Genomic DNA, 144,179 nt, shown 5'->3' on the forward strand with positions numbered 1-144,179 from the left:
GCAAAACTCTGGCAGCCACGGACGCGTCCAAATATGAGACTTCTATGTTCATTTCATTGTCCACTAACACACAAAACTACCCTATTAAATGTGAATAAATTCTGCATTCAGAGCACCTAAAATACTGGCCAATTCCTCACTGGAAGGATCTTGGTGATGCTGGGAACCTTGAAGTGGGGGTTCAGGGCAGTTTGCATGATTTGGGTTGCCGGGGGACACTTAGCGTCTGCAGGTCAAGGATGGGGCGTGCTCTCAGACGGCAGAAAGAGCCGAAGTGTTGGAAAACAAGGGTCAGTACAAGGGTTAAATGAAAGTGAAACCATGCTGCCCGAGAAATGCAAATGAACATACCTCAGCCCCCTGTAGAACTCCAGGAGCCTGAATGTGCCATTCTTCCCTCAGATTACCTAGTGTCCCAGGAGAGGCTCCGGCGATTAAGAGAAAAGAGATGAAACGTGGAGGGAAGCAGCAGGCAGCAGCGGAATCTAATTTTATTTGAGAAGCATCGCCACAATTTATTGTGAACTTCTCGCACGGGAAAAAAAAAAGCAGTTTTGAAGTTTATTTCCCTTTCTTTATATTGTTTTTACTACCTTTACTAGTCCAAAGTCAAAGCTCAAAATTGGAGGTGATTTCAAAACTACATCCTAACCAATCAAAAAGCAAGAGCACGCAAAGCTCGGAGATTTATCATTCTCATCAGCATTTTGTTCTACAAAGTTGCAAAGTGTGCAGGAAGCTCCTGGCTGCTGATAGAAAGCTCCCTCAATATAAATTTCAGGTAAATAATGTCATGGTTCTCATCATTAATGGAATTAGGAGACAGAGAGGAACGGAGGACAGAGGGAGGGAAAAAAGAGGTGGGGGAAGAGAAGAGAGATGATAAAGAAGAAGAAGAAGAAATGAACGCAGATTTAAAAGAAAAAGCACAGAAACCCAGATCAGCAAGGGACTCATAGTTGGGGGCGGGGTGGGGGGAAACATCAAACAAGGTAAGCCAAGGAGAGAGAGCAAAGGGCTTACAAATGTGGGTGGAGAGCCAAATGGCCTGGGCTTGAAGCCAAGCTCCATACTTAATTTCTGGTGACTTTAGGCAGGTGACTTCACCTCCCAAAGCCTTGCTGAGAGAGATCATTTGCGAGAATCTACGCAAAGTGCCTGGAATAGTGCTGGGGCAGAGCAGGTGTTCAATCACCACAAGCTCAAGTGACAGCCCCTTCCTGAACATCCCTGTCCCAGAGGGAGGTGTGAGCCAGCCTCCCAACCTCTACCTTCCTCTGTCTCCACACCTGAGGTCATAGTAATGACCACTTGAGGGCCTGGTGACACATCCAAGACAGGGAGCACTGAACTTTTGAGTTCAAATCTCTGTTCTGTCACTTACCAGCCGTTAATGCATTAATTTACACAACAAATGCTTATCAACCATTCACTACCTTCAGGTTCTGGGCCAGTGCCTGGTGAATGAAAACAGACATGGTCCCTGCCCTCAGGCAGTTTACAGGCTCCTAGGAGAGCAGATAGTAATCAAATAAGTAAGCAAGTATATATAAAATTAAAAATACGAAAGACGGGCACACCCACGGAAGTACATACAGTCCCTTGAGGAAGACACTATTGAGCTGAGCCCGTCAGCGGAGAGGGCATCAAGCTAGATCTTGAAAGGGAAAGGAGGAACATTTTAGGCTGAGGGAACTGCCAGTCTAGTAGAAGCCCAGAAAATGAGATTGGAACAGTCTCCCAGGGCCAGACCAGGCAGGGCGTGGTAGCCAGGTTGAGGACTTTGGTCCTTACTCTGAGAGTGAATAGAAAAATCACTGGAGGATTTTTAATCAGGAAAATGTCACGATCATACGCAGCTTTGGAGAAGACCACTCAAGCTTCAGGGTGGGGAATAGATTTGAGCAGGGCAAGGCAGACAATCCAGGAAGCTCCTGCGCTGTCCACAGAGAGCACGTGGAGGCTGGGGCTGGAATGGAAGCTGTGCGGGGCATCTACAGGTGGGCGGACATGACATCAGCAGGACTTGCAGGCTGGATGCAGAGGGAGGGTTTCTCCTGGAGGAACTGGATGCTAAAATTTTCATTCACCAAGACAGAGAATGCTGGGAGAAGGCCAAGTTCAAGTTCAGGGGCGGAGGGGAGGTTTGCTCACAGGTTTAGTTCAAGGCATGTTTACTTATATGGCCTTGGGGAAGCCACTTAACCCCTCTAAGCCTCGAAATCCTTGTGAGGATTAAAGGAGATCGCATGCCTGAAGGCCTGGCTACTGAGAGTAGACGCTCAGTGCATGGTGGTTAGTGTGCGTATTGGGATTTTAGACAAACACTGAAGCAACTTCGCCTGGCCTTCCACAGAGGGTCCGGGTCTTTCACTTTACACTTCAGATTTCATCTTTCTTGAGACAGTATGTGATCCACAAATACAAGATCCTAAAGCAGAATGCCTCATCTGAGGACAAAGTAAATCAGGATCCTTGGATCCACCGGGGAGGAATTCACATTTAATTTATTCACGAGGAGATTCCTTGATCTGCCCTTTAAAAAAAAATTATTGTAAATCAAGTTCTGAGACTTGTACACATGGTGCTTTCTCTTCATCCTCTTGCACAGGGAAACCTGCATTTGACTGTCCAATTTATGAACTTTTAGGATAAACATATAATATATATTTAACAACTATTTCTTAAGCACCTCCTTTATGTAACAAACTATGGAATACAAAGACAAATGAGGCACATTCCTTGTTCCTAAGGAGACTGAGGGTCTGGTGGGAGTCACCCACACCCACTGAAATACCACAAGGGAGTGTGCAATAACAGAGGGTGGGAAGCAGAACACTCAAGGCTGAGAACAGCAGATCCTAAGTGTCAATTGGAAACTGAAACACAGAGCTGCTTTCAAATGCTGCGCCAGCCCCCTGGTTTTGGTGGTGAAGTGTCCTATTTAAGTTTGGGTCTCAAAAAACAGCTGGATGGACACTGTCTCAACCCCGTGACAGAACAAAAGATAAAGGAACTATCAAGTTTGGATATAATAAACATAGACAGCCAAAAATCACTATTAAATTGAATTTTTTTGGGGGGGTGAGGGAGATCTTAGTGGATCAGGGAGATCTGCTGAGTCTAAAGAAAAAGAGTATTTGCTACAGAGTAAGATTTTTCTATTAACATCAAATTAGAGAACTATTCGTACAGCCAGGGAAGTGATAGATATTATATCACATGGTTGACACCCATGGTTTTGTCTCATAAAAGTAACTTGAAAAAAATCCACACAATTCTGCCTGGCACTAGGTCTGCTAACCACCTTCCAGTGTCAGCTCTCTAAGAAACAGCAAACTCAAGGAGCCAGCTTAACTCACGTGTTTTTGCACTTTGTAAAATTTCTTCTGAAATTTAAATTAAAACCAGTTCTTCAGTAATGGTCTTTATTTTCATCTATACAGCAGTTTAAAGATGCCATTTATTTTCTGTCTGCCCTGAGATTGGGAAATGAGGCATCGCTGAAGATAAAGCAAAGCTAATTCTAGGAATTTCCAAAATTAAAGACTATTCCTAGAACATCCTCACATCAGGGAAACTTGAGAGCAATCCTAGAGAAGCCACCTTCCAGATGGTCTTGTCCTCCAATAACTGAAATGATTAAGGCCGGAATATTCACCGAATTGCTTGAAATAAGAGTCTAGTGTTCAGCTAATAGGTTTTGTCAGTTAGTCTCCCGAGTTAATCCAAAACGAGTTTTTGGTTTATACTTCCCCTTCTAGCAGGCTGGTAGCCATTAAGCAGAAAAAGTAATTCTATTAATGGGAAGATTGGTGTCCAACACATTCTCTGAGACCCAGCTCAAATGTCACCTCCATTACTGCCTCCCTGGTCTTGGTACACAGCTCTTTTGGAGTCTTTGTGACATTAAATGGAAACTGTTTCCAGTGCCCATCTGTTCCTCTACACTGTGAGCTTCTCAAGGGCAATGACAAGGGCATGCGCATTTTTGTGACATAATCCCTGACACATAGTAGGCATCCTATCTGAATTAAATGAATAAAAGGCAAACAGGGAGAAAAACACAGAAATACAATCAAGAGAGACAAGTGGCCCAGAGAAATAACAAAACTGCACCCGTCGCAAGGCTATACAAAAAGAGAAGGGCAATGAAAGCCACTGGAGTTACAGTGACATGTCCAGGAGGCTGCTGAAGAAGCTGGATGTCAACCAAGGACCTGGGTGTGAGAGCCTGTCATTTCTCCCCACAACTGTCACCTCCTTTGAAAGTGATCTTGCCTTGCTATTTCCCCTTGGGTCTGGCTCATCGGTGAAGGGGATGGAACAATTCCAGAAGCTGGGTGTTGTCGGAGGCAAGTCCCAGGCTCCCACCCAAGTAATATATACGTGGCTGGGGTTTGAGTTCCTCGCTGTTGCTTTTTCTTTGTTGATTTTTAATGGCAAGTGGAAGGCAAGGGGTCTTACTGGCAAGTGGAAGGCAAGAGGCCTATGAATGATCATTGCACTCTCTGAATGGGCCATGTGCTTGAGGAATAAATCTAGTTGCACAATCCCCTCGAGATACACCATAAAGTTCTATCACCCCCGTCATGCAAGCCTTTATCAAAGCAGGAAGGGGGGTTTGCAAATTCTATACTCAAACAGGAGTTCAGATGAAAATCTTACATCTTTTGGCTTTGATGCTTTTCAAAGGAAATTTGTATCTTTGTAAACGCTCCTGGGGGTTGTTTTTATAAACATGATTTTTAAAGCAATCTTTTAGATCAGACATGGATAAACAGCACCAGAAATGTTATACGATGTTTTAATGTCTAACTTTAGTCTTCGTCTTTTTTTTCAAGATTGGCACTTGAGCTAACACCTGTTGCCAATCTTTTTCTTTTTTCCTTCTTCTCCCCAAAGCCCCCCAGCATGCAGCTGTACATTCTAGTTGTGGGTGCCTCTGGTTGTGCTATGTGGGATGCCGCCCCACCATGGCCCAATGAGCAGTGCCCTGTCCGCACCCAGGATCTGAACCTACGAAACCCTGGGCTGCTGCAGCAGAGTGGACAAACTTAACCACTCAGCCACTGGGCTGGTCCCAGTCTTCATCTTAGTAAGCTTAAATTCTTAATTCTATGAACAGACACTCTCGAAAAACTTTTCTTCATTTTTTTCATCGGGAATCATCAAATCTTAGAGCTGGAAGGGGCATTGTCAGCCATCTGGTCCAATATACACACCTGGACTCTCTCTCTGCTACACAGAAGTAGAAAGAATCCGGTTTAGCATTGTCAGGAACCAACTTTTGTACTGACAGGAATCCAATAAACAGAATTTTATTAATGATTACTGAAAGGTAATATATCCCAAAATGTATTTCATATAAAACTAGGGACTTCTGAGATAATTTTTTTAAAAGATTCTGTGATCAAATGTGTTTTATAAGTACAGGGCTAAACAAAGTTTAAAAAGCTCTTTCTGTTTTTATTTTAAACTGTCATACTTCTCAGAACTTGTAAGACACCAATATGTACATCATGAATATCCAAGAGGGGGTAAAGTATGCAATGGAAAAGAGCCTGAAACTTTCTTCCCCATGAAATATTCATTGTGTCATAAGATGCTAGTGTTCAGTAAAACACAGCTTAGGAAAACTGGCTACAAACTTTTCAGCTGTAATGAACATCTGTAATTTGCAGTAGTTATTGGCTTTTATTCACAGAGATAGAATATAAATTTGTCCTTGAGCTTCCTAGTAGCCAGTGCAAAAAGGAATGATCACATGATCAATGATCACAAAAAAAGTTCACGGCATTCATCATATGACAACAAACCAGTTGTTCCAAAAGCACCAGCTATTCTTGGTAGTTAGAACTGAAAGGTACGGCCCTCAAAGATCATCATAAAGAGTATCAGGATGACATCCTCAGTAACACCCCCTTGAGTGCATAAAATGGAATTTCATAGGAAATCTTCTAACATCCTTTTCTGGAGACTGATGGAAGATTGCCACAGTGCAGTTCAGTAGAAGTGCTTTAGAAGGAGTGGCACCATGTTTCAAATATGCATAGCTCTTCATTGCCTAACTTAACCCAAGATTCCAGTCCCACTTTGCCGCTAATAGCCACACCTGTCTCTGCAGGTGCATCATTTGCCTGCTCTGGGGTTGAACTAGACGAACCCTGAAGTCCAGCTTGAAAATTCTAGAAGTCTATAGAATTTATTACCTGGTTTTTCAGAAAAATGTCAAACTTTTAGTCTCCTTTGCAAGTGTCAATTGATCCTTGTAGGTATCTCACGTGGCTTTCGTAGCTTACACTCATAGGAGATATGCTGAACACCACGAAAACCTCAAGCCGTGGTAATGTGTCAGAAATTTGCAAGAACAAAAAGAAAAAGGGAGAAACTAAGAGTAGAAGTGGGAGAGTACAAAAATCATTTTATCTACTTGAACATTTTTCTTTACATCTTCTTTCGCTTCTTTAGGAGACTTTAATAATAATTGATGGCAATAATAATCATAATAATTTGCTCTAAATCAGCCTATAGTTTCTTAGGAAATAACAATATTAGTGGGAGTGGTAACAGTAATAGAAGCAGCAGCAGCAAACACTTATTTGGTGCTTCCTACATACTGGGCCCTATTGTAAGTGTTACACATAATCACTCATTTAATGCTCACAATAATCCGAAGAGGTGGACACAGTTCCCATCCTATTTCACCAATGGGGAAACTGTGACTCCAAAGGGTGGCATAACTTGCCTAAAGCCCTGTGAGTAGGAGCAGCCGATGCAGAACTCAAGCTGGAGTCCGCAGCTCACCCAGCACACACGCAGCCTCCAGGTACCTGTAGTCAGAAACTGCTGCTCGGCCGAGAGGCGGCCTCACTCCAGCCATATACTGGCTATTAGAGAGAGCACCCTCCTCTCAAAGGAAGACTTTGCTGAAGAAGAGATGTGGGGCTTTCTAAGAAAAGTGGTTCCATAAACGCAGAGAATAAAGATTTTAATAATCAATGATTATTACCCAAATATTAATACAACAGAAAACAATTCTGCAGTTCCCCGAAAAATCAAAGGTGGTATCTCCATGATGATGCAGCGGTCATGACTCCTTTGGTAAAACTTGAACACGCGGACTGCCCTAAAAGCCACCAGAGTTCAGATGGCAAGGGGGTGAGGGCGTGCAAACTCCCCTGGGAACAGAGGAAGGCCCTGGGTCCACACTCAGACATGCAGGGCTCCCAGGCTGTCTTCCTCCCCGTCAACATGACCTACTCCAGTTTGCTCCAACATCCCGTCTTCCTTCCAGCCCTTCTCCCCTGCCTCCCAGCACGGCTTCCTGTCGGAGACGTAGGAGAGGAGGGTATTTGAAACAGTCTGGCACCACCCCAACACAGAATCACCCGTTCTAATCACGCATCCAGGAATCCCGGGTCACACTTCTAACCACCTTTCATCAGAGGATCTCAAAGCACTTTTCAAACAGTAATAATCTTCTCTTCTTATGTATTTTCCTCCTAAGAGCTGAAAGGAGAAACACAATGATTCTATGTCTTATTCCTTAAACTACTATCGACTTTTCTCTTGAAACCCTTAAGCCAAACACACACACACACACACGTATGCACAGAGCGAGAGAGAGAGAGAGAGAGAGAGAGAGAGAGAGAATTTTTTTAAATGGTGACAGGGCAGTGGATTCTTCATATCCAGCCCTGCGCTCACAGCATGGGTGGGGCCCATGTCATCTATATACCATAAGCGCTAATGATGACATAAAGTTTTCCAGCAGATCAGCAATAAAATAAGACTCCCTTTCCCTTTGTGAAGTTGCCTGCCTCCTGTTACTAATCTGTCTTCTCTGAGCCACCCATACCCTGACTGGGATAGGTGGTTTTAGCAAGACCACCCTTTTCTCATCCAGCCCATTTTGTAGTCCTGAAGTGCAGAACTTCCCCCATCAAGAACTGTGCATTTCAGAATTGGGTGAATTAGTTCTTAAACGTTGGCTACTTTCAAAATTTGAATGAGATCAGCTTGGCCCTCTCGAGTGAACTGCAAACCCACGGTAATTTCCTAATGAACACGGACCACCTAAGAGGCGAAGTTGAAGCGACCTTTGGCTTGGCTTGTGCTACCTTCCTTTGGTTTCTCTCCTACTTGGAGCTTTGAGTCAAAACAGTAAGACATTGGAGAAACCTGAAGCTGCTGTTGTCTCAACATTCCCCGTGGCCTCCTTCTAGGAGCCCCATCCCCAAACCCCACATCCAGCCCAATGGCTCCGCCTGGCCTGAGGAGCAGCTCTGGGCCATTTCAGGGTGGTCCCCAGAGAAGGAGCTGTGCTTCCTGGGGGCAGACTGCGAGGCCCAGGAGAGCCCCTTGAGGCCATGACTTTGGATCACCCTTGGAAGTCTCAAGAAGCCATTGCATAGCTTGTTGCCCTCTATGGTGAGCAGAATATTCTGGAAAGCAGATTTTGACTCCTTCAGCTGTGAGATGTAAGCTTTAAAGTGTATATCGCAGTTATCGCTCTTGGAAAGTCAGGATTTAATGTAACTGCTACCCTGCTTTCAGCATCACATTAGAATCCCTGCCCTCACTTTCAGGAAGGGAAGTGAGACTTTGAGACCTTGCCCAGCCTTGACTTTTGGTCTTCTCCAGGTCCCTCCACCCATCTGGAGATGCATTCTGTCTCAGTGTTTTCCTTTCAGTCATCCATCCTACGAATACCCTACTCACCTAGTGTGTGCCAGGCTTTGTGCCAGAGCCAAAGGAACGAACAAAACAAACGCCAGCCGCGCCCTCTTGAAGCTACAGTCTGGAGGGCACACAGATGGTAAACAATCAGGCAAATAGCTGCATTATTCCAGAGCTGTGATACGTGCTTTCTGGAAAAGTAGAGAATGCCATGAAGGAGCATAACAGGCAGGCCTAATGCAGGACACTTGTGCAACAGCATTTGTCAGACCATCTGTCCAGAGCGGTGGACCCCATGGGCGTGCGCCACAGCCAGAGTGTGCTTCTCATAGCTGCCCTCCAGCTCTGGCGAGGATTCCTTAAAAGAAAAGCAGCTGTCTTCAGGGTTCGCCTTAGCGAGAAATCTGGACTGTCGTCCCAGTTTGCTTTAAATCGTAGAGTTTGAAGAGACTTCAAGAAGCAGGATCTCCCTTGGGGCTGGCCCCGTGGCCGAGTGGTTAAGTTCGCGCGCTCCGCTGCAGGCGGCCCAGTGTTTCGTTGGTTCGAATCCTGGGCGCGGACATGGCACTGCTCATCAGACCACGCTGAGGCAGCGTCCCACATGCCACAACTAGAAGGACCCACAACGAAGAATGCACAACTATGTACTGGGGGGCGTTGGGGAGAAAAAGGAAAAAATAAAATCTTTAAAAAAAAAAAAAAAAAGCAGGATCTCCCATCACACGGCTCCAGGGCAACCTTCACATTGTCATCTATTGATGGGGCCTCCAGAGTTACACACGCAGCTAGTTAATGACAAAGCCCGAATTTTCTAAGTAAGATTTCTAACTCGTGGAAGAATATTCGAGCAACTGTGGATCTTCCAGAGCACTTATCACTATATCTCTCCCATTTCCCCTTTAAAACAACATTGGCAGGCAGAGATTTCATGTCTTCCAAATAACTCTGTACAGGAAGCATAATTCCCCTTAATTAATTCCAGACTTTCCCGCTTTGCCTGGTGACGGTGGGCGCCGGCCTGAAAGGGAAGCCTAGGGCTGGGTGCTGGCCCTGGGCATGGCTCACAGGAGTTCACCAGCGGTTCCTTGAGAACTTCATGGTGACACGTGCCCTAAAGCAGACCCTCCACACTGCCCACGAGGAAGTGGTGCATGGGCTTTGTTCCCAAAATACGTGCAACATGAGGTTTAAGAGGGCAGGCTCTAGAATCAGACCGACTTGAGCATGCATCTCGGCCCCACCACTAGCTAGCTGTGTGACTCTGGGTGTGGTCTTCAATCTCTTTGGGCCTCAGTTTCCTCATCCATAAACCTCATGTTCTGTGTGTGTGCATGTGTGTAGATTAAATGAGATAATGTATTTAAAATGATTAGTCAAGTGCTCAACATAAACACTCAATATTTGTTAGCATATTTATATTTATATTATACACATATTTAGCAAAAAAAAGTACACATATATAAAATAGCAAGCACCTATATGTCAGCAACGTGCTCAGAGTCATACGGTTATTAAGTGACAGAGCCATTTGCTAATTTGAACCTGTGTGGTCTGGCTCTGGTGGCTTAACCATTCTACTATAAATAGCAAAATAAAAAAGAGGGGGGAGGGGGAAGAAAAGAAAAGGGAGAAGAAAAATAGAAGGAGGAGAATAAAAAGGAGGCGGAATAAAGATTTAAGGCAATATTTTAAAAAATCAAAACTGATGCAAAAAATCCATGATAAACCAACTTTCAAAGTTTTAAATGAAGACAGGATTAGTATTAGCGACTTTGTCTTTGCCTTAGGCTCCAGCGTGGCTTTGCATGACACTGAAAGCCATCACCATTTGTGGGAAAGTGTGCTGGCTTGCTTCTTCTTCCTGAGATCTGAGAATCGATGGGCCGTGAGTGAATGTCTGGGGCTGGCTCGTAGCAGCTGGTGAGCGCCAATTCCACGCAACTCTTCCCAACTCCACGTTAAGGACATCATTTTGATAGCTTGAATTCAAATACGGTGAGAACTTTATACCAGGGAAATGGGCAAAGGCCCTTTTTCCCCCCCGAAGATGCCCATTTACCTAGTGCAAAGTTTGTCAACTCTCTATTTGGCAACAAACATCGTTGGCGAGGGTACAGTTTTAGAGCTGGCTGTACTGCAGGGTACAACTGACATTTGGGGCCAGGTAAGTCTGTTTTGGGAGGCTGTCACGTGCATTGTAGGATGTTTAGCAGCATCATTTACCTCTAACCATAGCACTCCTCCAACCCCTCGATGACAACAATCAAAAGTGTCCAAATGCTGTCACACGTCGCTGGTGCTAGAGAGGAGGGGACACACATTGTTCTTTTGAGAACCAACAGCGACCAAAGGGGACAGCCCCAGGCTGAGGGAGCCCAGACACTGTGAAACAGTTGCTTCCACCCTTTTCCCAGCAGGAAGAGGCAGCAGTTGGAAAGAGCCTACTGGCTGGGAGTTTCCTGGCTTTCCGGGGAGGTTTGTCATGCCTCCCTCAGGACTGGTTTCCTCAGACAAAAACATTTGGTTAGTGTAAGGGGTAATCCAAATGATGATTAGAAACAGATTACCCAGCTCAAGACTTATGTTTGGCCAGGAACAAAACCACACACACAAATCCCTAATCACTTTCCAGGAAGAGGCCTCTCTTCAACTGGGAAGTGGGGACAACGGGCCGGGGCCGTTTCTTGAACTTTTCATCTTTTCACGTATTTATCCATCCCTGTGCTTCCACTGGCCTCGAGGCAGCTTCCAGCCAGGCCCAGAGTCTTTGAACACACTCCCCTGCCAGTGCAGCCAGGATGTGTGCACAAAGGTGGTCACCTGCCGTCAGCAGATCCTGACAAGTAGATTTCTGATTTTCTCATCACCAGGATTTGGGACAAAATATGAGGTGAAATCATCTTTGGTACAGAATTGAAACTTTATAAATAATAATTTGCCACTGAAAAAAAGTTGGCCAGCAATTTTTACCCACTTCCTGCTGTGAGTTTCTCTCTCTCTTTCATACACACACATCCACTCCCCACCCCCACCACGCACACACACAGACACACACTCATCTTGGCAGCAGCTGTAGCCAGATAGTATCTTCATCCTGGACGCCTTCTTGATTCCCAACACACAGCTGTTGAGTTGGCCCTCACTCACCCTCTCCAGCTGCTGTTTGCAGAATTAGAAGCTGGACAACTGAAGAAAAGAGGCTATGCTAAGCAACAGAGGAGAGAGTTAATGCACTCCTTTCTTGGAATCTCAAGGATCTAAGGACTGTGTTGGGGGGATCAGGACTAGCCATCCAGGCACCAGAAAACACCCATCCACCTGCCCTTCCCCATGCAACCGGAAACCCAAGCCCTTTTTTAGGTGATGGAGGAAGCTAAATAATTTGCCATTTCAACTACTACCCCAGTGACGACAACTCCCAAACCTTCATCTTCAGCCCTGACTACATTCTTGAGCTCCAAATCTGAATTTCCAGTGTCATGTCCGCAGGTGCACCTGCCAGCCCCTCAAATGCAACGTGATCCATGTGAAGATCCCCATTCCCAGCCTAGGAGACCCTCCTCCTGGGGTCCCCTCTCAGTGCCATCCTCCCCCACCCACCGCCCCTGGAATGCACAGGCTTGAAACCTTGGATCACCTTCAAAGCCCTTTTCTTCGACATCCCCACATCCATTCTGTCTCTCAGACCTGCCCCTTATATTCAATTCTACAGAAATGATTCTCTCACCTAAATTACTGCACTACTCTGACCACTGATCACTCTGCCTCATTTCTGTCCTTAACCTAGACACTCTTTCCTAAACAGCTCAAACTTTGTCCCCTGCTTATAAAACAGCAATGGCATTCCTTGACCCATGATGGCCCTGAACAAGTTTCTCAAAGACTGCCATGGTTTACCCGCCACCTCACTTTTCCCTTCTCACGTGTCCTCGGAGCCCTCCCTATCTTCCAGCCATCACGAACCACTTGTCCCCCTACAGCCGGGCGATCACACTCCGCGGCTGCACGTGCTGCTTTCTCAGTCGGGAGACTCTTTCACCCCTTTCTCTGACGACCAGCATTGAGTCCGGGATCAAACGCTGCCTCTTCACCTGGAAAATCTGTTTCCTCTTCTTTCTCACGATTTTTTGAGAGAGATATATACATATACATATTTTTAAGAGTAGTTTATATTTCATACATCTTATACATCTTATGCCTTAGCCAGCCCCCTACCCTCATTCTATATATTAGCATACTGAGGCACCTTATCTGCATTTGCTTGTTAGTTGCTCAGGAAATAGCTCCTGAACTAAAACCAATTCCCAGAAAGAACAGGCCAAATTCAACAGGTGAAACTAGGGTAAGATTCGCTTTAGGGGCAGCACTGAAAGGGGAAAACACATTGCAAGAGTAACATATAATAAGACTGTGGGGATGGAGGGGGCAAGAGCAGATCACCCCCTTACTTTGGCAGTGAGGAAATGGGAGGAGGTCCACACCACCCCAGTCTCCAGTTCCCTCGGCGATCCCCCACCTTCCTCTCTGGAAAGAACCCTGACTCAGCAATGTCCCAACGCCTGCGCTGGACTGGAGAACAAACTCAACACTGCCTTGGGGTCAAGAGTTAAGAAACCAACCCCGTGAGCCCACTGGGCCAACCGCACACCACAAAGCCTTTCCGCAGAGATTTCCTTAAATGTGGTAACTTGATACTAAATCTTCCCTTAGTGCAGATCACATATTTAAACTGCGGTTCTTTGACTTGAAATATTCCTTTAAAAAAAAGCCTCAGGGGACTGTTGAGGAGCGTAATTACAAGGAAAGCCCATATCCCAAGCCAAAAGATTCTTCGAAAACTTTTAAAAAATCAGCCCTGCTGAAGTAACTAGAAAAGGCGAAAAAGTGAGGAAGACAACAAATCGTTATTTTTTAACTCATATTCAAATCTCATTTGTTGAGCCCCTACCTTATGCAGGGAGGCCACTGGATCTAAGTGTCACACGTCACACAGGTGGGTGGAGTTATCTTTATTTTCGAAATGGGAAGACTGAGGGTCAGGAGCATGTGTGTGACTTGACTTTGTCACTTAACTAGCTGATAAGCTTTTTGAGGCGTGCCCAATCTTACAGTGTCTTCCACCGTGTCGAAGAGTAGTATGTGTTCAACAGATACTTGCTGAGCCTCAAAATTAAGATTCCCCGCCCTTTTGTGGAAGACATACCTTTAGTAATTTTTCTCCTCCCTATAAACAAGAAGTCACCTCCTCTCGCCTCTGAACGCCCACATGGCAGCCAGAAGAAGGAGACTTCCTCCTCCATGGAGCATAAATGATGACCGCTGGGCTGCGGCCAGCCCTGAACTGCACTCCCCAGCTGCCAGACCACCCCTCCCACGGTGCTCCCAGCCAATGAGTGAGTGCCGCAGCTGCCGGACCACGCCTCCCATGGCGCTCCGAGCGAATGAGTGCGTGCGGTGGTGACACCAAAGCGTGGGTTCCTGGGAGACAGGGCACTCCTCTGACCTTCAGCTTTGGCTGGTGGGTTCCTCGATGGCCTCGCCGAACCTCTCTTGGACTGAGCCAGAATGTAGAGGACGGTCTTGCGAACCTTCCTTTCTTCCCTTCTTCACTCTAGGGTCAGACTTGCCTCACAGTCTGACGACTCTCCTAGTTTCCTCTCCATTTTTTTTCGTATGCCTTCCCCCTAATAAAATCCTGGCAGGTGTAAACCTGTCTTGATGTCTGCTTGGAGGACTGGGGACTAACATACCCCAGTTTTTGCTTTAATAAAAAATTTTCAATCTTCATTCACTTCAGAGTATTTGGTGAGCACCTGTTGTGTGCTGGGAATACAGTGGGAAACAACAAAAGCATTACTGATGTCCTTAAGGAGCCGGTGGATTAATCAAATAATTACAAAAATTAAAAGCAGAGGGGGCTGTGATGCGATGTAACAGGTGGAACCTGACCTAATCTTTGGGATTGAGAGGGAATCCTTTTAAGAAGAGGGGTTTAAGCTGAGACCTGAAGTATGAGGAGTTGCTAAGGAGGCAACGGTGCGGAGTAATTCAGGCTGATGGAACAGAAGGTGCAAAGGCTCTGAGGTGGTAGGAGTCTCAAAAAAAAGAACACAAAGGCTGTGGGGAATGTAGAGCAATGAGACTGAAGAGGAGGCAGGGCCCATCACAGGGGGCCTGGTGCACCATCTTGGGAATTTGGGAAGATTATTTATCTTTCTAGAGTGTAAGTTCTTTGAAAAGAAGTGGCCCTCTTTGCTTGGTCTTTTTAATAAAATGCCTGGCACAAAGTGAAGGCTCGCTAAATATTTGTTGACTCAAAGAGGCAGAATTCAATGAGCAAATAACTGTATTATTATCCCTAACATCAAGGATATAGGAAATTAGCCAAAAGTGTCAGCCACATGGAAGTTTCTGTGCCCTGATGGTGGATAAGACTGATGATAACAATGAGGATGATCGTTCCTATGCATTGGTCGAATCCTTAGAGAGATGTAAGCAGAGAGACACGCCATATCAGTGGGCACTGTGGTGGGTAGGAGCAGGTCCTGGATCAGACTGCTTGGTTCAAATACTGGTGTTACCACCTCCTACCTGGGTGGCTTTGAGCAAGTTACCTAACGTAACCACGTCTCAGTGTCCTCATGTGTAAAGCAGAGCTGATCACACTACCCCATTGGATGCTGGTGGGGGACTGTGGGAAAGCACTATGTAAAGCACCCTTAGCAGGCTGCCTAGGGCAGAGCATATGATCAATAAATGGGACCAATGGTTAGTATTCAAACACAGTTCTCTCCGCTGAGATAAGAGAACATTAGCAGGGAGATTTCCCAAACCAGGGTGAGTTGTCACAAACCATCTGTCATCAGCACTGCGTGGGATCACTTCTGATGCAAGAGGTCAGCTTTGGGGGCCAGTCGGGTGGGCTGCAAACCCTGGGACCTGGCCAAGAGACCATGCCCAGACATATACTTTGCACACTCAGACTCTGAATCTCACACTAGTAATTAAATATAGGTCTGAACATCAGGCCAGACAGTGCGCCACTAAGGTGTATATGCAATACGCTCACAGGGCAGGCAGTGGCTGGGGAAAGAAGGACATGCTGCTTCTAGACTTTCTGTCCTGGAGGGCAGAGGCTGTGCCTTTTGGCTTCATTTCCAAACAGCAAAAGGCAACACTATGAGCAGATGCAGCTTAGTTAATGCCTTCCGGGTTTGTTTTCCCACGTTGGACAATGCAGTTAGAGCCCAAGCTTAGAAGAAACTGCCTATGGAATCAAAAAGGATGAAAGGAGGAAAAATACCTGGCTCGCTCCCCAAGCACTGTGTCCCAGCTGGCTCGGGCTGCCTTGGAATGAGGCAGGGTTGTTGGGATGTAATTGCCCGGGCAGAGATATGAGGTATGCAGGCCTACGTGCGCTGTAGCACACACTACCGGGAGGGACTCTGTTTAGCGAGTGTCCATCTGATAACAATCTGGATCCTTAAGATGCCAGCTGCCTGCCAAGCTGGACATGTTCATGCAGTGGCATCCAGAGGTCCAGGAGACAGAACAAAGGGCCTGTTATCGACTCAGTCCTGTGTTAGCATATCATCCTCACCAAAATAAATCTTGGACCAGGCTGGCAGAGAGGCTGTATCCAAGAATCGCAGAGTCTAGAATGGAGACTGTCAAATTCCAAGGGGCTCTCTGATGGCAATTTCAATGTCAATGGTTGAACCTGGGCCGTCTCATTAGGATTTGGCACTCGGGCTCATACCTTCCTAAGAATATTCTTTTCCATGCCTCCCATTGTCGCCAGGCCCCATGAATGCTGGCTCTCTTGGGGCCCTCCTCTTTAGTGCACAACATCCCTCAAGGCCCGAAATCTTCCCTTTCCCCATTTCACTAGGACATAATATTAATTATGGCCAACACATATTTACTACTTACACTGGCCACTTACTGCTCTATACGCTTTAGATATATTTTAACTCATTTACTCATTGCAGCAACCTGAGGAGATGTGTACACTTATTTTCCCATTTAACAGATAGATAAATTGAGGCACCGAGAGGTTAAATAATTTACCCAAAGTCACGTAGAGCCAGGAAGCAAGTCCAGGTAGTTTGGATCCAGAGTTCCTGTTCTTATCTATTATGCTATACTTCCTTTCTATCCATGACCCATTTCATACTGATAAAAATTTTGAGAAGGCATCATATTCCTCGGTCTATTCTTCGGAATAAATAGCACTCCACTGCAGAGGTAGGATTTGATAACTTCCTATTTTGTGTATAGTAAAATTGGGAAATGTTTACAAATTAGGAGTGGCTAGGAAGGGAAGCTGAACTGCCCAAGAAACTTGATATCAGCATTAATATCTAGAACTCTGGTGTTTTTAGCCAAGTGAGTACTTGGGCAAAGTGTCTCTCTTGGTACAAGCTATGCCTCGGAGTTTCTGGTTTAACACAGACATAACTTAGCCCAGTTAGGGGAACTGGGTGTATAGTTAGGAAAAGCAGCTACTGATTCATGGCTTGTTTATAGCACTGCCTCCCCACAGGGGAGCTCTGTGTCCAAACTGATGAGCCATTCCCAGGAATCCATCCCAGAAGGAACTCCTTGCAGCCACAGAAATGAAGGAAGGGATCGATGATTGTTGAGCACTTAGTCAGCTAGCATATCATGCTCACAGAAAGCCTGGGGTTAGTTGCAATTTTCCCCATCTTGGAGGTGAGACTACTGAGGCCCGGAGATCCTATATACTTGCCCAAGGTAAGTCCTGGTAAATCAGGACTCAAACCTCATCTGATTCCGAAAGAGGGAAGGACCCAGTCCAAGCCCAACTTTTCCAGGAGACTTCCCTGATTCCCTGGACCCACATCAGTCCCTCTGTCTTAAAATACCTATACTACATGTAATTTTTGCCCAATCTAGTGCTTACTAACGTTGTTTCACGCTGGACCAGTCTTATCAGCCAATCAGATTATAAATTTTGGGGGGCAGTGACTGCGGGTTGAATTTTATTTCAGGCTGTTCCTGGGTATTTCAGGGCATGAAAACTGGGGGAAGTAAAGACCTAGAACCACAGTCTGGTCTCCCTGGTCAGGGTAGGTCCATCCACTTCTTCCCCAGAAGGGGCCAGCTTAGCTTTCCAAGTTTCTAAAGCATTAGCTGGGAATGGCTTTCATGTTACTCTTGCCCTCCTTTGTCAATCTCTTTAAAACTCCTTGCGGCTGGGTCCAGACAGTGCAAAGCATCCCCCAAAGGAAGTAAGTCTTGCTGCATTGTCACGAACTTGGCTTTGGCACAAGAGGAAAGATAGCTGAGTTTTCAGCCCTGCCCCGGCTTTACTTCAGCCCACCATGCAGCAGGCCCCTCTTCCTGGTGTGGCGCCAACCAACATGAGACCCAAGATCTAACCTCAACGCTTCCTGAACCCAAAATACTGTAGACTAGAAATAATGCCACACGGCTGGCATACTCAGACATGTATGTGTCACCACCAATCAAAGCCAAGATGTATTTCAAGAGAATTTACAAGGCAGAAAGCACCTTCTAATTTAACAAAAAAAACAAGAAGGCTGGGTGTTTCCTTTCCTTCCCAAAGCAAAGACACAAAAGCTTTTCTCATATTAAAGAGCTGGAACCCACCCAACCTGATTCTCTCCTCTCAGTCAACAAGTACCTCAACGTCAACAACAGTGACCAGGGCATACTGAGTCACGTATGAAAGGCAACACGAGGAGGGTGTCAGCTCTGTCCTACCACCTCTCCAGCACACCGGATAGCTAGGGGATTGTCAGCTGACTGCTTCAAAGGCGAGTAGAGTGGCAGGCTGTTCCAAGTGCCCTGGGAACCTCACACCATAATTTACTACAAACACAGAGCAGGGGCCGCAGAGACAGCTATAAGATAAGATGGTGAAGATTTCAGTTCCAGGCCCTTCCTGATGCCTCTCAACTACTTAAATCTCCCCACTTTAAGATAGATCTTGAGGCCACCTTATGCTCCAGTGTGCTGTTCTCTCTCTGCTTTCTAAAGGGACAGATCCTCTGGTCAGTGACTCCACAGGAATATGTCAGTGTATTCTCATGTATTACAGCACACCAATTGCCAGCCTCTTGCCTCCTCCTCCTCGGTTATATGAGCATCTTAAATGCAGGTAACTTTCTTAAGTGGGACTCGCAATTCCAGCTTCAGTCCAGACTAGTGAGGTGTGAACTGAGGTTCCTCTCAAATCCCCATTTCTCGCTGCTTTCTCCTCATGCTCTAAGGTGCATTGGGCAAGACGTTCCCGAGGGCAGGAGTTCTGGGTGATAACCACTGGTTTCCCCTGCCACTCCCAGCCCCTCCTCGAATCGCAGTCCCCTCCAATTTCGTCTCCACTCTGGTTACTCTTGGAGCAGTGCTTTTCCAGGGATGTGTGTGCTCTTTGGTCAAAAAGGAAAAGGAACTGGAGACAAAAGGGAGACCCCTTGCCCTCTTCCTCCCTGGCACTGTCCCCATTTCTCCACAGGTCACTCACCATCTCTCTGGGAAGGAAGGTGCCCAGAACTGTCCTTCAGAGGCCATGGAACTAGCTCAGAGCTTCTCAAATAATCTGCAGCAAAGGGCCAGTTTATTATTTTTTTTATAATTTTCAACCTGTTAGAAACTGAAACATTTGTTAAATAAAAATGAATTACTAAAGAAGAATTTAAAATAAAAGGCAAAACAAATGTAAGCCCAACCTTTTTGTTATTGGATTCAATAGTCATAAAATTAGTCTAGCATATTGCTACAAAAGTTTCAAACATTCCCTCTCAGCTCCTGACCTTGTTCCCAGACCAGCGCTGGTTTGAGCAGCTCTGCTCTAACTCAAGGCCCTTGCCTTGACTTAGCCACTGGGAGCCTGGACCACTCATGTCTGACGGATGGGAGAACAGGCCACACCTCAGCGGGTCAGAGATGTCTCATGTCTCTATATTCCAGGGACTCCTTTCTGATTCTTCCTTAGGTTCTAGAAATATTTCCCACATTAGAATAATGCCGACTTCCTGAGGAGGGGATTTGTCTGTACTTCTGACTGCGGATCTAGAGCTACCAGGCTCTAAAGCACCTCGGAGAACAATGAAAGAAACGTACGAGTGAGGAGCAGGCAAAGGCTTTCTGGTTGGAACGAATAGGTATTTTGAAAAGCATCCTCAAAACATGTCAAAAGTCTGAGAATTGTCATCATTGTGACTGGTGAGTCATGGTCCAGGCTGGCACTAATGCAATTGCCAGCAACGCAATTGGCTGCTGTCTATTCAAAAACCTGCTCCTGGAACCATGCGCGGGGTAGTGGGGGGTGAAGGTCAGTCCCTAAATGGCTTTGGACAGGAAAAGAGGGCGAGCTGGTCTACAGCACTCAGGAGGGTCTGGGAAGTAGCTGGGAGGGAACAGTGGCCCAGTTAAAATTCTTTCTTTACTTCCCGAGGAAGCAAAGCGATCTGTCTCTACGCACAACAAAGGACCAACTGCCCTTTTGGAGCAAAATTGGGTGTGATCATCCTTTAGTAGTGGAAGCTGGAAAATGAGGTCCGACAAATTGGCTGGGGGAAAGGAGTCCATTTCCTAATTTTAAAAACAGCTTTATTGATGTATAATTGATATCCAATACACTTCACATGTTTACAATGTAGTCTGACGAGCTTTGACATATGGATGAACCGGGGAAACCATTCCCACAATCATAGTAAGGAGCGTGCCCATCACCACCCAGAATTTCCTGGTACCCTTTTGTAACCTCTGCCTCCCACCTCTTCCCACCCCACCTACCAGGCAACCACTTTCTATCACTGTAGATTAGTTTGCATTTTCTAGAATTTTATATGAATGGAATCATACAATATATACTCATGTTTGGTGTGATCTCTCTCAGCAAAATTATTTTGCGATTCATTCATGTTATTGTATCTATCATGTTGTTCATCATTTTTACGGCTGAGTGGTCTTCCACCTCGAAGCAATTTTACATCTCAAGCAAGGTTATCTTGGGACTAAGATTTTGAGGTGTTAAGGGAAGTTTATGAAGATTTGGATTCTTCCTTAGAGTGGATCTTGCTGCCCCTATCTTAGAAAATAAGCCTTTTTTGCTTCAAAATCAAGGATAGAACAAAGAAAAATCAGCCATTTAAGATTCTTAAATGATAAAAGGGATTTTGCAATATGCAAGGTGTGTGGCCTATGAGGAATAAGGAGAAAGAGACCTGAGAAACCAGCATCCTTCCTGCTCAAGACACTTCTCCAGCTTCCTGAATCTCCAGTGCCTGTTCAGTTTGTTTCTTCCCCTGGGGTACGAAATGCTCTGAAGAGAATGTTCCCATCACAATTGTGATTTTGCTTTTGGAATCTCAAAAAAGGAAGAGTACACTGCAACTCCATAATTAGAGTTACTCATTCATTTGTTCCTGCAATCATTCACTCACCAGACATGGATGAGGGGTGTCTATGTGCCAGGCACCATGGTGGGGATACAGAGCTGCCCTAGGGACTTATAGGAAGACTTGGTTCCTGCTTCCACAGAGTTATAGGGTGTGCAGGCTTCATGGCTGGTTAGTTTTACATCAGACTTCTTCACGATAAATCAGGGATCAGAGATGGCAAACAGGTCAACACAGTGGTTGGGCCAAGCTGTTATCATCCTGGAGGCTGGAAGACAGGATTGAATGTGACAGTGGTGGCAGAGGAAGAGCTCTGGTTCATGGACTATCAAGAAGCACAGCGCCCCACTGACAGTGACAGACAATGCCACCCCCAACAACCCCATAGCGGGCAGTGGGGAAGAAAGGAAGACATAGGGGACACATGGAGCATGTCTCCTGGCTCCAAAAACTAGCCTTGGACATGCACATTGTTGGCTGCCCTACCAAAAAGTAGAGCCTATTTTTGTAAATAAGTGGTGGTGGTGTTCTAACAGAAGAAGGTTTCTTTCAAAAGCAGACCTGTATTTGTTCCCAATCCTTCTAGCAAGGCTACACTAAAAGAGCACAGTGGAAAACAGCAGGATACAAAAGTGAATGAGTAAGATGATGATTATAATAAATCAAACAATCTATTCCTTAGAAGGGAGAGGTCTAGTGGAGAACTGTCCAAAGAAAACACACTCAGAAAGTTGAAAACCACTTGTTTGTGTCTTCTTCAAATTTTCTCCAGTGAGTATTGTGCTGCTAAGACTTTGAAGAGTTGCTCTGAGACGCACTCTTCTTGGGAAATATGGATTCTCAGCCAAAGGAAACCACAGTCAACAGTTCGAATTTGCCTGCAGTCTGGAGAGAAGCCCGGAACCATGGAGGGACATCGGAGAAACCAGCGACAGAGGAAGAGTGAGACCTTGAAAGGGGGCTTTCGCCAGCCAGAGGGCTCCACCCTGAGGTGCGGAGAGTGAAGAAGACGTGCAGATGGAAGTGGGGCCTGGGGCTCAGCTGGAGAGCAGGGCAGAGGCAGGCATGAGCGTGCTGCTTCCAAAGGACCAGGGCCAAGGAGGCCAGCACCTGGCTGGGCAGTCACAAGAAAGTAGTTTCTTTTGGCCTCAGGATCCTTGTCTGCAAATGGAAAAGCAAGACTAGGTGATCTTTACGGTCACTTCTAACTCTACACGTGTAGGAATCTGAATTGTATGAATCCTGTCAACATCTCTCCATTGAGGACCTTCCATGTCTGAAGCACTGTGGGTCGGCAACCACAAACATCTCTTCAGTTGAGCTCACACCAATCAGAAACAATTGAACACCTGTTACGAAATGTACAGTGATGTATATTTTCTAGAAAAAGAGTAGTACAAAAGCAGTCCCTGATTACAGCAAAGGCTAAGAGAGCACATCTACCTCTTTTATAATGTGACAATCCATTCTGGTTAGGGGTGTCAGAAAAAGGATTCTCCAGAAGTCATGGAATGGAAATTGACCCACGCCTTGGCCGGGAGATGCCGAGGCGTTGAGAAAGGCCTGCTGCCCTCATGGGCATCACTGTCGGAAGAGGTGTTCCTCTTCCGACTCCCAAAACCGGCTCCAGTCACCACTGTTGACTAAAGTTGGAGGTGAGCTGCTGCCTGTTGGTGAGATATGTGAAAACTCACGCACAGATGGGTGGAGCAGGAAGCTGAGGGAAGGTCAGAGAAAAATAAAAGGGGTTTCCTGTGATGAGTCACCGCCTTCTGGGAAACAATTTCAGAAGTGACCACAAAGTCCCCAGCACCTGTCCAAGGCTTGTACTTTGTGCCAAAAGAAAATATGGCAAATGAAGGACTGAGCCACATCTGACAGCCTGCAGGCCACATGCAGGGCAGAGGTCTGAGAAAGAGCCAGGCTGGGCCAAGCACACGTGACAATTTGCAGATCGCCTGCCGGCGTCTCCAGGGCACGCGTAGGGGTGGGCTGAAGACTCCCAGTTCTTCTTTTCCTTAAATGGAGCAAACACTATACTGTTGTTTCTTTCAGTAATCACAGTGTGGATTTTCAGATAAAGTTTTTTTCTTCTTTTTGTTTTTTTTCTATTGCCCTGTGATTAAGGTCAGAGAATATCAGATAAGGTTTTTAAGTGTAAAAACCTTACTGAATCTAGAAAGAAAACAATTTGACCATAATTCTGGGTCTCCAAAGCAAAATGGGAATTGTTGGACCTGAAGTGGGATGAATTCCTTTTCTTGGTTTATGTTGATCTGAAAACAAAACCAACATTTATTTCCTCATCCATTAAAAGGGTGTGGTTTATAGGTAGTAGGGTAAAAAGCACAGAGGCAGTCTCGAGCTATTACTAGATGATATACACAACAAGCCGAGAGAGTAACCAAGACATAAGAAGACATAGGAGCCAGAACCCAGGGGATCCAACTCAGGAGAGAGGCGGAGGGCAACTCCCGGGCGACGATGAGGAAGACGTGGAGCAGCCCTGGAGAGCCACCAGTCCTGAAAGGAGACGGGGGACAGGAGCCTCTAGGAGGGCTTGCTCGCTCTACAGAAAAAAAAATAATGATGTTTGCACATAGATCAAGCTGTGATATACAGCTCCGTCAGAGAGCTCTGTATGGAAAACTAAGCAACTGCATAAACAGAGCAGAGCTGCCCCTGCCCCCCACACACATCAAGGCTCACCTCTTCCCCCAGGGCGTCCTGCTTGGCCAGCTCCCCTCCAAGGGCAAGCTCCCTGGAAGCAGGAGCCAGGGAACACATGGAGGGCAAGACATCCAGAAGCTGCCATGGGGCCCTCGATGGAGCAATCGGACTTTATTGGTCATCTCAGAAAAGATTATTGAGAGCTACTTTGGTTTTTAATCCTCAATCTGTTAAAGTTACAAATTTAAAAATCTAGGTCTTCCTCAAGCTTTTAAGTTTAATTTAGAGGTCTTATTACATCCGTTGTCTAAAAACCTCTTATAGCTCTAACAAACTTTAAAAAATGACAAATCTTAGAGTCTTTCAAATATTCCAATACTGACAGTAATTTTAGAATGTCTTCTAATTTAAAACCACAAAACTAAGTCAATTTCTTAATTACATATTTTAAATTGGTATCAAAAGGATGATCATTACTCTAATGGGCCAATTTCCCTTAAATATTGCAAATACTTAAAATACCAAATGTGTACAAATTAACAAAAATATAATGAGTTTCATGATTCTCTTAAACATTTCTACATTTATTTATAAATCTTTGTGGGATTAAAAATGCTTACCCAAAGTCCATGCTTTACTTTACAGCTCACTCTTGGTGTTGGACATTCTATGGGTTTGGACACAAGTATAATGACGTCATAAGGTAAACTATGGACTTGGAGTGGTTATGATGTGTCAGTGTAGGTTCATCAGTTGTAATAAATGCACTCCTCTGATGGGGGATGTTGATAATGCGGCAGGCTATTTATGTGTGGGGACGGAGGTATATGGCAAAATAGAGCAGTTTATTTTTTTAACTGCTCTAAAAAAATAAAGTCTGGCCGGTCCGGTGGTGCAGCGGTTAAGTTTGCGTGTTCCACTTCAGTGGCCTGAGGTTCACCAGTTCGGATCCTGGGGGCAGACCTACACACCAGTCATCAAGCCATGCTGTGGCAGGTGTCCCACATATGAAATAGAAGGAGATGGGCACAGATGTCAGCTCAGGGCTAATCTTCCTCAAAAAAAAAAAAGTAACCATCAAAAACTAAAGCCAATTTTTAAAAAATTGCTTACCCTCTAAGGAAACAATAGTTTCCTTAGAGGGTAAATAGTTAAATAGTCCTAGGTTGCTGTCCCAGACAATTTTGGGGGTGCTATCTCAGCTGGATGAGGCTTCTGGTGGTGACCCCACAGGTGTCTGCCTCCAGCCCGCTGTCATGTGGAGGATGTTTCTGAATTGCCTTGTCTCATAGACTGCCTCCCAAAGATTCCAGTAACTCCTTTTCTGACTCTATTCTCCCCCAGTTCATCACCTGGTTAGTTCCAACCAATCTATTTTCTCTGCCATTTTGTTCTTAATTTTTTTCTTATTCATCCTTTTAGCACCACAGATCTTACAGATATTTCAGTGCCACCCCATGGAATTCCTCACAGTGCTGTCCACCTCTGTTTTCCCAGTTCCAAGTTCATGCCACTGATGGGAAGAAGAAGACGGAGAAGGTAAAGCATATTTAAATTTCTGCATGGCTTTCACCATAGCACCCTCCTCTCTATAAGGATCAGGGAACAAGCAGAGAAGGTACCATTGCCCCTGAACTCTTAATGCACACTGGGGTCAGCCCAGTCACTTCTCGTTTGCCTGAGCTCAGGATTCTCCCTGTAGAGTCCTGAAGGCCCAGGCCTCCAGGCCCAGGGTCAGTTCACAAAGCCAAAGGGGCTGATCAGGCTGGCGAGTGATTTTGCTTGTCTCTCTCTCTCTCACACACACACACACACACACACACACACACACACACCCCTCTATACAACTGATCCTCTGTGGCCCTGGACACAGGCTCATAATCATTCCCATCCACTATCACGAGGCCAGGCCCTTCCACGTTGAAATCCCTAAGCAGGTTACACGAACTCTGTCACATCCTTTGGCTGTTGACAGTGGAGCTGCCTAACCTATTTCCTTTCTGGTCTTCGTTTACAGCAGTCTCACTTAAATACAAAATAGGTTTTGGTACCAAGGCAGACAAGTTGAATGACTAGTTTAGAACAGACCGTCTGGGGGAGGGGGGATAATTTAACAAAACAGATGTGGCGAGGCTCCCTCCTCCCACCACGGCGGGCAGTGGTGCAGTGAGTGGAAGAGCACTGGACACAGAGTCAGGGGCTTGGTCTCCAATCCAGTTTCTGTGACAAACTGCCTCTTGCGCCCAACTCCCATGAGCCTTGGTTCCTTCGCCTGTGACATCACTCACATGGACACAGGAGCAATTGACAAGGGTGTTTCCAAGATTAAACTTGAAAGTACGCAACATAAATGAAGTCTTCAATTGGCTCCCAAGATCTGACACGTTCCTGGTTTTCCTCCTGCCTCATCAGCTGGTCCACCTCAGTCTCTTTGCTGGTTCTTCCTCATCTCCCCAACCTCTAAAGATTGGGTTCAATCCTTGTACTTCTGCTCTCCATCACTACTTACCTGATGCTCTTACCCAGTCACGTGGCTTTAATATCATCTGTAGGCCGATGACTCCCACATTCCTATCTCCAGCCCAGAACTCTCCCCTGAACTGCAGACTCGTCTTTCCACCGCCTACTCATCATCTCAGCTTGGGTGACAAATAGGCATCTCGAACTGTACATTCCAGCCCTATTCTCCAGCAGTCTTTCCTTGTTCAGTAAATGGCAATTCCGTCCTTCCAGTTGATTGGATCCAAAATCTGTGCACTCATCCCTGACTCATCTCTTTCACACCTCCCATCCATTCCATCAGCAAATCCTTTGAGTTATCTTCAAAAGATATCCTGAAGCAGACTGTTCATCACCACCTCCACTGCCCCCACCCTGAGGAAGCCCACATTATGTCTTACCTGGATTCTTGCTGTAGTTTCCGAAGTGGTCTCCTTGGTTCTGGCCTCGGCCCCTTCCACCCTCCTCAGTCTGTTTTCAACACAGCAGACACAGTGAAGACTGTTAAAATATAAATTAGATCATGTCATTCCTGTCCACAAGACCTTTCAACTTCTACCCATCATATTCAGAGAAGTTACTGTTACACATCACTCACTACAAAATGGGGACCATAATAGTGCCTACTTCATGGTGTTGTGAAGATTCAAAGAGTCAATATATGTAAAGGACCTAGAACTAATACTGATTGAGTGTTTGCCACGGATCAAGCCCTGCCCTCCATACTGATATACATTAACTCATCATGTATTAACTCATTACTTCTCAGAAGAATTCTAAGGTATATACTATTATTATACCCATTTTACAGTTGAGCAAACTGCAATGTGTTACAGAGAAGGTAAGTAACTCCCCCAGGTCACACAGCTAGTGAGGGCAGAACTGGGCTTCCACTCCTGGTAGTTGGCTCCAAAGACTGTGTGTTCACTACTTGGCCTCATCAGTAAGCCTTCTTCTGTGATGTACTCTTTAGAGGTTGACTAGTATCCCATCCAATGGAGGGACCATTCATTTACTTAATCAGTTCCTCATTAAGTCCTCTGATCATTCTGGAGGTTCTCATTTAAGCTAATAAATTCATTTATTCAACAAATATTATTGAATAACAATATACTAGGCACTGGGGACAGAGGAATGAACAACCAAAAAATGGACACCGAACTCTGTCCTCATGGAGCTTACATTCTTCTGGAAGTACTTTTGATAATGGAAGGGTTTCTAGAGACCTGACTGGCTTGTTGACGAGTCGTTCTGCTCTCCTGAGGCGATCAGGCTCAACTTCGTTCGTTTGGCACCTCTCTTGGGCAAGGCCCTTGGCTGACTTCTGTGGGAGGAACAACAATGATTCAGACGTGGACCTTGCTCTCGGGAGGTTGTACATTAACGTGCGCCTGGGTATCTCTAGGAAGCAGTTCTTGTCGAACTTGTTTCTGGGTCTCTCCAGTGCCTTTTTTCATTTGCACACCTCTGATTAAACATCTCAGCTCCCTAAGGAGGAGGAACACTCTTGTGGCTTCCTTCTCTTCTCACAGAGCCTAGAAGAGTGCTTTGAATATGCTGGTTTCACAGTTTTATGTTCTTTGTTGAGCACCAAGTTCTAGAAAGATTCCTCAAAAAACTTTGGCCACAAATTTTATTCCCCATCTTTCTGCCCTTATTAAGGCCGCAGAAGTTTAGTCCATCAGCAGACAGAAGAAGATAAGGCTGTGAGCTACCTTTTGTAATTATGAGTATTTTAATCGTCCTCTTCCTGACGAGTTTTAACCTGTCAGTCACTAGGATGGAGGAGGCCTGATGATCTGCTGAATGCTCACTTCAAAATACAGAAGATTAATTGTGTCACAAACACACATACACATACACATCCTGCTTAACACCCTTCAAGGATTTCCCATCATTCGGGAGGAAAAAACAGCCAAATCCTCAGCAAGGCCTCCAATGCACATGGCCTGAGTGGCCTGGCTGTGCCTGCCCCTCCAGCCTGGCCTTACGGTAGACCATGAATCCTCTTGCTTTCTGCACTCCAACCATAGGGCCTACTTGTGGTTCCCCAAACAACCTGCTCCGTTCTGCCACAAGGCTTTTGCATGTCCAGTTCCCTCTTCCTAGAAAGCATTTTTTCCTCCAATCTTCAGATTCAACTCAATCATTACTTCCTTGGGAAAGCCTTCACTGGCCCAGGGCCCGAGGCTTTAGCCAGCATCAGTCCTTCTCAGAGCATCAGTACCTCTCCTTCAGGGGTACTGTTTACCTGTTCATTCATGCTGGTGGCAATTTTACTTGTAGATGTGAAAATATGTCATTACTGTCTCTCCTCCACTAAACTCTGTGCTTCCTGAGAGCAAGGACCATTTCTGGTTCTGCTCACCATTGTGCATCCAGAATAGAGCACAGTGCTGGAAACTAAAAAAGTGCTCATTCACTCAACACATATTTAATGAGCACCTTTTGTGTGCCCACCCTATTCTGTGTGCTGGGGATACATGAGTGAACAAGCCACAGCCCCTGCCTTCCTGGGGCTTACATTCTGGTTTGGAGAAGAGAAAATAAACAGAGAAGCAAGGCGATTTCAGGGAACAATAAGTGCTATCAGGATAAGGGTGTAGGATGTGACCACTGGGGATAGGTGGGACGCTGTTTCAGATAACCGTCAGGGGAGGCCTCTATCAGGAGGTGGCATGTGAGCAGAGTCCTGAGTATTCTGAAGAGGGCTGGATTTTCAGAGCAAAACTTGGGACCGTCCCAGGCAAACCAGGACAGTTGATGACCCTAGCACGGAATGTTGCTGGGAGCCTGCCCACGCCTTCGGCCACTTACTCAGGAAAACGGTTCTCCCACACATTCTAAATCTCTTTTCCAGAAACATTAACTTTTTGAGAAATACAGTTTAGAACTTAATAAATGCTTTGTAATGATGAGGAAGCTTCCCAGGAATCCACACCCACTCAGCCTAAGAATGACCCTGGCTTTGGTATTGATCCGGGCTTTAGGACTCCCAGTCACACCAGGCCCCCTCCTGCAAACCTTGGCTCTTGGAGGCCCATATTTGGATTTCCATTTGGGTGGAATCCACTCACCAGGAAAAGCTCATTTCCTCCCTCCCTCTGGTTCACACTCTCAGCCTGGAGACTTCTCCCACAACACCCACTGGCAGACTCCTGCACTCTCTCTTGGCTGGCTGTGCCTCCAGTGAGTTCTGCCCAATATTCAACTACCTGTAATAAACTACAGAGTGGTCGATCCCTGCCCAGTGGTATTCCCACTCCTTTGGGCAAACGGTCAAGCCAACTCTGCCTAAATAATTGGGGGTGGGGGGGGGCTGCCCCCTTGGCACAGGTGCTAATTCTTCCCCACTCTAACTGCTCTAAACTACTTCCTTTTTTGCTTTTTTGCTGAGGAAGATTGTCACTCAGCTAACATCTGTGCTAATCCTCCTCTATTGTGTATCTGGGACACTGCTACAGCGTGGCTTGATGAGTGGTGTGTAGGCCCTCACCCAGGATCCAAATCTGTGAACCCCAAGCTGCCAAAGCGGAGTGCACGAACTTTAACCACTACACCACCAGGCGGGCCCCTCTAAACTATCTCTTTAATGGATTTCAAAATAGTTCACTGACTAAACTTATTTTTCATTTCATCTGCGGTCAAATTCCTAAGCCGTTGTTACACGCCTCTCTTCTTCCTCATCCTCTTTCCCACCCTCGTTTCTCCCTCCCCTTCTCCTCTTGCCTCCCCACCTGCTCCTACTGATCTGAGTGTCCCGGGGCTCCAGAGCCAAACCTCCAGGGCTCTAGTCCTAACTCTCCTCTCACCAACTGTTTGGGTAACATTAGCACCTACCTCCTTGGGAGGATTAAAAGAGTTAATGTAGGTTAAGCCGCTAGAACAGTGGTACACAGTAGGCCTTCACATGGATTCACTGGGCAAATGGAATGCTAGCTCTTATTACTGTCCCTGAGACCTGAGGGCCCTCTGTGCCCTGCTCAGAGAGTAAGTGGCTGTCTCTTATGGTTTTATTTGAAAAGACAAAATATCCTTTTGTCCAAATGCCTCCTTCCTAACTTTGAAATCCCTACAACTAGCATCTTCATTCAATAGAGCACACGAGAAGGAGGGGAAACATTATAACAATTACCCATTCTTTTTCCAGGAGGGTTTATCAGATTAAATGGAAGAAGAGGGGCTGGCCCGGTGGTGCAGTGGTTAAGTTCGCACGTTCCACTTCAGCGGCCTGGGGTTCGCCGGTTCGGATTCCAGGTGTGGACTCATGCACCGCTTGGCAAGCCATGCTGTGGCAGGCATCCCACATATAAAGTAGAGGAAGATGGGCATGGATTTTAGCTCAGGGCCAGTCTTCCTCAGCAAAAAGAGGAGGATTGGCAGGAGATGTTAGGTCAGCACTAATCTTCTTCCAAAAAAAAAAGAAGGAAGAAGAATACTAGGGACTAAAGACAGACGGGGAGGAGAGACTATGTGCCTTGTTGAAAAGAGAAGGTCAAAAGTGCCGGGGGGGTGGGGGGGGGGGCGCCTCTAGAGCCAGCCCTGATGGCCTAGTGGTTAAAGTTTGGTGCACTCCACTTCTGTGGCCCAGGTTCAGTTCCTGGGTGCAGAACCACACCACTCATCTTTCAGTAGACATGCCATGGTGGCAGCTCACATAGAACTAGAAGGACTTACAAGTAGAATGTACAACTATGTACTGGGACTTTGGGGAGGAAAAAGAAAGAGAGGAAGATTAGCAACAGATATTAGCTCAGGGCAAATCTTTCCCAGCAAAAAAAACAAGGGGGAGCTCTCTAAGGAGGGGAGGCCTCATGAGGGCACTGGGCTCTCAAGTGGGCGAGGGAAGCTGAAGCAGAGGGCATGGAGGAGTGGGAAGGGTATGGATAGGAGAGACGCAAAGATAAAATTTGTGTAGGGTGATGGAACCAACTCGTTTTCTAGATCAACTCACCTTCCCTCCCCAGCTCTGGGCTGCTTACTGCAGGCATTCGGGCCAGGAGAAAATAGCCTGGATTTTCAAGCCAGCATCAACTCAGAGCAAATTCCAGTTCTACCATTTACTAATTGACAAAGATAACTGACCTCTCTAAACCACGGATTCCTCTTCTGTAAAAACAACACAAAACCAAAACTCTCCAAGAGTTGTGAGGATTAAATAAACTAACACATGTGACATGCCAGCTTAGTGCCTCGCTCCCAGTAGGTACTTTCTTCTAACCATCACCCCAACACGCGCCTAGAGCATACTCAGTCAGCTTTCTCAACACACTAAATCCATAACTTCGTGCACATTTTCACGTCTAGTTTTACATGTAATTGATCACATCCAATTCAACTCAATAAAGAGTTTACAGAACGCCAAACACTAAACTGAGTGCTAGGAACACAACAGGATCAGGTCCCACTTGCTCCTCCCCCCAAAACTTATAGCTTACTGGGGAGCCTGGTGATCAGATATGTAGTTACGACAGTAGTGAGCATTCCAATAAGGTAAACACAGGAGCTGCCAAACACACACAGCTCTCATATTATATAATAAATGCATATATGAGATCTACATCCTTTATGCTGTGTCAGGACTCAGCAATCAATACAGCCACAATAGAAATCTACAGAGACATCACAGTGGGGCTCATTATTAGGTTGAAAGTAGCTCCAAAGTTAGCACAAAACTGAAAACTACATAAGCAATCACCTCTAAAAACAATCCCTTTATTACCCATAAAGTACAGTACGCACGGTTTTGATGTACAACCATGGATAGTTATGTAAGTATGTAAATATGTAATAATCTACAATAATAAAGAATATGTAAAATATATTTATACATTTTTATTATACAGAAGAGACCAAAAGGTGAATTGGAAAAAGGTTGCAAAATTCAATGTTCCTCGTATAAAACCTTTCAGTAGAAATGCATGTTTATTTCTGACAAAGTCCTAAAAGGTCAATATGCAGCTGCGATGCAACGCACACTTACACTCAACTGCCCTGAGCTTTTCTCAGAAAGTGTAAATAAAGGCCGCAGATTCAGGAAATCATCCTTTAGTTCTGGTGGGATCCGGTTGATCTTACAGAGTAATAGAAAGAAAACTAGCCCTCTAAACCTTACTAGCCTTGCATCCTTGGACAAGTGATAGAAGCATAAAATCTCAAGGTTTTAAGGGAACTTAAAGATCATTAGTCCAACTTCTCATTAGATGTTTCAGTCCCTCCCAAGGGATCAGCAACCTCTACTTAGATCACTCCAGTGGCTAGAAACCACCCATTCCACCTAAGAACACCTCCAGCAAGAGTAATTAGACACACAGGGACTTCAAAATGTAATATGACAAAATGATGTGTGGCATCAGGATCTCCCTGGTGTTGCTTCACTTTAAAAATATTATGAAGAATTTACTCTGCAGTATTTTAGAAAATCACTAAGATCTCAAAAGATACACAAGTAAAAATATAAATAATCACGATATTTGATTTAAAAGTTTAATCTAGCTCATTTAATAGGCAAAAGAAGATCTCACATTTTAATACATTAAACAACAAAGGTTTTGAAAACGATAATACGCAACATTAGCAAAGCAGCAATGAAACACACCTAGAAACTGCTGGTAGAACCGTAGATTGCCATCAGTTTTATGTATTTCAATTTGGCAATACTCATTTGTCAAAGAACAAAGACCAAGACCATCAGAGGTTTTGCTTGCTTTTTTTAAAATCACAGCTGAGTCTCCTAATTTACCACGCACGGGAACATGCCCCAGTGGAGAAATTTGCAGAGTAGCTTCCTGAAGGGAGAAAAGTTGGGGGGGGGGGGCGCGGTTTGCTTTTTTAAGTGCTAGGAAGGTGGTTATTCTAATTAAGCACCGAGAGCTAGCCTCCTGGAGAGGCAGTTGGTTTAAACCAGTCCTCCTACTCACTGGGCAGAAGGGTCTTCAGTCAGGTCCGGGGGCCAGGGCCTTAAAGTTCATGGTCCTTTATTATCATCAGCTGGTTAGAACCAGTTGGGATGAAACATAATGTTTAGTTTTGAGATTTCCTAGGCAAGTTCTCCCATAAGTGAAAACTTTTCTTTTCATTCATCTATTCATTCAAAGACGTGCATTAGGAACCAACACCAGGCTGGCCCCTGGCAATGCAGCAGCCCAGAAGGCAGGAATGTCACTGCATTCAGGGAAATTGCCACTTAGCAGTGTGAGCCCGTCATGAAAATGTTTATATCATTTGACCTAAAAATTCCACTTCAGGAAACCCATGCTAAAGAGATAATAAATAAAGTGGTCAAATATTTATACACAAAGACAGTCACTGGAGTATTGCTTAGCCAAAAAATGGAAACAACCTAAACTTCCAACAATAGGGAAACTGTTGGAAAAAATATAATACATTTATAAAATTGACTATAAAAGGTTTAATGACATGGGAAAATGTGTATGACATAATATGAAGCAAGGCAAATAACATAAAATAACATAGATTGTGGCCTCAATTAAAATGAATTTTAAAATACCTAGAAATATATCTGACATGCTAACAATATTGGTAAATGAATGCTGGATTATGAAGAGTTTTTTTCTCTTTATATTTTAGTTTGATTAGAGCACGTATTAATTTTATAATCTAGAAAGTTTGGTAAACCCCCTGTCCCCTCCAAATAAAAAAAAAAAATCAGAAAAAACAAGCCCAAATAGGTAAAACTGAAAAGCACTCTACAAGTAGCTTAGTTCTGTGTTTGCAATCGAGATCCTGTAACCTAGGACTCGGTGTTGAAAGGCAGAATGTCCATGAGAATTAATCTCATTTTTCTTCCTACTGACTCTATAGACACTGCGCTCCCCACGGTTTGCCCAAGATGAGCAAACAGGGTAACACAGACTTTTCTGAGATGGACAGTGTCGTCATGTGTTCCCCCCCCCCCCCCCACATTGTATGACCAAGGAAAAGAATCCCCCCTCTCATTTCTATGGGCCACAGGAGTTAAGGAAAATCCCTCATCTTGAGCCTCACAGCAACTCAGAGAGGTGGCAAAGTGAGGAGAATCTAAAGCTCAGTTGCCCGGAGTCACGGTCGTGACCAGAGAGAGCCTCGGACTCAGACGCGGACCTAGGGCTCCAGGCCAGGCCCTGCGGGTGGCAGGCATCCTAGCACCCGTTCGGTGGAGCTGAGGACTGATTTTACCTTAAGCCCGGCTGTGTCCATTTTTAAATCTACCAAAAGGTAACAGCCCTGGAAAGATTTCACGCCTCTTAATACAAACTCTCCCTCCCCTTGGTCCTCTTTAGTCTTTCCAGTGAACACAGGAAAATGGGAGATGTCGCCAAAACAGGCTATGCCAGCACTACAATTTATTATCCAAGAGCTAAGTACTTCTATATATGTTATCGTAAATCGTTCTCTTGTCGACAGATAAAATATCTAAACATACGCTTTGATTTCCTCATCTGTCAAATGGACTGAAGGGCACCTGCCCTTCCCATCCTTTCCATGCCACAGGGTTATTTAGGGATCAACCGAGATAAAAACGGTGGGAGAGAGCACGTGGACACGAGATGGCTCTACTTAGGAAAGATGCTGTGAAGCGCAGACCCAGAGGCCGGGCCCGGGCCGCCTCAGGAGCGAGGAGAGGCTGCCCCGAAGCGTCCGTGCGGCCCTGACGCGCCTCCGGCTGCCCTGCCGAGCAGAAACGCCCGGACGCTACCGCTGCGGATCCGGGATCGCGGCCCCGCTGCGGCCGCACATCCGGAAGCTGCTCGGAGCGGCTCGCGAACGCGGGCAAGGGCGAAGTCCCCGCGGGCGCGGCGGCCGGGCCCGCCGCCAGGAGCAGGGCGCCTGCGCGCCACCGCCCCGAGCCCTGGACCGCGGCGCGGGGGGCGGGCTGGCGGCACGCCCGGCCGGGCGGCTCGGCGCTCACGTAGCGAGAGCGTGAGTCAGCGCGCTCGGCCGCCCGCCCGCGGGAGCGCGCGCTCCGGGCCCCCAAGTGGCCCTGCAGGGACGGCTTCGGCCCAGTCGGTCCCGGCCGGCCCGAAGCGGGAAGGGTGGGGCAGGGCAGGCCAACCCCCACCGCGGCCCTTCCGCAGCGGGAACTCGATGTCCCTGTCCCCGCGTCCCTTCCTCTGAGCCGCACACTCGCGGGCTCACGCCTGGCCCGACTTGGTCGTCCCCCGCCCTCCGCCCTGGTCGGGAGGCGACGGAGCCGGGGCTCTGCGCCCAGCGGCGCGGGCCGTGCCCAGGGCAGACCCTGGAGGCTGAGGCCACAGCCTCCGGGGGGGAAAGTCCCTTATCAACTGCGTCTCCCAGGCTGCGGGGACTTATCCGAGTCGGCCTGCATTTCCTCAATTCTGCACCTGTTCAGTCACAACCACCAACTTTCTAAGAGGAAGTTGCCTACGTGCCTGGCGGCTGAGGGACAGAATTAGAAGTCCTCTTGATTAAACGTGTGAACGGAGCCTCCCGTTCAGCTCTAGACCTACGGGGTTGCAAGGCTGGGCCTCCCAAGGGCAGAAAAAACGCCAAGTCCTCCTTTGCCTTTTGGTAAAATATTCTTTCCCAAATTAGGGCACATTATAAAGCACTCCTCTTCGTGCACCTGTGATGTTCCTGTGTCACTTTTTCAAAGCTTGTGCAAGAGTAGGCGTGTTATGGCGAGGGAAACAGGAGAAGGATGCTTAGGAAGGGAAAGAGATACATGGGGAAGAGGGGAAGTTAATTAGGAAAGGAGCATTGAACAATGAGTAAAGGATTAACAGAACATATGGAGCCCCTAATGGAGTTCACGCATGGCTGGGCACTGGAGAGGCAACATAAGTGGCTCCCCAAGGAGTGCACAGGGGAGAGGAGGACGTCAGCTAAGTAGAAAGTTCAACGTAAGGGAGACTCAGTGCCCTGGTTCAGCACCCAGACTCAGGAGCCAGGCTGGCCAAGTTCCCATGTCAGCTCTGCAGCCTGCAGACTGTGTGACCTTAGCCCACTTGTTGTCTGCCCCAACTCCCACTTCATTTTCCTCGTTTGAAAATGATAGTTGAAAACAGTACTGTTTAGGATTTTTCAAAGAACTAAATACGTTAATACAAACAAAGCCCTTGAACAATGCCCTGCGTTCACTGGGCACTCGATAAATATTGCTAAAAGAATGAATCAAGGAGACACAGACCGGGCCAAGTACAGCAAGGTGGGCTGTGCACTGCACAACTCCAGGAGGCCCGTACACACAGACATGAATGAAGCTTTCTGGAGCTGTGCGGAGGGGGAGTTCTGAGTACAAGTATGTCTATTTTAGAATTGTTCATAATAGCAAAAAATTGAAAATTCAAATGCATTTATTTATAAATAAAATGTGGTACTTTCATACAATAAAGTACTATTAGAGCCATTAAAAGGAATAAACTACATCTGTGTGTATCAACATGGATAAATCTCAAAAATATATTCAGTAAAAAATAGCCAGTTGCAAAATGATACATGCAGCATGATGCCATTTATATAAAGAAAGCATGCACACAAAAAATCTATGTATTTTATCTATGTACGTATTTTTTTAATGCTGGAAGAGTACACACCAAACTTAAAGGTATTTCTGGATGGAGGGGGAGGAATTAGAATTTGCAATGGTGGTCATTAGAGATTTAGTTTATTCCACATTGCACTAATTGTTTTGAAGAACAATGTACCTATACATCATATGGATTTGTGTTTTTTTAAGGTATAGATATATAAAATAAAAACAGAAGCCAATATGTCAAAACTGGCTAATTCTGGGTTGCAGGAACATAGGCAATCACTACTTTTTCATCTGTAATTTTCTACATATTCAAATTAAAAATAATTACAACCTTGCAGGGTAAGTGCTGTGATAAAGTTATGAAAGGGGTGGGGCTGGAGGGGCGTCTAGGCTTGCACGCCGAGATCCTTTGGTCCTAACAGAGAACAGAGCTGGCTTCCCGGGAGCCCTCTGTTCTAACTGTACCCTGGGGCAGGAGAGGGGCCTCTGGCATCCCAGGGCTGGCCCGGGTTTGTCCCTGAGCGTGATGTTGCTGGTGCCCACACTTTGCCCGTTCCTCTTTCAATTTTCAGCCTCCCTACAATATGGCATTGTCATGCCCGCTGTGGAAACACTGAGTGACAGTAGAACCCCTGAGAGAGGCCACCATGCTCTATAAGTGTGTCCCCTACAATACTGAACATTTCAGTGAGCTACGGGCTGTCACACAGCCAGCGAACGGTAGAGGAGGAGAAGGAAATCGCCTCCACTCCCAGCGGTGAATGCTGACTCTTCACCTCAGCCTCTGCTGAGGACACATTTCTGGGTGTTGCCCTTTTGGGGAGCAGCTCCAAGGAGGGGTCAAGATTCAGGCTTTGCAGTCACTCAGACCTAGGCTCAAGTTGCCAACAACTACGATTTGGGACAAGTTACTCAATTTCTCTAAGCGTCTGGCTCTTCTTTTGAAATGGGGATGACAATAGCGCAGGGAGGACACGCTGGGATGGCAACGCGGTGGCCCCCAGGGAGCCCTCAGTCAGTGGTGGCTGGAAGAGGTCTTTTCGTCACAGTGCCTGTTCTAAAGAGGGGCTTCTTCCTCACCCTGTGGCTGGTAACCCTAGCAAAGGGTTAAATAGTGTGTAGAAAAGGAGGAAAGCCCTTGCCTCCGCCACGTGGGACTGAACTTGATATTGACATTCTACAAGGGTTTGAGGCCTAGGAACAGTTGTTTGAAGAGTGCCCAGACCCCCCTGAAAGAACCACTTGTGTTTTTGTTTCTTAACAGCCACAACTATCCCCTGAAAGCTCCCCATCTCCAAACATTAAAAAAATCACTTGGAGCCAGTGCTTCTGAAGGGAGCAGACTAAGGGAAAACACACTAAAAATTCCTTTTTTCTCCTTTGGTTGCTTTCTCTCCCTGGCGCCCAAGAACCAAAGTGTCTAAGAGATTTTTAACTCAGCTGTGCTGAAAATCCAAGGTTTAAACCCGATTCCCAGCTGCTCCTTTAGAACGGGTTGCACGAGAGGTGGCTAGCTCTGGGGAGGGTTAAACCCGTACCGCTGGATAGTGGGACGTGCGGAACGTCAGGAGAACAGAACCAAGCAGAGCTAAGCATGTGCTGTGACTAATAAAAGATGACTTAGGGTGGGGCTGTCATGCGAGAAATCACCTCCCCATAGGGCCGCGGTACCTAAGAGAGTTCGGGAAAACAACATCTGACTCCCAGTGTTTACCCAGCTAAGGTGAATGTGGCTTCAGTTATCATGTTCATGCTTTTCCCAGCTGCCCTCCTGTTTGTGTAGGAAAGGGGTGCTGCCACAGGGAGTCTTTTGGGAAAGCCCCATACCTGCGAAGCCGGCAGCCCAGCCCCCAGCAAGACAGAAAAGCCCCCGCCCTCAGCCCTGGCCTGAGCAGAGATGCCCAGACATTTTCCATAGGCATTCCCAGCCCAACACTCCTCCCTTTCTTTTCCCCAGGGTTTGGCTGGGCGTGGAGGGAGGCTCCTGGCACAGGGCACCATCACTGGCACGACTACACTTTCCTCCGTGTTCCAGGACAGCACTGGCCTCTCACCAAATGCAGCTTCTCTTATTTTTCAAAGGATTGTTGGTGAGGATTGCATTTGTTTGTTGCTGGCTTAGAAGTAACACATGCAGGTTGCAAAAAGGAACTTAGATGAAAGAGAAACAAATGAAGAAGGAAATATCAACCATCCTTGTACTGGGTTGAATAGAGTCCCTGCAAAATTCATGTCCACCTAGAACCTGTGAATGGAAATAGGGTCATTGCAGATTTAAGCAAGTTAAGGTACAGTCATACCAGACTAGGGTGGGCCCTAAATCTAATATGACTGGTGTTCCTATAAGAATCAGGAAATGTGGACACAGACACACAGGGAGATCACCAAGTGATTGATGGAAGAGGCAGAGACTGAAGCGCTGCAGCTACAAGCCAAGGAATACCAAGGGTTGTTGGCGACCACCGGAAGCTGTGAAGAGGCGAGGAAAGAGCCTTTGGAGGGAGCATGGCCCTGCTGACACCTTGATTTCAGACTTTTAGGCTCCAGAACTGTGGGATACTAAATCTCTGTTGTTCTAGCCACCTGGTTTGTGGTACTTTGTTATGGCTGCCCTAGCAAACTAATACAACCCCAAATCTACTAACCAGAGAGAAACACTGTTCACTTTTTAATGTATGTCCTTCAATTCTTCCTATGGCTACATGCATCTTATGGGGAATGGATGGCCAGCCTTCTTCTGGGAAAATTCCAGTCATAGTTCTCCTAACTGACCTCAGGCATCCACTCCATTTCCAGAGAACTAAAAAGCTGGCAGAATACTGAGGAATACCCCCTGATCCCTCCCACCATACCCTGAAGCTCAGAGCCCAAGGCCCTAAAAAGCCCTGCTGTCACCTCCAGGTGACTGTACAAGTCATTCTGGGCAGGACTGTCCTAGTTGGTCTGAGTGGCAGATGCAGCCAGCAGGGCCTTCATGCCAATCACCCTCTCTACCCCTGTGTTCCAGGGCAGTGAAAGCCTCCCCTCCCCCATGGAACCTCTTTCCTTAACCCTCCCCCCAGCTCCAAAGGGAGAAACTGACTTCAGACTAAATGTCTTTCCTGGACAGATCACTAGCACCCGAGCTGTGTTTGTCATACACTAGCCATGTGCCCATTCACCTTGTTGGAAACCTTGACAAAGGTTTTGGCTCCTCCCTCTCCTTTTCCTTTTACTCCAACCATCCTCTCTAAATCTAAGGAAATGTCACATTCTGAAAACCTTCCCTGTGTAAGATTTCATAAAGTCATCCTCCTTCTACAGCTGCTCAGACAGAGGCTCCAGATCAAGGTCAACATCAACAGTGATAAATCATATTGATAGTATAATGTGATGAAAATGGCAGTTTATCTCTGTAATCTTCCTCCCCAAAACCATAACTCTAGTCTAATTGAGAGGAAAAAATTAGACAGATCCAAGTTGAGAGACAATCTACAAAATATCCAACCAGTGCACCTCAAAACTGTCGAGGTCATCAAAAACAAGGAAAGCCTGAGAAACTGTCACAGCCTAAGGAGACAGGTTGACTAAACGTAGTGTGGTATCCTGGATGGATCCTAGAACAAAAAAAGCCCATTCTATAAACACCAAGGCAATCTGAATAAAGTATGGTCTGCAGTTAATGATAATGTATCAATATTGGTTTATTAATTGTGACAAATGTACCATAGCATATAAGATGTTAATAATGGGGGAGTTGGGTGTGGTGATATATGGGAATTCTCTGGGCTATCTATGTAATTTTTCTGTACATCTAAAGCCATGCTAAGAAATTAAGTTAATTTTTAAAAACCTGTGTGAGATCTCTTACATAAGGCCACCTCTCCAAGATCAGGAGATGTAGCTGACCTGCCTAGTACATAGATATAAGCACAGAGAAAGAAGCAAAATGAGGAGGCAAAGGAATACGTTTCAAGTAAGGGAACAGGACAAAACCCCAGAAAAGGAACTAAGTGAAACAGAAATAAACAATCTACCTGACAAAGAGTTCAAACAAAAAGTCACAAGGATGCTCACTGATCTTGGAAGAAGAATGGATGAACTCAGCGAAAACTTCAACAAAGAATTGGAAAATATAAAAAAGAACCAATCAGAAATGAAGAATACAATAACAGAAATGAAAAATTCACTAGAGGGACTCAATAGCAGACTAGATGATACAGAAGAACAGATCAGCGAGCTTGATGAAAGACTAGAGGAGATCACCCAAGCTGAACAGATAAAAGAAAAAAAAATTAAAGAGAATGAGAATAGTTTAAGGAAACTCTGGGACAACATCAAGTGCACAAACATTTGTATTATAGGTGTCTCAGAAGGAGGAGAGACAAAGGGGTAGAGAATCTACTTGAAGAAATAAAAGGTGAAAACTTTCCTAACCTAAGGAAGGAAGCAGACATCCAGGTACAGGAAGCACAGAGAGCACCAAACAAGATAAACACAAAGAGGTCCAAACCAAGACACAGTGTAATTAAAATGTCGAAATTAAAGATAAAGAGAGAATCCTAGAAGCCACAAGACAAAGGCAACAAGTGACATACAAAGGAAATCCCATAGGGCTATCAGCTGACTTCTCAGCAGAAACCTTACAGGCTAGAAGGGAGTGGCACAATACATCTAAAGTGCTGAAAGGAAAAAACCTACTGCCAAGAATACTCTACCCAGCAAGGTTATCATTCAGAATGGATGGAGAGATAAAGAATTTCCCAGACAAGCAAAAATTAAAGAAGTTTATCACCAAGAAACTAGTTTTACAAGAAATGCTAAGGGAACTTACTTAAGTGGGAAAGAGAAGACCACAAACAGGAACATGAAAATTATTTTTAAAAAAGGGCAATAGAATCACTGGTAAAGGCAAAAAGGTAGCAGATCAACCACCTATGAAGATAATATGAAGGTCAAAAGACAAAAGTACTAAAATTACTTATTTCAATGACAGGGTAGTGGATACACACACACAAAAAGAGGTTAGATGCGACATCAAAACATAAAATTTGGGAGGAGGAGAGTAAAAGAGTAGAGCTTTTAGAAAGAGGTCAAACTAAAGAGACCATCAACTTAATATAGACTGTTATATAAGCAGGTTATTATATATGATCCTCATGGTAATCACAAACCAGAAACCTATAATAAATACACAAAAAATTCAGAGAAAGGAACCCAAACATAACACTAAAGAAAGCCATTAAACAACAAGGGAAGATAGCAAAAGAAGAAGAAAGGAACAGAGAGGAACTACTAAAACACCCAGAAAGAAAGTAACAAAATGGCGATAAGTACATACTTATCAATAGCTACTTTAAATGTCAATGGACTAAATGCTCCAGTCAAAGACATAGGGTGGCCGATTTGATAAAAACACAACACCTATATGTATGCTGCAGAGAAGAGACACACTTCGGACCTAAAAACACTCACAAACTGAAAGTGAAGGGATGGAAAAAGATACTCCATGTAAATGGTAATGAAAAGAAAGGTGGGGTAGCAATACTTAGACAAAATAGACTTTAGAATAAAAACTGTAAGATGAGACAAAGAAGGGTACTATATTATGATGAAGGGAACAATACAACAAGAGGGTATAACATTTGTAAATATCTATGCACTCAACATAGGAGCACCTAAATATATAAAGCAATTACTAACAGACATAAAAGGAGAAATAGACAGCAACACAATAATAGTAGGGGACTAACACTCCACTTACACCAATGGATAGATCATCCAAACAGAAGGTCAATAAGGAAACACTGGCCTTAAACAACACGTTAGACCAGATGGGCTTAGTGAATATACACAGAACCTTTCATCCAAAAACCACAGAACACATGTTCTTTTCAAATGCACATGGAACAGTCTCCAGGATTGATTACATATTAGATCACAAAACAAGCCTCAACAAATTTAAGAAGAGTGAAAAAATACCAAGCATCTTTTCTGACCACAAAGGTATGAAATTAGAAATCAACTACAGGAAGAAAATCAGGGAAGCCACAAATATGTGGAGATTACACAAAATGTTATTGAACAACAACTGGGTCAATGAGAAAATCAAAGGAGAAATCAAAAAATACCTGGAGACGAAAATAAAAATACGACATGCCAAAATTTATGGGAAACAGCAAAAGTGATTCTAAGAGGGAAGTTTATAGCAATATAGGCCTACCTCAACAAACAAGAAAAATCTCAAATAAACAATCTAACAGTGCACCTAGAGGAACTGGAAAAAGAAGAACAAACAAAGCCCCAAATCAGCAGAAGGAAAGAAATAATAAAAATCAGAGCCGAAAAAAATGAAATAGTGACTAAAAAAACAAAAAAAATAGGGCTGGCCCATGGCCAGGTGGTTAAATTTGTGCGTTCCGCTTTGGCGGCCCAGGGTTTTGCTGGTTCACATCCTGGGCGCGGACATGGCACTGCTCGTCAGGCCACGGTGAGGCAGCGTGTCACATGCCACAACTAGAGGGCCCCACAAGTCAAATATACAACTATATAGTGGGGGATTTGGGGATAAAAAAGCAGAAAAAAGAAAAAAGATTGGCAACCGTTATTAGCTCTGGTGCCAATCTTTAAAAAAAAGAAAGAAAAGAAAGAAAGAAAGAAAGAAAGGAAGGAAGGAAGGAAGGAAGGAAGGAAGGAAGGAAGGAAGGGAGGAAGGAAGGGAGGGAGGGAGGGAGGGAGGGAGGGAGGGAGGGAGGGAGGAAGGAAGGAAGGAAGGAAGGAGAAAGAAAGAAAGAAAGAAAGAAAGAAAGAAAGAAAGAAAGGAAGGAAGGAGGAAGGCAAGGGAGGAAAGGGAGGGAAGGGAGGGAGGGAGGAAGGGAAGAAGGGAGGAAGGGAGGAAGGGAGGAAGAGAGAGAGAGAGAGAAAGAGAGAAAGAAAGAAAGAAAGAAATGAAACCAAGAGCTAGTTCTTTGAAAAGATAAACAAAATTAACAAACCTTTAGGTAGACTCACCAAGAAAAAAAAGAGAGCATGCTTAAATAAATAAAATCAGAAATGAAAAGGGAGAAACTACAACAGACACCTCACAAATACAAAAGATTATAAGAGAAGACTATGAAAAGCTCTAGGCTGACAACTTGGATAATCTAGAAGAAATGGATAAATTCTTAGACTCATATAACCTTCCAAAACTGAATCAAGAAGAAATAGAGAATTTTGAATAGACCGATCCCCAGTAAGGAGATTGAAACAGCAATCAAAAACCTCCCCAAAAATAAAACTTCAGGACCAGACAGCTTCCCTGGTGAATTCTACCAAATATTCAAAGAAGACTTAATACCTGTCCTTCTCAAAATCTTCCAAAAAATTGAAAGGAAGGGGAAGCTTCCTATCTCACTCTACAAAGCCAACATGACCCTGATACCGAAACCAGACAAGGACAACACAAACAAAAGAAAATTATAGGCCAAGATCACTGATGAACATCGATGCAAAAATCTTCAACAAAATACGAGCAAATCAAATACAACAATATATTTAAAAAGATCATACACCATGATCAAGTGGGATTTATTCCAGGGATACAGGGATGGTTCAACATCCATAAATCAATGTGATACATCACATTAACAAAATGAAGCATAAAAATCACATGACCATCTCAATAGATGCAGAGAAAGCATTTGAGAAGATACAGCATTCATTTATGATAAAAACTCTGAGTAAAATGGGTATAGAAGGAAAGCACCTCAATATAATAAAGGCCATATATGACAAATTCATGGCTAATATCATTCTCAATGGAGAAAAACTGAAAGCTATCCCTCTAAGAACAGGAACCAGACAAGTATGCCCACTTCCACCACTCTTATTTAACATAGTATTGGAAGTCCCAGCCAGAGCAATCAGGCAAGAAAAAGAAATAAAAGGGATCCAAATTGGAAAGAAAGAAGTGAAACTGTCACTATTTGCAGAGGACATGATTTTATATATAGAAAATCCTGAAGAATCCACCAAAAAACTTTTAGAAATAATAAGTGAATACAGTAAATTTGCAGAATACAAAATCAACATACAAAAATAAGTTGCATTTCTATACACTAACAATGAAGTAGCAGAAAGAGAAATAAAGAATACAATCCCATTTATAATTGCAACAAAAAGAATAAAATACCTAGGAATAAACTTAACCAAAGAGGTGAAGTATCTGTACACTGAAAACTATAAAACATTGTTGAAAGAAATTGAAGAAGACACAAAGAAATGAAAAGATATTCTGTGCTCTTGGATTGGAATAATTAACATAGTTAAAATGTTCATACTTCCTAAAGCAATCTACAGATTCAATGCAATCCCTATCAAAGTTCCAATTACATTCTTCACAGAAATAGAACAAAGAATCCTAAAATTTATACGGAACAACAAAAAACCCCAAATAGCCAAAATAACCCTGAGAAAAACAACAAAGCTGGAGGTATCATAGTCCCTGATTTCAAAATATGCTAGAAAGCTATAGTAACCAAAACAGCATGGTACTGGCACAAAAACAGACACACTGATCAATGGGACAGAATGGAGAGCCCAGAAATAAACCCACACATCTATAGACAGCTAATTTTCAACAAGGGAGCCAAGAACACACAACGAAGAAAGGAAAGTCTCTTCAATATATGGTGTTGGGAAAACTGGACAGCCACATGCAAAAGAACGAAAGTAGACCATTATCTTACACCATGCACAAAAATCAACTCAAAATGGGTTAAAGACTTGAATGTAAGACCTGAAACCATGAAACTTCTAGAAGAAAACATAGGTAGTATGCTCTTTGACATGGGTCTTAGCAGCACATTTTCAAGTACCATGTCTGGCCGGGCAAGGGAAATGATTAAAAAAATAATCAAATGGGACTACATCAAAGTAAAAAGCTTATGCAGAATAAAGGAAACCATCAACAAAATGAAAAAACAACCTAACAAGAAGATATTTGCAAACCATATATCTGATAAGGGGTTAATATCCAAAATATATAAAATACTCATACATCTCAACAACAAAAAAACTAACAACCCAATTAAACAATGGGCAAAAGATCTGAACAGACATTTCTCCAAAGAAGATATACAGATGGCCAACAGACACATGAAAGGATATTCAACATCATTAACTATTAGGGAAATGAAAAATCAAAACTACAACGAGATATCATGTCACTCCCATCAGAATGGTTATAATTAACAAGACAGGAAACAGCAAGTGTTGGAGAGGATGTGGAGAGAAGGGAACTCTGGTACACTGCTGGTGGGAGTGCAAACTGGCGCAGCCACTATGGAAAACAGTATGGAGATTCCTCAGAAAATTAAGAATAGAACTACCATACCATCCAGCTATTCCACTGCTGGGTATTTATCCAAAGAACATGAAAACAGGCATGCATAAAGATACGTGCACCCCTATTTTCATTGCAACATTATTCACAATAGCCAAGACTTGAAGCAACCTAGGTGCCCATCAAGGGACAAATGGATAAAGAAGATGTGGTATACATACAACAAATACTACTCAGCCACAAGAAACGATGAAATCCAGCCATTTGTGACAACATGGATGGACCTTGAGGGTATTTTGCTAAGCAAAATAAGGCAGAGGGAGAAAGTCAAATACCATATGATCTCACTCACAAGTAGAAGATAAAAACAACATCAAACAAACAAATAGCAACAGAGATTGGATTATCGGTTACCAGAGGGGAATGGGGAGGAAGGAGGGCAAAAGGGGTGATTAGGCACATGGTGTGGTGATGGATTGGAATTAGTCTTTGGGTGGTGAACATGATGTAATCTACACAGGAATTGAAATATAATCATGTATACCTGAAATTTATATAAGGTTATAAACCAATGTTACTGCAATAAAAAATACATATATATGAAAACAAAAGACAAAAAACTGTGTGTGCATAGGGCAAGGAGCTGGTTGTGGATGAGGATGGCGGTAATCAAGCATCTTTAGCGTGGCACATCCCCTGCTGCCCGAAAAATCAAAACACCATTGACTCTGCCCACTCCCACCTCTCAACCACCAGCAAAGGTGTTCAGAATCCAAAGAACTAATGGCTCTCCCAGTAAGAGGGGAAGACATTTCCTTTCTTTTCTTGATTGTGTTTCAGAGAAGTGAAAACAAACCAACAACACGTTGGGCAATCACTGCGTTAAAATATTTTAATATATTGCCCTGTCACAATAATGTGGTCCTAGATTTTCCTTAACACTTTATCTACCACTATCTACCCTGCATAAGTCTCATGTTTTAGTCAAATTAGTCTAGAGCAGTGGTTCTCAAACTTTGCTATGCATTATAATCACCCGGCAGGCTTGTTAAACACGAATTGCTGAGATTCGCCCCCGAGTTTCTGATTCGTTAGGTATGGAGTAGGACCTGAGAATTTGTGTTTCTAACTAGTTCCCAGGTAAGGTTGGTGCTGCTGGTCCAGGAATTACTGTTTGAGGACCACTGGTCTAGAATTATCTACCTTACCTACACACTTTTTTCCTTCTTATCTCTGTGCCTTTGTGCACTTAGAGTCTCATCTGGAATACAATCAACATATTATGTACCAGCCATGCCAACAGATTCTTAGGCTACACCAGTGAAGAAAAGAAATAAAGTTCATATCCTCATGGAACTTACATTCTAGGAGTCAAACAAAAACAAACAAACAAGAGGATTACAGACTATGGAAAGTGCTGTGAAGGACATAAACAGGATGACATAACAAGCAATTCAGAGCAGGAGGTGTATGAACATTTCTCGGGTGCCTCATCACCATCCTTTCTCTCCAGTCCCCACTCGCCGCTACCATGAATTTCTCAGCAATGTTGCTTGGGTGGGACTGACCCTCACCCATAGCTCCAAAGGCGGACCCTGACTGGCTTAAGCCAATGAGCGCAGCAATGCTCTTGGCTCCAGTGGTGTAGTGGATGCTGTGGTGCCCAGTTCAGATGTCCTTTACCAGGCAGTGCACATATCCCTGAGCTACTGTGAGTATTGACTGCTAAGTCTCACAGCCGTCCTTTTTCTCTAGAGAACTGCCCTGGCTGATAGGAGCTGCCTTAACTGGGGGCAGTCCTCAGCCAATAAGTAATATGTGGGCACAAAAGACCACTTTGACTCCAAGGCCACATTGCCTCTGTGTGTAGTTTATGCTCCCTCTGTGAATTAGGCCAAAGCTAAAGTTGACCTGAGATTTTATAATTGCTCAGTATCTTCCCCTTCCTTAACCTGTTCCACTCTCTCCCTCACAGGTGTTTCCTCCCTTCCTTCCTTTCTCCCTCCCTCCCTCCCTTCTTTCCTCTCTCCCTCCCTTCCTGCCTTCCTCCCTTCTTTCCATTTTCCTTCCCTCCCTCCTTTCCTCCCTTTCTCTCTCTCTCTCTCTCTCTCTCTCTCTCTCTCTCTCTCTCTCTCGGTGTTTCTTGTCAAAATGCTGCACATTAGGTCTTCAGGGCTTATTCATCTTATAACTGAAAGTTTTTACCCTTGGACCGCTTTCCCCACCTCTCAGCCTCTGGCAACCACCATTCTATTCTCTGTTTCTATGAGTTCAACTTACTTAGATTCCACATATTCTCACTGCAAGTGATATAATGCAGTATTTGTCTTTCTCTGTCTGGCTTATTTCGCTTAACATAATGTCCTTTAGGTTCATCCATGTTGTCACAAATAACAGAGTAGTATGGACATTTTAATAATATTAATACTTCTAATCCATGAACAAGGAACATCTTTCCATTTATTTGTGTCTTCTTCAGTTTCTTTCATTAAAATTTTATAGTTTTTGGGGTACAGATCCTTCACCATGTTGGTTAAATTTATCCCTAAGTATTTTATTCTTTTTGAAGCTATTATAAATGGGAATGTTTTCTTAATGTCTTTTTCAGATAGTTCATTGTTAGTTCATAGAAACACAACTGATTTTTATGTTGATTTTGTATCCTGCAACTTTACTGAACCCACTTCTTAGTTTTAACAGATTTTTGGTAGTCTTTAGGGTTTTCTATATATAAGATCATATCATCTGCAAACAGAGGCACTTTTACTTCTTACTTTCCTATTTGGATGCCTTTTATTTCTTTTTCTTGCCTAACTGCTCTGCCTGGGACTTCTAGTACTATGTTGAATAGAAGTGGTGAGAGTGGGCATCCTTGTCTTGTTCCTAATCCTAGAGGAAAAGCTTTCAGCATTTCACTGTTGAGTATGATGTTAGCTGTGGGCTTGTCATATATAGCCTTTATTATGTTCAGGCACATTCCTTTATATCTAATTTATTGACAGTTTGTATCATGAAAGAACGTTGAATTTCTGCATCTATTGAGATGGTCATATGATTTTAATCCTTCATTCTGTTAATGCGCTATATCACATTTATTGGTTTGCATCTATTGAACCATGCTTGCATCCCAGGGATAAATCCCACTTGATCATGGTGTACAATCCTTTTAAGGTGCTGTTAAATTTGGTTTGCTGGTATTTCGTTGAGGATTTTTGCATCTATGTTCATCAGGGATTTTGGCCTCTAGTTTTGTTTTCTTGTAGTGTTCTTGTCTGGCTCATGGTAATGCTGACCTTGTGAAATGAGTTTGGAAGTATTCCCTCCACTTCAGTTTTTTGGCAGAGTTTGAGAAGGATTGGTATTAATTCTTTAAATGTTTGGTAGAATTTAGTAAAGTTATCTGGTCTTAGGCTTTTCTTTGTTGGGAGATTTTTGATTACTGATTCAATCTCCTTATTATTGGTCTGTTCAGATTTTCTGTTTCTTCTTGATTCAGTCTTGTTAGGTTGTATGTTTCTGGGAATGCATCCATTTCTTCTAGATTATCCAATTTGTTGGCATATAATTATTTGTAGCAGTTCTTATGATCCTTTGTATTTCTGTGCCATCAGTTGTAACATCTCCTCTTTCACTTCTGATTTTATTTGTCTTCTCCCTTTTTTTCTTGTTTAGTCTAGCTAAAGCTTTGTCAGTTTTGTTTACCTTTTTAAAAAACCAACTCTTAGTTTTGTTGATCTTTTGTATTGTTTTTCTGGTCTCGATTTCATTTATTTCTGCTCTGATCTTTGTTCTTTCTTTCTTTCTTCTAACTTTGAGCTTAGTGTGTTCTCCTTTTTCTAGTTCCTGGAGGTGTAAAGTTAAGTTGTTTATTTAAGATTTTTCTTTTTTCTTAATGCAGTCATTTATCACTAAGAACTTACCTCTTAGGACTGCTTTTGCTGCATCCCATAAGTTTTGATGTGTTGTGTTTTCATTTTTGTTTGTTTCAAGATATTTTTTGATATCCCTTTTGATTTCTTCTTTCACCCATTCGTTGTTCAGAAGTGTATTGTCTAATTTCCAAATATTTGTGAATTTTCCAGTTTTCTCCTGTTACTAATTTCTAGTTTCATACCATTGTGGTTGGAAAAGATACTTGATACCTCACAGGTGTTTCTTGAAGAGCACTTACCATGTGCACCTGAATCTCTACCTCAGACTCTGCTTCTGGAAAGAAGACATAAGACAAATAAGCACAAGACCCAAATCAGGACTATGGGGGCTATGTGTATTTGACTCAGTACTCAGACTTTGGATGAGTTGTTGACAGCCATTGGGGAGAAGAGAAGAATCAAGCCAACACTAAGGAAGTAGAGTGAAAAATAGAAAATAGATCTTGGTTATTTAGCTTAAGCTGTGGCTATGGTGTAATCTTAGGCCAGATCTATGACTAGTTACTTAGTTATGTGAGACAATAAATTCCCTTTTTATAATATAAGTTAATTTAAACTGGAATTTCCATTACTTAAGAGGAAAATCATCTTAGCTGATATATGGGGATCATGAGAGAAAGTAACTCTAAAGTGACATTTAGACTGAAATTTAGAGCATGAGAAAAAACCAGCCATGTAAAGAGGCAAGAAAGGAAAGAAGAGAGAATAACAAGTGCAGAGGCCATGCAGCAGGAAGAGTTTAGCAGCTGGAGCAACAGAGAGGAGGCCAGTGTGAGCAAGGTGGAACGAGGTAGGAAACAAGTTTGGGAGGGTGAACAGAGACATTATAGATGCAGTTTATGCAAGAAAGGTGAGTAGAACTCTAGTCAACAAACCCCTACTCACAGAAGAGGCTTTGTCTTAGCCTCAACAGATTGATGAGTAATTCTACATTTAGACAGTTTAGGTGAAAATATTATGTTTCTGGTATATATGTATCGTTTTTATGATTCCCAATTGAAAATTTTTTAATTAAGCAACTACCCATTACAGATACCAGGTCAGAGTGTTTTTACCCTATCTTATCATAGAGATATAGTATAATCTATTTAACCTTATTGATTGTTGCCAGTGTTTCCTATAATTAACAGTGCTGCAATGAATGACCTTGTACATACACCTTTGCACAGTTATTTGAGTAAGCCTCCCATTTGATGAACATAGAATTTGTGAATCACAGAGTATTCATATTTCCATTTTAAACAAATGTTGCCAAGTTGTTCCTGAAAATATATGCCAATATATATTCCATTTACAGAAAATCTCAATGGGCATTTTATCAATTAAAAAATACATTTTCTAATCAAATAGGCAAAACAGGCTTTAATTTGCATTTCTTCAATTATTGAAGAGTATTTTCATTTACCTATTGGCCATTTATAATTCTTCTATTATGAATTCCCAATTCATGTTTTTTTGTATCCTTCTGTTGAGTTCTTTATCTTTCTATTGACTTGTAAGAGGTCTTTGGAGAGTATGAATATCAGCCCTTTATTTGTCATACATCAACCAAATACTTTTCTCATTATCATAGGTCTTTGACTTTGTTTATGGTATGTTTTAGATTTTTGTGTAGTGAAAATTATCCTTTTAAAAAGTCCTCTAGGTTTTGTTTCATGCTTGGAAAAGCCTGTGTACTTAAGATTAGAAAGCCTCTTACCCATGTTTTCTCTAACATATTTATGGTTTAATCTTTTACTTTTAAATCCATTTGAATTAATTGTATGAGGAGTGAGGTAAGGATTCAGCTTAATTTCTTTTCCAGAAGCCTTGCCAGTTGTCCCAATGTAATTTATTGAATAATCTACATTTTTCCTACCAATTTGAAAAGAGCCTATTATCAAATACTAACTATTTTATATATTTGGGTCTATTTCTATGCTCACTGTTCAATTTCATTAATATATCTATTCTTACATCAGTACCAAACTGTTGTAATTACTACAACAAAATGCTTGCTTTATACCTGCCTTTTCTTGGCTCTTCTTATTGCCAAGTTTTAATGGTTATTTATTTGTTTTATCCCCCAAGTGACCTTAAGTTCTTTTAGAGCAGGAACTGTTGCTTGAGCATTTTTATAGCTTCAGCAGTTTGGCTGAGTAAGTATTTATTTTTCTTAGTAGCTTTCCATCCTACTCCCCGACCTCACAGTGAAGGCACAAAGTAATCATTCAGCAAACATTTATTACATTTTAAGTGTTACAGAAGCAAGAACAAGATGTTCCAAGATAAGAGATAGACCTCAAAAGAGTGAATTCACAAGAGGCTGAAGCAGATAGCCCTAATGGTAGTCATGAAAGACAACTGAGATGATAAACAGCCCCGATCAGAATGTCAGTCTGTTCACAACAGCACCAGTATTGTGGGTGCCGCTGAATCGGCCCTGGTGCTTGATCAAGTGCTCGCGTCAACAGATCTGGTCAACAGATGACTGAAGGAATAAATGCCTTTGTCATCCAAATCTGTAATGGCTGCATGGAGAACCGACCACCCATTGCCTCCTGTATTTCCTGAAGAACGGCTGTCACTATAAAGTGCTGTGACTTGGCATACACATAGCTAATCATCCTGTGGAGCTCCCCCCCTTCACAGTGGCCACCAGCATGTTGATGAATTGCCTCTGTTAGGAAGTGGTATATTTATTCCAATGATTCTGCCACAGACCACAAAGTTTTATTGGCATTGCCCTCAGAGCCTAAGGATAATCCACATGTAAGAGGATTTGGGAAAAAGCTGCCAGCTGAGAGTTAAACTCCCAAAACTAACACAGAATCATCACTTTCCAAAATTTGCATCTACGTTAAATTGTTAAAATTTCAGATTTCCAGTCACGTGGAGAGTCTGGTTTGGGAGGTTGGTGTGCGTTTGAATATGTGTGTCTAACAGGCTCCCTCGGTAATTATCAGTTTGGGAAACACTAACATAATGGATTGGATTAATGTAGGTAGAAATGGGTTATACAGGAGACTTAGGAATCACAGAATTAAGCTCATTAGGGTGTATCTTTAAAACTAGAGTAGAACTAAAGAAAACCAAACCTAATTATTTACACCGAGAATTATTTAAAAAATAAATTAAAAAACCTGTGCTGACACGAGATTATGTGTCAGACTGAAGCCTAAAAACATAAATCAGAAAAATATGTATTATTAAAATGAAAGAATGAATGAATACACAGACCAGCCAAAGCAAAATTTCAGCTCCCCTTTGATAAGAGAATTTCAGAAAAGTTCTGGCCATGGCAGGTGCTAGAATTCAGTATACAGCTGACCAGGATGACACTTTTAAAATATAAAACTCATCCGAATGCAGGTGTTTCAACATGGATTACTTTTAAAAAGGCTTATTAGTTTTAAGTCACACTATGTGGCACTGATTATAACTAAGTGTGTGACTTTGGGCAAGCTGCTTACCTCTGTGGGCCTGTTTCCTGCCTATAAAAATGAGGTTAGATGGTTTCTGAGTCCAGGCAATCTATAAGCTCACATAGGCCTCAAATTCTTTGGTTCTATGACATCACCATCTCTCACCTAAGGCACACACAGAGATCCCTGTTGCTGACATTGACCTGGAATCTCATGGCCTCACTTCTAGTCCTTCTCAAAGACAAGCACTGTGACCCAACCTGAGGCTTCAGGCAGGGGAGGCAAGCTGCCGCAGAACACTCCGGCTCCTCTAAGATCCTTGCCTGGCCTCTGAAGGGGTTTCAGGTCTGGGTTCCAGTGATATGCCTTGCTTCCAAATTATTCCTTTCTTTCCAATGGGCATTGTCCTTTAACTGCTGGTCAAGCAACGTGTCACTTAGCCAAGACCCCAAGGTCAAAGGTGAATATGATTTTCTATCATCTTTCAAGGATTTCTGTTCACCAATAGTTATCCAGGCAAAGACACTTGTCATTAAGAGTCCTAAAACAATGTTTCTACAAAAATGTGTCAAAAAAGTAATAAGAAAGAGAATTGTGTCCTTTAAAAAAGTAGATAGAGATAGGGACAAAGAGAGACAAAAAGATCTTTATAGGTTAGGGGGGTTAGAATTATGTATATATTAATCTAATATACAAAGAACTCTGAAAAACTGAGGAATAAATGACAAAAAATCTGATAGCAAAAGATACAAACAGAAAATTTACAGAAAAGACATAAAGCAATTCATAAACATGTAGAAATCTGTTCAACTTCAAAATAATGATAGAAATACAAATTAAACAATACTGAAATACCTTTTTTTCCAAGTTGTCAAAACTCAAAAACCTTGACAAAATGTTTTGCCGGCAAGGCCATGGGGAAGCAGTAACTCATACATTCCTGGTTTGCTGTTAGCGCCGTTGGGTGGATTCCAACTCCTAGGACCCCGTATCCAGCAGAGCGAAACCCTGTGCAGTCTTTGTGCACCATCTTCTCACCTTCCACCGCCACATCACACAGTGCTCTGCTGCTTAAATAGGGGTTTCATGGCCAATTATTTCAGAAGAGTGTGGCCAGATCCTTTTTCCTAGTCTGTCTTAGTCTAGAAGCTCTGCTGAAACCTGTCCACCATGGGTGACCCTGCTGGTAATTGAAATCCTGGTGGCATAGCTTTCAGCATCAAACCCACATGTAGCCACCACAGTATGACAACTGACAGACAGGTGGTGTGGTTCCCTGAGCGGGAAACGAAGCTGGGCCACGGCAGTGAGAGCACTGAATCTTTTTTTTTTTTGAGGAAGATTAGCCCCGAGCTAACATCTGCTGCCAATCCTCCTCTTTTTGCTGAGGAAGGCTGGCCCTGAGCTCAGATCTGCACCCATCTTCCTCTACTTCATATGCAGGACACCTACCACAGCATGGCTTGCCATGCCGTGCCATGTCCGCACCCGGGATCTGAACTGGCGAACCCCAAGCCACCGAAGCAGAACGTGTGCACTTAACCGCTGCGCCACCAGGCCAGCCCCAGAACACTGAATCTTAACCACTAGACCACCAGGACTGGCTATATTCCTGGTAGAAAGGCACAATGGTACAATTCTTATAGAGGGAAATTTGATAATATCTAACTAAACTACATATATGTTTAACTTCTGACCCAGCAAACTCACTTTTATGACTTTACCTTAAAACTATATCTCTACCATTGGAAAAGATATATCAGCAAACGTATTCATAGTAGCAATATTTGTAATTGCAAAATTTTGGCAGGAAACCTAAATTCTCATCCATAGGAGAGTAGTTGAATGAACGGTGGCACCTCCATTCAATGGAGTCTGCATCCCTGTAAAGAAGAATGAGGAAGACCTCCATGAAATGAGATGGAGTGAGTTACAGAATATAGAGGTAGGTGAAAAAGTGAAGTGCAAAGAATATAGACAGTATGCTACCTTTTGTGTAAGAAAATAAAGGTGAAATAAGAAAATCTACATGTATCTACTTATTTTGCAAAAAAAACACAGCAAGAGTAATCAAGAAATGAATGAGTTTGTTTATCCACAGGACAGGGGTAAAAACAAGGTATAAAAGATAAAGGGAAGAGTGAGAGTTCTTGGAATACATTTTTTAGGTATCATTTTGGCTTTTGGAAGTGTGTCGCTGTTTTATTTACTCAAAAACATGAAGTTAAACCAACAAGAATGGAGGTGGATGAGAAATCTAAAATGGAATATGAACAGAAACAAAATAAAAACCTTACTATATTTCAAATAAGCAATATAAATACACTGAAGAAAAATAAATCCAAATAACTTTTGAACATAATACTTTGCTTCTATAACCTTGATCTAATGACAAAAAGAATAACAAACAAATATTGAACTCTACTTTAGTATATTCCTTTTTCTCAGTAGTATGGATATATAATTCCGAAATTCTGTGTTGAAGAATTAAGCAAATGAATAAATATTTTGATGACCTTGGGCACCAGGTTTCTTGATTTTGGAGAAGAAATACAAATATGGAGGGGGTATGCTAGGAACAATCCTGTGTTGTTAGATTGAAATCAGATATAGTAGGAATTTATAGTTTTCAATATATATAATATAGAAATAGATGTATGGGTTTCTTAGCTCTTGGTAAAAGAGCCTAGAAGCTTTGATACTCAACAACATCCAAATCTTGGTTTCTAAATACCATTCCCCACTGAAAGGAACCGGGAGTCCCTGGAGAAATGGCTGATCACAGGACTGAGGCAGAGAAAACACAAGATGAATCTAAACTATCTTGTGTCAGAAAGTAAACAAGTGCTCAGAAAAGATGAGGACGTGTCAAAAGAACATAAGGACCAGCTTAAAGGTGCTTCTGCTGGTCAAATCTGAGACAATTCAAGCATCAAAATCAATAATTGTAGTAATGACTAATAACTCATTGAACAAAAATAAGAATCCATTAGTCCATGCTGATAATTAATGATGCCAGTAAGTGCTCCCTTACAACAGAATGCCAACTAACAAATGCAGAAAAAATGGAATTAGAAAATCAACATTTTGCAACCATCATAGTAATAATCGATTCAGGTAAGAATCATTAAGAATAACAAAAGTAGTAGATAAAAGCTGTGTGAGAAACAGTTTATTTACATAATCTCAAAACATCGCACCACTAATTATTCGTTAATTACCAAGGGAAAAGTAGTAACTTTGCAGTAGAGAAATCTGGCAGACACCACCTTAAACAAGTGATCCAAGTTAACATCATCGATAGTGGGTCACGCTGACCTCAAGAGGTTCCTCACAGAGTGCACTGCGAAGGACACGGTATCACTTACGTAGGATTCCTGCCCAAAAGGCATAACCTGAATCTAATCATGAGGGAACATCAGACAAACCCAAACTGAGGGTTATTCTGGGAACTATATGGCCTGTACGCTTCAAGAAAATGTCAATGACATAAAAGGCAGAGGAAGCTGAAGAATCATTCCAGATTATGCAAACTAAAAAGCCATATAAGTAAATGTAATCTTCGATCCTGTATTGGATTTTGGGCTAGAAAAGCAAAATTGCTAAACAGGACACAAGATGAAATTTGAATAAGGGTATAGATTAGATGAGAGCATTGTGTCAATTTCAAAATCCCCTGATTTGATAACTGAACTGTGGTTTTGTAACTGAATATCCTTATTCTAAGGAAATATGCATGGAAATATACACTGAAGTACAGAGGTATGAATAATCTCAAGTAATTCAGAGAATGATAGAGCAAATAGGATAAAATGTTAACCATTGGTGAGTCTGTAAAGGGTGTATGGAGGATTTTTTATACTATTCCTACAATTATTCTGTAAGTTTGAAATTATTTCAAAATAAAAAGTTTTTAAAAAGTAAGAAAGAAAAATCCCCCCAATATCCCCCTGCCCAACATCCGAAACTGCCAGGTATTCTTTCTGGCTTTTGTGTGGAACTTGACAGTTACTGATTGGGTCACAGGAAAGCCCTGAAACCCAAAGGCAACCTCAGGCAAGAACCCGTCATTAAGAATTCTAGTCTCCTACCTGAAACCCTCAGGCCTCTGTCCAGGAGGTCACCAGTTGGCCCACTAACGTGTGATCCTCACAGAAGGGAAGCGAGAGTGTTGAACGGCCAACTCATAGCCATGACCCCAAACTATTCATGACTTTGCTCTATTACAAAAGACAGCAGGTAAAGTAATTTTTTAAAAAGACAATCCCAAGAGTCTTCTGTGCACGTGGCCAAGCTTGTGTTCTAGTTAGAAATCTCAGGGGGCTTACATGAAGTTCCCCATAGAGTACAGACTGGATTACAGAGGCAGAACTAGGCTTGTGTCCCTGTGTTGTAACTTAATAGCTACTTAGTTTTCTAAGCCTCAGTTTCCTCACCTGTCAAATGGACATAATTGTGCCTACATCATACAACTGTGGAAAAGACGAAATAAAATTATATATGTATATATATATATATATATATATAAATACATGTGTATTGCACCTAAATTATGTTCAATATGTATTTTTTTCTTTTCCTTTCCCACAAATGACAAGAATGTGCCTGATAGTATAAATATCTTTAGGAGTGTGGCCAATATTCAAATATGGAAAGTAAATTTAAAAAAATTCCAAATGAATGAGTGGTAAACAGATTAGTTAACTCTAATCAAGAAGTAAACTAGCCAGAGCTGGAGGCTCAAATCAGAAGAAAGAATTGGATAATGGTCTAATTTGAAACCAGAAGGTCAGCTATGAAAATAACCCCATTTGAAAACAACAAAGGAGTCTTTTGTTATCACCGTGACTATGAAAAAGGTGCTCAGCATCTCCTCAGTGCACAGTTGGGGCCCTGGGCATTCAGACCTTACAACCATAGCCGAGCCAAAACTCTTGGCCAAAAACAACCCCAACTTGCTTGAGATGGTAAAAGCTATCTGTCAACTCTGGAATGTTCAGAATTAAATATAGAGATGATGAAATAAACCAAACCATGCTATGAATAATTTGATCATATATTTAGGAGTAATCTGTGTCTATTTTAAGAATTTGGAATGTTAAAGAGATTTTAGGAAATTTGATATATTTGGCCTTTGATTCTAATTTAAAATGTATAATTGAGTAATTTATTTTAGACTTAGATTTTCAGTTGAAAGATAAAGAGAATTATGCAAAATTTTTAAACAAAATCGGCATGCATATGATTAACTTGATTTGGACCACATTCATTAATTTAATTAGATTTATTAGAGTGGGAAGGCATTGGTAGGTCAGTTAGGCAATAGAAGTGCTTTACAAAATCAGATATATTCAATTTACAAATGCAGTCTAACATGTTCCAGGGAATTTTATAAATTAAGATGTGAAAAGATTGTTTCAGGGAATTTGGTCAGTTCAGCTAGTCAATCAAACTGTAATCAGATAACTCACCAGATTTTTTATATTTATTTATAAAATAAGAATTGTAATTCGAACTTGAAAGCTTAAAGAAAACTAGATTGATTTTTACTTTTTAACTTTTCTAAATTGAATATTAAGTTTAAACTCTCAAGGTTTAAATTGTATTTTGTATCCACAAAAACATATAGCACAGATACTAAATAATTCACCTTGACAGTACCAATTTTTAGGTCAATGACCACTTAGATTTCTACTGTATTTTGTTTCCTAGGAGTGCTAGATACAGAAAATGGAATTTACTCAATTTTGAATTAAATATTTTGAAACTATTTTAAACCTCAGGAGATGAAAAAATGAACAGGAGGAAAAAAAATCCATGAAAGGATCATAATGATGATGAGGATAGCACAAACTTATTTTGTTTTTGTGTTTAGTGAGTAGCTGGCACAGCTCTAAATGTTTTACAGATACTACTCATTAAAACCTCCTAAAACCCCACGAAATTTTAGAGGTATAAGAACAGCATAGGAGAAAAAAGAAACTGCTGTGCGGGTCACCACAATCTAGGAAAAATTCTTATCTTGGCATGTCAATGTCTTCTAAACAACCAAATGTTGAGGAAAGACTGCAGAGTTATTTAGAAGTGAGAGTCGATACAACTGATTGGAAATCAGACATTAAGGAAAAGGGGGTGTCTTCTCCCAGGTCCTCAAAAAGCAAAGCCTAGGCCAGAGTTAAGGTCATTACAATTTATTTGGTAGATGGAATCCCAAGGAAGTGAGAGAGAGGAAAAAGTGAAGCGGTCAAGGACAGGTGTGCCATAACGCCCTGTGTTGCATTGCCACCTTGGCTCCTGTTCATGACAGGAAGCAGAGAGACAGTGGGTCACTTGGGAGGTGTGTCCACGGAGCACACAAGACTCCTTAGAAGGGCTACAAAGAGCAAACATCACCTGAAGTAATCCACAAAAGAGAGAAAGGAGAGGGGCTTTATCTCACAAGTTACTGCCTATCTTCCATCTACCAAGACAAAGAACCCTAAGGAAGGAGTGAGTGGAGTGGTAGAAGGTGGTGAGACTTACACTTGGAATGTGTTTAATTGGCTCTTATGAGATGCCCAGATGGAAATCTCCAATAGGCAGATGAATGTAGTTGGAGTCTGGAGCTCAAGAGAGAGAAAGCCAGGTTATCAAAGGCTGGAGAGTGGGCACACAGTGTGTGCTAGGCTGGGCCATTCAGAACCTCCCACTAGGAATGAAGCACTCGTCCTCCTGGCTGCCAGGACTGTTGCCCGTTGGTGGCTCATGGCCATATCCCTCTTTAAGAATTACCCTTTATCAAAGGAAGCTGCCTTGTCCAAGTTTATGCACTTGCCCCGTGCATCCAATGACTGCTTGACATGAGGTTGCAAATACCTGTCCCCTTTGCCTCAATGCAAATCATCTCTGAAAGGCCATCCAAGCTCTCGGGTTCCCTAGAATTGGGTGATGCCACTGTTGCATCTACACTGCTACTCTTCCCTCTGCCAGTCCTGCTGCGATGAGAATGAGGGAGAAGGAGAGGATGGATGTGAATGCAGGTAAAGTTATTTTCAGTGTAAGGAAGGTTAGGTCACTCGCTGAGAGTAAGATGTACTGGAGACAGGGGAGCTGGAAGCCTGAAGACAGTAGAGACATTAGAAATAAGCACTGGGGACAACGGCAGGGAGAGTCACCTGGCAGAATGCCACAGAATTGCTGAGCAGTGATGAGGGACAGGTTGAGAATGAGGTCACCAGGAATTTATAGTGGCAATCATCATAGTACTAAACATGGTATGTTATAATTATTCACAGACCTCTCTCAGCACAAGCTGAGAGCCTGACAAGCTGGAGGATCCAGGAAATGTTGACTGAATGAATGCACCCAGTTTCAGTGAGCCCTCCAGTTAAAGGGCCACATCTCCTCCACCATCACAGTTTCATCAACTAAAACTATATGACAGCTATCTTGGGTCTATCTCTCTCACATTTTCAGTCTAAAGAAATGTTGAGGTGGAAAATGCACCTTTCTCTGCTTTTGTACAAGTTTACTGCATGTTATATATCTATGCTTTGTAATGGCTGTATGCATTTAGTAGTTTTCCAAAGATCACTGGGCAGGGCAGAGCTCGAGCTAACTCGGATCACCTGACTCCCATTCCACATACTGTGCTATGAGACGTGCTGTGAAAAACTGTCAAGGCGTTCTAGATGATTCAATATTTATATTATAGACTATCTATAATATAATATAATATCTATATTTATAGACTGTCAATATTTCCTCCCTCCCTCCTTCCCCTTCTCCCTCTTTCCCTCCCTCCATCTTGCCTTCCTGAGCATGGTGGAACTCTTGGAATCGTTTCCAACCTCCCTACTAGGCTGTCCCCCAGCTTCATTATGTTCAGCCCTCATTTGCACATGCTCTTGACACCTGGTGTTTGGTGGCAGAAATGGCTGATAAAATTCCACACTGATTAATTTCGTGTTTAATCTAACTGATACCTCTGTAGCCTTTGCCAATAACCTTTTTGAACAAAAACTGCAAAGGCTCATTCCAAACCCGATCAAAGAGGTATGCATGACTCACGGCCACTAAATAAACATTGATGCCTGATGGCAGTAATATGGCTATTTATATTCAGAGCCTGATTTAACCAGTGGCATTCCTGTAATAAGATAATAAGCATGAGCTGTTTACTAGAAAAAAAGGAGAGTCTGTGGTGCTGGTGTTCAATAAAATCTCTTAACAGGCAAATGAGTCTCTGAAATTGGTTGGCAAATACACCCAGAATGAGATGTGCTAATTAGTTGCTGTTACTGATTTTCTAAAATAAAGAGTTTAAACTTAAATTAGCTCTGAAATTTAGTACAATAAAAAATACTGAATATATAATATCATGTTGAGAGTCTTATAGATTATGCCTAATACATGGCCAGCAATACAATTAAGAAAAAAGGACTCTGCACCTAAATCATTAGATTTTAAACAGAGACTGTCGATGAAGAGGTTTTGTATGTGGAGAATTATAAGCATAGATATTTGAATCTGAGGTTCAAATTTTTTTGTATTTGGAGAATACTTATAGGTGATCCTCTTGGCTAAACTGGTAGAGATCCATTACTATCAGCACTTTAATTTTAAAATAGAAAGAGCAAAAGAATGCAAGAATTATCTTAATAGAATCAGCATACCCTTTAAAAATAGATTAACCCATTCGAAACCAAGATCCCAGAGGTCCTAGGTAAGCAGGTAGGAGACAGTTGTCTGGATTCAGAAATAAATGATGAAAGCGTCAAGCTTGTGAAGCCTCTCCCAACACCTTCCAGCACTTTCTCCTCCCCTGACGTAAGAGCAGCAGGTGCATTGCGCTTGCTTCCTTTCTCCTTCTGCTACCCCTCCACACAGCCCCTTCCAGCTGCTACACACGTCTTCGCACCTCCACCGACACTGCTTCCTTCGCCCAGTTGGAAGGGACTGCCTCTCTGGGCACTTGCAACCTTAAATAGTGAGATGATCTCAGGGGACATCCAAATATTTTTTTTTAAAAAAAAGCAAATATTACATATAAAAAGATATGGCCAAGTCATGAGAGGATTCATGTTGTGTCTCTGTCATTTTTTTAAAAAAACAGGTTTGAATTCAAGAACCTGTTGTCTGAATTTAGCTGTTTGACATGTTTGTTTTCCCACAGCAAATGGTCATTCTTCTTTTCAAGCCAGCTAGATGGGTAAATGTCAGTGCTGTAGCCCCAAAGTAGTAAGGTTCCTAACAATAGCAAAGAGTTTATTCATTCATTTGGGTTCTATTTATCTATAGCTAAACAGACCAAGTTTGATTTTTTATTTGTTTTAATTAAGATGTTCAGTCTTTATCAGAGTCTTTAGTCACCAGGGGTAATTGATCATGTACATCTTGGTTTCCATCTCACAGTGCAGCCCCCAGCTCAGGTAGCAACCTTTCCCGCTATCACTGAAATCTAGGATTGTGGGGAACACTCTCACATAGCCTAGCAAAGAACTGAAATTATAAACAGAACCCTGAGGCATGAACATATGGTCTTCCCTATATTTGTCAATAGTATTAATTAAGGTTCTCTTGAAACCAACTCTGGCTAGCTTAAGACAAGGGGCAATTTACTTGAAAGGATGTTAGTACTCTTACAAAATATAAGGAAGACTTGGACAGCCACGCCTCAGAAGTGCAAGAACCACAGCAGTTCCAGAGACATAAAAACAAGAGTTTCTGGGCTTATTCTGCTATTTTTGCAGCTCAACAACTAATATCTCCTGGTTCCTTTGTTTCTTTTTTTAAGATTCCATATTCTTAGACAAGAAAATCTGGTTGGTCCAGTTTGGCTCAAACAAATGACCTAAACAAATCAGTTACGACTAACAGAAGGGGGGGGTCGGGGCACGTGGTATGGACGTGGCTTCTGTGGCGGTCCCCAGAGACTGGAGGATGGTTGTCAGCTGGGGAACAAACCCAAGGGGCCGTAAACCAGTGCTCCTCTAAGTGCCAGTCCCCAAAACAATTTGATGCCAGTCCAGGAGGGGGTAAGGAGCACGCACCAGAATGTAAATCAACACACTGGTTACTTTTGAGAAAGTCTCACTATTTAAAAAAATGTCAGCCAGCCTAAAGAGTGTGCTTAGTGTCAAAGTGGGTTTACATTCTGGGTCAGTACTTCTTACCTCCTGGCGGACCAGGAGCAAACAGTTTGCTGACGGGCAACTGCCTGTGGACCACCCCTTGAGTAGCAGTCTCTTCTCTTCAGCCCTGTCTGATTTTATAGGACTGGTACCAGAGGAATCGAGAACGTAGACTGTGAAGTCATCTGGGTTTTAGTTCCTGCTGTGCTTCATAGCTGAATGAAAAAGAGATGTTATTGGTTTATGAAACAGGAAAGTATAATAGTGAGGGAGGTACCACATACATCTGAATCTGGGGCTCAAATGAAGAAAGAGAAGCCTTCTCTTTTCCAGCAATCAGAATTGGATTACGTGGCATATAAAGACTCTAACTGGCCCTACTTAGGTCATGCTCCCAACCCTCAGCCCAATCACTGTCAAAAAAGACATTAAGTTTCATGATGGGCCAGGCTTGGGTCATGTGCTTGGGAGTAGGCAGGGCGCTATGACTAACGGATTGACAGGCCTGTCAAATAAACCCTTTCTGTCTTGTTCGGTCATATCTCTGGTGCCTAGCACATAACAGGTGCCCCCCAAATTAGGTAAATCAGTGATTAGGGAAGGGGTAGTATGCAGCCTCTCCAGTCAAAAGAGCGGGCAGACAAAAACAATACAATGCCATGATAAATGCCTACATCATCTGGTTGTTGAGATTAAATAAGAATGTGATGCACATGGGACAGGGCCTGGCACATAGTGGCACTTTCTCTGCGATTTAGATCAGGTCAATATGGGAGCCCATATTTTCTGTGCAGTGACTTGCACATAGCAGGTACCCAGGTTTTTTGATTGACTGAGTAAGCTAATAAGTGAACTCATGAATGACAATGAGCAATCTGGATCTCATATCTTCCTTTGGAAAATAGTCTTCATCCTATTGCAATTTTGATTTTGTCTAAAGTTTTTCTATGAACAACCAGACAAGAATCGTACAATCAACAGAGCAAGAGTAAATGGGCACTAAATTACAACTGGGGCATTTTAGTTAAAGACCTATGTTAGGAAAACCTTCTGGAGTCTGGAAAACCAATTTTCTTTGATGAAACTTACAGAAAACAGGCTGGTTTTTATTACTATTCTTCCTAGTGGAAGAAAAGGGACAGATGACTTTTAAGAGTCCTTGCCCACTGACTGGCAGCATTTGAATGTCACATTCCGGTCCAAGGGAGGACAAAGAAAGGAGGACAGGAGCAGGAGACACAATGTCAGAATGTTTGGCCTGGAAGTGTCCACAGAGCTCACCTAGTCTAACCCCCTCTTTTTGCTGAAGAGGGAACTGGGGCCTGAGGAGATGAAGTGGCTTGTCTAAGGGTCACAGCTGGTAAGAGGCAGAGCTGAGTCCAAATCTTTTTAGTCATGACCAGTATTTGTCCTCCACACCACACCACAGGCAGTGATGACTCACCGTGCACCGGTAGTGCCCCTGTCACCACTGTAAGGTGGACAGGGCGGCATGTGAGGAATCATAATGCCTCAGTGAGAAACTAGGAAAGACCCTTGTGGGGTGAAGGGTCAAAGGGTGGGGGGTAGCATGCCCCAAAAGACAATCTGACTCCACTTTTGGTCACAACCCCCGTGTATTGCTAACCCACACCTTCCCACCTGCCACATGAAGAAAATCCAAAACATGTACAATATTTTTTTTTAAATGTTACATGTGTCAAGCAATTTAAGCAAATAACAAATTAGGCTATTTTATGAACACTTCATTTTTTAAAATAAAATTCAGGACACTTGAATCCGACAGAGGATATTTGAGCCTCTTTCAGTAGGAAAAACATACATTCAGGTGCTGAAATGTTGACTGTGTGGGTTTCTCAGGAGAACAGGCAGCTTATTTGCAACTGGGACAAATCTAGGACATGTGCTCACTTAGAGGGTCTGGGTATCAGTCGTGTGGCAGACTACTAGTTACCCACCGATAGCAGTTCCGCCCTTCTTCCCTGGCAGAGCTCCTCTATTGCCGGGAGTGAAGGATTCCCAGCTTAAATTTTTTTTATGATTTACGTGAGATGCAAGTAAAAGTCATTGAGGCTTTCTAGAAGCCGCTTTAAAGGGACTGACTCAGCTGGCAGGCCCGTTCTGTCCTCCCTCTTTCTACATCTCCCAGATGCTGATCAGATGACTGAAGCTCCAGAAACCATACTTTAAACATGGGATGAGGATCTGTCCTGGGGATGGTGGAATGGCGAGCAGCAAAGAGCTTGGGTCCCCAAAACCTCCTGGGCCCACCGCAGCAGGCCTGCACTGCCCACTTCTGGATGTCTTATTAGATAGAGGAAAATAAAGCCCTGTCATACTTAAACCAATTTTCAGATCAGCCAAGTTCTGTTCCTGACTGATGCGAACTCATGGTACAGGCTTGGCAAAGTAAGTTCTTTAGCCCCTTCGTGCCTGTTTCTTCCTCCTTAAAATTGAGTAAGAGTACTAGCCACCATGAAAGAACACAGAATACAGTGTTTTAAAATTCCATTGACTGAAGCCTTAGAAATTTTTTGGAGGAAGTTCAAAGGAGTGAGGGGGGTGAACACATGGGTATCTGAACTCCACAATCGATCAACAGAACAGTTTCTCTTCTATTTAATTTTTATATTCAGTTTCCAAGTAGGATTTCATTTGGATGGAAAAAAAAGAATTTAATGGCTAAAATAATTTGAAAATCTCTGGCCTGGATAAACGCTTAGTCCTTCATATGTGAGAAGGACACCGGGTCATACCACTGCTCCTGAGATGAAATTTTTCCAACATTGCCAATGGATCTCATGATGCTGGTTGGAGCTTTCTTGGGACCAATATCCTACACTTGTAGACCGGCCTAAGGGAGCAGTCTGGGGCCTCCAAGCAGCGTAGGCCACCCCGGTCCACACAGGAATAAAACCACTCAGCCCCTCTGCCTTCACACCGTGGTCTAACCCCCTGAAGAATAACTAATGAGTCTGAGGTGTTACATAGAGAAGGGAGGAATCTGAGGAACCCTGTCCATTAGGAAGGTGTCTCATCCATCAGTGGCTCCCATGGCCCTGACCTCTCTGACCCGTCAGACTCCCTGGACTGACTTACCCAAGGGTTCAGCAGCCTTTCACATGAGAGAAAGTCCCCATCTGAGATTAAAAAAAAGAAAGAAAAAAAAAACGTCCTGGGACTTTTACAAAACCTTGACTTCTAATCATCTATCTCTTAGCAGAACATCTCACCTGGGCTCTGAGGGATGAGCTAAACCACAAAGATCTTGGGACCTTGGAAATTAGCCATTGTCTGGCTGAACCCCAATGCCTTTGCATCCACAGGTATAGCCTCAGATCCCAAGAAAATGATACAACCAGGGCCCTTTCATTATACAAGCCTCCCCTGCATGCAAGGCCACCTCAGATAAGAAACAGCTGAGGGCTGAGGCTGGTACCCTGGAGCAATCCCAGACCCTGACTCCAAATTCTCCTTCCTAACCAACTTGATCTCAACTTTGGCTTGCCGATCACGCTGCAGCTTGTTCAGCTCAAGTCCTTGGCTCTGTTTCTATGAGCGTGACCACTGTCTGTCTGTTCCTCTCACTTTGTTGGGGTCACGTCCCATTGCTGAGCCCCAAATCCCTTGTGAGCCCTTGCCTTTAACCCCTGCTCACTCTGCAGGCTATCTCCAACCTACATATGTGCCCGTTCTGACCACTCCTAGCTGCCAAAATCCAGACTCTTCTGGGGATAGTCAGACTGTCTGCCTTTTTTGTTTTTTATGTTCTCAAACATCTCTACACAAACAGCTCATTCAAATAGATCATGAAAGTAGACTATATTCTGTTTGCATTGCATGTTACCTCTTTCCTTTTCAACTCTGCTCTCCCACCCAATGTGGCTTCTGCAAATACATCCTTCTGAGTGAGTTTTTATATAATGAGAGAAATAAAAGAGGAAAAGTGACACTAAAAATAAGGGGAAGGTGTCTAGAGAGTAATTATGAAGAGAAGATGGAAGGTCTCTGATTCCTATCAGATTCAGGGAGGTTGATGGGAGTACTAGATATTGTCTCTCAGCCCTCAGCATCTATTTCTGCCTCTTTCTATGCTCCCCTTTGGATCATAGGGGCTGAAAGTCTTAAAACCATATTTTCCCAACTCCCTTTCTGCTGGGGTTTTAGATGAGATTTATCTTCTGCCAATAAAATGTGCTCAAGTGCTATCTGGCCATGCAAAAGGGAAGTGGAGGGCATTCTTTCTGGGGCAGTGGTGACTGATGAGCATGCGCCCTCAAACATGAGCTTTTGCAGTGGCCATACTCCATGTTACACTGTCTGATGACCTGCCTCATGGGTTTTGGGCAGCTATCAGGCTGGCAGCAGTTTCCTGCCCTCTGGGTAATAGTAGAAAGCAGATGGAAGGGAGAAAGAAGTCTTCTTGGATTAAGTAAGGTGGATTGAGCCACTCCCCTTAGCTGGAAGAGCTCCAGCTTCTTACCCCCGCATCCTCTCCCCCCCCAAAATAGGGTCAAATAACGGAGACACTGTTCCTTATAAATGCTCTTCAAAATGTAATACTGTTGGAATGACTACTGTTTGCAGGATACAAGACTGGTTCAATGTTCAAAAAATCAATCAATGTAATCTACCATATTAATAAACTAAAGAGGAAACATCACATGATTGCAGAAAATCACATGTAGAAGAAAAAGCATTTGATAATATTCCACACCCATTCATGATAAAAAAAAAAAAAAAAACCTCTCAGAAAACTAAGAATAGCAGGAAACTTGACAAGAACATCTACAAAAAAACCTATGCCTACCTTTATTTAATCCTAAAAGACTGAATGCTCTTCCCCTAAGATCAGGGGCACGGTAAGCATGTCTGCCAGGACGTCTTCTCTCACCACTGCTATTCAACCATGATCTAGCCAGCTCAATAAGGCAAGAAAAGGCATACAGACAAGAAAGGAAGAACTAAAACTGTCCTTCTTTGCAGACGTAGATTTTCCACATGGAAATCCCAAGGAATCTTAAAAAACATTCCCTGAAACTAGTAAGTGAGTTCAGCAAGGTCGCTGATACAAGATCAACATACAAAAATCAATTGTAACAATAGAAAAATTAATTGTATTTCTATATTCTAACAGTGAATACATGGAGACAAATGAAAAATACAATATCATTTATAATCACTCAAAAACATACAGCAATGGAGTGACTGCTGTTCACAGGTCTCTCGGCTGCTAGAGAGCCCCGTCCCCTGATAAGATGCCTCTCCACCCTGACTCTAGTGAAGAGGTCAGGAAACCTTGAGTAAGGTTGGAGGTATTAATTTCGGGCAGTTAATTACATTCTTTCAGCATCCGTCTCCCTGCAGTTTTCACTGGGCAAATCCTTCAGGAGGACATCCCCATTAGCTATTCATTTTCCTTTCGCACTGACTGGAGAATGAAGTGACTGTTGGCTGTGTCACACAACTCGTCGAAATTCACCCCTGGGTGCAGTGATCCTCAAATAATTACCAAATGTAGTTCAGGTAACTGAATTAGTGAATTACATTGGCTCCTTTGAGATGAAAGACTCTTTAGGAATGTGAAATACTTTGGCTCTTTGTTATTAATAACCTGAACAATGAAAGGACCCAAAGTAGTATTCAATATGCTCCAGGAATGGGATGACTAAAATTAAAGAATACAATTGATTTTCATTTTCCATACTTTTCATTTTCTATCCCTTTCATTTCAATAGTCAGGACTGAGCCTGACAAGTCATCAAATCCCCTCTGATGTTAATAAGGCATCAATGATAGAGAAAAATTCAGCCGAAGTATGGCAAGTAGGTGGATTTCCTCCTTTCTACGATTTGTTGCCATTTCCTCTCCCCTGCCCTATGACAAAACTTGACAGGAGAAAATCTTGTACCTTCACCTGCTTCATTTTCTCCTGCCTTAGTCTAATTTTCCAAAATTAAGTGTGTCAACTACTCTTCTACCTTTCAGACAAACAATTGCTCCCTTTCATGGTGCTCACGAGAGAAATGTAGGATGCCCTCTGCTTAGTGCTCTGCCCTGGGTGTGAAGAAGACAGAAGCAGAGAGGTGAATCCCTGGCAGACAGCCTGACATTAAGGCAGGAGGGATAGGAGTGGTGGGAGGGGGTTAAGGGGTGGCAAATCAAGGCCCAGTCTACCTGAGGTTGGTGGAGGGCTGAAGATGTTGGTGGAGATTCTAGGCCCTACTCATGCTGGATATGAGTGTGCTGCATTTATGGAATCCAATTTACAGTTCCTCATTTTTCGTTTTCATTTTTAAAGCATTGAGGGTTTTCTCTTTCTCTCTTTTAAAATATCTTTTGAAGTGCAATTTATTTATTTTGCAATTGGAATAGGTAATACATTCACATAGTCCATAATTCAAAAGGCACACAACTGTATACAGTGAAGTCTCCCTCCACCCACCCACATGCTCCAGCCACCCAGTTGCCCCTCCAGAGGCATCAGTGTCAAGGACTTCCTACTTTCCCTTGCAGAAATATATAAACAAATTTGTATAAAGTACACCCCACCATCTTTTGTTTACACAAACGGCAACTCACTGTTCTGTTCTGTATCTTTCTTTTCTCACCATATATTTTAGAGATCATTCCACACTAGTACACAAAGAGCTCCTGAATCGTTTTTAATGATGAATAGTAATCCATTATATTAACATGTCATCATTTGTCTAACCACTCTCCTATTGATGATCATGTGCATTATTTCCAATTTTTTGATACTACAAACAATGCTGCAATGATTAACCTTGTTCAATAAGTAATTTCCACATGTAGGAGTACGGCTGTAATTTAATAGAATTTCTATGGTTAGACTTACTATAAATAATTCCTATTAATAGAATTGCTGAATCAAACATTATGTATATTTGTAATTTTGATAGATATTGCCAAATTGCCAATGTACATCACCTGACACAATATCCTTTGCCCATTTTTCTGTTGCATTATTGGTCTTTCTCTTATTGATTGTGTAGCAATGAGTTGCAAGTATGTTTCCCAATTTGTCTATTGACTTTTGACTCAGCTGTGGTTGTTTTTGCACACAGACATTTTTTAAAACACAGATGAATTTTTCAATCTTATATTTGATTACTGCTGTAATTTGTCATATTTTAAAAGGTTTCTTCAGTCATAAGTTACTATAGGAAAATCTTTCATGATTTTTTTTCATATTTTTATGGTTTCACCTTTTTATATTTAAAATGTGTAACCCATCTGGAATTTATTTAGTGGTGTGAGGTATGGTTTCAACTTTAATTATTTATTTATTGTTAAAGCTGGCTACCCTGTTGTCCAAACATCATTGATAAACAAATCTAATTTTCCCCAGTGATTCGAAATGAGAACTTTCTTTATCATACACTAAATCCCTTTATGCATTTGGGTCTACTTCTTGATTTTCTATTCTGTTTCATTTCTCTATTCACGTGCCAGTGGCACCCTGTTTTATTTTTTAAAAACTTAATTAAAATTAGTTATACCTCGGGGCTGGCCCCGTGGCCGAGTGGTTAAGTCTGTGCGCTCCGCTGCAGGCGGCCCAGTGTTTCGTTGGTTCGAATCCTGGGCACGGACATGGCACTGCTCATCAAGCCACGCTGAGGCAGCGTCCCACATGCTACAACTAGAAGGACCCACAACGAAGAATATACAACTATGTAATTGGGGGCTTTGGGGAGAAAAAGGAAAAAATAAAATCTTTAAAAAAAAAATTAGTTATACCTCAATTTCTAAAACTTTATTTATATATCTCCCCACAGCGACTTTTCCTTTTGGTCACTGATTCAATAGAAACAAGGTTTCCTGTCTGTGTCTTACGTTTTGTTTACTTCCCCTCAGATAGCCCATGACCAGATTTTTCTTAATCTTCTAGGAAAAGAAATTTAGCCTGTATCTTCTGAGTGGAATAGTCAAATAAATGAAGTAACCTCGGGCTTATAAGGAAATACCATAGGAATACCACATTTCACTTTTCCAAATCCTAGTGCATAACGGGTTCACAAGGAACATGATCTTTTCTTTCTAAGGCTATCACTTTAACATAAAGTTATAGTTAATGAATGTTTACTATCTGGCAAGTTGTCTCAGGTAGGATGCTTTGGGCTTCAGGTCGTAGAAACAGTAATGCCTTTCACAATAAGGAAATGCATGAATTTGGCTAACTGTAATTCTTAAGGGGCAGGGGTTGGGTAGGCAGATTCCATAGGCCGGCCATATCCTTACAGATCCAGTCTCTTACCCTTTTTCTGTTCTGCCATCCTCAGCATCAACTCCTTTCTCAGGCTGATGGCAAGATGGCTTCAGTATTTCCAGTTATCCTTTCCAGACATGACAACACCCTGAGGAAGAAGAGACAGCATCTCTTCTTGTTTTCTTTCTTAGGAGCAAGGAAATATTTCTCAGAAGACTCCCATGTATCATTGGCCAGAATTGGGTAACATGCTCATTCCAAGTCAATCACTGACAACAGGAATGTGATTGCCTTTAGACCAATCAGACCCACCTCTGGGCTAGGGAAGGGTGAGTTTCCCCTAAGGCGCATGGCTGCTTGGAAGAGGGTGGGTACCTGCACAAAACCTGGATCCTAGTAGTGACAGAAGTGAGTAATGGATACTGCTAATGAGTCTGCCCCATTCCTCTCTCTTTCTCTCTTCTGACTGGTTTCCTTTGCTAGACAACCAGCAGTGTCCCCCTCACACACACTTAGTGTTTGGTAATGTATTAACTGCAAACTCATTTATCCAATAAACACTTAGTGAGCTCATTCTCTATGCCCAATACTATGTGAGGAACTGAGGACTGGAAGAAAGAAAGACAGGGATCCTGATCTCAATGATTTAGTGAGAGAGGCAGAAAAATAAGGAATTCCATAGCATAGTGATAGGTGCTACGTACATGATTAAAGGTTGCTATGGGAGTTCCAAAGAATGAGCAACTTCAGGGGGAACTTCATGGTAGACCAAACAGGGAATATTCAGCTGGGCTTTGAAAAATCAGTAGGTAATCAAGGAAGAAAGACATCCAGGAAGGGGAGATGGCTTGTATGATGGACCGAGAGGGCACTGGCACGGCATACTCAGCTTACTATTCATGTTCAGGATGTCAAGCTACTGGGTGAACATGATGGTGAGGCCCCCTGGGGAGGCTTTGGTTGCAACCTCAGTTTATACTGTTTAAGAGACATCACCAATGGAAACCATCCCTAAGAAGTTCTAACAGTGGCTAAAGCTAATCATAGAATTCAGACACAAACAACAGACTTTTTGAAGTCAAAGACCACCTCTCAGAGACCCCTAAATCCCTCCATCACTTCACAATAAAGCTTTTTGAAAAAGATATCCACACTAACAATCTTCTCACCTCCATTCAATCCTCAATCTCAACCCAGTGATGTGAACAATATGGTGGTTGCTCCTGCTAAAGTCACCAGTGGCTTCAATAATTGTAAGACACAAAATAGAATAAAACCACCAATAACAGTGAAAAGATTCTCCCACATTCTACCTTCCAACCACACTGAACTATTTAAAATTCACTAACTACACTGATTAATATGTTTAGAGACCCATGGCACTGAAAGTATTTCTTTCTTCCACTTCAACATGAAATTAAAATTAAAAACATCCTAAATCATAATTTTTTTCCACGAGGACTTCATTTTTCTTTTTTTGAAATACGAAATTCTTTAAAAAAATGAAAAATCTCTCTCTCTCTCTGTACTCCTGCTTTGTGGCTTATCTAAACACGTCTGTGGTCCACCAGTTGAGTAGTCCAGCAAGAAACACATTTGTACCTTGTTCATAGTGTGTTGAATAGTGTCCCCAATAAAGTTATAGCCACCCAGAACCTCAGAATGTGATCTTGTTTGGAATAAGAGCCTTTGCAGGTGTAATTAAGGCAAAGATCTCAAGATGAGATCATCCTGGATCAGGGTGGGGTCTAGATCCAGTGTTGAGTATTCCTATGAGAGACAGAAACAGAATTATAGAGACTACACGGGAGAGTACCATGTGAAGACGGAAGCAGAGATTGGAGCAAGGCATCTACAAACCAAGGAATGCCAAGAACTACTGACAACCACGCAAAGCCAGGAGACCTCAGAGCCTCCCAAAGGAACCAACCTTCCTGACACCTTGATTTCGGACTTCCGGCCTCCAGAACTGTGAAAAAATACATTTCTGTTGTTTTAAGTCACCTACTTTGTAGTAATTTGTCACAGCAGCCCTAGGAAATGAATACATTGTTCTATAACATTTTGAATTAAAATCAGGGAACTTCCGATTGTAAGAAAAAGAAACTCACTCCAGTTAGCTCAGGAAATGAGAAATTTATTTTAAAGAACTACAGTCTCACAGGACACAAAGACAAGGAACTAAGCCTCCTGCTTTTGGAGCTGGAAACCAGGGCTGGGAAGGGAAGTGACTCTTCATCTCTAAGAGTCATCTAAACTCCCTCCTACTGCTCTCTCTGTGAGTCATCCTGCCCCTGTCTCATCCTCTCTCCTGTCTGGCTTCCTTTGCTTCATACACTCTCTGGATGTGCACGGCTCATCAAGGTGACTTCAGCCCCAAGTCTCTGTAAACTTTAAGCTCACTCCCCACATCTAACTGACTGTCTTTCAGCACCCCAATTACAAATTTTCAGGTGAGAAACTGGGTTGGCTCAGCTTAGAGTTACCCAAGAGCTGGACCCCAGGCCAGCCAGTGGATGCCCATCTTTGGCGCAGTTATAGCACATGAGAGGTGGAGTCTGTGGTATGGAGCGCTGCCCTGTCCACTGGCTATGGCCCAGAACTCTCCCTGCAGGGGCCACAGGAGTGTGGGCAAAGCTTCACCCCTCTGATGCAATCTGGTCATTTTTCTGCTCCTTAGATAGATTGTGAACCCCTCGAGGGCAAGAAATTCAGGCTGTGTTGTCTTGTTCATCATAGACTTCTCCAAGGTATATAGGTCTCAGTGCCTGACACACGGTAGATATTCAAGATAAGTTTGTTAAATAAAAAGGAATTAGTTGAGCTTTATAGAATTGTATCTATTCAGTAGACTAAGGGAAAAAAAAATGTTTAGACCACCTGCTCTGTTCTTTCTTGACAAAGTGGTAATTTTAAAACTGACTTACTTCTCTTAGCTCATTCTTGAAAATAGCAAAGAGCTTAGTTCTACATATTTGATAAAAATAGCACTCACAAATCCACACAACCTCACCATGGGCCATGATCCTTTATCAGGTAAACAGTTCCCTGATCCCTCTCTATTGGTGTCCAAACCCCCTAACCTTTTGCCTGCATATGATCCTCTGAGACAGAGAGCCCAGGCAAAGAGGCTGTTTGGGCCACCCTTTGCCTCCAGTTATGGATTTCCTTTTCCTCCTTTTTAAAAAAAGTAGATTCTTTCTTCCCCAGAGAAGATCTTATTTTGACGAAAACAACCTGCTGGAAGGTTCTTTCAGGAGCTTGCTTAGCTTTCTAGAAACTTCCCTTGCTTTAGCTATAGCTAGTTTGTTGAGACTATTTCCTAATAGCTTCTCACTTTGGCCTAACCTTCCCTGAGTACACAGTGCTGTGCCAGGGCCTGCTGGAGAACAGAATTAAAAAGGACTAGAAGAAGACCTAACCTATGTCATCACAGAGCTCCCAGAGTGTGGGGGACCTTGCTGGGCCAATGCTCAGAGAGGACCCAGGAATCATCAGTGCCTCACCTCCATGAGATTTGCAGACCAAAAGGGTCATGGCCCTAGAAACCATACTTCTCAGTCTGGTGGGGAAAAGATGGTCATTATTGTACTAATCAGATGGACAGACTTAGCCCTGAGCAGGAAGAGAGAGACAGAAAATTCCTAAAACCATTCTGTTTCTTCCAAGTCAAGCAGCCCTCATCTGAAGGCCCCCCAAATGATCATTAAAGCCACCTCAAGGGAGAAATATTAGAAAGGAAGCAGGTGTAGGGGTCACTTTATACCCTGCAAGGCATGGGCATCACAGTTCCTTCCATGACGAATTGGAAGTGCAGAAACCTAAGTAAAATCATTTCTGTCCCCGAACTATAACTGTTTCTAAGTTTAAATGTCAATCACCTCTTCTCTTCCTTGTAGGTACCAGCAAAAGGCCTGAGTGCTGTCAAAGGGCTGTGTAAATGGTGGACCCCCATGCAAGGGCAAGGCATTATTGCAACCCACACTCATGCTTGCATAGTCACACACACATACACACACAGCATATACACACATATGCACTTGTCCAGAGAGATAAATGGCCCAATTGCCCAGCAACCAATGCCTAGTGCTATGCTGGCTGGATTTCCAGAGAACCAAAGTCCTTGCCCAGTATTAGTAATGTGCTCACTTCCTCCACTATTTACATCCTCGGGTCACCAGGGAATGGCTGAGACTGAGATCCCCTGCATGGGGACAAAGGATAATTGCCAGGGTCCCCATCAGATAATCAATAACTGTGAATGAGTGGACCATATGAATGAATGGGGCCACTGGGCAATTGGACCAGCATTAGGACAGAGTGAAAACATTTTGTTTTAGAGTCTTGGACATCCACAGAAAAGGCCTGAGGCAGAGGTAACCCAGATGGAACACAGGACCTCTCCTCCCTGGAAAATTACCCTTCCATCTCTTTCCCAACTCTCCCCTCACCCTAGTGAAAGCTCCCAGCCAGCCCAGACAGTGTCCCACCCACTCCAACTCACTTCCCATTCATTCATTCGCTCACTCATTCAACAAACATTTACAGATACTTACTGTGTGTCAGTCACTGTGTCTGGCCCTGGAGAAACAGGAATGCTAGACACAGCCGGCTTGCCAGACCCTGCTGGGGAAAGGGTGGGAGCTGGCCCTCTGCTCCTCTCATTCCAGGCATGCTCCACACAGGCCATCTCTTCAGAGAACCATGGCTTTTCCATTTCTTCTCTCTGAGGCCTCACCCTAGTGCAGGAGCAGTGACAGAAAATTTCTGTCCTTTCCCTCTAGTTGTAGGACTTTTTTAAACAGCAGCAGTAGCAGCAGCCTTGGCCTCCAAGAAGCCTGTGGCTTAGGCTATTATTTACATGTATTTGCATTTCCTTGATACCCACGGATGGGGAAAGGGTAAGGAAGGGAGTTTTGCCAGCGAATGAAAATGCGCCCTGGACCAATCCTCAAAGCGCTATTGCAATTGACAATTTATAGTCAAGAAGCAACTTGTTTAGCTAAAATTCAGGTAATTTCTATCACTCCCACTCTGGCTCTTCTTGCTCTGCAAACTCACAGCTCCTGAGCCGACCTGTGCAACTGTTCAAGCCAGTTGTGGGCGAGCTGTGTTTTGTCTTGGTCTTACATGCACTGGAAATCTTCTTTCTCCTCTTAATTCTTCAGGTTTTGGTCATTTTCAGAGAGCTCTGTGGGCACCCTCTGGTGGCTGACGGAAAATTTTACCTGCAAAAATTGCAGTTTAACAGGGATGGCTTTATTTTGCAGTCAGGCCCTATGGTTGGATGTTGGAAATTGCAAGTTTCTTTGCTCTCCTTCGTACCACCTTTATCACCACACGATACCTGAAGTTGAGCCTGGAATAATAGCTTTGCCCTCTCGGGAGGAATGGTTCCTTATGGAAGGGGCAGAGCTGAGGAACAGGGCCTGACTTGCAGGTTGCAGTATTTCCAGGTCAGCCTGGGTGAGGAGGACGAGAGCAGCCCTTCTTTGGACTCTCAGAGGACTCACCCTTGAAGGAAAACCACCTTCATTCCCGGAGCAGGCCAGGCTCCCTGAAAGGCTTTCTTCCCAGAATTCCCACTCCTCCGCCAGCCCATGGGGCAACCATTCCTGAGAGTCTTCCTGGTCTTTGGAGAAGGGTGGGAATAAGGAGGGAGGACGGAAGGAGTAGAGGCGGGAAGGAGAGCTATCTACCTAAGGCTGAGCCCCCGGCCCTAAAATCAGAGGATCTGATGAGCAGAACTGCTCTGTCACACAATAAATACCACCACCTGAATTTCCTTAGATCTTTCTCCAAAGGATTTTATTAGTCTTGGGATACTCCCCAGAGTTGGTTAATGTGCCATCATTTTGCAAAAAGAAGCCCCAGGAGGTTAAGTACTAATGTGACTTCACCCAGCCGGTCGGCCTGGGCCAACAAGAGAGTTTTGTCTCCTGCCGGTAGCACTCTGGAATATTTACCTGCGGCTGCTGTGTCTCAGCCACACCCCGCCCCTGCATCTGTCCATCGGAGCTAGCCATGCTCTGACAGGCAAATCATGACAAGGTATTGTAGGGAAAGATCTTAAGGACGGGTACACTGGAGGCACAGGAAGTAGCAATATCACAAGTGGGTTCCAGAAGCTGGAAAGAGAACCAGGTTGCTCAGATTCCAGACTCCATTGTCTTAGGCCTAAGGCATATCATTTACCTGGAAACAAAGAGGCATTGTCTACGAGGGGCAGCCTTTTTTATTGCTACCATTTTTCATTTGCTTTCTTTCACAACCAGGCCCCAGGGCAGAAGGGAAGTCCAGCTCCCAGTAAGCCATCCGTCACCCGACACTGGCCGTGGGAGCCCCACTCTGCCCAGGTGGGTGTGAGAGTGCCACTGGGGGGGAATGATGTCTTTGGTGGGCAGCCCAGAAGCTAAGATATGACTGGAGCAGAGCAAAAAATGCTCTCCCACCTCCCCTTAAACCAGGGCAGTCTTGGGGCCGGCCCCGTGGCCGAGTGGTTAAGTTCGCGCGCTCCGCTGCAGGCGGCCCAGTGTTTCGTTGGTTCGAATCCTGGGCGCGGACATGGCACTGCTCATCAAACCACGCTGAGGCAGCGTCCCACATACCACAACTAGAAGGACCCACAACGAAGAATATACAACTATGTACCAGAGGGGCTTTGGGGAGAAAAAAAAAAAAGGAAAAAAATAAAATCTTAAAAAAAAAAAAAAAAAAAAAAAAACCAGGGCAGTCTTCCAAAGCTTCCACTGACCAGATTTTGCAAAATTCCTGCTGGACATTGGCTCTGAAACCCAGGGAGCGGCCTCCTTTCCTCCTAGAGGCAGACCTGAATGGGCCCTCCCTCTCAGCACACTGCTCCAGGGATCCCCTCCAGGCGCTAGCAAGGTAACAGGAGTCCTGATTCTGCCCAGGTTGCCTGGGTTTGGCAATCTGGGGCTTCCAGCCCTGGAAGCTGTCCCTCTCTTCCTTAGCCAGATTATTCCAATTTCCCTGGAAACACAGATATTCATTTTATGGGACATAAAGGCAGAGCCAGTTCCTTCGCTGGGTATCAGGCTCCCCAAGGGACCCCTCAGACAGCCACTCAGGAAATTGAGGAGTGGGTGGCCCAGCCACACCACTTCTCCTGAGGAGCCCACATTCATAGGGCATTACCGCATTTTACAGCTTATCTGTTTGATTAAGAAATGTCTTACGCAAATTTTTCTCCCTTCTAGCTTATCAATCACATACCTGGATACCTTCCAAAATTGACTCTGGCCTTTGTCTTTTAAGGTTTGTGTTCTGCTGTGTTGGGCAGTTGAGTTTTATCAAATGGAATCAACACCATGACACCAATTTCGAATTGCCTGGGGCCTGTGCTAGATGTCTTCCATTTGTCCCTCCAGATCTCCCCTTCACATGTCTCCAACCTGTTCTGTGTCCCAAGGGGCTGATCTATGAGTACGGTGTCAACAGCTTCCTTGTCCTCTGGCTTTTGTTGAGTTCGTCCGATGGAGGTCATGGCAGTAGATGAGTAGACAGGAGGAGAGAGAGGCCAGGGCCTGTCCCCCGGCTCCCTTCCTGCCTGGTTACCATGGGTTATCTGTATCCCTCTACTGAGCCTACAGCCCACATATTCTGGCATCCATAGGTAGGTAACAAACTACCCCCAACACATAGTAGCTTAAAGCAACAATCATTTATTTTATTGATGAACCTATAATTTGGACAGGGCCTGGGGGGCCACTCATCTCTGTTCCATGTGACATAAGCCAGGTCAGCTGGATTCGGCTGGAGAATCTATTTCCAAGATGGCTAGTACACGGTGCTAGTTATCATCTGGCTGTTGGCAGACTTCCAGGGGGGCCTCTCCTTGGGGCTGTTAGACTTCCTCCCAGCAAGGTGTTTGTGTTCCAAGAGCAAGTGATCCAATGGAAAGGAAGTGGAAGCTGTCAGTCTCTTAGGTGCTTGGTGTAGAAACTGGCACAACATCCCTTCTATCATGTTCTACTTGTCACAGCAGTTGCAGAGGTCCCTCTGATTCAAGAGGAGAGAACATAGACTCCACTCTTGCTGTATCAAGGACTTTTAGACTATCTTTACTCCCCTACATTTCATAAGTGGCCTCTCCTGCAGCACCATCTCAGGTTCCAGTACTGCTCTCTCCCCTTACTCCTTCAGGCCAGGAGTGGAGCAGCCAGCTCTCTGTGAGTGCTTGTCCCGAGGTGCTGGACTATCCTGGGTTTGATTTTCCTAAACCCTAATCACACATTGGTCATAGTTGCTTTATTAAACTCCGCTCAAAGTATCCAGCTGGAGTGAACCCAAGTATTTGCTGAGACCCTGGCAACATTTCTCTACCAAGTTTTTACTTGCTCCCATAGGAATATTCCATGAGACCACCCTCCTCAAAACCTTTTTCCCAACTCCAACCAGCCCCCAAACTCCCACACTCCAATCTCTTTCCAACTTTACCTCTTGCTTTTCTTCTGGTCCTTGGAAGACCTCCATTCAGTCAGTAAGAGCTGGTTAACTTATCAAAATAATTCATGCTTCCATGCTTCCAGGGGCTTATGGCTTCCCACCCACCTCACTCAGGAAAATGTTTATACTGTCGTAGAGTTTCTCAAGAGTCACTTCTTAACCCAAAGAGAAATCCATAAAAAGAGAAATTTGTGACCCTCCAATTAGACCAATAAAGAGTCTTTTGGGGCAAGCTAGACTTTTAGCTCCTCTGAAATCACACAGGCAACCTCCAAATCTTCCTACTCTCAGCTTCTCCAAGACATTTGCCTTGACCTTGGATCCCCATGCAGAGCTTGAAGATCTATTTTTCTTTGTTTGGCTTTTCCCTATAATTCAGTGCGGGAACTGTAACTGATAAATTCAAGGCCAGGGCAAAAGGGCGTGTTTACTGCCCCAGTGCCTCATTTCACTCAAAGACAAATGTATTTCCAGCAAGTGAAGAGGAACAAAGGTTGCATTTCTATGACAGTGCAAAAGATAGCATTTTCTGGATTCTTATCTAGAACTCTGATTATGGATTTAATCAGCAGAGACAAGAAAGGCAGAAACTTAACTATTTCTCAGATGGTTTCTTTTCTTCTAGTGCTTCTGAAACTTCTTTTCTTTAATTAATTAATTGAAGAAACAGTTATTTGAACACTTGCTGTATGTGGCAGGCAATGTACTAAGCATTTAAAATCAATGACAAGCAAAAACAGATGGACTGGAAGACACATTACTCAAAGAATGACACAAATTGGAAACAAGTTGTGATACCAGTTTCTGTGTAGCATGAGTAAGTATAGTAGGGAGATTGTCATAATCAGGGAGGTCACAGATAGGCATCTGTCACTCAAGTCCCACTGATGCTCTTGCCCTCAACCAAGCTCATCGCTGCCCTGGAATAACCACAGAACTGCTAAAATAAAAGCATTAGTCCCTGTTGCTTGTAGCCCTGAGCTGCCAAATGCTGGGGACTTCTACCTACAGCAGCCCTGTCAGTTTCCTAGTTCAACCCACCCACCCCATGAGATGTCAGGAGCTGTGGGACACCACTTCTATCAATGAGAAGGGTCCGGAGTGGGTCTTGGTAGGAGGCTTCTTCTAAAGCAGAGTAAACCTTGTTTCACAGTGGCATAGCTGGGTCTTCTATGACATCTACCTGTTGCCACACCAGGCTGCCCAAGGAAGCAGTTCCAGCCCCATTTACCAGAACACCTCAAAGGCAATGTTACCAGAGATGTCAGTGGGGTATCTGGCTCGGCTCTTCATCCAGGTTTTTAAAGAGCTGGTTTTGACCCCTTCCCTGAGTCCATGTGCTATAGGATTCTATGGGGCTCTTTCTGCCATATCTCCAGGTATTATTATCCTGATACTTTTAGTTGCTTCTCTTCTTAGAGGCAGTCACAGATTTAGGCAGTACCCAAGGTTCTCTGGGCCCCATGTTCGCTCTGTCTTCTAATGGGAGCCAAGTGCCAGTGAACAGCCGCCTGGGGACTTCTGTGCCCTCCAGATGCTGCTCATGTTACTAGAGCAGACACCCCATGAAGCTCTGCCCTCCCCTGCTCTTTCCTGCCCGTGTATACAGAACGGGGGCCTGCCTCGCGGCAGAGGCCTCATGTGCTAGGATGAATGGTCCCATTTAAGGAGGCTAATATGGTGAGGCAACAAACAGTAGTGAGAGAAACATGAGTCAGAAATTGATTTAAATGCTGGTTCTGCTATTCACAAGCTATGTTCATTTGGGCAACATACCGAAACAGCGTCCGTTTCTTCATCAACAAAAAATGAGATAATAAATTCCACCTTCCAAGCATAAATAAGACAACAACAACCCTAGCACAGTGCTGGGAACCCAAAAGGGGCTCGATAGAGTAAGTGTGCTTTCTGTTCTGACAAATCTGCTAAGGCCAAAGATCCTCCAGCTAGGTCTACACTTGGCCATCCGCTCCAAGACTGAAGCAAAGATGCAGGTAATCAGAAAGACATGCTATTTGCTGAAATAAAACACTCTTTCCTGGAGAGGAGGATGGCATCCTAAACGCTTTGGAGGCAGAGAAGTCAGATCCCACAAAGAGCACCATGATGGGGCTGAACTACACTTTCACACGCAGTGGAAGTTCAAGGCATGGAGGCTGGGGGGTGTCTACTGGGTCAAAGAGATTCCTGCAATTCTGAGGGAGAAAATGGGGATATTGGAAACGTTTCAAGTAGAGTCGGCCCACTGCCCTAAAATGCTGCGCTGACCTGACTCAGGCCAGCAACTCCAGGCCCACCCCCGTTCTACGAGGCAAGAGGAGGCAGTGATGAATGACAGGGTCTCTAAACTCCTAGAAAGAGCAAGTTAGTGTTTCCCAACTGCTGGATCAGAACAGGATCTGTGAAAGGATCTGACGTCACCAACAACACCAACAAACGGATCTTGACGACCTCTCCACGCTGAGTCAAGAGTTTAAGAGACCCTCTCTGCGGGGTTTGGAAGAGGCTGTGAGAGGGAATATACACATATGCATGGGGCTCAGTGCAGAGCAAGCCTCCTGAGTGTCTGAATAAATGCATGTTGTTCTGCATGCCCAGAGGACAGGGCTGCCTCTCCTTGGGTGACCTTGCTGGCAGCAGTGGCTTTGTTAGTGTGTGGACTTTCATCATATTCAAAAGACTCTACATTTGAGAGGAGTTAAGCTGGAGGAAGCTGGGAAAAAAGGAGTCAGAGGAGGCCTACTGGGGTAGTATAAGCCTTCAACTGAGTTGTCACCCGGGGGCCTGAGTGGGTAGTAGACAAAGAGGGCTTTTCTCTCATACACACACTTTTCCACAAGTGAGAGGTTATCATAACAATAGTGATCATCATCACCATGACCGAGTTGACCGTATGCCCTGAACTCTCCCGAGCGCTTCACATCTGTCGTGTAATTTCACCCTCACAACCACTCCACGAGGTGAGTATTCTCTCCGGTTTACAAACAAGGAGACCAAGGCTCAGAGATGACAAATCTCCCTCCCTAGGTCATAACTGTTAGTAAGTGGTAAAGCTGCCATTCTCAATTTGTGAAGAGTAATAAAGGTAAGTCCAGCATCTTAGAATTAGAGTGTAGGGCTGGCTGGTGGCATAGCGGTTAAGTTCTCATGCTCCGCTTCGGTGGCCCGGGGTTTGTGGGTTTGGATCCTGGGCATGGACCTAAGAATCACTCATCAAGCCATGCTGTAGCAGCATTCCACAGACAAAATAGAGGAAGATGGGCACAGATGTTATCTCAGCAACATTCTTCCTCAAGCAAAAGGAGGAAGATTCGCAACAGATGTTCACTCAGGGCCAATCTTCCTCACCAAAAAAAAAAAAAGAGAGAGAGAGAGAGAGCCCGCAGGGTAAGGGTTTTGAAGTTACAGACTCTGAGGATTAGAAGGCATCCCGTCATTCACTCCAGGCTTCTGTCTCCTGTTCCCCAAGGGCAGGAGGAACGGGACCCTGGGCTCTCAATGAAACACCTCCTCTAACTCATGTGCATGTGACACACACTGCAGGTTTGCCCCAGAGTATTAGGGCCCTTCCCTTCCTATCCCATCTTCTTCTTATCTAGGAAGGTCCGAGCTAGGGCAGGCTTCACAGGCCTGTGCCCTGCGAGTCAGAGGGCCCTTGCTGAGGAGGATCCCACCCTTGATTTACTGCTCTGCAGTCACTGCCTTAATACATTTTTAAACAAAGGACCCTGCATTTTCATTTTGCAATGAGCCCCACAAATCATGCAGCTGGGCCTGGATGGAGCTGTAGGGTTAGGGTGGGGCGAGGCAGCCACTCAAACCACAGTCAGTGTCTTTCCCCTACAGCCTCTGCTCGTAAGTAGTGGGCCACCCGGTGGAATGCCCGCCACAAGTGATGGAGCCCAAGGGGCACTGACAGGCCCCTTTCCAACAAATGCAGATGAAACTGTCCTTGGAATTTGTCAATATAGGAGAAGCTCACTAGTAAACGTGCTTTTTCAAAAATTTACCTGTGTAGTCTCTAGTACCAACAGCACAAACTGGTCACTAACCAGCCCAGGTTTTACTCAGTTTCATAAAAACCACAAGGAGCTTGCCACCCTTTCCTCATCACTGCTAAGCTCAGGAATTTCAAGTACACAATTGTAGCAATTATCACACTTTTGCTCAGATTTCCACAGCATTGCAGAGGGTCATAAGGAAGAAAAGAGCATTGTTTGCTGTCCAGTTGTGTGGAGCATGTAGGAACAGCAGTGGAGGTCCTGATGGCAAAACCCTTGTGTTTCTCTTACCCTGTGCTTCCAGGCACGCTTTACTTTCCGGTGCTAAGGAGCCAGGGGCCTGAATGAAGAGATACTGGGCCTTGATCATTGTTATAGGACTGTGATCCTCTGAAGTAGCGTTTGCTTTCACCTAAAGACAAACACGCCATTCCAGTAAGGATCTGTGTTTGTGGAGAAGTAGGCTCCTCCAAATCTTGATTTCATGGCACTTAAAAATTTGTAGGCAGGGCTGGCCCCATGGCCTAGTGGTTAAGTTTGGTGCACTCCACTTCAGCCGCCCAGGCTTGGATCCCGGGCGCGGACATACACCACTCATCAGCGGCCATGCTGTGGCAGCGGCTCACATGCAAAATAGAGGAAAATTGGCATGGATGTTAGCTCAGGGAGAATCTTCCTCAACAACAACAACGACAAAAATATGTAAGCAAGATGAGCCCAGGTAGATATAAAGAACTAAACTAAATAAAAATTAAGTGGGGCTTCAAAGATTATTTTAAAGAGAGGAACAACTATTTTGACATATAGGTCTATTATGCACCCCTGGAACACATACAATTTTATCTCCTTTATTCAAAGACTAGAGGTTTTTCCTCTCTAGATTTGGTGCTGGAATAGCTGACACCAGTGATATTTATTCCAAGGCATCATTCATTCATTCATTTACAAGGTCAGGTTCCACTGACTAGGCTACTGGTTGAGCACTCCTTCCTCCAACATGCTTTCACTATTTGTTCAGCGTCTATTTAGCAGAGGTTGGAAAGCTGATTTGATATTAATAAAAAATGAAAACGTCTTTGTTTATAACCCACATCAACTATCCTTTCATCCCCTTCTCCGCATATATTCAAAGCAAAACTCCACTTGCTGAAGAGCATTGGTGAGCAATGAAATTTACTGACACGTCTGAAACAGTGATGGAGAAAGGCATTTACATTGCACAGCAGCCAGTATTTTGCTTGAAAAATCCCAATATCATATGTGTAAGATGCCGATATATGTTCTAGGTAGACAGAAAGGCTCCTCCAGGGAAAGAAAAATATGCTTAAAATAAACCTGCTTTGTCCTCACCTTTTTATTATTGCTCTTCCCCCCACACATCCTCCTGAACTCAAAGAGTGTTCCACATTTGAGTGGAGTTAGTGGATCCTTGGTTAATCCAGCCAGGATGACTGGGAAGTAAAGCAAAAGCAGCGCGCTCCTCCAGTGCCTTGTAGTGAGCACAGACTGGGAGGCCCAGCGTGGCCACAGAGCCTGTGCTCACCTCTTCTCTCCTGCACGTCTCCTCCACCCTACCCCACCTACACAGACACACTCACATAGTCTTCAAGACAACCCACCCCCAGAGGCCCACATTCGCCGGAAAAGCCAGACTCTGGTACAGTCTCTTAGTGTAACTCAAAGGGGATGTTGCCCATCTTGTAGTCACCCAGACCTCCTCTATCAGGGGCTCAAGGCTCTAGGCCCCGCCTTTATCTGCAATCCCTTCAGTAGAAGGCCTCCTGGGATAGGAGACCAAGAGTTCTGGAAACAGAAGATGGAGAAGTAAAAGCTAGCTGCGACTCTTTGGGAACAGGGAGAAAAACCCCTGATTGCCTGCAGGAGTAGGGGTAGACAGGAGAGTGATGTATAAGAAGCTGAGGGGAAAACCTCCTGCTAACAGACACATGGCAGGTAAACCACTCCCTCCTCTTTCCATTCCAGAACTCTCCAGAAGGATCTCCTGGGAAGTGTAGGAAGTAGGTAGTGATAGTTTCTTGCTCCAATTTACCTCTTGCACAATCTCTTCCCCCATCCATAAAGAAAGCTACTCCTTGAGCAGTTTTTATTGGAAACCAACAGTGATGATTAAGAAAATCACTAACCAAGCCTTATAAAGAAGGCACATTATGAGAACTTTTGAATATCTTCAGAATGAGACCCACAGAGACCTCTCCTTCATGTCATTTACTTTGAATGTTACTCTCAGACTTTAAGCTATTTTAATATGCCTTTCAAGTCACTTTCCTCTCTGCTTAAGCCCTCTATTGAATCACCCCTGTCTGTCATTGTTAGCACTGGTGCTGACACCCCTAAACAGTACCCACTCTCCCCACCCTCACACGCTAGGTGGAGGTACAGGGAATAGAGTAAAAGAGCAACAACAAACCCAAACAAAAGTAAAGGGTGCAACTGTCCAATGAGTGTTGCAGATAGAAAGTGCTGGAGGAATCAAGAGGGGAGAGAGAGCTTTAACCAGAAGCAAGCAGAACAGGAGTGACATGGAAGCAGAGGGGAGTGGCAAGGATTATGAAGACAGATCTACTTAAGGGAAAGTGAATTCCTCAGTCTGAACTAGTCTGTTGATTCAAAATGGAAGGGCTCAAGAGAGTGGTGTGCTGGTGTGGGGGACTGGAATTGGCCACCCCAAGATATGTCTCTTTGGCATGAGGATTATTTGGGGCTAGTTACTTTTTAAAAACTTCAGACAGGAAAGAAACTCTGAAAAGTAGAATTTACTTACCCTTTGTTGAGAGACATTTACATTTGTAAAGGAAATCTCCATCTGTAAAGGTGTCTCCCTCTCTGTACAAGAAAGAAGGAGGGATGACCTTATCTCTAGAAACTCTTATCAATGTAGAAGGCAAGGACTCAAGTCTGCATAATAATCTGACTCTTGTTTACTGTACTTGTGTGGTCATCTCTTGTAACTGACTCCCCCACCCCCAACATCCTCCTTTGTCTTTAGCTGAAGATGATATTTAAGGTGGTGGCTTCAGCCATTTTGGTGAGTTGCTCAGTTTGCCTGAGCCTCTCCCATGTATACATGTTATAAAGCTTTGTTTAATTTTCTCCTGTTATTCTGTCTCATGTGAATTTAATACATTCTCCAGCCAGAAGGACCCAGAGTGGGTAGAGGAAATGTCTTCCTCCCCTACACTGGTAAATGTTTGACAGCTATCTCTGATTTGTAGACTTTGCCAATTTCCATGGTGTAAATACTTCCTCCCATTGCAACCTGCCAACATCGTCTCACCAAACACAGTGTTAGGAAGACATGCACAAAACTGGCTCCCCCTGCCAAGGAGGTGCAAGTTGGCTCAAGCACACCACTGGGGCAAGACCTCTGGTGCCTGCTGCTTAAATCTAACAGAGTTTCATTAGCCTCAACCAGCACTTTTCAAGATGAAAATGGGCTGACATAGAGAACAATCAGCTATGTCAACACCTGATGTGCTGCCTCCATGCAAAGAATAGGGAACTGGCCTATTTTTAGCATTGCAATTCCCTGAATACTATTTGCAATTCTCTGGCCCACCTCTAGTCTTAGTATTCCCTCTGTAAAAGAAAGGATATCTTATCAGCCTCTGCTCAGCCTTTTGAACTAAAGAGAATGTGCTCCAGCCCAATCTACCCTGTTCCCACCACTGTTGATGCCCCTAACAGCACCTCCGCAGCCTCTCTTGGGATCTGCCTGGAGGCACAGGTGGTCATACACTGATTGTATCAGTTCCTAGTGCTAAAATGGTGATCTTGAGCTTCTGGCCAGGTAACATGTGCTAACATAACTCCTAGAAGTAAAATACCTCAAGACTCTCTGAACCCAAAGTTTTTTTTTGTGCTACAAAGGGAAATTGGAAATATCAAAAGGCAACAGGTAGGGCTCCTGGGGGGACCTCTTACAGGAAGCTCAGCTTTCCTAGGGTCCCTTCCAGAATTACCCCACTTCCCTTTTACAGCTACCCTACAAAAAGGATGCAACTATATGAGTCAGGCCATAGCAACACTTCAGGGCCTACTTCCAGTGCAAGTAAAGTGGTGGGGAGTGATGGGGCCGAGGGGCAGAGTCGAGTCTGTGAGTCTGGCATGAAAGATTTGTCTTCCATCCTATAAGTGTGTCAGAAGCACCGCAGGTTTGGTGCAGGTTCAAGTGTCAAGAAACGAAAGCAAACACTTTCCAAGCTCTCCTTCACCTCTCTTCCAGTTGGAGATCTATGCAGGTTTTCTCAGAAAACAAGATAAGCCAGGAATAAGAAGTAAAGAGCCAAAGATATATCCTGAAAAATTAATGCAAATAGATATGAGGGTTTTTTTTCTTTTTCATCCAAATCCTACTCCCAATTATTTTTTAAGACCTTGGTTATGGTACAATTGGAAGAAAACATTCTAGGTAGCTGTTCTGAGACATAGTCAATAAGTCCATTTATAATTTCTTGGAGTGTTTGAACTATACAACCATTCTGTCTTTCTCTTGGCCTCTACCCTTTGCTTTCCAAGTGACTTGAGCTAAATGCATTGTGAGAGATTTTATTGTATCATACTCCCTCTTTCTAAATACCTGACTGATTTCATTGTTTTCTCAGGCCATGAACCTAAAAACCTAATTGACAAAGGAACGTGTGTTTTCTCAGAGTTGCACATTCATCCCAGCAGAGGGGTTTCTGAGTGTCTGCTATCGTTCCAAAGTCCCTGGTTACTGATCCTGATATTGCACCATTGTCCTATAAAGATCTTAATCACACAGACATAAATTAGCAGAAGGACTGAGAGTCTTCCTGAATATTCCTGGGTAAGAGATGCTTTTCTGACTAGAAAAGCCTGCAGGCAATCGCATGCCATGTTGGGAAGAGGAAGAGATTTCCACTGGGAGAACTTATCATTCCTTAAATCTTTATGTTTGCATTCTCAGTTATAAAATTACCACATCCCTCTGAAGAATTCCATCAAATATGTCTACTGTCTGAGGGGATTGTTTTTTTCTTTTACTACAGCTTTCAAGTTAATACATACATGACTTTTTAAAACTTTCAGTCAGGAGACTCTCTTTTGTCACAAGAGAGACGTGCAGGCTCACCAATTTCTTGAATGTTTCTCTTTTTCGTAACTATACAGAAACCACACTCTGTGCGCATTCAACACTCTTCCAGGAAGTACAGCTTATGACAGTGGAGATCCTGCCTGTCGTTTACGACACCTTCCTCTCTGTTACTTGCAGTGAAATCTTAAGATTTCAGAGTCAGATGAAGTCATCTGAAGTAACTTTTACAATTTATTTCTCTTCACTTTCGTTATGGGCAAAATGGGGAGAAACATACCTGCTGCTATCCCACAATGAAGAAAGAATGGGTGGCTTGCCTTCCCTGGGGAAAGTGGCATTCTACAGAGCACAGGACAAGTGCTGGCAGAGATGGAAGCTCCTAAGTAACTTACAATCTAGGAGCCCACGATGAGCCAAAGTCTATAGAAAAGCCCAGAGACAACTCCATTCATTTATACTCCAGGATAAGGCCTCCATCTCCCTTTCATAATTTCCCAAGATGCTTAGCACATTTTTATGTCCAATAAATGTGGCTGACTAAATGAAAGATGAATAGTCAGCTTGAATTAGTGTTTTATCTTTGGCTAACATGTACAATATTTAGTCCTTCAAAAACTGAAATGGTAAGATGGATAACTCTTGCTTGGAATTATAAAGTGTCCAAATGAAAAGTGTCTTTTTGTTATCATTAGTGTCATTTTGCTATCATATCTCAATTTTATCCCATTCAGCAACTTTCTAGGATACAAAGTAGAATGATGGAGTCTTAAGGACATCTCCTGAAGCCCAAGAGATTATCTCATCCCATATTTCACTTTTTGGAATTCCTTTGGCATTCTGTTGTTCGACACAAGTCAAAAACAATATCAATATGTTTTTACGTGATTTGTTAATTTGCAGAGAGAAAAATATAAATTTTAGGCCGAATTCAATGGTCAGAGAATGTCTCAGATGGATAAAGACCAATTGGAGAGATTTTTAGTGTTTGCTCCAGCACATCTCTAACTGATTTCTCAGAAATGTTACCTGGACCATTAACTTCTTTAAAGTGAGCTTCTAGTATAAATTATATCATTCTTCCTATAAAATTTTCTTTTCACCAGCTAAATGGACTGCTAGATTTAGAGGAACAAGATCAGAGCTCATTCGTTTATTTTACAAGTGAGACCTTAATAAGTGTCTCTTAGTGAAAACCAAAACAGTGGTAGCAAAGACAAGCTTTTGGTGGAAGCTGAAATCCCGTGAATATCATGGTTTCTGATTTCCTATTCTGCTACTTTCACGCTGAAAATTACTCCTTGATCACCTTGATAATACTTCACAAAAGTGCTTAAAATATAAAATGTCCTTGAATCTTTATAACCAAAATGTTGTATTAGTATGAGTTCAATTCTCTTCAACAGTTCTATAATTAACTCTGAATCTTTTCAATATTAAAAGGTGGCATATCCTCTAAAAAAAAATCACTTGTCATCCAACACTATTTTGGGGTCTCTTCTCTAACAATTTTGGAACCACCTCCTTAGCAGAGTAAGGTTTCTTAATGACCAGAGAGCTCCCTGGCCCGGACACCAACTGGATTCACATCCACAACTTTAACGGGAGACCCTGAGCTCTGTTAAGACTTCTTATATCACTCCCCTCAACTGGAGAGGTCAGACCACTGAAAGCCTGAGATGAAATAACGCATTGCTTAATTTCTCAGGAAGTCAGCATTCACCACTCTGCTATTACCCCTTCGTGCTTTTCTTTGATTCCTAAGATTTTTAAAAAGTCTTCCTTATTTCCACAGATCTTTGAACTGGATAGAACCCTGCCTTCTTTGAATATCCTCATTGGATAGGGCCACAAACCTACAGTAGTAAATTAATATCTGATCAAATCTCTCATGGCTTTGCCCAAATCTAGTAGTAGCTCTGGAGTCTATGCCCATGACAAATCTCAGGCTTTCTCAAGGTCTTCTGATGGCATGGACTGGGCCAGCTGATACAACAACAAGGAGTGTGATGACAGTAGTGGCAGCAGTAGCAGGAGTCACAATAGCTATTAACAGATATAGAAATGTGGGTACAAAATGCCATGTCACAAGTAGCCATAATTCCAAACTTCACAGACAATAGGGTCAATGCTGATATTTCTATTCCAACCAATCCACAGCCCACTTCAGTGAATGTATCCTTTGTGCAATGTGTATTTTTAAACATTGAAATTCCCACTCACCTTTCATTCATTTGTGCCTTCCGACTTTCAGCTGGCAGTGAACATTTGAAGTTATTGCCTGGGCTTCAGCAAACCTACCAATGGTTCACTTTCAGCACCATAACCTTCTTTGTCTACACAGCATGAATTTGAAGAGTTTGTTGCATTATAATGTTATTGTTTGTTTAAGACAAAGAAAATAAACAAGTGCAGGTGCCAGTGATGTAAAGCACAGATTTTATAAACATATCCTGATTGAGTTCAAGATAGAAATCATTAGTAGTACCAAAAAACTCATGAAACTGACCTAACAGAGACTCTTGAGCACTTGAGAAAAAACTGTTCCTGATCCTCAGTACCAACCTTGTCCAGGGCTGCTGGTTCGGACCTGGCAGGCCACAGCCAGTCAAGTTCAGGCCAATCAGATTCTCCGTCTCACCCATCTGCAGCTTTTCTGAAGCCTGAGGCCTCCGCTGGAAGCACCCCACCCCCAGAAATTGCAGAGAAGGCAAAGGGCCTCTAGGAAGGACGGATCATGTAAACAGCCAAACAAGCTCCAAGATTTTCTCTGAGCCAAAATTTTCTGGATTGTCCTGCTTCAAGATCCAAATTCACTGGGACAATCGGCACACCTTCCCTCTGCACACACATACTTCCTGAATTCTTTGGAAGCAGAACGCCTCATAAATAAACCATAGTTCAATAAATTACATTTGTACCATTGCCTCTGTCTCCTAGTAGGAAAGAGGCTCCTGGTCTTATTCTTTCAAAGTTGATGTTTCAAGGCAAAATTTCAGCATATTTTAGAAAGTTTCCCTTTTTATTGAGTCAATTTTCGGGTTTTGAAATATTGTACAAATAACTCACATACAGTACGCTGGGTGGGTGAATAATCTATCTTTTGATGAAAAGCATAAGTTCTCTTTAGAAGGAATCATTTATTTCTTAACATCCCCAAAGCAAAAACCTCCCAAGATAAAGCTAGGACTCTGCCCCTCTCTGGCTTATTTGACACCATATTTATAAAATAAATTCTCTAAATCAAATGATCTTCAACACGTGATTTTGGAGGTTTGTGCTCTTCACATTCTAAAGAAGAGAGCTATTCATAAATGTTCGTTCATTCAATCATTCATTCACTAGACAGTCACTGGGTGCATAGGATTTGCAGAGCACTGTGCCAGGTGTTGGCACTAAAGGATGGGGGTGGATAAGAAAGGATCCCCGTGCACTGGGAGACCAGAAGTTGATAACACGTGAACCAAGCACTAAATACACGGAGCAACTAGGAGGCACCAGTATGGTTCCTAAATCTGGCGGCACACCAAAATCACTTGTGGAATCAATTAAAAATAAAAATTCTTGGACCGCCCCTACTTGGCTGAGATCTACTGCACCAGAGGGCCCTAGGAGAGCCTGAGAATTTATATTTTTATAAAATCACAAGTAATCCTAAGATTCAGGCAGGCATGGGAACCACCGAGACTTAAATAATATTCTAGTGGCTAGAAAATCCCACCTAGCCTCTACCGCAACCACCAAAAGCATTTTGCTTCATGATCATAGTCAAGAACAGGGTCACCGAGATCCTCATTTACAAAGCCAGAAAGCTAGCCTACAAAGAAATGATCTGATTGGGGCCGGCCCGGTGCTGCAGTGGTTAAGTTAGCGCGTTCCTCTTCTCGCCGGCCCAGGGTTCACTGGTTTGGATCCCGGGTGCGGACATGGCACTGCTTGGCAAAAGCCATGCTGTGGTAGCTGACCCACGTATAAAAAAGAGGAAGGTGGGCATGGGTGTTAGCTCAGGGCCAGTCTTCCTTGGCTAAAAGAGGAGGATTGGCAGCAGTTAACTCAGGGCTAATCTTCCTCAAAAAAAATAAATAAATAAAGGTCTGATTTGCCTAATCTCCAGGAAGAGATTGGTATGCAAGATTATTCAAATGGAGTCACAGCTCATCAGAGGTAGGTGGAACCTCAGAGATCAGAGCTCACAAACTCAAATGGTTACAGGGTCAGGCAGTAACACAAATGACTGAAGCAGGCTGGAGGGGACAAGGGGTAAGGGGGCTAAAGTGGGCACCTGCTACTCCGCTCTGGTTGGTACTTGTCATGAAAGAATGTGGGCCCAATGGGCCAGGTCTTCCAAATTTTCAAGAGAAGCCAGAAATCTAGATTTGAAAAACTATTCATGCAAATAGAACAGTCTTTGCAGACAGATTTGACCTGTGGGCCACCAGTTTGTAATTCCTGATCTAGTCCAAAGTCATCATTTAACATATAAGAAGATTACATTGCCCTTTTCCTTGCATCTTTTCAGTTTGGCCTGCCACAGAAAGAAGGGAGAGTTGCTGTTGAACTGTTTTCCTCTTTTCCCTGGGCTTGAATTTTTCAATTTTATTTATTGGTCCAGATGTTCAAGTGCAAGTTTGCTAAAAGCCACCTGCAGTAGGCACTGCACTGCCCTACCCAGGTCCCTAATACCTCAGTTGACAGGCATCAGCTCTAAGCCCTTTCCTAGAATTGCCTTCAGCTACCTCACGCAAGAGTGTGTCCTCTCCCTGGGCATCTGGCATCCAGCAACTGGAGGATGCTTGTGGATAAAAGCTCAGTGCCCTTGCCCCAACTCAGTGCCCCTCTGCAGGCCATCCCAGCTTCAGAGTTCCCAAGGAATCAGCTGAAGCCTTGTTGTGGCTGCATCACAGCCCAGCTTCTGCCCAAACCCAGTCCTACAGGTATGGAACCCAGAGCATTCCCCAGTACACCTCCTGCACAGATGCTCTGTCTCCAAGTCTGCTTCCCGGGAGCCTGACCTGTAACACTGTGCACATCAGGATCTCACTGAAAACAACCTCATCTATGAAAGGCCAGATTTGCAAAGTCAAATCAGAGAACAACTTTTTGCTTCATGGAAATGTCTTCAGTTGTTTATTTTAAAAATTGTCTTGCTGGTTTTTGGAAAACCATGCCATAGCAGACGCCTCCTATTTCATGTCCCCACCTCTGATTTTAGCCACAGCTGTGGTGGGCAGCTCTGGAAGCTCAGACTCACCGGGTACTGACATGCCTCTTTCTTCCTTCAGACTCGGGGCCCTTTCTTATGTTCTATGGGCCCACTGGGCCCTCAAAAGCAGAGCCTAGAAAAGTGGAGGTGTTCATGCCAACAAGGACTGGGAGCCAGTGCATTACTGCTCTGGTCTCCTGGCCTTTCGCAAGTCCCTGTGGCAAGGAGCTCTCATGACCCATCCCCGCAGCCTTTACACATCCTGATAAGGGCTCTCCCCCTGCCTGTCTCCATCTCCTCGCTCCTTCACTCCTCTTCCGGGAATCAAGTCCCAAATCAACTCCACCACGTCTTTCCCCATGAGTTTCTGCTTCAAGTGGGACCCAGACTGTGACCGACGCATCCCCAATTTTAAAACACTTAACAGTACAGAAAAATACAAGAAGAAAGTAAAAGTCCATTTTGAAACATCCCTCTAGTCGTATTTCTATGCATGAATGCCCACTTATGGGTAACTTTAAATAAACCGGATCAACCTAGACACTGTTTGGTAACCTACACATTCCTTCAAACGCTGGTCTTACTGAGTACATTTAAAATTCAAATTAACTTCTACAACTATTTCATTCATTCATCCATTCATTAGACAAAGGTTTGTTCCAGGTCTTCTACGTGCAGGGCACAGAGCTAAACACTGTACGTGTTACAGAGACATGTCCCATATGCCCCTAGGATGTTTACACTCATTTTTCTAGTCAATTTTTCAGGAGCATATTGACTGAACAAATTAAAGCACACGTGTTTTCAAAAACCACATTAGGACCCCCAAAGTCTAATGCCATAGGCTTTAATTAATAGAGTTTTCACTCAGGTCACACGTACAAAATAAATGGATTCCTGCCTTCACATCTTGGCTCTGGCACTAAGCATAAGTGAGACTTGAGCCTCACATTTCTTGTTTGTGAAATAGGGGGTAACAATAATAACTATTATGAGCAGTTGTGAGGATAAAAAGAGAAAATCAATATAAAGACCTAGGCATAGTGCCTAACACAGAGTAAGCACTCAGTACATTTTCACTACGCTAACAATTATTATTTTCACCTAACGTTAACCTCAGGTCCACTATGTGTGCAGCATGGATCCAGGCACCATGGGAATTGGGCAGAATAAATTGGAACTCAAAATACCCTGTCCAACGCTGTTCCCCTCAGCGCAGTTTCACCAGCGTGGAGTCCTGTCACATCCCTGGGGGGCTAAGGCACCAGGAAAGCATTGCGTCCGCCTGGTCACTCCCTGTAACCACAGAGAGACTGGGCTCACCTGTGGGTTTGGCACCAGTGTACAGGTGCAGGGAGTGACTTTGCCACAACTGGAGTTAGCGCCAGGCTCCCTGAGTCCTAATCAGTGTTTAGCAGTCCTCCAGGGAAAACACAAACCAGAAGAAGGCAGAGGCATGTAAATACCAGATTTCCTCAGCTGTCTGAGCAAATACCTTGCTGGCATGGAGAGTCACATTGCATCCCAACTCCTCAAGAAGTGTTAGGTCAGGCAGTCTCTGCCTGAGACACGCTGTCCCCTCAGTATAAGGGCCATGCTCACGAGGAGCTGCTGTCCATCTCTCTGAGTGCTCCCAGCACCCCATGGAGCCTTAATCCTCCTAGATGCTCAATAAATATCTGTCCACTGACTGGTTGCAGATCTCCATGAAGATTGCCCTGGCAGAGAAAGAGTGTAAGAAGTGTGGAGAATGTTTTAGGCAGTGCCTCACTTTTGAAAACCTGACTTTCTAATGACTTCCTGCTTAGGCTTTGTAAAGTGCTTTGAAAAGAGAGAGAGAGAGCAGATAAAATCAAATCAGCCTCAGGATGTGATCACGTGTGTCTAGGCGGGAAGGGAGCAAGGGTGGGAGCTACAAGGTAACAATGGGCTTCAGCTTATTCACATTCAGCAGCTTATTCACTTCCCAGTTCACCGCAATCCCCACCACCCTCTAATCTCTACCTGCCATCACATTACATAAGTAGCCATTTATCACCATACTTCTACTATTGTCTTTTTTACAGATAAAATCAGGATGAAAATTAAATATTTTTGCACTATCTCTATCAAAACTGGAAAAACGAAAGACAGACTGAAAGAGCCACATATTTTATAAAAATGTTTTTACCTATAACCCACTCTACTCATTTATGGTACATTCTGGACTTCGTAGGCATTTTAATTTGCACCCTGTATTAACTTCCTATTGTTACTGTAACATACTACCACAAAACTTAGCGGCTTAAAAACAATACAAATGTATTATCTTATAGTTCTGTAAGTCAGAAGTCCCAATGGGTTTTACTGGTTAAAAGCAAGGGGTCCAAGGCTGCATGGCCTCTGGACGCTCCAGGGGAGAATCCGTTTCCTTGCCTTTTCCAGCTCTAGAGGCCGCCTGCATTCCTTGGCTCAGTCTCCAGCCGGCAAAAGCATCATTCCAACCTCTGCTTTGGGTCAACACATCTCTCTGCCTCTCACTTTCCTGCCTCCCTCTTTCTCCTATAAGGACCCTTGTGATGACATTGGGCCCACCTGGATGATCCAGGATACTCTCCCATCTCAAGATACGTAATTAGTCACATCTCCAAAGTCCCTTTGGCCACGTAAGGTAACATATTCTCGAGTTCCAGGGAATAGGATATGGACATCTTTGGGGGGGGGGGGGCGGTGTGGCGGCATTATTCTGTCTACCACACACCCTATTGTAGAGGCCAGGAATGAATAGACCACTGCTTTCAAAGGAATTTCTGAAGAGAAAAACAGGCCAAAGGGAGAATCAAACATTTCAAAACTTTTTAAAGTAATCCATTAAAATTCGACTTGCTCAAATTTTTCAACCTAAAACGAGGGAAATAAGGAAATAGATTGGTGACGTGGTAATATGTCAGCATTTAAATCCCTTTCCAAGTCTGGAGAAAATGAGGACAGCTTCCCATCATAGCGTATAGATATGCTAGATATGGGCTTTCCCATCTTCCCTTGCACCTGGCGCCCTGGCCTGGGATCTGGCTGCACCCATCAGGAAGAGCCACATGGGCCTGGAACTGACAGCTGACGGCACAGGAAGCAAGGGACAGGCAGCTTTCTCACTTTGGCCAGTAGGAAGACATCAGCAGTTTTCTCACCAAAACCACTAGTTCTAAAGGGAACTAGGCTCTTTTTGCTGCCTCTTCGCTTTGAGCTTCGTGACCTATCCTCACAATCATTCTGTGAACTACCCAGTATTTCAATAAACTCCCTTCCTGCTTAACTCCATCACAGTCAGCTTCCATTGCTTCAGTTAAGACCAGTAACCAATGCAGAGTATGTGGATAGTACCTGAGTTAAGAACTCTGGGGCCAAGCAGCTCTGTGTCTAGGTCCTGGATCTGCCGCCTTGTACCAGTGTAACCTTAGCCGGGTTACTTAACCTCACTAAGTTCAAAGTGATAGTCATTGCATTGACCCTAGCCCATAGGTGTGTGGGCAGTAAACAAGATAACACACCTGAAGGACCGAGCCCAGTGCTTAATACATGGTGACAGCTCAGTAAATAGCAGCTATTGTTAATTTTAAAATCTTCTGGTTAAAAAAGTCAGGAGAGAATGCTAATTGTCCTCCAATATTCACGCTCTTCTTTTTTTTTTGGTAACAGTATTCCCAGTTTTCAGCTGGACACAAGGCCACGTGGAATAAAGTCTATTCCAGCCTCCTCTGAAGCTCAGTGTTCCTGTGTGACTAAGGTTCTGGCCAATGGGGTAAAGGCAGAAACAAGCAACTTCCAGGAAGCGTCCCTACAGAGAACGGGCTCTGATCTGTCTCTGACTAACCGTGGTCAACAGTCCAGTGTGTGTCTTTCTAGTCCAATCTCAATGCAATTACATACATACATGTAGTGAAACAGTAGCGAAAATACAGAGAAGGGACCAGATGAGAGAACCCACAGCACTCAACAACTGATAGAATAAGGGCATGGTAGAAGAGAGATGAGAGAAGAGTCAAAAATGAAATCCAGGGGTTAAGCCTGGGTGAAATCGGGCGGACAGAGTGGGGCAGCAAGGAGAAAGAGAAAGACTGATAATAAGTCCAGTTCTGGACAGTTTCATCTCCAGAAGTTGACTGAAGTTCTAGGCAGACGTCTAGAGAGGTTGGAAATGTTGGCCTGGAGTTGAGGACGAGGAATGCAGTCTCGTGTGAACAGCTAGGGCATGGGTGACACATCAAGGCCATGGGGGTGAGGAGGGTAGGGTGGAGAAGAGGGCCAGAGGCAGATTTGGGGGAAAAATCTGCCTCTAGAAGGATTAAGAGAAAAAGCAACCAGAATAGAAAGCAAATAGGTAATTAGGAAGATAAGGGAGATTTCCTTAAAATAAGAATGTATTACTTTTTTAAAAATTTAAAATAATGAAGAAAACTTAAGTGAGAAAGAATAGTTTGAAGCACATGAGGCAGCTCAGCAGTGTGTAGAAGAGTAAGGATGAGGCCAGCAGTCAATTCCGCGAGTAGCTGTTTCCCTGTGCAGTGAGAGCAGACGCAAGATCGCACAGACCTGAGGGGCGGGTGGGAGGCGGGAGGGCAGCAAGCGAGCGCACCGCCATGTTGGCCAGGGCAGGCTACACCGCACCATGCTGCAATCCCAGAGTAAATCCCCACATCTCAGTGGCTGAACACGATAACGGTTTTACTTCCCAGTTCCATAAAGCCCACTGCAAGTCAGACCCCCATCTGTGGCTGTGCCTTCCTGGACACCAGGCAGAGGAAGTAGAGAATGATGGAAGGAAGACACTAGCTCTTTTCTTTCCTCCAGTTTTATTGACTGGAGACAATAAATTTTGTCTCCAATTATTTGTATAATTGACAAATAAAATTGTATATATTTAAAGTGCACAACGTGATGATTTGAGATACATATACTTTGTGAGATGATTACCACAATCAGGTTAATTAACACATCCATCACTTCACATAGTTACCTTTTGTGTGTGTGTGCGTGCATGCGTGTGTGTGTGTGGCGAGAATGCTTAAGATCTACTCTCTTAGCACCTTCCAAGTATACGAGACAGTATTATTAACTACGGTCACTGTGCTATACATCAGATCCCCAGAACTCATTCATCTTATAACTGAAGGCTTGTACCCTTTGACCCCGTCTCCCCACTTTCCCCAGTCCTCAGCCCCTGGTAACTACCATTCTACTCTTTGTGAATTCAAATTTTGTTTTTTAAGATTCCACATACAAGTGAGATCATACAGTATTTGTCTTTCTCTGTCTGGCTTATTTCACTTAGCATAATGTCCTCTAGTTTCATCCATGTTGTTACAAATGGCAGGATTTCCCTTTTTCCTCACGGCTGAATAATATTCCATTATATGTATATATGTATATATACCACGTCTTTACTCATTCTTCTATTGACAGACACTAGGTTGTTCCATGTCTTGGCTATTGTGAATAATGCTAAATAAACATGGGAGTGTAGATGTCTCTTCAAGATACTGATTTCATTTCCTTCAGATATATACCCAGCACTGGGATTGCTGGCTCATAAGATAGTTCTATTTTTCATTTTTTGAGGAAACTCCATACTGTTTTCCGCAGTGGCTGCATCAATTTACATTCCTAACATACTAATTTACATACCAACAGACACCAGCTCTTGATTACCTCAGTGTGGAAGCCACACGTGTCAGTTCTGCTCGTAGCAGGTTGGCCTCAACCTAACAACACAACACAGGACATTCAGTGAGCACTGACCATCTACCACAGGCACCTTGGTCAAGGGGAGTAGAGAGGGAAAGGTAGCTGAGAGGGGGGGAGCCTGTGCTCACACAGCATACAGCGTCTCCAGTGTGTTTGAGGAGAGTAGGACAAAGGCAGAGAGCGTTCCAGTTATGGAGGTCCAAAGGACTCCTGCGTCTGCCCCTCCTGTAATAGTCGGCCCTCTCAGCCTTACATCATCTGCCCTTTGAGAAGCCTGCCTCCTCTGACCACCTCCAGGCTTTGATGGTAGCATTGCCTACAGTCAGCTACTACACCTTTTCAAGCATACAAATCAACACCAGAAACCTGCTAGTCCAGCAAAGGCTGCTGACTGGACTGGAGACCTTCCTGCAAAGTGAGACAACCATGCCTTGCACTTGCACTTTGTAGAAGGCTTTAAAATGCTTATCTCAGTTGATTTTTATTATAATATTGTGAGCTAGTTGTGGCATGTAGAACTATTATTATCATCATCATCCTTTCTTTACAGATGAGAGAACTAATGTGCAGAGAAAGCAAATGACTTACCCAAGGTCATCTGTTGAGGCTTGAACTTAGGTCTCCAGGCTCCTAGTCAGGCTCTCTCCTCTGTGCCACAAGATGCCATCTACTTCTTTCTGTACCTTTTGGGGAAGATTTAAAATAGCTGATACTTTCTGCAGACAGAGTGGGCAATGAGCTTGCCATGTCTTTTTTTTTTTTGGTGAGGAAGATTGGCCCTGAGCTAACATCTGTGCCAGTCTTCCTCTATTTTGTATGTGGGACACCACCACAGCATGGCTTGATGAGCAATATGTAAGTCTGTGCCTGGGATCCGAACCCATGAACCCTGGGCCACCAGAGTGGAGCACATGAACTTAACCACTAGGCCACTGGGCCAGCCCCCCGTGTCTTTTGAATAGTTTGTGAAATTTATTTTATTTACAACACTTTGTATAAACATTAAAGAAATTGTTTCAGCAACTTGTATTCCAACTTTGGACTCTAGCAATCCCAGTTCTCTCTGGAGCAGATTTAAACTGGTATAAGAGATGAATGGCACCACATCCCAGCTCCCACATGCACCCTGCTGTGGAGATATGTTGCTAGTGACCCAAGGTCAAGTGGTTGGGTACAACGAGTTGATGGTGTGTGTGATGCCTGGGCCAGTCCTTTCTCTGTACCTCCATGCTGTTTACTTTTCATTAGAAGTCTCAAAAATGCTATGTGATCACTCAGTGAACGCGATCAGCATTCACCGGGTGCTAATAGGTTCCGAGGCTTTATGTCGACTGTCCTAGTCAAACCTCGCGGAAGCCTGCAGAGTAGGCATTATTCTCAGTTTACAGTGGCCAGAGAATTTAGGCAAATTATCTAAGGTTCTACAAGTACAAAATAGCATATCTGGGATTCAAAGCTGAGCCCATTGTTCTCCAAGGCCCGAGCACTTTCTACTGGCCCACTAAGCCTCCTGGCCGAGAAAATGACAAGAGAGCAACCCCAGTCTTCTTAGAGCACTGCACAATGCCCTTTCTAATAGACTCTATTTTCTCAAGGAAAGAAAAGAGGAAGGGAGGAAGGAAGGAGGGAGAGAGAGAGAGAAAGACAGTAGGTACAGTTTGGAACACTCTGGACATGGTTTAGATACCTGAGGATACGTCGTCCCATGTTTTCAGAGCCCCTGGTTAGTGCCCAGGCTCGGCACAGGCAGGCCCTGGGAAACAGCAGCCGCGAAGTAAGAGGAAAAGGGGGAGGAGGTGACATGGGCCTCATGGGCAGAGAGGAGATCCGTGCCTTTCCGTGCTGCCGTCACTAGTCTGTTTAACAGACTGCTTTCAGGTTTTTATTTTCATGTAATAACTTAAACACTTTAAAAATTAGCATTTTGAGCTAAAGGGAGAACACGAGAGGTTTTGCTTAAAACAGAAACAATAAACTGGCTTCTTCTTCTTCCTCCTAAACCTTGTCCCAGGTTGCAAGTGCAAAGACACTTTGGCCACTGAGGCTCAGCTGGCCCCTGTCACCTGCTGTTCACAGGAAGGAAGTGACAGCCCCACATAAAAGAAGCCCTCAGCTCCTCCGCCTCCTGGGCTACTAGAATCTCCAGTTTCATCTCACAGCCCCTTGTGAACTCTGCCCCGATGCCCGGAACAGCCTCTGAGCCCACATTTGCACGTCACGGAGTGTGTACGTGAGTCCCTTCTCGTGCTGCGATTAAAACTCGAAGCAACTACTATTTTCAGCCCGAACAGCTGCCAGGTCTTCACAGCCAGGTTGGTGGAGGAGGCTCTCCGTGCCCAAGCTGCCTGGTGTGAAACATGAAGTATCTGAGGTCAAAACCGCCAATCTTTCTGGAAATATGAGTTTCAGACACTCCACTTCAGTGGCATTCCTACACAAATAGACACCTTTCCTTATTGTCAAAGCCCACTGGCAGGAGCCACAATAGCAGGTCCCGTCTTCCACAGGTTTCTTTGAAGCACCACAGTGACAGAAGGGCAGGGGCTAGGATTTGCCCATCCCAGGCTCCCAAAGTGTGTACAGGGTCCTATGGGGAGAAATCAGCATGCACTATACAGTGGGCCCCAGCTTAGGGTCCCAGCCTAGGCAACAACTCTGACTCCAAAAGCCAGACTCAGGGTCCGGGAGGGGAGGCAACACTGATTTTAAGATATGGCTCAAGTCACTAAAGGACCAGGCCTTACTTTTCCTTTGCCCTAAAATGTCTATGAAGGACAGACTGAAGGTCATCAAGTTGAAAGAGGATCTTCCGAAACAAGTGTCAGCTCAACTATAAGGCACAGGCCAATGGGATGCCCAGCCTGACCCTATGAATAGGCTGGCCTGCCTCAAATGCTTCGCCTGGGTCATGCCGACCCAGCCCCAACCTGGGGTGGGATGGAAGACTGTGTGCTTCCCATAAAAGGGGGTAAAGTACAGCCCTTTGGCGAGAGGATGGTCTAAGCCGAGACGATGCACCTGGAGAAGCCACTCAAGTTCCACCCCAAAACCAAAGGTGAATTCATGCTACTCCCAATGGTGTTCCTGCAGAAACCTAGGTGTTACTTTGACAAAACAGAAACCTAGTCCAGGCCAGGACCAACCTGGCTGCCTGGAAAGGGAAGGGAGGCTATGGGTATAGATGGGAGGCAGGAGGGGGCAGAAGGCTTCATTTTGGGCTTCCACGAAAGAGAAGGCTGGCCTCTTTGAGCCTTGGCCGTGCCCTCCACACTGCCCTCAGCACATTCTGCTGCCCCAGCCTAGCCCCTGCATTTGCCCAGGGTCCTCTCTTGGGCTCCAGGTCTTGGTCTTGCTCAACTGAGGGAAGTCATGAGAGGTTCAGTAACTCACACAGCTGCTGACAGAGCTGGCTCAGAGCCCAGGTCCTGCCTTCTAGCCCAGTGGTCTTTCCCACCAGAACATGGACGACTCTGTGTCTTCAGCCTCAAAAAGCAGTACTGACAAAAATACCCCTGGGACCTCTGCAATCGCATTCAGTGATTCTTTGAGTTGACTGAGCTCCAACTCCAAGGACACGTGCTAAGGGACAGTCATCTGACTCCTTTCCCCTTTATGAGTGAAATACAGGGGAAAGAGCACCTTGCCACTTGGCAGAGAAGGCTAAAGCAAGAGGTCCGAAGTGACTGGGCCAAAGGTCACAGAAGCATTGGTGCTGGAGATGAAAGCAGACATATAAGGACAGCAGCACTCCGCTCCACTAGCAGCGAGCCTCTCCTCGCCCCAGCGCCAGCAGAGAGCAGACCTGCACCTGTGAGCCTCGCCTGCCCTGCCATCGAGCACCCGGCCCAACAGCCTTTCCCTGCCGCTCACTGTGTGTTGAACAAAGCTGTACCATCCTGCCCTGCCAGGGGACGAGCCAGCGGGGCGTTAAGTAGATTCTAAGGGCAGGAACTACACTTTTATCTTCTTGTCTCAAGTAACATTATGTAACCTCAAACTTTTAACCCAAATAAATGTTGCTAGGCATGAGAATTTCAGGGTAGGTAGGATAGGAGGGTGCAAAAGGGTTCCTGGACCCAATTCGAACATGTGTGTGCGTGAAGGCTTCCCCACGCCAGCAAGCAGTGCTCGCACACCAGCAGGGTGTTCGAGAATTCAACTCAATTGTGACACTATCTACCCAGAGATAGAATCAAATCCCACAGGTAAAGGGCTCAGACCCACAAGACTGTCCCCCACTTCAGATGCCAGTCACAAGCCCAGCTTGTTACCTGCGTGTCTGACCAACCAGCTACAAACTGGAGGTTCCAACAACCCCCTCGGCGAGTTCAATGAATTTGCTAGAATGGCTCACAGAACTCAAGAAAACCTGTTTGCTCACTGGATTACTGATTTATTACAACATGAATCAACAGCCAGATGAAGACATACATATGGCAAGGTCCCAAGCAAAGCACTGGAAGCAAAACATTGTCGCCCTGGAGCTTGGGATTCAGCGCAGTAGCATATGGAAGCGTTCTGGTTCCCCAGTGTGGGAGCTCTCTGGGAAAAGGGGACAAGCTGTCCTTTTGGGTGTTTATGGAGGTGTCACTATGTAGTTGTGATTGACTAAGCCATTGGCCATTGGCAGTTGATTCACCCTCAAGGACCCCACTCTCCAGAAATCAGGGGGTGGAACTGAAAGTTCCAATCTTCTGATCACATGGCTGGTTCTCCTGGAAACCAGTCCCTATCCTTAGGTGCTTTACAAAAGTCACCTCATTAGCATAACAGAAGACACCTTTTTCACTCTCAATACTAGAATATTCCAAGGGTTTTGGGAGCTGTGAGCCAGAAATGGGGATGAAGACCAAATAGATATTTCTTACAATAAACCATAGCATCACACAGCTTAGCCCTGGCATCTCCTGGGAGGCTGGACACCGCCTCCACTGGAGCAGGAACTGATGCCAGGGACTCGTGGCTCACAGCTGTGCGGGGACTCTGTCCACTGGCCCAGGTCACTCTGGGCGTTTCTGAGTGTGGCAGAGCGAAATCTGCCACCTGACACGTTCACCCGGCTGTGCGACTGCTTTGCATGCCTATGGGACAAGCAGGCTATTTGTGAGCATATTTCATAACCCGCTTTGTAGCTGCTGAAGCCGCAGATTGCACGTGTTTCCAGCTCTGTTTCTGTGGCGAGAGTGTTTACAGAGAAGGCGCATTGTCACAGAATGGAGAGAGAGCAAGATGGAGAGATTAGGAGCACAATTTCCATGTCTGGACATAGTTCACGCAGCCGGCATCTGCTCTAATCGGGGTCCCCACATTCAGCAACTTGTGCTGATCACTCTCAGGACCGTTCATCGCATCCCGGGAACTTCACTGTGAAATCTCCAAGGGAGTGGCAAGGCTAGGAGAGCGCCCTGGCATCCTTTCCAAGAAATCCAGGGTGGATTTCTGAGTGTTGTGGGAGGAAAACAATCAAAGCATGAGAAAAATCTGTGCAAGTCTGCATTCATTTTTCTTTCTGTAGTCTGAGATCTCCAGCCCTGTTCTAGCCTTGGTGGTGGCTGCCTCTCACTGTCCTGGCCGGTAGGCTCGTCTTCATCACCACGTTGGTTGCCAATTTATTTACCCAGTCTGCTTTCTCCCTTTGTTTACCTCCTGTCAGCCTGATGACAACCTGCTCACCTATTTTGTTTTGAATTTCTCCATCGCTCCTCTTTTCTGCCTTTCCCATCGTGCTCAGGCTCTGTCAGAAAGCTCTGTCACTCTGTGACATTCAGCTTTCATTTTTGAGCCCCACCACATTTGAACAACCTTTGATTCCACTTGTTATGTGTCCCTTTCGCCTTCTCTCCTGGCTCCTGTCACGTCCTCTGTCATGATTGCCCAACATAAGCTACCTCAGGGCAGGATTTGTGTCCGCTTACTCTTTGACCACGCTCATGGTCTTCTGGGGTGGTGGTTTCAAGAAAAATAATACCAGGCAACAGCTGAGACCACATAGCAGGCTCTGGACTAATGCTCTACATGCATTTTTTATTTTCACTTAATCCTAACAATCTTCTGAGGAGATTGCTGTTATTTTCCCAACTTTACACATAAAGAACCTGGGGCTTTGAGAGGTAAAGCCGTTTGCCCAAGCATGTGCCACTGGCTGGTGACAGAAACAGGCTTCAAATTCAGGTCCGCTTTCCTCTGGAGCCTGAATGCTTAGATTCCTGAAGGAATTTAGGGATGAACAAATGACTAGTCAAGATCCCCAGCTTTGGGGTCATTTTGTTTCTCATATTTGCTTCTGGTTCTTTTCTGACTTTCAAGGAAAGTAGAACCCTGAAGAGAGTTCTACGATCTAAACACAGAAACCAACCCCCATTCTCCCAACAGCTGCTGGAGACTTAACGCCCCTTTCCTTACCCAGCCTGGCAGAGGGAGGACTGAGGCCTTCACTGACTCACTCAACATGAGGGACCGACATCACTGCCCCCTTCACGGGTCCCCAGTTGGGCTCACGGCCAAGGTGGCCCAGGCTCCACACTCAGCACAGTAGGTCCGACACAACCACAGCTGAAGCTGCGTGAATTGAGACGAGACCATGATTTTCCCCCAGAAAATCAGGAGGGAGGCCAAGGAAACCACCAAAGCTAGAAACAAACAAACAAGGTCCTGACAGAGCCTGTGCTCCTCCCATTTACAAAATCAAGAGCCAATTTTCTAGCAAAGTGACTGCAGAAATCTAAGTTTCTCTGAAACTCTTTCATAAATCTGACACCTTAAGCTAAAAGAGCCAAACGGAAGCAGCTTCTTGTGGTCGAGCTACCAGCTTGAGAGAAGAAGCAAGAGCTTAAATCCTAATCTTAACCCACACCCATCTCCTGCCAGTGCATGGTCCTGGGACCTGCTCCCCAGGAGGACAGAGTTTTTGTGCTTTGACAGGGGAATGTCATCCCAGCCCTTCTTTGGAGGCCACCACTGCAGGGCTGGGGGGGAATGCGGTGATGTGAAAAGGCATCAAGGGCAACTCAGGGACAACGTCTGCTGTGGTCCTTCTGCCCCGCTCCCAGCCCCAGCCCCGGCCTGTGTGTGCGACGTGCCTTGCTGCCTGGCTCCTCAGGTCGATTCTATTTAGCAAGAGTTTCCCCAGCTCCTCCCAGGTGCCCGTGCCAGTGCTGGTCTCTTCTGTGGACAGAGAGGCAAGAGCCTGGAAAGGGCTGTAGAGATGTTAAAGGACCAGTGCTCACAGTGTCTCTCTCCCCTGCTATTTAAAAAGAATTCTAAATTCTTACAGTTTTCCCCTTCCTCCTCTTAAAGAGAAAGGACTTTTGTTTTCTAGAAAAGAGGCTAAGTGATCCACATAACAAGACAAAGGAGAGAGAGGAGAAGGGAAGAGAGAGGAGAGAGCTTGAGTTTGTTGTGGGAGACAGTCCTCGAGACCCGAGGACTGCAAAGAGGAGTCGAGTAAGTCAGTTCCGGATGGCTTATGACCTGGCTCCTGTTTAGTAACTTAGAGAGACCCTGGTAAATAATTAATTCTTTTTTAAAAAATATTTTTAGCAGCATTTCTGCAGAACTGTGTTGCTTTAGATGTGGTTCCACGCAAAAAACAACTCATATGCCTCTACTTTCAAAAAAATGCAGAAGGAAGTGTTTCGAACTCTTTGAAATCTTTCATATAGAAAGATAATCATCACTTTGAAGGCTTGGTGCCCAGGGTTGCTCTCTTGATTCTGTGATTGCTGACTTCTTCCCTTTCCTTCTCCCTGTATAGATTAAAAGTGGAGGAGAACACGGCTCCTGGAGGACAGGGAAGATTTCTGATCCCCAGCAGTGACCTCAAATTAGATGCACAATAAATGGTTATTGAATTGAATTAAGAATTCAAGGGCCAAAAATTTCATGTCATGAGATGCGCACAAGATTAAGTCGTGATAAAGGAAAGATATCAAACTATTTATATCATATAACCTCAATTTTCAAAAAAGAAAAGACATATATACCCACACATACATATAAAAAATTAAATAACCAAAATATTAACAGTGGAGTTGTTTTTTGGTTTTTTTTTTAAAGATTTTAGTTTTCCTTTTTCTCCCCAAAGCCCCCTGGTACATAGTTGTATATTTTAGTTGTGGGTCCTTCTAGTTGTGGCATGTGGGACGCCACCTCAACGTGGCCTGATGAGCAGTGCCATGTCCGCGCCCAGGATCCAAACCAGCAAAACCCTGGGCTGCAGAAGCAGAGCGTGCGAACTTAACCACTCGGCCATGGGGCCGGCCCCAACAGCAGAGTTTTGAGTGGTCATTTGGTTTTTGTTTGTTTGTCGATGTATTACCAAATTTTCTTTAATAAACATGTAGTTTCCCCCATAAAACATTTTTTTAAAAGTCAAGAAAATTAAGGTCAGATGCATTTGGATGATAGGACAGGTCTTTCCCAGAGAGAGGAATAGTCTAAACATAGACCCCAGATCCTGAGATGACTTCAGCCAGGGAGAAAATGTGAAAGGAACCATTCCCCATCTTCAGCATGGCAACCTTCCTGGCGACAGAAGAACATTCTGTGCCAGCAGGTAAGTAGGTTTACAAGAGAGAACGGATGCATCTTCCTTCAGTTAGGAATATATATTTGCTGTTAACCATGTACATCTATAAACTTCTCCAAACCTCAAGACATGTTCTTCTTCAGAACAACCCTAGCATTTTTGGGGTACCTTTCTTGACATTTATCACCCTCCACTTTGCATTGCACCAACTCGTAGGAAAGGCAAGAGCACTGAAATTGAAATCAAAAGATACAAATTCAGGTCCTGGCTGCACCACTTGCTAACTCAGGGATGGTGAGCAAGGCATTTATCCTTTTCAAATCTCACTTTCCTTGCTGTTCAAGAAATGCTGTACAATAAGAATAACAAAAGGGAAAGAAATAAAAAAAATCAAAACCAAGAAAAGGCAGGAAGAACAAATAAGCTCCTTATAAGGGTTGATAGTGCTTCCATTTTTGAACATCAGTTTGCCTCTGTGTTCCTGGTCATCATTTTTTTGCTATCCAGCATCCATCCATCCTGTCTAGCCTACTAAACTTCCCTTTGGAGACTGTCTCATTAATCTTAAGAGTGGTGGTTCCTCACACTGTGGTCATCAAAGGGACTAGCTCCCCACACTGAAGCTTGGCCAGTCAGAAGGTTCTCTCAGGACTTGAATCTTGAGTGAGTGACCCGTCATGATGGAAGCAGTTGACTGCTTACACACCTTGGCCCAGCATCAGAAGAACCAACTTCTTGGGCCTCACTTTCCATAGTGCCTTTGGTTCCTATCTGTTTTCCAAACTTGGTTTTGAGAATGCCATCTATTTTCAGAGCTCCACTCTGATTGGACAACATTCCCTGAATGGCAAATAAAGTGAAATCTGAAAAGGATAAATGACTTTTCCAATGCCCCTGAGCGAGTCAGTGGTATGGCCAGGTCCTAAGTGTATATCTTTTGTTTTGTTTTGTTTTGTTTTGTTTTTTGCTGAGGAGGATTCACCCTGAGCTAACATCTGTTGCCAAGCTCCCTTTCTTTTCTTTTTCATGTGAGCATCTGCCACAGCATGGCCACTGCCAGACTAGTGGTATAGGTCTGCACCCAGGATCCAAACCTGGGCTGCCGAAGCAGAGCACACTGAATTTAACCCTTAGGCCACAGGGGCTGGCCCTGCATCTTTTGATTTAAATATCTTTTCCGCGAATTTCTCTTTTCTGCCTAAGACAGCTAGAATTGATTTCTGTGGTTTGCATCCTAGAACCCCAGCTTTTTCACAGGGTAGAAATAGAAACACGATGTTACAAAATTCTCATGTCTAAAAAGAAGATGTAGACCATTTTCCCACAGCAGACAAGGTTTTCTTGGCACTAAATTCAAAAAGTAATTTCTCAAGGGGGAACACATATAGGGATGGCATTAAGTAACATAAAAGATTATGTCCCTATGATGACCAGATAGCCTTTGAGACCCAAAAACTTGGTGCTTTATGTCTTATTTACCTACAGCACGTTGTTCATAATAATACTCAGTATGTTTTTGCCGAATGAAATGAAAGAACTTTCTAGAAACTTTTCTCAGCTGGCATTCTCAATTACTATTTGTTACCTTTGTCTAGGAGAGACACAGGGCTTTCATTAAAATGCCTGAGACCTTCTTCTTCCTCAACTCCCACATGCACCTACAAGCATTAGCAGGCCCTACGTGACTACCCACATGATAGGTGCTTTGCATATCTCCTGATTCTTCAGTCTCCCTCTCTGCCAGCAAGAATACAACATGTCAAAGCTAATCTTTGTGTTCCTGTCCTTTCCATTCACCTAGTCCAAAGCCAAATGTGGAAGCCAACCTGAGCTAGCAGGAGTTCATGGAACTCATCCTGATGACTACACTGAGGGCATCTTGCAGGTACAGAGCAAGAAGAGCCAATGGGCTGGACCCTCTCCCCCTCAGCCCAGGAGCTCTTTCCCTATATCTCTGGCTGGTTTAATAACGAGATAGAACATGACTTTGAATGCTGCCAGACAACTTCATGTGGTTAGAATGACTAGTCAGACTTAAGGTACGGAAGACTGAAAACTACTGCTCCTGTCAGCTCCATCTGCAAGAGATGTATGCCTAGACTATCATCCTGCTAAGACCTTGCCTTTTGCCAACCCCATTGCTTAAGGACACTTTCTCCTTCCATACTGAGTCATGTTGATAATACGATACCTATTTTCTTTTTTTTTTTCTTGTTTTATTTGTGAGGAAGATTGGCCCTGAGCTAAGATCAGTTGACAACCTTCCTCTTTTTGCTTGAGGAAGACTGTCACTGTGCTAACATCTTTACCAATCTTCCTCCGTTTTATGTGGGATGCCGCCACAGCGTGGCTTGATGAGTAGTGTGAAGTCCACACCCAGGATCGGAACCCGTGAACCCTGGGCTGCTGAAGCGGAGCATGCAAACTTAACCACTAAGCCACTGCGCTGGCCCCAAGATACTCATTTTCTTAATCTTCTCATTGAAGCTGTAGAGATTTTGAATCTTAAAAATTGGAACAATAATCCAATAACATTCTTCAGAAGAGTATTTTTCCTCAGGTGAGCTGGGTGGTAACCACGGATAGCAGCTTCTATTCACCCGAGATGAGTCATTACCTGGAGACCCTGGCAGGGATTAGATTCTTGAAATAAGTTATGTCTCCTCAGTTACCAGCAAACACCAGAGTGTGGAAACAGCTTTCTAGAAGACAAAAGTATTGCCACGCTCTCCCCTCCTGCCCCCAGTTTCCTGGGAAAGCCATGTGCAAGTTGAGAACAACTTGCTCAAATACAAATCCAGAGTAAGAAAAATGGTGTCCTAACAGGCCATAGCCCATCACACCACATGCCTGCTTTGCATGGAGACATGCAAAGGAGCAACTCCTGAGGCCAATCCCCATCACACAGTTAAACTGTTTCCATCACCTTCAATGTACAGCATCACCGTCACTGCTGAGTGGCTGGAGAACAAGTGGAAGCAATTCAGCTCAGTAAGATCCACATTTCACCATCTCCCCATGATCCAGCAATGTACAAATATGCTCCGACAAAACCAGGAAAGCAAAGTAGTATTACAGAGGTCTGAATTAAAAGCTGAGGGCCATCTCACTCATCAGCATCCCCTCTGATGGATGGGCAGGTTCCTTCCGGCCTCCTGCAGAAAGACACTCATTGCTCTTGCTTTGAGCCTGGCTCACCAAGTCTAGGCAGGTCTCTAATGCCAGAGAGATGTGGCAAGCCAGAGCTAAGGCCACCAGGGGCCTTGAGTGAAGCCTCAAGGGCTTCCCCCTTTGCTTTTCCTATTAAGCACTTATTTAAACTAAAATTTACACATTTGGCTTCAGTCCAAGGACTAGCATTTTGTGAAAGAGCCTGAGCCCAGCCTATTTTAAGCACATAATAATGAGAACTAGAGCGACGTTTTGTCTGGCATCTCTCAATTTCCCAGGAAGGGAGAAAGCAGACTCTTGCTTTGTGGCCTGAAGATGCAAAGTTACCTACTCGGTCCCCAAAGCTATTACCTTCACATATTTCCAGCATCTCTCTCCGGAGTATTTTTCAGAAAGCAAAGCTTTAAACAAGCAGGGGGAAAAAAACGACTTGTCTGAACACATGGCAATTTTAGAAATGTTGAGTTATGTGAACTCTCAGGTGTCTGGGAAGTTAGATAAACATGGACCATGCTCAGCAATCATGTAGCTACGGTTTTTCTGTTTGAGCCGGAAGATGACAGAGGTCTCTGGGCAGCGTTTATGTGGTCGCTCCAATTGCTTCTCACGAAGGAATCACAATGAAAAGGCAAAATGGCATTTTAAGTGCAGTGGTTGACAGGGTTAGGGGAGATGGAGTGAGAGTGAAGGCTGGAAAGAAGGAAGAAACAGAATTATACACCTGAAACCAGAGGCGGGAAGCACTTGTCATTGTGGTCAGCTGACCACTTGCCCACATGCACCGCCATAATAACCACTCAGTGAGCCGGGACAAAGACAAACCAAAAAGTGTGTTCAAAGAGAATTTGGGCCTGAAATACCTGACATATGAATCCACTTCTTTAAGAGCTTTATGAGGCGCTGCCATCTCCAAAGAATGCTGGCATCGTTGTCACAACCCTACAATCAGTCCCCAGCAGGCCTCTGATGCTCTCCCAGGACAAGAAGGGCGTGGTTCGCTCATCCTTCCCTGTTGATCAAGTTTAGATTTTCTGAAATACGCTCCCACCTTGAAGGTGGATTTCAAAAAGGGCTCCAGTTACAACTCTTTTCAATTCTGATCCTCTTTCTGATATATAAAAAATATACAATATCCTGTTCAAATGGCAAAATGGGGGAGCATGGCTGGGATGGCCACCAGGACGATGGCCCGGAAGTTATGGGGCAGGGAGGAGGCAGCCTCTCTTCTGATACCTCTTTGCCATCCCCTACCCTGTGTCCGTGACCTCCTCAAAGTTATGAGAGACTCATTGCAGCTTTTTCCTGAAATTGACACTTTAACAAAGGTTCCAAAATCATTTTGAGGAATATTCTGTAGAATCAATGCATCTCAGATTGCGTACTTCCAAAAATAAGCATTAAAACAATATAGGTAGCACTTACACTTCTTACACTTTTATTAACACATAATTCTCACGTCCTCATTGGAAGTGGGTATCATTACACCCAATCAAAGGATAATGAAGCTGAAACTGGAAGAGGTTGACTGTTTTAACTAAGGTCACACAACCAATATATGGCAGAACTGGGTTTGAATCCAGGCCTTCTGTCCCTTTCTACCACATCATAATTCCCTCTCAAATTTGTAACAGAATACTAAAATCAAGGGCCTGCTACAGTGCAATAATTATCACCTTCCCTTACAGGATCCCCATCTAAATTGAGGTATGCAAACTCAGAAGCTTCCAGGGGCCAAGCCCTGTGGGCAGCTGCAGAGCTGCAGGGCTGTGCCCCATCTAAAGAGGCAGTCACTACACAGTTCCAGCTCAAAGTTGCCGTCAGAACAGGGGGATCAGTGTCACCAGGGAGTCCAGTTTTCAAGAGAAGTTAGTAACCTGAGTTTGTGTGTGTCCGTGTGTGCGTGTGTGTGTCTGAGAGCAAAATCACCACCTCATTTTTTAATATGGGCAAATAATGCACACATTTTAAACCACTGTGCAGACCAAACAAACATGTCTTTAAGATAAAATTGGCTCCTGGCCACCATCTGAGAGGATGGCAGGTGTCACGCAGGTCAACTGCTGTCCTTGCTTGGGCCAATTATTTCCTTAACAGAGAGCCCCACCTCCACATTCAAGAGCCTTCATATTCACTTCCCTCCCTGGGTGGTCTGGTGCCTGGAGCTTCTCCCAGCTCATTGCTCAATCCACCTTCTTCCAGGGTAGTGCCCCCTAGGGCAAAGAGCTCTAAGCCTGTGGTCAGGAGACCCGAGCTCACTGCTTCCACATGACCTGGTTGAGCCTCAGTTTCCTCAGCTGGAAGACCTATGATTTCAGTGTTAAATGGGGCCATGTGGTGACCACAAACGAATTCCATCCACATCAGGATTCAGATGGGCACCACTGGAAACTCTCTCCTAAACTGTCCCATATTCAACACCTATGCCATTCACTAGACTTTTAACCTCGGCCTGCCTTGTGTCATCTGGTATTGGGATTAACTCTCCTGTTTTCAACTCTTCACACAATAGGTTTTTCTTTCCCCACTTAGATTGCAAGCTCTGGAAAGCAGAGATCACCCAGGGTATTTCCCAGGGTCCACCTGCCCATTGTGATCATCACCAAAAATGTGATGACCAAATGGAGTGGACAGTCTGTAGATGATTCTTAGATGGTCTGCATTCACCTTTTACTCCTTTCCAGTCTCAGGCAGGGAATTAGGTTTGTTGAAGGGCAGAGTGAGGGGTGACTTATAGGGAAACAGAGGCAAGCTTGATGTAGAGGAAACCAAGAAAGAAAAGAAGTTCTCACCGTGTAAAGACCTCTGACTGATACTGGGAAGTGACCTCAGGGGACTCTATGTCTCTATGGAGACGTAGAGATGAAGTGGGAATTCTGGATCCAAATAAGGACAGGAAGAAAGGGCTGTGTTTCTTCCCAGTCCTGCCCTGTCCTCTCACCATTTCCTCACGTAAAACAAGGGAACGAAAAAACAAAACTACACTAAACGCAACCCAAAAACACAAACAAGAAGATGAAACATGGAATTCCAGCTAGAGGAAAGCTCAATGTGGAGGGAGGAGGGAAGAGCGGATGGCAACAGAGCTGGGACCCTGCGACATTCCCTGCTTGCCACCTTGACCTTCCTTGATGTCTAAGGGGCTGGTAATCCTGTCACTTTTATTCTTGGGACAAAGTCTGTTGCTATACAGATGAGAAAGCCTGGTGTGTTGATACAATGCCCAGAGTGATGTGGGAAAGGGGAGACCAGTGACACACACAGCCATGGTTACTACGACACCCGTGGACCAGCACCAGTTAGAAGCATCTTCACACAAGTGTGGTGACTACAACTTCAGACTACATGTCAGAGAGAATTGGCTCTGCTTCCTGTTTTAATTTTATGATCTGGATAACCACCAGGGCTCATTAATTTCTTCCTTATTGTCTGGAGTCTTGGGCTTTCCCAAACAAATTTTACTTTTGTTGACACTATAAACAAGAAAAAATCTGATGAAGGTAAATGTTTCAGTAGCTCAACCATTCTTTCCCAACCTAGGTTTGAGAATTCTTGAGTCAAACACTTCCAGCATCATGTGTACCTCTTTCTCCATCTTCCTCTTCAGCAACATCTCAGCTCCTTGTACCCCTCTCCTCTCCTTCTTACCTCCCTTCAACCAATCTATGACAGAAAATCTTGATTCAGGAATCTACAATGGAAAATTTGATATTTTATTTGTCTGTGGTCTAAGATTGATAGGAAAACGTTGTAAGGCTCTCCTTTTACAGTTTAAATAAATAAATAAAGATAAATATAAACAAGATCCCAGGAGAGTAAATGGCTTATGCAAGCTTGCATTGGCTTGACCTCTGGGACTAAACCCACGTCTCCCAAATTCTAAGCCATGGCTCTTTCCCTTATATCACACTGGACTCTTAGAAAGTACCATCAGATCTGGTGTCAAGATGGCGGCATAGGTGGATCTGAACTCACCTCCTCCCATGGACACAACAAATTGATAACTACTCTGGAACAGCTACCCCTGAGAGAACTGAAAGCTGGATGAAAAGAACTCCCACAACAAGGGACAGTGCTGACTCAGGTGAAAGAGGCAGAAATTCCTCTCTGGAGAGGAAAAAGCCACCTTCTAGCCCTGGCAATTCATTGCCAGCCAGGTGCAATCTTAGGCTAAGAAGCCTTTCCTAGAGGAGTGGGGGATCTGAGCAGGAGAGCTTTATCACAATGAGCAGGTTTTGGACTCAGCACAACTGAGGCAGGTGTCATAATACCTGGCTTTGCTGGCTATTAAGTACAATGGGGAATACCCCAAAAATGCTATTGGACATGAAGGGGGAAAAAGGCCTGCTCTTAAAGGGCCCACATACAAATTCACCTGTTTCAGAGAGCAACCTAAAATTACCAGAAAGAAAGGTGCACAGTCCTTTGGTGAAAAAGACGCACTTGATAGGCTCTGGGTGCATCTTGGTGAGAAGTGAGACCTCCCCAGGCTGGAACCACCTCTCCAGGGACTGAGACATTGGCAGCAGCCATTATTGTGACATAGTACAGGTATGCTGACACAGAAGCTGGCAGACACCACTGGAGTTCTTACTCTGGCCTGTTAGTGCAGGGGTCTGCCCCACCCACTAGAGCACCAATTTAATCCAGCTCAGCCAGGGCAGGCAGCCTGCCCTAGGGACTAGCAACCACCCAACAGCAAGCCCTCTGGCAACTTGTGGGCCTGCACAGGCGGGGTGCATGGGACCTCTGCAGCAGGGTGAGTGGATCTGCCTCTGCAGGGCAGGGTGTGTGTGAGACGCGGGCCTGCATTGGCAGAGTATGTGTGACCTCTGCAGCAGGGCGAGTGGGTCTGCTTCAGTGGGTTGGGGCATGTTCATGTGGCAGGACTGTGTTCATGGGGTGTGTGGGCCTGTAGGCAGTGGGGCTTGTCAGCTGCAGCAGACTTGTGATTCTCAAAACAGTCACAAAGTGGATCAGCCCTACCTTCCAAAGCCTGAAACAATTGGGTGCTCCCATGCCTGGGGCTGGCCCCACTCAGCTGCAATCCTGAGAGAGCTGACAACAGCCTTGCAGGCCAAGGCCTAAACCAATTGTAAGCCCCTGAGCCTAACAACCAGCCACACTGGGGACCTACTCACTGAACAGAAAAATTGCAACAGGAATGTGCTATTAGACCTTGCAGCCAACTGTGCTAGGGCTCCCTATGCCCAACAAAGTGACCAAAGGGTCCATAGCAGCCACACACAGCTGAGCATTATAATCAGCCTGCCAGAAGGACTGCCTAGCCTCCCCAGGCACCTGCAGCAAGAACAACCCTGCCACAACAGAAGGACACATACAGCCCACACAGGGGACACTCCTGGAACATTTGCAACTAGTGACTAGAGGGAAGCACACTGCTGGGCCTCATAAGGCATTTCTCACATAAGGCCACCTCTCCAAGATTGGGAGACATAGCTGATCTACATAATACATAGATAGAAGCACAGGTAAAGAGACAAAATGAGGAGACAAAGGCATATGTTCCAAATAAGGGAACAGGACAAATCCTCAGAAAAAGAACTAAATGAAACAGAGATAAACAATCTACCTGATAAAAAGTACAAACTAATAGTCATAAGGATGCTCACTGATCTTGGGAGAAGAATGGATGAACTCAGCGAGAACTTCAAGAAGAACTGGAAAATATAAAAAAGAACCAGTCAGAAATAAAGAATACAATACAGGAAGTGAACAATTCACTAGAGGGGCTCAATAGCAGATACAGAAGAATGGATCAGTGAGCTGGACGAAAGAATAAAGGAAATCACCCAAGCTGAACAGATAAAAGAAAAAAGAATTAAAAAGAATGAGGACAGTCTAAGGGATGTCTGGGACAACGTCAACCTCACTTACATCCATATTATAGGTGTCTCAGAAGGAGAAAAGAGAGACAAAGGGGCAGAGAATCTATTTGAAGAAATAAAAGTTGAAACCTTTCCTAACCTAAGGAAGGAAGCAGACACCCAGGTATAGGAAACACAGAGAGCACCAAACAAGATAAACCCAAAGAGGCCCACACCAAGACACATTATAATTAAAATGTTAAAAATTAAAGAAAAAAAGAGAGAATCCTAAAAGCTGCAAGAGAAAGGCAATAAGTGACATACAAAGGAAACCCCATGAGGCTATCAGCTGACTCTCCAGCAGAAACCTTACAGGCTAGATGGGAGTGGCACGATATATTTAAACCGCTGAAAGGAAAAAAACCTACAGCCTAGCATACTCTCCCCAGCAAGGTTATCATTCAGATTGTAAGGGGAAATAAAGAGTTTCCCAGACAAGCAAAAATTAAAGGAGTTTGTCACCAAGAAACAAGTCTTAGAAGAAATGCTAAAGGGACTTATTTAAGTGGGAAAGAGAAAACCACAAATAGGAATAAAAAAATTATCAAAGAAAAAAGCAATAAAATCACTGGAAAAGGCAAAAATACAGTAAAAGTATCAGATGAACCACCTATGGAGACAATATGAAGGTCAAAAGACAAAAGTACTAAAATTACCTCTTTCCATGATAAGAGGGTAACAGATACACACAAACGAGGAAAGAGGTTAGAGATGATATTAAAAGCATAAAATGTGGGGGGAGAAGAGCAAAAGAGCAGAGCTTTTAGCAAGAGGTCAAACTTAAAAGACCATGAATTAAATATAGATTGCTATATACGTAAGTTATTATAGATGAACCTCATGGTAATCACAAAAAAGAAATCTATAATAAATACACAAAAAATTAAGAGAAAGGAACCGAAACATAATGCTAAAGAAAGCCATAAAACCACAAAGGAAGAGAGCAAGAGAAGAAAGAAACAGAGAAGAACTAAACTAAAACACCCAGAACTACTAAAACACCCAGAAAAAAAGTAACAAAATGTCTATAAGTACATTCTCATCACTAGCTACTTCAAATGTCAATGAACTAAATACTCCAATCAAAAGGTACAGGGTGTCTGATTGGATTAAAAAACAAGACCTATATATATGCTGCATACAAGAGACACACTTCAGACCTAAAGGCACTCACAAACTGAAAGTGAAGGGATGGAAAAAGATACTCTATGCAAATGGCAATGAAAAGAAAGCTGGTGTAGCAAGACTTATATCAGACAAAATAGACTTTAAAACAAAAACTGTAACAAGAGACAAAGAAAGACACTACACAATGATAAAGAGAAAAATCCAACAACAGGATATAACACTTGTAAATATCTATACACCTAACATAGGAGTTCCTAAATATATAAAGCAATTATTAACAGAAATAAAAGGAGAAATAGCAACACAATAATACTTGGGGACTTTAACACTTCACTTACACCAATGGATAGATCATCCAAACAGAAGATCAATAAGGAAACATCGGCCTCAAACAATACATGAGATCAGATGGACTTAGTAGATACATACAGAACATTCCATCCAAAAAGTGCAGAATGCACATTCTTTTCAAATGCACATGGAACATTCTCAAGCATAGACCACATATTAGGCCACAGAATAAGTCTCAATAAATTTAGTAAGATTAAAATAATACCATGCATCTTTTTTCACCACAATGGTATGAAACTAGAAATCAACTACAGGAAGCAAATCAGAAAAGCCACAAATATGGGTAGATTAAACAAAATGCTACTGAACAACAACTAGGTCAATGAAGAAACCAAAGGAGAAATCAAAAAATACCTGGAGACAAATGAAAATAAAAAAACGACATGCCAAAATTTATGGGATACAGCAAAAGTTGTTCTAAGAGGGAAGTTTATAGCAATACAGGCCTACCTCAACAAACAAGAGAAATCTCAAGTAAACAGTCTAACAGTGCACATAGAGAAACTGAAAAAAGAGAACAAACAAACCCCCAAATGAGTAGAAGGAAGGAAATAATAAAAATCAGAGCATGAATAAACAAAATAGAGACTGAAAAAAAAAAAACGAAATAGAAAAAAGTCAATGAAACCAAGAGCTAGTTCTTTGAAAAGATAAACAAAGTTAACAAACCTTTAGCTAGACACACCAAGAAAAAAAGAGAGCATGCTTAAATAAATGAAATCAGAAATGAAAATGGAGAAATCACAATGGACACCTCAGAAATACAAAAGATTATAAGAAAAGTCTATGAAAAGCTATATGCAAACTAATTGGATAATCTAGAATAAATGGATAAATTCTTAGAACCATACAACCTTCCAAAACTGAATCAAGAAGAAATAAAGAATCTGAATAGACCAATCACCAGTAAGGAGATCAAAACAGTAATCAAAAACCTCCCCAAAAATAAAAGTCCAGGACCAGACAGCTTCCCTGGTGAATTCCACCAAACATTCAAAGAAGACTTAATACCTATCCTTCTCAGACTCTTCTAAAAAGTTGAAGAGGAGGGGAAGCTTCCTAACTCACTCTACGAAGCCAGCATTACCTTGATACCAAAACCAGACAAGGACAACACAAACAAAAGAAAATTATAGGCGAATATCACTGATGAACATCGATGCAAAAATTCTCAACAAAATACTAGCAAATCGAATACAACACCACGTTAAAAAAAAACATACACCATGATCAAGTGGGATTTATTCCAGGGATGCAGGGATGGTTCAAAATCCACTAATCAATCAACATCATACACCACATTAACAAAATGAAGCATAAAAATCACATGATCATCTCAACAGATGCAGAGAAAGCATTTGACAGATTCAGCATCCGTTTATGATAAAAAGTGAGTAAAATGGCTAGAGAAGGAAAATACCTCAACATAATAAAGGCTATATATGGCAAACCCACAGCTGATATCATCCTCAATGGAGAAAATCTGAAAGCCATCCCTCTAAGAACAGGAACCAGACAAGGATGCCCACTTTCACCACTCTTATTTAACATAGTATTGGAAGTCCCAGCCAGAGAAATCAGGCAAGAAAAAGAAATAAAAGGGATCCAAATTGGAAAGAAAGAAGTGAAACTGTCCCTATTTGCAGAAGACATGATTTTATATATAGAAAACCCTAAAGAATCCACCAAAAACCTTTTAGAAATAATAAATGGATATGGTAAAGTTGCAGGATACAAAATCAACAAACAAAAATCAGTTGCATTTCTATACACTAAAAACAAAGTAGCAGAAAGAGAAATTAAGAATACAATCCCATTTACAATTGCAACAAAAAGAATAGAATACCTAGGAATCGATTTAACCAAAGAAGTGAAAGACCTGTACACTGAAAATGATAAAACATTGTTGAAAGAAATTAAAGACATAAAGAAACAGAAAGATATTCCGTGTGCCTGGATTGGAAGAATTAACATAGTTAAAATGTCCATGCTTCCTAAAGCAATCTACAGATTCACTCAACCCCTATCAAAGTTACAATGACATTTTTCACAGAAATATAACAAAGGATCCTAAGATTTACATGGAACAACAAAAGACCCTGAATAGCCAAAGGAATCCTGAGAAAAAAAGAACAAATCTGGAGGTATCACACTCCCTGATTTCAAAATATGCTACAAAGCAATAGCCATCAAAACAGCATGGTAGTGGCACAGAAACAGACACACAGATCAATGAAACAAAATCGAGAGCAGAGAAATAAACCCACAGATCAATGGACAGCTAATTTTTGACAAGTGAGCCAAGAACATACAATGGAGAAAGGAAAGTGTCTTCAACAAATGGTCTTGGGAAAACTGGAAAACTACATGCAAAAGAATGAAAGTAGACCATTATCTTACACCATACACAAAAACTAACTCAAAATGGATTAAAGACTTGAATGTAAGACCCGAAGCCATGAAACTTCTAGAAGAAAACACAGGCAGTAGGCTCTTCAACATTGGTCTTTGCAGCATATTTTCAAGTACCATGTCTGACCAGGCAATGGAAATGATTAAAAAAAATAATCAAATGGGACTACATCAAAGTAAAAATCTTCTGCACAGAAAAAGAAACCATCAACAAAATGAAAAGACAACCTAACAACTGGGAGAAGATATTTTAAAACTATATATCTAATAAAGGGTTAATATCCAAAATATGTAAAGAACTCATGCACCTCAACAACGAAAAAACTAACAACCCAATTAAAAAATGGGCAAAAGATCTGAACAGACATTTTTCCAAAGAAGATATACAGATGACCAATAGGAACATGAAAATATGTTCAACATCGCTAATTATTAGGGAAATGCAAAATAAAACTACAATGAGATATCACCTCATTCCCATCAGAATGGCTATAATTAACATGACAAGAAATAACAAGTGTTGGAGAGGACATGGAGAGAAGGGAACTCTCATACACTGCTGGTGGGAGTGCAAACTGGTACAGCTAGTATGAAAAACAAAATGGAGGCTCCTCAAAATATTAATAGAACTACCACATGATCCAGGTATTGCACTGCTAGGTATTTATCCAAAAAACATGAAAACACGAATGTGTAAAGATATATGCACCCCTATGTTCATTGCAGCATTATTCCACAATAGCCAAGACTTGGAAGCAACCTAAGTGCCCATCAAGGGATGAATGGATAAAGAAGATGTGGTATATATACACAATGGAATACTACTCAGCCATAAAAAAGATGAAATCTTACCATTTGTGACAACATAGATGGACCTTGAAGGTATTAAGCTAAGCGAAATAAGTCATAAGGAGAGAGTAAAATATCATATGATCTCATTCATAAATAGAAGATAACAACAACAACAAACAAACACAGAGACAGAGATTGGATTGGTTGTTAAGGGGAAGGGGTTGAGGGAGGAGGGTGAAAGGGGTGCTTAAGCACATGGTGTGATGATGGATGGTAATTAGTCTTTGGGTGGTGACCATGATGTAATCTACACAGGAATCGAAATATAATGACGTACACCTGAAATTTATATAATGTTATAAAGCAATGTTATCTCTCTAAAAAAGAAAATAAAGTACCATCATAGCCACTTTTGTGCCAGGTCCACTCAGGGCAGACAATCCCAGCCGCGATTCTGGAAGGAAAAGTGAGCAGAGGGCTTCTAATACTCAGAGGCTGTTCTGCCTCTGCTGGTGCCGACTACTGGCTGTGAGAATGTCTGCCCACCCATCATCCTCCACAACCCAGCTGCCCATTGACTCCTTGCAGTGGATTTATAGTGGCACACCCCACCGAAGGAGAGAGAAGTGCTGGCTCTAGCTTCCTGAAGGCCAACTGAATTTCAGCGGCAGATTCCTTCTCCACAAGGAAAAGCAGAGCCTCGTGAACTTCGTCACGGAGCCTCTTCATCCCCTACACAACCCCTCTCTTCTCCCTTCTCAATCTCCTTTCTGGTCTTTTGAATTTGGGGTTTGATTTTCCTTCAAATATATTTCTCCAGTAGTTTTATTTGTTATTTTTTGATAATTTTAATCTTTTTTCATATTTACTATTTTTAATCTTTAATCCCTTTCAGTATTTTAACTTTCTGATTCATGCAACATTTGTATTTTGTCTTAGATTTTATCTCCTTTTCTTTTTCACACTTTTAGCCTTTATCTCATTGATTTATAACCTATCTCCTGTCTTAAATCTCACCTACTTTATCTTTTTATTTTGAAAGCTTAACTTTTTACATTTATTGGACTTTTGAACTTATTTTTAACTTCTTTCTCTTTCATTCCCTTTTTTTTCTTATTTACATTTTTTTCTCTCTCTCTCTCTTTTTTAAATGGCTTCCTAAGTTTCTATTCTACTTTCATTTAAGAGTTTTCATTAGTTTTAATATTAGTCAGCAAGAAGTGTAATAGGGGAGAGCTCACACCATAAATAGATCTTGAAGGTCTTTTTCCTTTTGGCTTCCTACCACCACCCCTGACTTTCCCTTAAAATTATCCTAATTCTAAGGATGGCTTTTAAAACAGCTCTCATGAAGGGAGCTACAAATATGGAAAGGGAAGTTTAGCATAAACCCCATCAGGCTGGATTACCATCAGAAGTATTAGTGTGAACTCATGGCATATGTATATGTGTGTACATATACACACACACATATACACAGTCATACGCATATATTTATTTCCTAGCTCCGTCTGCTGACAATGCAGTAAGACCCCAGTAGCAATGAGCACATCAGCTGCTGGGAGCTTGGTTTCTAAATATCGGTCTCTGTTCAAAGGAATAAGGACTCCTTGGAGAAATGACTGCTTCTAAGGCTGAGGCAAGGAAAGCATAAGATCAACATGAAATATCTCATTGTGTCCAAAAGAAAGCTCATGATGATGCAGACATGTCAAAAGAACACTGAACTCAGTTTGAAGGAGTTCCCACTTGCCCAATCTGGGACATTTTGACCATCAAAATAAATAATAATAGCAACAAATTATAACCCACTGAATAAAAGAAGAACCCATAAATCCACACAGAAATAAATACATACCTACATACATGATGGAAACCTCTTCCTTACAGTGGAATGCCAACTAATACATGTAGAAAGAATAATAGTTACAAAATAGCATTTTGCACCTATCATAGTAATAATTGATTCAGGCATTCACAAATGCTAAACCTAGTGGGTAAAAGTTTGACAAGAACAGGATATATACATAGACTCAAAATAGCTCTCTACAAATCACATATTAATTTCATAGGGAAAAATGGAGAAATCTGGAGGACATCAACTTAAACCATATGCCTACTGCCATGATGCTGTCAGAAGAATACAATATCACTTCTTGCAACATTCCCATTTGAAATACATAATCTGAATCTAATCCCGAGGTAACAGCAACTAAACTCGAATTGAAGGACTTTCTACAAGATAATTGGCTTTACTCTTCCAAATATGCCAAGGGCATTGAAGACAAAGAAAGGCTAAGGAACCATTCCAGATTAAAAGATATTTAAAAGACATGATAGCTAAGTGCAATGTGTGATCCTGGTTTGGATCCTGAGGGGAAAAAATAGCTATGAAGGACGTTATTGGGACAATTGGCAAATTTAACATGGACTATGGATTGGATAATGATAATAGTGTATGAATATTAAATGTTTATTATTGTGTTGTGATTATGTAAAAAAATTACTTGGTTCTTGGAAAGTACACACTAGAAGAATTTGGAGATAAAAGTCTATGATATCTCACTAGCTAAATCTGGGACATCAAAATAGGTGATGATAGTAATGAATTACAACTCACTGAATAGAAAGAGGACTCCATGAGTCCATATAGATATATATAAATACATGAAGGGAAACAGAAAGCTCTTTCTTGTAGTAGAATTACTCTCAAATGGTTCAGAAAGAGACTGTGTGTTTGAGAGCATACACGAAATGACAAAGCAAGTGGGGAAAACGATCACAACTGGTGAGTCTCAGTAAAGGAGAGTTTGAACGAAGTGACAACAGCAAGCGCTCAGATGGTAGGGAGGGAGGCTGATGGTGGGGAGGAGCTGGGTGGCATGGAATCTTCACTTCCCTTCTCTTCACTCTAGTGGGAAGAAGACAGTGGAGGACTCTTCTCTGGGCTCCACACTCTAGCCAACCTCTAAGATATTTCTTTCCAGGTTGTTCCATGTGCCTCCTCAGCAAAGTCAAAGGAACAAAAGTCAAACTCCTGTTGTAGAATTCACTGCCTTCTTTATGAGAGTTATTGCTGGCCAGAATGAGGACTATTTCAGCTGTTTAAAAAACATCATTAACCATGCCTTTTCTGGTCAGTTGCCTTAGGCAACACAGGTCTGCACAGTTAATTGGAAAAACCTCTTTCAATCCAGATCACAGGCCACTGTGATTCCTGGAATACCTCTCAGTGTACAAGATGGTGGCTAAGGCAGGCTGCCTCAGAGCCTCTGTCTGGGTCTTCAAGGAGAAAAAGATTAGGTTATGGAATGGATGGGTCCTGAAGGACAAGTCAGTCAAACCTCAGAACCTTGGCTTTAGTGACAATGTACCTTTCTCCCCTATATCTCTTGTTAGATCCTCTTGTAGGATTCCATTGAGGGTCCTTATACCATCTCTCACACCCAGTTTCAGAGAGTGATTTTCCCCTTGGTTCTTTCTTGACTGAAGGATGAGACCCTCAAGCCACCCAAACCCACTACCGTCAGATACCACACTCTCTGGGGAAATTCTTGACTCACTGTATAAATGACTCAGCACTGAGCCCCACCCTGGTCCCAGTGACATAACCCAGAAAATCCGAAGCATTCCCTAATTCCAACTATTGCTTGTTGCTCCACTTTGGACTGGATGAGCTTGACTTGCTAGATGTGGGACAAATCAGGTTTCCTGAAGAAACCACCTAACTGGGTGATATGCTCTAAGTCTGCAGTTGCTCTCTTTGGGCTTGGTGAGGTCCCTAGTGTTTGCCCCTTAATGAGTAAGAGTCTTCTAGAAACAGAGTAGTGTGGCAAAGGTAACGAACTGAATGTGTTGGCTTTTTTAAATAGGTTCTATTATCTGCTTGTAAGGAAACAATTTTAAGACATTAGTCTCTCCATATTAGTGGTTTAAAGTTAGAGAACTATTAGAGAAGAAAAGAAAAACAAGATATAGATAGCCTATAGTGGAAACATTGTTCCACAAATAATACTTATTAATTATGAAGGGAAAAATAGTAACTTTACAATGGAGACATCTAGAGAACTCCAACTCAAACCATGTGCCTCCTGACACGATATACTGAAAAGAATACAATAACACTTCTGTGATATTCAGAGGTAAGGATGAGTGACATCCTCCTTCCTCTCACCTCTGCGCTGCTCTTGAGCTCCATTGCTCACATGGCTGGACCTCTTCTTTCTAGTCCTCATTAATTCCTTCAGAAGTTGGACATGATTTGTCTTATCTTTTCCACATTCACTTTACCTCCCTCCAAAGTCCACACTGTTTTCTCCCCATATGAGCTTTTTGTGATATTGTTTAAATCTCAAATTAATCTGTGTCTTCCATGGCAGAGCGGCTTATCTCTAAGACCCTGGACACCCGGATTTGCACTGAGTGCAATGAGACTCAGCCAGGAATCATTTAGGAATGAATGGGTCAATTTCCTGTGGGATGAGGGCATTCCTTTAGAGATTCATTAAAATTGATTATGGATAGAATCTGATGGCAATAAGTGGTAGCTCCTGGGAAAAATTAAAGAAAAATGTTACTATATGTCTGCCTCAAAGATTAGAATAAAATGTTACATTAGAGCTAGGTCTTGTCTACTTATTATCGTCCTTGGAGTTAACATTTAGGACCAGGTAGAAAGAAACAACTTTCCCTAGGTTTTAAGTCTAAGGATATCCACCCTGGAGTCAGTCTGCACTCATATTTTTACGGGTTTATTAAGAAGTCTGGGGACGAAGAATAAGTTGAGGGACTTTCAACCTCTGCTGGTGGTCTGTTGCCATCCTATGACCTTTGAGAACTTTGCCTCAATGCCTGGAGAAAGAAATTTCTTTGCTCCCCTCCTTCCAATTGGTTGCTAGTAACTTAAAACCTGCGTCATCCACTCTGGGTCTCAACCACACAGGACTTCCCTTCCAGAGCCCATTAGATATAAACTAAAGAGAGCCAGGGATCGCCAGAGAGGAAAACCAAAGCAAAATGAAACCAACAAACAAAACTGTAAAACCTACATCATGATAATCAGAAGAACTATCTGGGAGTTTTCAAAACTTAAATATTATTATAAACTTCTCATCACATTAAAAATACTTTCTAATTAATCTATGTGATAAGATCTGACTTTGACCATTGAATGTGGAAATGAGGGCAGATTCTGGGGCGTTGTTATCAGAGCTATGAATTTGATGAATGAGGTCTTAGAAGTCCAGGTCTTGATTAACTGTGAGAAGCTTGTTTTCTCAGCTCTGTAAACCCAAGTGACTTTATACATTCCAGGCTGCTTTCTTGCTGTGTTTAGGTAGTGCTCCCTTGTATTGAACAAATGATTTATAAAAATACAGACTAACCAAATAAAGTACCTGGAGAGACATCTTTCCCTAGAACTGTCAAAGGACTGTGGGAAGGCTGCGCCCAGGTCCCTGTTTGTAAGCATCTCTGTTAACTCTACAACTATGCTGTCGCCCAGGTAAAACTACCTTGAACTCCATCACAGTTTTCAAAGGGGAAACTTTACCATTCCCAAATTATAGAATCAGAGTTTTAGCAAAGGTAGCCCCAAAAGCAGTCACCAAAGGTAGTGGTGTCCTCCAGACAAACGTGTCCCAAGATCAAGGAAGAGGCCATTTTCCTGGACATCGTTGATGACACCCTGGAAAGCCACATAGGCAATGACCACTAGAAGGGTCCCACTTTGTAACAGGACTACCCCCAATCCTGACTGCCAAGAAGCTGAAGAGAAGCAAGAAATGCCTCCAACCTTTCCATTGCTCTCCAACTTCCACTCCCATCCAATCACAACTCTCTAAGCTACAGCTGAATGTTATCCTTTTGCAGTATCGAAAGTTAATGTCACAGAGAACTTACATGCTGAACGAAACCAGCTAAAGAGAGCTGCATGTTGTGACCACCGAAAAGCGCTCTACAAATAGTAGTACGCCTGTTTCTTTCTTGATAAATTGCAAGTTTAGGCCCAGCAAGCCAATATTTTGTGCAGGAGAAGGTGGCCTTTAGGGTAGTTATTCCACTACTGATCATTGACAAACTCTGTATTAACTTGTAAAGAAATATCTTCAGAGTTGCAAAAGATTGTGTGTACTCTTTTAAAATTTCTTCTTTATATTTCAGTAAATGGGAATTGATTATGGATGGAGATCACAAGATTGGTATGCTATTGATCCTTATTATTGATGCTTAATGAGATCCTGCTTCTTAATCCACTGTCAGAGTTGGGATTTATAACTGATCATCAGGTGGAAATTACATAAAAGATGCCACCATTGTTTTTACTTTGTATAATCATACCATTCTTGGCTGGGCTGCATATGTACTTTGCCGTGGAATATTGAAGGAAAAACATTCTCACATACAGATCTTATTCTTTCAAAATTTGGAACATAGTGGCCTGCTATAAAATTCCTGCCACGTAGACAGTCTACATACAGGTCAACTATTCTAAAATAGAGTCGCCATTTAGGGTAGGCATCTCACTAAAATTTGGACTCAGGAGCCAATCTACCTGTGTTTGAATGCCAGCTCTGCCACTCACTAGTTGTGTGACTCACCTGTCAGCTGGGGATAATAACAGTATCTGCCTCCTGTGATTGCTCTGAGGGGTAAATAAGTTGGTATGTGTGAACTGCTTAGAACAGTACAGAACATAGTAAACTCTGTGCAGCCGTTAGTTGGGAATATTGTTATTTGAACTGAAATGCAGTGTAGTCAATTATCCAGTACAGTAAGTTAACTCATTTAGCTATCTATATGTAGACATTTTTTAATAATCAATTGATGGCCAAGGTGATAGTTTGCAATATCTAATTTTAATTTTTTCCCAAGCTAAAATTAGTGCAGCCACTGGGACACTGACCACCCTTTTGACTGTGTACTGCTACCTACCCAAAACTACTCAAGGAGAGATGCTTGGCCATGTCCTCAAGTACTTCTTGGCCCCTGTGGAAGCAAGGTAGTCTCCTATTAAGGCTGCTCTATGTAAAGTACATAAGTGTATGATTGTATTCCAGGTACTGCTCGTGGAGTATCACCTTCTACTCACTGATCTCAAAGTATATCAAAAACTCAACCGGAAAAGCAGTACTTATGAAAGTTTGCCTGAAGGATATACATTCCTCAAAATGATTAAATAATAATAATAATCCTGTAAGGATTTTGTTAGGGTCATTGTCCTTTTCATTAAACAGTATCCTCTCAAAAGAGATTCAAAGAGAAATTTTCTTTCTTGTCTCAGTATCAGAAATGATAACAAACGTTAATGTTTATTGAGTGCTACTAAGAACCCATCACTTTTCAAAGTACATTATATGTATTTAATCTGTGAAACATGTCTATGAGTAGATACCATAATTATCTTCATTTTACAGGTGAGAAAACTGAAACACAAAGAGATTAAGTAACCGTTCAAATTACATAGTTAGTAAGTTTTAGAGTTAGGATTGGAACTCAGGCAGTCCAGCTCCAAGAAACAGTCTCCAAACCACCACCCTATACTGCCTCTTGAAAGATCTACTCTGCTCCTGAACAGCTAGCTTGATTTCTGCCTCAGTGATTTTTGCAAATCATAAAATTGGTTTGAATCCATTGCTAGGAAGCTCAGAGCCAAATTTCTAGCCATGTAAGAGATCTGATGGTATAAATTTTACTTCAAAACCTGAATCCTAACTTTTATCTTCTATTTTTTATTTACATTTTTCCTTTGTCCCATTATTCTTATCCACTTATAAAAATAATGCCTACCTGATATAAAAACCTGTCAAGAAAATTTAGGAAAGGAACATTACAAGCCAGTTTTACTCATGAACATAGATGAAAAAAATATTAAAAACATTAGCAAACCGACTTAAGCAATGTATTAAAAAAACTTAGCATAATCAGATTGGGTTTATCTAAGGAATGCAAGGATGATTTATAATTAGAAAATATGTGAATAATGTAATTCACCATATTAACAAATTAAATGAGAAAAATCATATAATCATCTGAATCCATGCAAGGAAAAAAGTATATAATAAACCATAGCATCTATTCATAATTTTAAAATATTTTTCAAAGACTATACACATATATGTATAAAGAATATATATATAGGCAGGGAAAAATTCACCCTGAGATAACATCTGTTGCCAATCTTCCTCTCTTTCTTGTTTTTTCCTCCCCAAAGCCCCAGTGCATGGTTGTTTATCCTAGTTGTAAGTTCTTGTAGTTCTTCTAAGTGAGCCACCACCGCAGCATGGCAACTGACAGACATGTGGTGTGGTTCTGCACCTGGGAAGTGAACCTGGGCCACCAAAGCAGTGAGAGTACCAAACTCTAACCACTAGGCATCGTGGCTGGCTCCATAATTTAAAAAACGTTTAAAACCTTGGAATTGAAGGGAACTTCCTTCCCTACCAAAAAAAAAAAAAAGGATTTTTAAAGATAAACCTACAGCAAACAACATGTTAATGGTGAAATATTGAAACATTTCCTTTAAGATCAGGAACAAGACAAAAATTCGCATTACTTCCCTTTCTACTCAACAATGTACTGTGCCTGATCAACAGAGAAAGGCAAGATAAAGAATAAATAAAACAATCATTATTTGGTGATGATATGACTGTGTATGTAGAAAATAAAAATTCTACAGGTAAATTACTAGAATTAATAAGAATCAATATGTAAAAATCAATTGCATTCTACATATCAACAAAAACAAATAAGAATAAAACATTTTTTTTTTTTTTTTTAAAGATTTTATTTTTTCCTTTTTCTCCCCAAAGACCCCCGGTACATAGTTGTGTATTCTTCATTGTGGGTTCTTCTAGTTGTGGCATGTGGGACGCTGCCTCAGCGTGGTCTGATGAGCAGTGCCATGTCCGCGCCCAGGATTCGAACTAACGAAACACTGGGCCGCCTGCAGCGGAGCGCGCGAACTTAACCACTCGGCCACGGGGCCAGCCCCAAGAATAAAACATTTTAAGAGATACCATTCTCAATAGTAATTAAAAAAATGACCTTTATGGAAAAAATTACAAACCTTAGTGAAAGACATTTTTAAAAATCTAAATAAAGGAGAGATGTACCATGTTCATGGGTTGGAAAACTCAATAATTTAAACATGTCAATTTTTCCCAAATTGAGGTCATCACAATCAACATCCCAACATTTTGTTTATTTGTTTGTGGAATTTCACAAGCTGATTCCAAAATCTATATGGACATACAAAAGGCCAAGAGAAGACAAAATCCTATTGATGAAGGACATGGTAAGGGGAGACAACTTGTTCTACCAGATATTAAGTCATTCTATAAACTGTAGACATTGGGACAGGGAGTATTTGTGCGAGAATAAACAAACTGACTGATGGAACTAAATAATGACTCCAAAAATGGTTCTATACCCAATGGATGTTCAATGTCTGACATAGTTGGCCCTGTAAATCAGTTAAGAAAAAAGTGGGCTTTTCCATAAATGGTGTTGGACAATTATCCATATGGAAAATGCAAAATTAGACTCCTACCACACACAAATACCAATTCCAAGATAAAAGTCCCTAAAGCAAATAGTAAAATATAAAACTTTTAGATGAAAATATAGGAGAATATCTTATTCTTATCCTTATAGAAAAGGAGTTTGTAAATAAGACCAAAAACACAAACCATAAAGTAAAAGCTCAATAAATTTGGCTGCATGAAAATTAAGAACTTCTGTTCATAAAAGATTCCATAATAAAGGGTAAAAGACAAGTTATAAAATTGGAGAAAACACTGGTAATTCATATAAGCCACAAAGAGATCATAACCAGAGTATATAAATTGATTTTTAAAAAGGCAAACAATTCAGCAAGAACTTTAAAAAGGAACTTTCACAAGAGAAGAAACCTGAACAGCCTATAAACATATGAACGGATGCTCAATTTCATTACCTATCAAGGAAATACAAATTAAAGCACAATGAATTACAATTTATAGTCACAGATTGACAAAAATGTAAACGTCTTTAAACTTAAAATTTTAAATAACATGCATTGGTGAGGGTGTGAAGCAAAAACTAAAAATTGAGCTCTCATCACTGAGAATGAGAACTAAACTGGAGCAGTCACTTTGGAAAACACCTTGACATTACCTAGTATGAAAAGGTGGTAAAGTCAAATAAAATTATTATACATGCACACAGAACTGGCTTTCTTGGGGAAACAAAGCAGAGCATCAGCAAGACATGCATGGTTCACCGTTAGCTCAATCTCCTACAAAGAAATGTGAAGCGCCAGGATACCATTGGATGCACCAGGGGGCTCTACTCCAGAGACAGGACCCCTTGAGATGGCCTTGCTAATGGGTGAAAGGTGGAGGGAGGGAGGAGTGATCAGTGTTTGATCGGATTGCTTAGCAATCTGAGTTCAGATGCCTCTATCAGATGCCTCTATCAGATCTCTATCAGATATCTCTAACAGAGAGTTGTCTGGTGGCACCGCTAGCACCCCAGGACCTTTTGGGAAACTGAGTCGGGGCACAGCCCCTTCTTCTGGGGAAGGAGGATCTCCTGATCCCAGCTCTCTGGGTGCTGGGCAATCTGAACTCCCAGGGCATTTCTCAGACAATCTCACTTGTCTCTTCACAACTAGTTAAGTTGACCGTGTGCTTTACAGCCCAGCAATTTCACTCTTAAGTACATACCCGAGGGAATCTCTTTACATGTACAATATTTTACATGCACAATAATATTAATAGCTGTATTGCTTGTAATACCAAAATACCCAAATATCGATCAATATTAGACTGGATAAATAGTGGTATATTCAAATATTGGAATGCTATAGAACAGAGGAAATGAATGAAATTTAGTTATATGGATCAATATTTTAAAATCTCAATAATATAATATTTAGAATAAGAAGTCAATCACAGAATTCAAAAAAGACAAAACAAAATTATATACTATTTAGGGATATCCTTCTAAGTGGTAAAATTATAAAGAAAAGCAAAGGAATGATTATCACAAAATGATGATTTTAAGATTATCATACCAGTATAAGAGATTTGGTGGGGAATGGGGTGGGAGCTGCAGTTGTAGAAGGCCCCAGAGGATGCTTCCAAAACACTGGCAACTCTCTTTTATCTTAGCCTGAGGAGTAGACACACAAGTTTTTGCTTCATTATTATTCTTTTAACAGTACATATACATTTTTTTACACTCTCCTGTTAATTAAGATATTTCACAAATTACAAAAGCAGAGAAAAGAAGTTACAAGTATATGACAAAGATAAATCTTTGAACAGACTTCAGGTACTATCCTTGCGATAAATTTCTAGGCATATCATTGCTAAGTCAAAAGGCATGAACACTTTTTGGAAGCGTCAGCATTTATACAGACTTCAGCAGTAACCCTTATTTTAAGGTTTATTTTATTATGTATGCATTTATGTAAATTCCCTTCACTCTTCTGGATCAAGGTGAAGTCTAAATAAATCAATAATAGGGCGAGTAGGTAGGACTAGCTGCGGGGAACAGAGCCTCTTGCCTGTGTGGTGTTTTCTCCCCATGAAAACATAGGTTAGATTCCCATGCAGGAGCATGCAAACGTGGTGGGGGTGTTATCCCAGGACGGCAGATATGCAGCCTTCTTCATGAACCAATGTCAGGGACCAGGAACTCTTCTCACCTTCAGCCTGCGAATACCCTTCTAGGCTTTCCTGCCTGTCTACGCTGGAGGGCTTCTCAGGCCATCTAATATCAGCTTTTCTATTCACTGGAATTCACCGCAGGCTTTTCCAGTGTGTGCGTAACATTCATTATTGGCTCATCCTGATGGAAGTGCCCTGACTTCAAAACCACTGATAGCTATCAGCAAAGCTTAACATTGACATCCTAAGAGATATTTCCTTTTTGCAGAGGCTTTGCAGGGTATAGAAATAAATATTGTCAATTGGATCTGGGGAGAAAATAAATCTCCCCCCTGCTCCAAGACCACAGGAAAAGCAGAAGCCTCGGCAGTTCCTGTGTCCTTGGTCTAGTGTTGTCACAGGGACAGCCCCGCAGACGCCCCCACTGCACTCTCCAGCCATCTCCAGCACAGCCCTTCCCAGGCCGGGGGAAATACTTGTCTCTATGTCTGTCTCCCTCTTTTCCCACCCAGCTGTGTCTTGTGCATCTGTCATCCTCAGCACCAGCATAATGACTGGTGCTTATAATGGATTCTACTGCTAGAAGAAACTCCCCTCAAAGACTGGTGGAACCCTACTCGTTTCACCCAAAGGAAAACATGAATCCAGATTGGCAAAGAGACATGTCCAAAGCCGTAGAGAGGGTGGTAAGTGGCAGAATTGTTAGTTTTCTGAATCCGTTCCTATTTACTGCTGAGGCATGAAGGTTTCAGTGACAGCTCTATTGTTTTCCAGTTCTTGGACTCCTCGAGTTTGCATCTCTGCCCTGGCAGAAACAAAATGAGCTAATTAAATGCTTGCCACTGGCTTATTTTGGAAACTTCATGGAGTGTGTGAGAGCTCGAATGAATTTCAGGCCACTATTGATTACTCCAAAGGCAAAGGAAATCATCCAAGCATGGGAATAAGGTGAGGAAGCTAAACCTGTGGCCGAGGGTTCTTAATATTGTAATGCTTTTGCATATTGGCACAGAACAGCAACTCTTGGCTATAGAAAGGACTGAAGCTTAAAGGCTATAATGGAGGAGAGTAAATAGAATCCTTTAAGGTTGAAGAAGAGTCCAACCAAATACTCTACCTAATTGCTCTGGAATAAGCAAGATCACCCTGCTTACTGCGGGAGAAAGAAAATCAATAGATTGTATTTAGAAGGAACTAGAGGCACAATGGGTCATTCTCTGTGTGGCTAGTAGAGAGTGGTACCTTGGCACAGATCCCGAGAGGGCGACAATTAAGTGAAAAGCAGTCCGTGCTGCCTAAAATAACCTCACAGCTTTTAACTATAAAATAGCTCATTGCAAAACTTAATGGCTTCCAGCGGATCTGTAGAACCACCCGTGAGTGAGAGGCTTTTATAAGGCATGTGGACCTCCACTCACCTTTCCCTCCAGCACATACCCCAGTGAGGCGTGATTTAATCCAGTGGTAAAACGGGTAAGGTTTGGGGGCGGAGCATTAGTCCCAGTCACAGAGATTTCGGGGAACCAAATTAAATCTCTCCTGTTCCTCGTGAAGAAAGACTTCTTAGTCCTCCAACCCAGAGCTTTGTATGTCCAACTTTTGAACCTTCCTAGACAAAATTAGCCTATATTGTTCATCCCATGGTAACATCACTTCAGAGAACACAGGATACTTCGGAGAAATACGTGCCATCCTTCAACAGTCAGCACCGGACCCACCCAGACCAAACAGACTTAGAAACACCTGGCCTCGAGCTGTGCTGATTCCAACCCATCACCTCCCTGTTTTGACCTTTCAGTAGTGATATTTAGGAAGGAACTAACATTTGTGAGAGCTTCAATGTGGGATTCAGGTAGACATTTAAACAAGGCCTATTATTTGTTTCAAGGTAAGTTATGGATCAAGCGATTTCTAATACAGTGTCCACCTAAATGATTCTAAAAACATTTTTAAATTAAGTAAAGTCAAGCTGTTTTGCAGAATAGATTTTCAGGGCCCGTATTGATTTATCCTCTGTTAGCAAAAAAAAGTGCAATTCCTTCTCTGTTAGCAAAAGAAAGTGTAATTTGATTTGTGGATTATTCTAAAGTCAGCCGGAACACAGCTCATCCTTCCCCTGACACCTTCCACTCAGTCCGTTGGTCATCAGACCGTGACCCCCCTGCTCTATAATCTGCCGGCTCCTCTCCCTCCTCCTGCTCCCCTGGCTGCTGGCACAGCCTCCTCTGGGCTCTGCCTGGTGCCGTTGCTCCACCTCCGGCCTCCACACACCTCCACACAGCGCTGCCACTCTCCCGCCTTTCATGTCTTCTAAGCTCTCTGTTGCCTCTTGAAAAAGTCCAAACTCTTCAGCAGTATCATGATCCCTCAGAAAACCCCTGGCTCACCCTCCAGCCTCATCTCTCTCTGCTCTCCAGCATCCTCTGCTCTGGCTGAGCCAGAGTCCCCTTTCCTGAAACAGGTCTGGTACTTCATGTCTCTGACTTTTTTATACTATTCTCTGGCTGAAATAACTTTTTCTTGCATCTTTACCAGGAAAAGTTCTACTTATCCTTCAATACCCAGGTTCTCACTACTTCTTGAAGCTTCCCTGTCTCCCCTCTCATCTACACTTCCATTGCTTTCTGAACAGTATTCGTTACACATTTTACACCCTGGCTACACCACCAGCTCCTTGTGGGCAGGGCCCTTGCTGGGCTTCTCTGTGTGTCCTCTATGCTTCTTTCAGTGCCCAGCACACAGAAGCTACAGTACATCTTTGCTGAAAGAATCAATTCTATGGGATTGCCAGAGAAATGATATCACCCCAAGGGTTTAGATTGGGAGACTCAACTCTATCATTTACTTTACAAGGGGTGACACTCAGCCCTGTGAAGTGCAATGTAACATCCACGCCCACTTAGTTTACAAAAGCGTTTATTTTTTTCACCAGGTTTGATGTGTAATGCTGACACTGTTGTGTTGACAACATTACGTGTTTTTGTTGTCACCTATTTTACCAGGGAGAGGCATCTTTGCATCTCTATCAGAGAAGGGCACTCTTGCAGTTGTCTTCTCTAAACTTGAAGATTTGAAGCCATTTCCATCTCAGGAACTACACTGCTCCCTGCCCATCTCTTTTGGTTTTAACTTTGTCATAAAAAGTAGCACCACTCACCTTGCGGATGCATCCATGCAATGGAGCTCCAGTAAAGGCACATGCTGAGGGCGACAGTGTGGGCATGGTGTCTTCCCACTGACTCGCACAAACCAAGCACACAGGAAGTGATTGTTTAATTATAATTGTTGGTCAAATTTTTAAAAGATTATTTTGGGGGTACTTCTCTTCAGTCTTAGTAACTTCCCTCTCTGTTCTTGGGTCTAGTTGATCATCCAGTTATACACTCCACTTTCAACTCCAAGAAAGGACATATTCACCCTCACTAGGGCATGGCTTTTATCGTGGTTTTGCTTTCTTTCAAATTTTAATAATTTCTACATTATTAATTTTATATACATTCGCGTGGTACCAAATATGAAAGGAATTATATACATACTAGTACAATACGTAATATATTAAATATAATAGATCACATGATACAAAATTCTAAAGGAACCAAGATGCAAAGGGAAAATTCGTCCTCCTCCCATATCTCCCAGCCCTTCTCTTCCCTTCCTTGAAGGCTATCAACATTGCCTGTTTTCTCTCTGTCCTTCCAGATACAGTCTGCGCAAAAACGAGCAAATACATATTTTCTCCTTTGCACACAGTTGCTAACACGTTACACACACTGTTCTGCACGTTTTTTTATTTAATTTATCTTAGAGGTTGTTTTGTGCATGTCCGGAAGAGCGTTCTCATTCTTTTTACAGAGGCAAAGTCCTCCACTGTGGCTCTCAATTACTCCTCCAAGCATGGGGGGGAGAGGGGATGGGCAGTGCCCAGGCCCTGAGACATTCGGGTCACTTCCTGGTGGCTGCTGGCAGACGAATGCCATGGGTCAACCACCAGGCAGCCTAGATCTCTTGAAAAGGAGTATTGTCCCATATGTGTCTGGCACACACATGGACTGAAGCCATACTTGGACCTCTGTTATGCCATATATAGCTAAGCTAATTGGCCCAAAAGACTTTATGAAAATAGAAAAGAATACTTATGACCTCCAGCATACCAGTAGGGCTGTATATTCTGAGTATATAGCCTTTGGTAGATGACTCAAGATGAGCACATGATTTCCTTAGGATCTGCTCAACAAGTCTCTTTTTAGTAGCAGATCCAATGAAATCACTATTGATGAGATAGACTTGTTCAGCTTTATCACCTTTGTACCATTTAGACTGTATTTATATCATATGTAATTCACTATAGCTGCAAGTTCATTTCCATCATAACCCTTATGTGATTTGTGATTGGAATAAGAATCAACATGACTCTGGAAGATATATTTAAGGCACTTTCTCTCTCTCTCTCTCTCTGCATTGTACAATACATTTGCCATCAACAGATGTGGCATGAGTTCTTAAAATGCGGCTAGTGCCAATTGAGATAATATAAGTGTAAAATATACATCAGATTTTGGCGATTAATATCTCATTAATAATTTTGTATTTATTACATGTTGAATAGATATTGTAAATATTGGATTAAATAAAATATATTATTAAAATTAATTTTACCTGTTCCTTTTTCAATGTGGCTGCTAGAACATTTAAAATGCAAATGTGGGGAGAAGATCCAAGATGGCGCCGTGAGTAGTCCTCTTTGTCTCTCGCCCTTCGAGTCTACAATTATTTGGACACTTATCGCTTGACAAAGGATATCCAGACAGCATCTCAGGACGTCTGAGACACCCACGCGACTATACATCGGAAGGCGGACGGACTTTCCTCCGGGAGGATGTGGAAATAGGTGAAAACTCTCCGACCCCGACAGGCAGCCTAGTACCCGCAAGCGGCTTTCTTCCAACGGATGCCCCCAGAGGATCCACACACATATAGGGCAGGAGCGAGAACACAACAGAGGAGCGACGGTGGAAACAGGTGACCAGAACCCTACCTAAACCCCCCGCAATTACTCCTAAACACAGAGGGAAACTTTGGAGTTGCACACCTGAGCCCGCGGGGAGAGTCTCTCCCCGCCATTGGCGGGGAGACCCAGCCTGGTGCTCGGGGCGCCCGGAGGGTCCCAGAGAGAGTCACGGAGGGTACGGAGGTCTCCCAGCTGCCGTTGCCCGCCCCGTGGGACTAGGGATTGCCGGAGATCTCAGAGAGGACCGGGGCGGGGGGAACTTTCAAAGGCCGGTTCTGCGACCCGGAGGGGAAGCGCCGGAGTTCTGCCAGGCAGCAGACTAAACTCTCTGTCTGCCATTAGCAGAGGGGCCACGCCCAGCATTCAGGGCTCCCGGGAGAGGCCCGGAGAGAAGCCCAGAGGGCGGGGCGACCCCCAGCTGCCGTTGCCCACCCCGTGAGACTAGGGATTGCCGGAGATCTCGGAGAGGACTGGGGCTGGAGAGAGTTCCAGAGACCCAGCTTAGTAGCCTAGGGGAAACCCTACAGGCTCACAGCAGCCTTAGGGAAAGCCTCTGCACAGCACCAGTAGAAGGCACCCAGCCGCCAGCCACAAGGCTGGAAGACCCCAGGGCAAAAGCAGCATAGCTAGGTGTACTAACCACAGACTGTAGAAGATGCCAATAGCTCTCCTGCGACCCATAGAGGACAAGTGAGATTTTGTGGGTGCCGACAGCAACAGAGCGACAAATATAAGTGATCCCACCCCTGGCCGCTGGAAAAGCCCATAACACCATTGCAGACCCCAAGGAGAGAGCATATCTAGGTGGGCTGCAACAGTAGGCACCTGCAGCCTGAAGCCCCCCTGTGACGGCCCCCATGGCAGAGGAGGGAATCCAAAGGGCCACTGTGGCTACGAAGAGGGGCCCGGGCCCAGTTAGCAACTACGGACAGGGTTCCTGGTTGGTGAAGTATAAACAGCTGCTCCCCCCACCGCAGCAGCTGAAACAAGTGAAAGGAGCAACTAAACTCTATCTCCAAGCGGAGGCACAAATCAACAACATCAAGCAATATGAAAAAATACATTAAATCTCCAGAACAGAAAGAAAGTAACAAATACACAGAAAACAATCCCAAAGAAAATGAGATATATAACCTAAATGATGATGACTTCAAAACAGCCATCATTAAGATTCTCAATGAGTTAAGAGAGAATTCTGACCGACAACTGAACAAGTTCAGGAGCTATGTCACAAAAGAGTTTGATACGATAAAGAAGAACCAAACAGAAATATTGGAAATGAAGAACACAATAGAGGAGATTAAGAAAAATCTAGATGCTCTGAACAGTAGGGCCGATAATATGGAGGAAAGAATTAGCAATTTGGAAGATGGCAATATAGAATTGTTGCAGGCAGAGGAGGAGAGAGAAGCAAGACTTAAAAGAAATGAAGAAACTCTCCGAGAATTATCAGACACAATTAGGAGATGCAACGTAAGGATCATAGGTATACCAGAGGGAGAAGAGAAGGAGAAAGGGGCAGAAAACCTATTCAAAGAAATAATGGCTGAGAACTTCCCAAATCTGGTGAGGGAGATGGATCTTCAGGTGACAGAAGCCAATAGATCTCCAAACTTTATCAATGCAAGAAGACCAACTCCACGGCATATAGTAGTGAAGCTAGCAAAAGTCAACGACAAGGAGAAAATATTAAGGACAGCCAGGCAAAAGAAACTAACCTACAAAGGAATCCCCATCAGGCTATCAGCAGATTTCTCAGCAGAAACTTTACAGGCTAGAAGAGAGTGGAATGATATATTCAAAAATCTGAAGGACAAAAATCTACAGCTGAGAATTCTCTACCCAGCAAAAATATCCTTCAAATACGATGGAGAAATAAAAACTTTCCCAGATAAACAAAAATTAAGGGAGTTCATTGCCACAAAACCTCCTCTTCAGGAAATCCTCAGGAAAACCCTCATTCCTGAAAAATCCAAAAAAGGAAAGGGGCTACAAAACCAAGAGCAGAGGAGATAAGTAGAAGGACAACAGAGAGTAGCAGCTCTACATCAGAACAGATTAAACCATGGGACGAGAAACAAAGGAAACTGAAGAAAACCGGAAAACAAGACACAAAATGGTAGTGGTAGGCCCCCACGTCTCAATAATCACTCTAAATGTAAATGGATTGAACTCCCCAATCAAAAGACACAGAGTGGCAGGATGGATCAAAGAACAAGATCCAACAATATGCTGCCTCCAGGAAACACACCTCAGCCCCAAAGACAAACACAGACTCAGAGTGAAGGGATGGAGAACAATACTCCAAGCTAATAATGAACAAAAGAAAGCAGGTGTCGCTATACTAATGTCAGACAAGGTAGATTTCAAAGCAAAACAGATAAAGAAAGATAAAGAGGGACAGTATATAATGATAAAAGGGACTCTCCACCAAGAAGACATAACACTTATAAATATATACGCACCCAACACAGGAGCACCAAAATTTGTAAAGCAACTCTTAATAGAACTAAAAGAAGACATCAACAACAATACAATAATAGTAGGGGACCTCAACACACCATTAACACCAATGGACAGAACATCCAGACAGAAAATCAACAAGGAAATAATAGAATTAAATGAAAAATTAGACCAGATGGACTTAATAGATATATATAGAACACTTCATCCAAAAACAGCAGGTTACACATTCTTCTCAAGTGCACATGGAACATTCTCAAGGATTGACCATATTTTGGGAACCAAAGCAAACATCAATAAATACAAGAGAGTTGAAATAATATCAAGCATCTTTTCTGATCATAATGCGATTAAACTAGAAATCAACTACAAGAAAAAAGCAGAGAAAGGTGCAAAAATGTGGAGACTAAACAACACACTTCTCAACAAACAATGGATCATTGAAGAAATTAAAGAAGAAATCAAATATTATCTGGAGACAAATGAAAATGAGAACACGACATACCAAATCATTTGGGATGCAGCAAAAGCAGTCCTAAGAGGGAAATTCATCGCAATACAGGCTCACCTCACTAAACAAGAAAAAGCTCACGTAAGCAACCTCAAACGACACCTAACAGAACTAGAAAAAGAAGAACAAACAAAGCCCAGAGTCAGTAGAAGGAGGGAAATAATAAAAATAAGAGCAGAAATAAACGATATTGAAACAAAAAAGACAATAGAAAGGATCAATGAAACAAAGAGTTGGTTCTTCAAAAGAATTAACAAAATTGACAAACCCCTAGCCAGACTCACCAAGAAAAGAAGAGAGAAATCGCAAATTAATAAAATCAGGAATGACAGAGGAGGAATCACAACAGATACCAATGAAATACAAGAGATCATAAGAGAATACTATGAAAAACTATATGCCAACAAATTGAACAACCTGGAAGAAATGGACAAATTCCTAGACTCCTACAATCTCCCCAAACTGAATCAGGAAGAAATGGAGAATCTGAATAGACCAATCACAAGTAAGGAAATAGAAACGGTAATCAAAAACCTCCCCAAAAACAAGAGTCCAGGACCAGACGGCTTCTCTGGAGAATTCTACCAAACATTCAAAGAAGACTTAATACCTATTCTCCTCAAACTGTTCCAGAAAATTGAGAAAGATGGAGAACTCCCTAACACATTCTATGAAGCCAACATCACTCTGTTCCCCAAACCTGACAAGGACAACACAAAGAAGGAGAACTACAGGCCGATATCACTGATGAACATAGATGCAAAAATCCTCAACAAAATTTTGGCAAACCGATTACAGCAATACATCAAAAAGATTATACACCATGATCAAGTGGGATTTATACCAGGGACACAGGGATGGTTCAACATCCGCAAGTCAATCAACGTGATACACTACATCAACAAAATGAAAAACAAAAACCACATGATCATCTCAATAGATGCAGAGAAAGCATTCGACCAGATCCAACACCCATTTATGATAAAAACCCTCAGTAAAATGGGTATAGAAGGAAAGTACCTCAACATAATAAAGGCCATATATGATAGACCCACAGCCAACATCATACTCAATGGACAAAAGCTGAAAGCCATCCCTCTGAGGACAGGAACAAGACAAGGGTGCCCACTTTCACCACTCCTATTCAACATAGTACTGGAGGTGCTGGCCAGAGCAATTCGGTAGGAAAAAGAAATAAAAGGAATCCAAATAGGTAACGAAGAAGTAAAACTCTCGTTGTTTGCAGACGACATGATCTTATACATAGAAAACCCCAAAGAATCCACAGAAAAACTATTAGAAATAATCAACAACTACAGCAAAGTAGCAGGGTATAAAATTAACGTGCATAAATCAGTAGCATTTCTATACACTAACAATAAACTAACAGAAAAAGAACTCAAGAACTCTATCCCATTCACAATCGCAACGAAAAGAATAAAATACCTTGGGATAAACTTAACCAAGGAAGTGAAGGATCTATACAATGAAAACTACAAGACTTTCTTGAAAGAAATAGGCGATGACATAAAGAGATGGAAAAACATTCCTTGCACATGGATTGGAAGAATAAACATAGTTAAAATGTCCATACTACCTAAAGCAATATACAGATTCAATGCTATCCCAATCAGAATCCCAAGAACATTCTTCACAGAAATTGAACAAACAATCCTAAAATTCATATGGGGGAACAAAAGACCGCGAATTGCTAAAGCAATCCTGAGCAAGAAAAACAAAGCCGGCGGAATCACAATCCCCGATTTCAAAACATACTACAAAGCTACAGTGATCAAAACAGCATGGTACTGGTACAAAAACAGGTCCACAGATCAATGGAACAGAATTGAAAGCCCAGAGATAAAACCACACATCTATGGACAGCTAATCTTCGACAAAGGAGCAGAGGGCCTACAATGGAGAAAAGAAAGTCTCTTCAACAAATGGTGCTGGGAAAACTGGACAGCCACATGCAAAAGATTGAAAATTGACCATTCTTTTTCACCACACACCAAAATAAACTCAAAATGGATCAAAGACCTAAAGATTAGGCCTGAGACAATAAGTCTTTTGGAAGAGAATATAGGCA

At 43.1% G+C, this 144,179-nt stretch overlaps 1 long non-coding RNA gene across 3 annotated transcripts; it reads right to left on the reverse strand.

Annotated features, from left to right (window-relative positions):
- Positions 1-19,584: 19,584 nt before the first annotated feature.
- On the reverse strand, positions 19,585-102,171 carry LOC139044551 (uncharacterized). 3 transcript variants are annotated; one of them, XR_011501545.1, is made up of 5 exons: positions 101,876-102,171; positions 100,777-100,871; positions 27,467-27,564; positions 26,642-26,741; positions 19,585-25,254 (listed from the first exon to the last, which is right to left on the reverse strand). It is a non-coding gene; the product is annotated as an uncharacterized lncRNA (long non-coding RNA). The 3 variants fall into 3 exon arrangements; XR_011501546.1 differs by having other exon boundaries at positions 19,586-22,232; positions 27,423-27,564; XR_011501544.1 differs by having other exon boundaries at positions 19,587-22,232.
- Between the last annotated feature and the right edge of the window lie 42,008 nt (positions 102,172-144,179).

Source organism: Equus asinus, chromosome 2 (genome assembly GCF_041296235.1).
Source record: "Equus asinus isolate D_3611 breed Donkey chromosome 2, EquAss-T2T_v2, whole genome shotgun sequence".
Taxonomy (NCBI): Eukaryota; Metazoa; Chordata; class Mammalia; order Perissodactyla; family Equidae; genus Equus; species Equus asinus.